This window comes from Paramisgurnus dabryanus, chromosome 8 (genome assembly GCF_030506205.2).
Source record: "Paramisgurnus dabryanus chromosome 8, PD_genome_1.1, whole genome shotgun sequence".
In the NCBI taxonomy this organism is placed as follows: Eukaryota; Metazoa; Chordata; class Actinopteri; order Cypriniformes; family Cobitidae; genus Paramisgurnus; species Paramisgurnus dabryanus.
In genome coordinates, this window is record NC_133344.1 from 30,438,768 (window position 1) to 30,571,850 (window position 133,083).

The 133,083-nt window shown below is 37.5% G+C and overlaps 4 protein-coding genes and 1 long non-coding RNA gene across 6 annotated transcripts; 3 read left to right on the forward strand and 2 right to left on the reverse strand.

Moving 5' to 3' along the window:
- The first annotated feature begins 6,741 nt into the window (after positions 1–6,741).
- Positions 6,742–18,105, forward strand: LOC135771321 (GTPase IMAP family member 8-like). Its single transcript, XM_065281520.1, has 5 exons — positions 6,742–6,794; positions 7,327–7,362; positions 12,182–12,844; positions 12,931–13,575; positions 16,600–18,105. Exons 1-5 carry the CDS (start codon positions 6,779–6,781, stop codon positions 17,619–17,621), a joined length of 2,382 nt encoding a protein of 793 aa, XP_065137592.1. The 5' UTR covers positions 6,742–6,778; the 3' UTR covers positions 17,622–18,105.
- Positions 18,106–18,436: 331 nt separating this feature from the next.
- Positions 18,437–32,490, reverse strand: LOC135771322 (zinc finger FYVE domain-containing protein 1). The gene is given in 12 exon segments (XM_065281521.2): positions 18,437–20,233; positions 20,726–20,824; positions 20,949–21,138; positions 22,456–22,626; positions 22,712–22,785; positions 22,788–22,825; positions 22,900–22,997; positions 23,403–23,511; positions 25,651–25,757; positions 26,042–26,259; positions 29,168–29,672; positions 32,261–32,490. Coding segments are annotated over 12 exon segments (1,959 nt in total). The 5' UTR covers positions 32,378–32,490; the 3' UTR covers positions 18,437–20,000.
- A 1,181-nt stretch (positions 32,491–33,671) lies between these two features.
- Positions 33,672–103,769, forward strand: dpf1 (double PHD fingers 1). The gene is given in 13 exon segments (XM_065281522.1): positions 33,672–33,719; positions 33,721–33,785; positions 53,604–53,633; positions 58,310–58,470; positions 58,557–58,664; positions 59,263–59,390; positions 69,055–69,144; positions 72,068–72,146; positions 74,216–74,347; positions 95,633–95,752; positions 95,843–95,955; positions 96,093–96,174; positions 98,823–103,769. Coding segments are annotated over 13 exon segments (1,227 nt in total). The 3' UTR covers positions 98,894–103,769.
- A 7,114-nt stretch (positions 103,770–110,883) lies between these two features.
- Positions 110,884–113,466, forward strand: LOC135771324 (endonuclease domain-containing 1 protein). Its single transcript, XM_065281523.2, has 3 exons — positions 110,884–111,229; positions 112,177–112,333; positions 112,581–113,466. Exons 1-3 carry the CDS (start codon positions 110,933–110,935, stop codon positions 112,970–112,972), a joined length of 846 nt encoding a protein of 281 aa, XP_065137595.1. The 5' UTR covers positions 110,884–110,932; the 3' UTR covers positions 112,973–113,466.
- A 15,403-nt stretch (positions 113,467–128,869) lies between these two features.
- On the reverse strand, positions 128,870–131,647 carry LOC135770481 (uncharacterized). 2 transcript variants are annotated; one of them, XR_012337166.1, is made up of 5 exons: positions 131,057–131,647; positions 130,392–130,538; positions 129,507–129,568; positions 129,325–129,386; positions 128,870–128,938 (listed from the first exon to the last, which is right to left on the reverse strand). It is a non-coding gene; the product is annotated as an uncharacterized lncRNA (long non-coding RNA). The 2 variants fall into 2 exon arrangements; XR_012337165.1 differs by lacking the exon at positions 129,507–129,568.
- Between the last annotated feature and the right edge of the window lie 1,436 nt (positions 131,648–133,083).

A 133,083-nucleotide genomic window follows, 5' to 3' on the forward strand; every position in this document is an offset into this window, starting at 1 on the left:
TCCAGGGAGAAGGCAGAGCCTTGTCCTGACTGAAGCTGCTGGCCCCACCGCGCACGCGAAGCGCAACATCGAAGAGGCGCTCACGGCCTTTCTGTGTTTGTTTGACGATGCCACAAACCCTTGTGCGGAAATTGTGCGAGGAGAACAAAAGTAACTTGTGTTGACTGTGAAGCTTAAATAGCCGAGCACGGTATTGATCTGTTTATTTAATATAAAATTTGTAGCCTAATTGTTTTAATGGTTCTAAACTTCGTTGTGGCTCTTTTTGTTTACTTTATAGCAGCTTGTTTTCAGCTTTTCCGTTTATGTCCTGTGTTATAAGTGTATGATAAATGTTAAAACACATTTTTTCATAGTCAAATAGATCCTTTAATTTGTTATTTTGTTGTTCTGAGTTATGTAAAATAAATACAGAGAAATACTGAATATAGCGTATGCAATAATTACATTTTACTTTATTAGATGGTGTGAATATTTATAAATGTATAATTATCTTTTTAACTAAAAAAAAAATGTAGATGTTGGGGTTATTTGGTTTTTTAAAATATATCCTCACACAATTAATACATTAATCTCTCATTTGGGGAATTTATCATTAGAGATAATAGAGTTTATAATCTAGCGGTCAGAATGACCGCTAACAGCTGTTCTAGTAGTCTTGGAATTCTGGCGCTTCTAGTGTTAAAAAACATAATTTCTTCAAGACTGAACAAAGAAAGACATCAACATTTTGGATGACATGGTGGTGAGTAAATTATCTGGATTTTTTTTTTTTCAAGAAAATGGTCTAATCCTTTGTTATAATCAAATTTCCAGTGTAAATCATTTTACCTTAGTGCTTTATATATTTTATAAATTACACTTAAATTTAAACAAAAAATTTAACCGTATTTAAAAATGACTAGTTACGCCAATTTGATATACTTAGGTGCAGAGACTATCTGAGTGACTAAAATTTAATGTACTTTTATTGAGGATCCTGTAGATGATGATGTTGCATTAAAGTGCCCATCTTATGACTGCTTTTCCACAAGTTATATAGGTGTATGAGTTCCATCAAGCATGTTTCAAAAGTTGTTTGCTCGAAATAGCTTGTAGGAAAAGATTGTTACCCATCTCTAGTAGCCTCTCTTTCAGGGCAGTTCAGATTGTGCCGTTTTGAGCTAGTCTTACATATTTATGAGCTGCTGCTCCTTTGATCACGCCCCACTACTAACGTCATGCGCCCGTGCGCATGCTCAGTGGTATCGTGAGCAGTACAGACCATACTGTGTTATTATTTTATATATTATTATTATTAACGGTTTATGTTGCCAACAGACAAATCATGCAGAAAAGTATCACTAATAAGTACACTACAGGAAAAGAAACTCATGACACACAATGATTCCAGAGTAAATTGTGATGTTACGTTAGCAGTCACAACAATAAACTCGTTTTCCCTGGACAATGCTAACATATTCCCATTATAAAACATTTTCAAACGCATTATTTTCGCAAATTACAGAAATTAAGACCCGGCGGGGGATGTATACTGCTTGTGGACCGCGTGCTAATTGCTAGAAGCTAGCGGGAGGTCCGGACCGTTCGGGGGTTAGCCTCGTCAGAAAAGCCGGGGCGGTAAGGCCCGGTCTCGGTGTGTCAAACTCATCATGACACACAAAGATTCCAGCGTAAATTGTGATGTAGCAGTCTGAACAATACACTCGTTTTCCCTGGACAATACTAACATATTCCCGTTATAAACATTTTCAAACGCATTATTTTCGCAAATTACAGAAATTAAGACCCGGCGGGGGATGTATACTGCTTGTGGACCGCGTGCTAATTGCTAGAAGCTAGCGGGAGGTCCGGACCGTGTAACTTATATATCTATGCGGACCGTAAAGTTATTAGAGGCTCGCCTCGTCAGAAAAGCCGGGGCGTACGGTCTCGGTTAGTTTGGCAAAAAGCTTTTAGCTCTAGCATCATAAATGTAGTATTTTGTAACAGAAGATGACAACATGCAAAATACAACGTGACTTCTTACCTTTCGTGATGAAACAACGCGATCGCGAATCGAATCCAGTCTGTTTCAGATGTGTGAATGATCCATGAAAGTCCAATAAAATACATCCAATTACCATTTTTGTCCACAAATGCTTATAATCCGTGAAATATAGATACATAGTCTGTTGTTTACATCAGATTTCGCATGAAGGTCTTATCGCCTACAATCTGAGGACTGTTTGCGTCGTAACACACTGTATATAAGATTACTCCGGGTTCCAATAACCACGCGTTAAAACTTTGTTTTTAAAAGTTGGTGGGAGTATAATCCATAATATCCAAATAGCGCTGTTATTTCCGTGAGAGATGATAACAGCACAGAGGGTCTCATTCAAGTGACTGCTCTATGCTCTCTAGCTACCTGGTGGGTGGAGACCTGCGAGTGGGGTGGTGGGCGGGAAAATTCAAACTGAATGTGACGAAACTTTTTGTTACGTCACAACGGAGCTGAGTTTTAACTCGCGCAATCTGAGACTCAAGGCAGAGGACATTCAGAAACCTGTATCTCACTCAAAACAGCATGGATGGATTTTTTTCCAAGTTTGTATGCGTGTTGGAGCATCAGAGACACAAAATAACACCCCAAAACCCAGAAAAAGTGAGTTTTTCATAATACGGGCACTTTAATTTGTAGGAAGTTTGAGACCCCGAGTGGATTTATGTCATGTCCACGTGCATTTACGTGAGTGGTATTTTTTTTGCAGTCATTTTAGATATATAAATATCCTTACGTGACTAATATCAGCCTTTGTGGCCGTTCTCTTACAGTACATATGAACAGTTGACTTGACATTTCTTATGTATCCCCTCATCATTACCTTATGTATTGTTCTTGTATTATTAGTTACTTTTATAATGATGTAACACAGTTACTATTTGTGAAAAGTAACTATAAGTAATCACTTTTTTTAAAGTAATGTTCCCAACATTGCGGATGTTCCGCCACAAACTGCAAGTCTGGAAAACATTGGTATGGTGTTCCTGAGTCTCAGCCTATGGATGTTTGTCACCGCTAAAAAGAGAGTTTGGGAACTGCAGATAACAACAGGTTTACGCGGGACAGTGCACACACGAAGGTAAAGCTAATCTTGCATTTAGCAATAACGCTGGTAGTGACGATTCTCTCAGACCAATCAGTTTTTTCACATCATGGATTAGTATCTGCTCAGCTCACTTGAAACCTCAACTGAGGTGGTACTTAAAAAAGTATTAGCCATTTGCTAATCCAGTTTCAAGCGGGCGTGCCAGTGCCTGCCAGGGCCTGTCGCATTTGCATTGTCACTTCCAGGGTATGATTGTGCTTCGCTGGTGGTTTATTGGGGATTCGTTGAGGCTTAAGGCCCGGTTTTTCTGGCCCGCCGAATACCTTGAGCCAGAGCAGGCTTCTCGGGGTTAGGGGAGTGGTAAAGGTCAAAGGCAGAGGTTATCTGAGTCTCTGACAAGATAGACGTTCATCTGTATGCAGATTAAACTGCAGATTTGAACATTTATACAAATCTGGATCACTTGTATTTTGCTGTTTAACGGAAGATGCCTGCTATTACTTCGGACTGAAGAAAATGATCTACATCTGTAAAAAACAAAGATGCGTTACAAACTCGCACACCCGTGCCGGTTTAGGAGAAGTTTATAAAGTTGCGGGCACAGAACAAAGTGTTTAAAGTGCAACATTGCTGAGAAATTAAAGATATGTGGATCCTAACCCAAAACATGTTTATATTTGACCCAACCATGGATTAAAACAACCCATCATAGACTAAATAATAACCCAATGGGGTTGGGTTAGTCGATATTTAACCTAATGCTGATTGAAAATAACCCAGCATATTTTAGAGTGTGGACATTTCACTCCTAGGAAGCTACTGACCCATCTTTCTCCTGCTATGACCCACAAGTAGTTTTTAACTTGGTTACATTCTTTCTTTGACAGAATGTTGAGCTGGAAAGTTACGTTTTGAAATGGTCACTAGACCAAAACTGCCTTGTTGTCATTCACAGTTCTCAGAAGCTCTATGAAAGGTCAAGAGTTGAGTCCAAATCATCAGTTCTCATTCTACCGGACCCGTCTGCAGCTTTCAACACTGTTAATCATCAAGTTCTCCTGTCCACCATCACCATCCACTGCCACATCACTTTCAAGGTTGATTAGGGAGGCGAGGTTTCCATCTCACATCAGCTAATCACTAGAGTTCCTCAGGGGTCAGTTCTTGGGCCTCTGCTCAAGATCCCATCATATTGACCCATGGTTTCTCCTACCATTGCTATACTGATGACACACAGCTATATATCTTGTTTCAACCAGATAACACCACGGTAGCACAGATGTCTGACTGCCTGTTGAACAGCTTTGCATGAAATAAAGAACAGCACCTGCAACTTAATCTACCAAAGACTTCCCATCTTTTCAGCCACTCCATTAAAACAGCTCCATTTTACCAGTCAGCTAGGTTTATCAATGATAATCCTATCGACTTCAGTCAGGAATCTTGATGTAATCATGGATCGTTTATAGGATAAATAAGCTGATCAAAAGAGCTGGTTCAGATATTAGTCTTATCTCAGACTCACTTGAGGTCATTGTGGAGAAGAGAAAGAGGTCGAAAGTAAAAATTGTTATGCTTTCTGAAGGGCATCCATTACACAATGTTTTTAATGAACTCAGAAGCTCTTTCAGTGAACGTTTATTAAGCCTCGGTGCTTTAGTGAGCGATTGAGAAAGTCTTTTGTTCCTTAACGTGAATATTGCCTTAAGATGAATTGTTTGTTATATTCCTCAGCTGTAAGTCGATATAGGCTTTTTTCTGAAGTTAAGACTTTGAATTATCTAATAGATTTGTTTGTTCAACCTGGTTGCCTTAAATTTTGAGTTAATTCAATTTAAAAATATTAGTTAACTCCAAATTTGAGGGCAACCAAGTAACTTTTAGTTTTAAGTTAAAACAACTTTCTTAAATATTTGTAATATCAGTTATGCAAACCAGTGACTAACACAATAAACCAGAAACATTGTTCCAATAAAAACGTCGTCATCATGAAGCAAACCTGACATATTGCTAAAGTAAACCAGTATGTGTTTAGAATTTAATAGTGTATTTAATTATTGTACAATCTAGTGTCTATTATACTTCTTTAAGTTGTAAATTATTGCTCTCCACTTAAAGTGATTGGCCAAAAATGAAAATTACCCCATGACTTTCCCTCAAGCCACCCGAGATGATATTCTTTCAGAACACGTTTTTTAGAAAATGTCCGAGCTTTTCCAAGCTATAATGATTACATATTGGGTCCAACGCCTTTAAAACCCAAAGAATTTGCATCCATCCTTATGCAAAAGTATTACATATGTAAGGGATAATGTAGAGGCAGCCGGTAGTTATCGGGAAATAAGCCCCGACAGTGTGATCAGGACCCGACGCGAAGCGGAGGGTCTTGTATCACACTGAAGGGGCTTATTTCCCGATAACTACCGGCTGCCTCTACATTATCCCGCTTATTATACGGCTACTTGTCACATAAGAAAAAAACCGGACATGAAAATGAATTTGAAACATTTTATTGGCATATTTGTTTTAAATTAACATGTTTATCCTTCCGCGAAACTTTGCACAAATGCATAAAATGATCGTAATACCTTATTAAGATCCTCTGCTTCATACTTGTCTGTCTCCATTTTTCTCTTTTAGCCAGTCTTTGAGAAGTTTTAATGCCCATTCTGTATTTTTTTGTGTGTTGGCTTCGTAGCTGTCATGCTCTATTTTGTCAAGTTCAGTCTCAGTAAGCTGTCTGTGTCTTGTCGTGGTTGTCCAGTGTTTGTCACAAGATGGCGCCAAACAGTAATCTTTATTGATCTTTATTGGCGCGGAGCGATTTTACTCGTACAAGTAGTACCGGCTATGCGTTATTACTTTGGAGCGGTTATTATTTGAAAAGAACGAACCTGCAAATGTCTCAACTGACCAATCAGAATCAAGCATTTCAGAGAGCCGTGTAATAAGGCTCCATAAATCGGGCCTTCTGAGGGTGATCGATACAAATTTGTATCAAATTTGAGAAATATTTCTATTTAAAAACTTTACAAACGAAAATGAATGAAAATTCCTAGTTCAGTCAAAATATAGTTGAAATCTTATTTGTTTTTAACAATAGTGTGTGAAACAGCTCACTAAAGAGTAGATAAACAAAGACAAGAGGACAGATGTAAAACATTGATATTAAAAATCATGTAATGTTATACTACAACACACTACAACTTATAAAATGAAGTTAACATATTTCAACTATATTTTATAATGTATAACAACTAATCTATAGTAAAGATAAATAACAGACTTTCGTTTTAAACGTCCAAAAATTTTAAGGCATCAAATAATTTTTTACAATGCAGACCTGAGGTGACATGTCCACTAATGCCAAAGATGAGTCTAATTTTCTCTTTTAATTTAATGTGTTTAAAATCTACATGACCCCTCTACCTTAAACCTGAGCTACAGTGGAAGAAAAAATAAATGAACATCTGTTGTACATTTCTACTGAGAGCAGGTATTGAGTTTTATTACTGAAATGCCACTAAATTTGTTTCAGTAGCGTGTTTTTATTTTGTTTTTTACAAATTTTCATTACTGCAAAGCAGCAAGTATGTTTACTAAACATCCAGAAGTGGCGCAGTAAGTGACTCTTAAAATAATTTCAGGTTTCATGTTACTGTTCAGCTGTTGCATATAAAGTCACAATGGCGCTGAGTTTGGGTAAGACATTTCACCAGTGTAATGTGTTTAAAGTTTATTCAGTAATCAGAATCTTATAATGAAGGCACCTAATCATGTTGTTTAATAATTACATTGTATTTCAGTAAAGTTTTATGTGCTTAAAGTTGAAATATTGCATGCATTTAATGCACACAATTTCTTTGTAATACTCAGTGTGTTTACTAAAGACTTAATGTGTAACTGTTTAAACACACCACCTCATTTTAAAATAATGGTAACACTTTACAATAAGGTTGTGTTAGTAAACATTTGTAAATGCATTAACTAACATGAACAAACAATGAACTAATGTGAGTAGTAACAACGCTTGATTTGATCCAATGTATTAAATGCTGAAATGAACATGAACTAAGATTAATAAATGCTATAGTAGTATTGTTCATGTTACTTAACACATTAACTGATGGTTAACAAATGCAACCTTATTGTAAAGTATACCAAAATAATTAAATTCACCACTTTTTATGTTGACCTCTTATCATTTTTCTGTTGTTTTTTTGGTCTTTTTCAGAATTAACACAATACCTTTCAACACTGAAAGAGAGACGTAAGTGTCACAATCAAAACAATGATGTTACAGTATTTGCATTTGTTTATTCAGATCTATTATTTCTTTGTGTTTTTCTCTGTTCATTTTTTATAAATACGAATCACATCATTATTTTAAAGCTGAAATGCATTCAGGGCTTCCAACTTTGCAGTTCAGCTTAATATCAATTGAGAAGGGGAGATGTGTAAGACACTTGGCTATTCGATTCATAAGCCCTGTGATTTGATCTCAACTCTATATTTAGATAAATACATGGAAATAAAGCTTAGGACATGGGTTGAAAATAAACCAGCATTTTTAGAGTATGAATATCTAACAGTGTATTTTATATATATATATATACAAAACTCTTCCCTTCCCTCAAGAAAATTAACCATGGGTTTTCTACAGTAAAAACCAAACACCATAGTTAGGGGAGACCGGGTATGATTGTAACACTTTTTTTCTCCAGCACCAAAACTACCTTTTAATTTTAGCTACATGTCTGAAACTTTTAGACAATGTACCCACATTTGTCTACTACAAATAGAAACAGTTTAAATTTCTACAACTATGTCACAGACTTTTTGAGATGACGACAAATACAAGATGGTCCTTTGTTACAACCTACCCCATCACTGTCACCCATTGTTTAGCTAGCTGTATTAGCATGGTGCTTTGAAATTAGCAGAAGGTTGATACACCATTCTTTACTAGAGAAACTGAAGTTTGACTTGATACAACGCATACAACATTATCTACAACAGTGGAAGTGCTAAAAAAAATATTATCTTGTTAGTTTTTTTTACTTTCTTAACTCAGAATTAGATTTTCTGCTGTAGCTTTAGGAGAGATGGCAATACAGATGGCAACACCTCCATGAAGGATCATAAAGGAAGTCTGAGAAACCTGAAACTGTCACATGACTCCTATCTTATCCCTGATTCCTGGAATTGGTAGTGTTACAACTCTCCCCGTGTTACAACTATACCCGGTCTCCCCTACTCCATAGTTAAAAAATGCCTACCAAAAATTATCCATGGTTTGCTAGAACCGTGGTTACAGTAAACTGTTGAATAGTTTATTCTTATCAATACATTTCTCCCAAAAAACATGGTTACTACACTTTTGTGTTCATTTGTCTACATTGTTCATTATAGTAAGGGTAGTGGATTTTCAGGGGTAAATATAATGTTACATGAGTTATTGTTTACGTCTTTCCGGTTAAATCTGAGCCATGACAATAGACATTTCAGTACTGTTTTTTTCAACACATCTTCCACTGTTTATTGGGGCCGTGGGATTAGGAATCAAATTTCCCTTGATCTTTTGACATATAGCAGGTCTTGCATGGTATCATTAATAACCTGCAAGTTTTATAGCTTAAAACGCTATAAAATCACAAAAGCATTTAGGAAAACTCGCTGGACAAGTGACGCACATAAATTGATCCCTGGACAAATACTAAAGACATTTTCAGTGTATTGTCTGTAATTTGTAATTTGTGTCGTAGTGAGGACATCACAATAAAAAGTTATCGTTCAACTCTTTGACACCGGGGTTTCAAATGCAAATCAACATTCACAATGAAAAATTTCTGCAAACTGGAATGAAGCAGAGATCAGGGAACTCCTTACTATCCTAACTGCAAATGTAGAAAAAATCCATTAAAAGGGCACAATTACAAATACAATACACGTCATGTGACTATGGGATCTTTACGGGATGTGTGTGACATACGCACAGATTCAAGAAAATCGCTGACAGTGAAAATAAACCAAAATCAAATGATCTCAGATAAATCCTGGACATATTTTCCGTAATCTGTGTTTGAAAGAGGTTTTTGTGTGTGTGTGTGTGTGTGTGTGTGTGTGTGTGTGTAAGGGAGTGCGTGTTTGTGTGTGTATCATGGACACTTAGGGCTCTATCTTACACCCGGCGCAATGCAGCGCAAAGCGCGACGCAAGTGTCTTTCGCTAGTTTCCACCCTAATTTTCACGTTTAGCGCCGCGTTGTTTAAATAGCAAATGCATTTGCGCCCCCTTTTGCGCCCATGGGCGTTCTGGTCTGAAAACGAGGTGTGTTCAGGCGCATTGTTGGCGCGTTGCTATTTTGAGGCAACTAAAATAGACTACGCCATTGACCAACAAAAACCTGGTCTAAAGTCTAAAGTCAATGGCGCAATGTGTTTTATGTTATTTAAAGAGCGCATTAGTAAAATGCGCCTATACACGGGAGGACAACGCGGGTTTGCTTATCACAAGGTACATGAATGCGCAGCAGCACAAAAATGCTTTTAAATATGAAAGATTAAAGGATTGAATGTAAAAGATTATTATTGAGTCTCTTGGACATAAATGAGGACTAATTATGAGACGTTAGAAGGCGCAAAGAGCTGCTTCACCTGCAGCCTGGTAAGTAAATAAATGCTTTGCTTTGAACAAATGCGTCTGTTTTTAAATGTTTTTTTTTAATGCTACCTCACGGATTTATTGTATATGATGACTCTGTATCTGTGGATATGGTGAGATGAGAAACATTTTTAAGTCATGCTTAAAAAAACTCTTTGCTAAAAAAAAAACGCTGTCCAAAGTGCTGAAACGTGAGGAGACGGGATCTTCTTCCTCCGCTTAGTTTTTCAGTTTACAAAGTCCGTCATCTAAATAGGGATTAGACATAACGCCAGCGCAACTGGCTTTTAAAGGGGATGAGAGCTGTGACTCTCATTGGTTTACTGCACGTTACGCCCAAAATACTCCCATTACAATAGGACCTACCCTATTCGACCATGCGCTCGGCGCAAAAACCATTTTTCCCGTCGTTAAATTAGCAAAAGTGGATTCGGACACGCCCATTTAGACGTTGCGCTGTGCGCTTTAGACAATGCGCTTAGATCGTTAAAATAGGGCCCTTAAGTGTAACCACATCACATTATAGAATTTTAACTTGCATACTTAAACAATACTAAAACATACTACAAAATGAATGATTTGCATAACTGTACTGAAATTTGGTTAATAAAGGATTAAGTGTTCCTAGTGTCACTATACCAAAACAATGATGTCACAACCGTAACTTCATCACATTTTGTAGTTTGTGACTGTTTCAGTTTCAATTTTATGAAATAACAACCAAAACATTGACTTAATCACAGAAAAGGGTGTTTGATGGTGATGGTCCTTTAAGTTGCACAGATTTTCAGACTTTGAAAAACATTTTTTATTTTCAAAAAGATGGGACCTATCTACTCACATCAGTGTTGGGGAAAGTTACTTTTAAAAGTAATGCATTGCAATATTAAGCTACTCACAAAAAAATTAACTAATTGTGTTACTTAGTTATTTTTCATGGAAAGTAATGCTTACATTACTTTTTTGTTACTTTTGCGTTACTTTTTCTCGGCTGGATCTTGATCTCTTTCAGGCCTCGCAGGTGTTTTTTATGACTGAAAAGTTCTGCATTCAGAAATTGCATATTTCATCACAAAAATGTCGAGCTCTGGCCTGCCATCTTAGTTTCTGACTCAAACTGTTCCCAAACAGTGCATAATGTGACTATGTGTAGTTTAATTCAGTACATAATTTTTTTAAATCGAATTGAGCTAAAAAAGTAACTTGCATTACTTTTTTGAAAAAGTAACACAAATATTAATGTGTACATTTAAAAAGTAATGCGTTACTTAATAGTGATATTAAGTAATATGTAAGGGATAATCCACGGCTAGCCATGCATTAAAGGGTTTTAATGCACGACGTAGATTCGAAGAACCACCCGACGCGTAGCGTCATTGTATTGCTTTTATTTAAATGAATTAAATGAATGACATTAAATGAAAACAAAAATCAAACAGTTGGAAATTTCGAAGCGATGTTTTAAAAGAGATAGACAGAGAACTGAAAGAGAAGCACCAGAGAGAGAGAGAGAGACGTACTTTAAAGAGAGACGTGACGCACTCACGTCTCTCTCGCTCACTCGCTCGCTCTCTCTGCAAGTGTAACTGTGTTACTATGGTAACCAATGTTTATAGTAGTGGATTAATTTCTAACTGTAATCAAACTGACTGGAACTACCTGTGCATTAAACGGTTTTAATGCACACCTTCCAGCCAATCAGAATCGAGTATTTAAACAGACCATGGTATAATATTACATAATGCACGTTACTTGTAATGCGCTACACAAGTTTCATGATTTAAAAATGAAATATTTTTTGAACTTCATTAAAAAAATTCTAAAAGATAAAAAAAATTTATTAAACTAAAAAAGTAAATTGCATTACTTTTTTGAAAAAGTAACTCAAATACATTTAAAAAGAAATGCATCACTTTACTCATTACTTCAGAAAAGTAAAATTACATAATGCACGTTACTTGTAATGCTTTACCCCCATCATTTCTCAACATATAGCTACATAAAAATGTAGAGGTGATAAAATGGACTGAAACGTAGTGACATGAAGATGCGTGACAAATCTTTTACACAAGTTTCATGATTTAAAAATAAAACAAATATTAGATAAATAGATATTTTTTTAAACGATGAAATGTCTTTTCAATTCAATTTTCACAAGTTGAAATTTAGGAGTTAGTGTTTGGGACAGCCACCTCCCAATTGAAAGTACCCAATAAATGATGATTTCATGTATATTAATCTTATTAATAATAGTTTTAATAGATAATAGAAGAATCTTAGTAAATATCTAAGATTTGTGTTTTTAATTCTGCACTCCCAGACCTCTGATCGTTTGTTTTTTACATTACAGAGAGCACCGTGTAAGTTTGTGTTGTATGTGTGATATTGATGAGTGTAAATAATAAATGTGTGATTCTTCCCTGCAGTGAATATTGTTCTGCTGGGGAAGAGTTTTTCCGAAAATATAAAAGTGACCAACTCTATTCTGGGGAAAGATGTGAGCGACATTTACTCTGAGTATTCAAAGAAGCACAGTTTGAAAATCATTGAAACAGTGGAGAACAGACACATCACAGTCATCATCTGTCCTCATCTGCTCCACCCGAATCTCTCATACCTTCATATTAGACAGATAGTGAGAGAGCATGTCTATCTGTCTGATCAAGAACCTTATGTGTTCATACTCGTATTGCAGCATCATGACTTCAGTGAAGATGACAGCATGAAAGTGAAGTCTGTCCTGTATGCATTCAGTGATCATCAGGCGATAAATCACACAATTGTGGTGACTACCGATGATGAAACACACAGCTTCAGTACGTCTGTGAGATTCAATGCATTCATTTATCATTTAACAAAGGAGTGTGGAGGAGGACACCTTCAGTTTAAAGAAAGACAACATGATTGGCGCTCCGAGATTCTGTTTAGAAGGGTGGGTGAGTTACTCACGGAAGAACATCCCAAATGTGAAACATCAGGAACATCTGCTTATCAAGCGCTTTGCATACACGAGAATTCAGAGAGATCACATAAGGAGGATTTTCATCAAGATAAAAAGACGAGAGCTGAAAGAAACATTCTTACTCATCGTAAGTATTCAAGATTGTGTTTATATATACAGTTGCGAAACATTAGTAACCTGATAAACCACCATTTTTTATTATTTGTTTTTCAGCAACACTAACAAAGCTGAATTTGGTGTTGTGTGGAAATGATAGTATGCTAAAGGCGACTGTGTCAAATATTCTACGAGGTAAAATGGAAAACCCTTTCCATCAGAGATACTTCAGTACACTGTGTGTGAAGAAAGAAGAGAAGATCCATGGATATCAGATCAGTGTTGTGGAGCTACCAGCTCTGACTCAACTCTCAGATGAAGAGAGGAGGTGTCAGTCTCTCAGCTGTGTGTCTCTGTGTGATCCTGGAGTTCATGCGTTTCTCATCATTGTTCCTGACGGTCCACTGAAAGATGAAGACGATGAAGAAATCGAGATGATCCAGAAAGCATTTTACTCCAGGGAGCATCTCATGATGATTTTCACGACAGATGTTGCTGCTGACAGAAATGTGACTGAATGTCGAAGATTGATCAGTACTTATGGAGGACGATACAAAATCTTGGGTTTGAAAGAACCTGAGAAATTTAACCTAATATCAGCAGAACTGTTGAAATATATAAAAGACATGAAGACTGAACCATATTCACTTCAAATGTATGTCAGAGCTCAAGAGAACAGAGTGAGCCATGAAACAGAGAAAGAATTTAAAGAACAAATGATGACGATGAAAAATAAGATCAAACAGTTGGAGGAGAAAATGCGTGAGTAAATAAGTCATTTTTTTTAAGAATTCAGCTATCAGTGTAAATTCTAACATCTCTCTGAACGTATTATTAGTAAAGTTGTCTTAATATTGCTGCTTGTACACTGTAAAAGATTCCTTGTTGCACTTAAACTTAAATTTAGTTGAATCAACTCGAATTTACAATTCATTTCAACTCAAATCCATAACTTCTTTGTTCCTATAAATTATAAAAATACATTTTAATTAGCTTAAGTTATAAAATTTTTTTTTTTATCATTTATAGCAACATGAAAGTTGAAATGATTTGTAATTTTTAAATTGACCTGCAACAACTCTTGATTGACTTCAAATTTAAGTGCAACAATGAATTTTTTTTTTACCGTGCAGGGTAAATAAAACAACGTATTGATTGTTTTAAGTGATGCAAACTTAAAACAATCAAATAAAGTATAAAAAATTAGGTGTTTTCACACCTAGTTTGTTTATGCCCTCCAAACATTCTCAAAGCTGTTCAGTGTGTATATAAACTTAGTGCTCTCAGATCCCCACTAATAATGGCGCTTTTCCATTGCATACTACCCCACGGTTTAGTTTAGTTTGGGTCATGTCAGCTCACCTCACTTTGGGGTGGTTAGCTTTTCCATCGAGTTTAATATCACTTCGCAGTGGGAGGGATTATAGGCGCGTCGTTATATTTGCGCTGCCTACTGCTGTGACATCATCCAAGTGACAGCGTTGTTGTACATTCCCTTACATTTATTTATTTCTCAGTCCACCACAAAATGAAAATTGGCCACCACAAATAGATGTTTGCACATCAAGTTTATAACTACCTCTGTCTCACATGACAGTTTCTGTACAAACACCCGTGACGCCAGTCGACGGCGCTCCGCTGAGCCTCATTCAAGTTGCATTTAAGCATATATAATGCGGACGTGCACGTCGCGAATGTGCCGCCACAAACTGCAAGTCTGGAAAAAACTGTTATGGTGTCCCGGATTCTCAACCTGTGGATGTTTTTCATCGCTAAAAGGGTGTTGGGAAACTTATAGCAGAGCACAGATGACAACATGTTTGCTCGAGACAGCGCAAGCTAGCAGTAAGCTAAAGCTAATATTTACATTATAGCGATGACGCTTCTCTCAGACCAATCAGTGACCTACAGTGTTTTCGCGTCACGTTTGGTATCAGCTCGGGTCGCTTGGAACCCCAACCGAGGTGGTACGAAAAAAGTATTGGGTACTACGTACTGCACCCAATGGAAAAGCTCCCAAAAGTAAGCTGACCCGACCCAAACCAAACCAAACCGTGGGGTACTATGCAATGGAAAAGCGCTTTAAAAGGACCAAAAAGTGAACTGTACCCAGACCACATCCGGAGCTTTTGCAGTTCAGTTTCTTTGTAACATGTAAAAGCAATGAGGTCCTTGTCCGCTTTGCGTGCCGTTTTGTACATGCCAACTATCCTCAACACATTAAAATATACAGTAAAAGCGTTATGTTTTTGCAAAAAACGTAGGAAAGAGGCTATAACAGAACTGCACTACAATGTTGTGTTACGTCAACATGTAATAAAATAAGTGGTTAAACAATTCATGCAATCCGTGCATGCAATCCGCGGATACATTTATAAATATATACATTGGTGTTCAAAAAATTTGCAATGTACTAATAAAATTGAATAAAGTGCAAAAGAGTTATTTTAAATGTATTGTAAACATTTAACATTCAATTCCAAAACAAAGACAAAATGTATTAAGTCTGTCTTGTTCTTTTAAAGGGAAGCAAAGAAAAAGAATGTTAAAGGAATAGTCTACTCATTTTCAATATTAAACTATGTTATTACCTTAACTAAGAACTGTTGATACATCCCTCTGTCATCTGTGTGCGTGCACGTAAGCGCTGGAGCGCGTTGCGACACTTCGATAGCATTTAGCTTAGCCCCATTCATTCAATGGTATCAAACAGAGATAAAGTTAGAAGTGACCAAACACATCAACGTTTTTCCTATTGAAGACGAGTAGTTATACGAGCAAGTTTGGTGGTACAAAATAAAACGTAGCGCTTTTCAAATCGGATTTAAAAGAGGATCTATTTTGTATGGCGTTAAAGCACTTTTGGGAGTACTTCGACTCGGCGCAGTAACACCCTCCCTCTCCCATTATGAGAGGGAGAAGGGGAGCGGATTTTTCAGGCGAGTTGAAGAACTCCCAAAAGTGCTGTTCCGCCATACAATATAGTTCCTCTATTAAATCCGCTTAGAAAAGCGCTACGTTTTATTTTGTACCACCAAACTTGCTCGTATAACTACTCGTCTTAAATAGGAAAAACGTTGATGTGTTTGGTCACTTCTAACTTTATCTCTAAATGGTACCATTGCATGAATGGGGCTAAGCTAAATGCTATCGAAGTGTCGCAGCGCGCTCCAGCGCTTACGTGCACGCACACAGATGATAGAGGGATGTATCAACTCTTCTTAGTTAAGGTAATAACATATTTTAATATTGAAAATGAGTAGACTATTCCTTTAACCACTAATGTTGTCACACGTTAACGTTACACAGCATTGTAGCACAGTTATGTTATAGCATCTTTCCTTCCATTTTCCCAAAATTATGTTTTGAGGATAGTTGACATGTAAAAATGACTTCTTTTTAGATTTAGATTTTAGATTTCTTCTGACTTGTGAAAGCATTGATGTCCCATCAATAATAAAAATCTAATCACAAACGGACACAAAATGAACTAACTGTACTCAGACCACCTCTGGACGACTTTTAGGTGGGCCTGAGATCACTTGATTTGTTCACATATACACACTGAAGTCAACAATAGTCATGTCATTTTACCAGAGAATGCTTAACATCTCCAAAAACGTCTTCACTTATCACAAACCAGTTTGACTTTTTTCATACGTGTACAGAAGCTCTCAACAGCGATTGAACTCTTGTTCTTGAAAAAATAAAATATTTAAGTTTATAGTTTAACTGGAACGTAGTCTGAGATATTCCTACTACATAAACTTTTGACTGACTTTGCAGAAGATCTGGAGTGTCTGAGAATCACGCTGATCGGGAGAACTGGAAATGGAAAGAGCGCAACAGGAAACACAATACTGGGAGTAAACCGGTTTCTGAGCAAATTAAGCTCGGATTCAGTGACGGCTGTTTGTGAGAAAGGAGTTTGTAAAGTTGATGGTCGTTCAATAGCTGTTGTTGATACTCCAGGTCTGTTTGACACAGAAATGCCAAATGAACAAGTGATTGATGAAATAGTAAAATGTGTCTCAATGTCAGCACCTGGACCTCACGCCTTCATCATTGTGTTGAGTCTGGTGAGATTCACTCGAGAGGAGTCGGCCACTGTAGATCTGATCAAGATGATCTTTGGTCCTAAAGTTTCACAGTTCAGTATCGTTCTGTTCACCAGAGGAGATGAACTTGAGGAATCTATAGAAGATTATGTGAAGAGCAGTAAATCTCCTGAATTTAAGAAACTGATCAAAGATTGTGGAGACAGATTCCTAGTTTTTAATAACCGAGAAACACATGACAGAAGTCAAGTTTCTCGACTGTTAAACATGATAGAAGAGGTGAAAAGAATGAATCAGGGGCAATATTTTTCTAACAGCATGTTTGAGGAGGCCGAGAAGAGGATTAATAAGAAAACCGAGAAAATAATGCAAGAGAAAGCGGAAGATATTCAGGCTCAAATAGACGAATTAAAAGCCAAATATGAGACTGAAATAAAAAACATGGGGGAGAGACTGAAGCAGGAGGAAAGAAGAGCACCAGAAGCACAAGAGATCAGAAGAAATGAAACACTGAAGAGAAAAGCAATGGAGGAGGAATTTCAAAGAAGAATCAAAGAAATGATCAAGGAACATGAAGATGAAGCCAGAAAACAAGCAGAAGAATCGAACGAGTTCAGTAAGAATCATGTTCAAGAGCTCAGAATAGTGCTGGAAAAACACCAAAAACAACAAGAAAGACATAATAAATTATTTCACCGCTTTAAAACAGAAGGTGAAGAGAGAAAAAATAAAAGATGTGTCATTCTGTGAAAGACACAATTATGCTAAGTATTTAAGTAAACATTATTGCATAATATTTTACACAGTCCCAGATATAAATTTTTGATTAAAGCAAAGATCCTAGCAGGTTTAGTAAATTAGTTAATAATCCCATTTACAATTCATTTAAACTTTTTTGACAAGACGTTGTTTAAATGCTGAAAATAAAGTTTAATTGGCTCAAGTTATTTCAGCTTTATTTTTTATACTTTATAATGCAATAAGGATTTTTGTTTTAAATGGAAATTTACTCCAAGAGTAAATTTTACTAACACCGATTTAGACGCATTTGTGAACAATATTTGAGTCTTTTGTGTACATAGAAAAAGTTTTGGATCTTTAGCTCATGAAAAATGGTGGCAAAAACAACAGTGTTGGGTTTATAATTTTGTTCAGTGTATATGTTCTCCAATAAAACAAAACTGAACAATACAACAAGCAAGATAATGCGGTATTAAAAAGATGATAAAGCTGTGATCTTTCTTTTTGTATGGGAATAATGACCTTTATTTGACATGTATTTGGGTACTAGGTGTTAGTAATCATTATCATATAACTTTGACAATTAATTTTATTTACTGAAGAAGATTAATAAAGCTCACAGTTTCCCTGAAGATGTGATGAGCTAGGCTGCCAATGATATTAATGTGAGCACAACATCCATGAATTATATCGGATTTTGAATCAGTTTTATCTGTTTAAAGCTCCTGCTTCTTGAGCAGGAAATCTGGAACCTTTACTTAAAGCATCTTCGTCTTATTTACAATCTATAAAATAGTCAAAATAAGTTTACCCAAACACAAGGGTAGGTTGTTTTAAAAAGCTTTAATATTTTGAAAAGCCAGAGAAATAGTATTGGCTATTCAAAACAAGATTACAAGGATTGTCAAAAGCAGATTCGGTTTAATGCAAATAAATCTACTGCTTTGGTTAAATCCCTTCATAGAAGACTAAATGATGTATTTCATAAAAGTACAAAGTATAGAAGCTAAAAGAAAAAAAACTAAATTCAAACTGAACTCATTCAATCAAAATAAAACATACAAAAATGAATAAAGTGCCTTTTATGAGCAATTGAACAATAATCCTGTTGTGATGGCTTGATTCAGCCATCAGCATTTAGTTTGTATCATGTTCAGTAAACACCCGCACACCCACATTATGAAATAATGCAAAGTTGACATGTCAGATAGTGGCTGAGATCTCTTAGGCACAGCTGAATGATAAAATGTTCTGTTATACATATTTATACACAGCATTAAATGTACAGTTTGCATATTTTTGTAATACAATTACGTGGCTCTCTCAACTAAAGAGAAATAACTGACCACAAGAGTAAAGATAAGATAAAGTGCAGTCAAATTAAAGTTATCAGTACTGAAATATTACATGATGAGAATGAAAAACACAGAGATATAAGCTCACAGGATTCAACACATAACTGTAATGTAACTGGAATGTGATTTCCAAACTCAATGCAATTACATTAAATCGAAAAAAATCACTAAAGTTATTTCTGTTCCTGAAATGAAGTATAAATCTGCAGCAACTGAGAGCAATTTTGTTATAATAATATGAGATGTTAATCTTTAAAGTATCTACCCATGTTAAATTGTATAAGATATGCTAAATAGTTAGTTTACACAAAAACATTGAATTCTGTCATAATTCACCAATACAAGGTACTATTGGGAATGTGAATAGGGGTGTGAGCTATAGAAAATTTTATGATAAAAATACCTTAATAAAATTACAATTTGAGACCATGACTTGTGTGCTGTATTTTAAATCTGATAATATTATTGGATACTTTGTGAGAGAAGCAAAATTTCATTACAACAAAAAAAAAAACTACCTGCTGCTGCAGCCATCAAGCCCATAGGCTTCATGTAAACAACATCGACCTCTAGTGGAGTAACATGAGGGTGAGTAAATCATGACAGAATTTTTTATTTTCTGGTTAAACTTTAATATTTACTCTTTATTCTGACTTGCCAGTTTAGTTAACAAAGGATAAATCTTATCCTTGGAATTAAAAAAATTAAAGTGTTTAATAAACACAGTTTTTATATACAGTAATGCACATAAGTGACTTATTACTCAGCGCCAGTACTAAACTATAGTGTCCAAATCCACCAAAACGCATTAATCTTCTTTCTGAATTTCTTTCTCTGATTTTAATTCTGAAAAAGCCTAATAAAATGCCTGAGAGTTTATAGTGGTTGCCTCCAAACAGACTTTCAGGCTTGGAAACACAAACCGGTGAACCCCAAGTATAAAGACAGAACTGTAAATAAAGGGCCATATTTTATGTGAGTTCCTGTTTAGAGACATTTCAAAGTGGAGGTTGGTCTCCAGCGGACAGAGGAGTCATAAGGAATCTCTGCTTTCGGCACAGCCATCACAGACCCGCACCGGGTGGTCCCAGCCGTGAGAGGGCACAGGCCTGGTCTTAGAGGAGCACTTGCTGCAAACTCCCTGCCCGCATGCCCTGCAGTGATGCTTTGACATGCTGGGGGTGAAGGTCTTACTGCAGCAGTGGCACTGAGTGATCTCATGGTCCGGGACCCAATATTCTGGCCTAGCCACGCCCTTTACAAAACCTGTGTGAGGATGAAAATGGGAGAACGTGAAAGAGATTAAAACTAGCAGTAAAAAATGTATAATGCTAATTTATAGAGCATTCAATAAGTATAAGAAATGTGCTTTAAAGTCCCACTGTTATTTGGAGGTAAGGATTAATTTGCATATTCATTCATCCATGTAAACTATATGAGCCAGGATGTAGAGTTTATATTCAAGATGAGCATTAAGGGAATTATTGAGTACAGGCAACGATATTTCCCAAGATGCATCACTGCTACTGCTATGGATGGGGGATCGCAATGGTCAATATAAAGACTTCAAAAGACTTCACTACAGGGGGACTTTGATGGTATTATACTGTACTGTTTTTACAAAGTGTAAGAGTTGGAAGGTAGACAGAGCGATTTATAATGCTACATTGACTAAAAAATAAACCATACTAAATTTCACAATAAATTTAGATGTTTAATACTCAGTGATGACTTTTGTTGTGTATCAACAATACTCACACAGAGGGTAATCCACAGCGGTGGAGACCATATCAAGCGTGGACTGAGCAACTTCTGTCACTCTACGGGCGACTAGGGACCGGGGTTCAATCTGGGCCACTACAAGGGACATACAACCCAAACCAGAGGCTTTAAAAATTGTAGAAGTAAATTAATCCAGTAAGAATGTGGATACTCTAGATACGAAAATACATTTTAAAGCTAAGTTACTGTCTGTACTCACCCTGTCCAGCAGGTGGCGCTCCTCCTTGTCTATAACAGGCATCACAAACTCTTACAGGGGTCCCACCCCAGCCCTTCTCAGGCACGGGCATACTGTGTGTAGAGCAGGCCTGACAGAAACCCTCACCACACGCCCGACAGTGATGTTTCCTTTCTGCTTCCTCAAACTTTCTATTGCAGCCATTACATTTCTAACAATGTGACAGACAAAAAGACAGTTTTAAGAGATTTTCTACCTCATACCATTTGTAATATATTCTCTAGCAAGCAAAAACAGTTAAATAACTATTTAAAAGACACATTATTTGGATGTTAAGTTGTATCATATTAAAGCAACCCCTCCTTTTCGAAATGTGTAGAGAACAGGATAAAACACCTTAAGTCTAATTTATAGTCGTGCGTACGGCCTACAGTGTAGTTACGCTGTAGGTTATCCGTAGCCTCTGCGTAGCCTGACGTGTACCCAGGGTAACTTCAAATTCAAGGACCTTTCAAGGACTATCCAGGTCCAAAACCCTCAAATTCAAGGACTAAATGTGGGGACACATTTCAAGTGAGAGCAAGTTATATCGTGTTACGTTTTAAGATACATTGTTAGAGTTCCCTTTCGAGGGAACTCGTGCTGCGTCACTGCGGTGACTCTTTGGGGACGCTTCCATGGGTAAGTGCGTCTGAATGTGTATATCAAAATCAACCAATGGTGAGGCTTAACTACAAAGACAGGGTGGTGCGGGAGCCAGGAATTATATCGCTATCCGAAATATTGCCAAAGACGGCGTTACAGGGACGCAGGTAGTATGGAAAGGGAGACCCAGCGTCTCCTTCCCTTCTCAGGGAACAACAGTTACATACGTAACCCGAGACGTTTTCATGTGTCAAACACAACTAAGCAAAAAAGCATTTTGGTATGAATCAACATTCGCATACAGTATATATAATCATTTAAAGCAAACAGTTTAGCACGTGTGCTTAAAAGGCTAGAAATTTTATATTATCCTACACTACACAGGGAATAATATGGATTTTTTATTGCATAAAATAGATTCAAGCACTTTTTGAATGACCTGTATCTATGTATGTATATTTTCAAAAACTTCCCAGGGCCTTTATTTCCCCTAGATTCACAAACTTTCAAGGACCCGTAGGAACCCTGTGTATCGCGCCAAATTTTTAACAGCACGTCAGTTCTACACGGACAGCAAGCGCCGTGATTGGTCCACTAGAAACCCTCCCTTCAGGTAAAGCTGCCTCATAGGTAAAAACTGCATCATAGGTATTTCCGTTTGCATTTCTGTCAGGAGATCCTTATTAAGTTACACAATGCACCTTTAAATGACTAAAGAATGAACATTGTGTTAAAACAAAATGCTAAAACGAGCAAATGTAGACATTTTCTGTGTATCTATGTGACACACACTGTTCAATGACAGAAACAGCATAAAGGTGAGTAATTGAGCCACTGCATGCGCATTCTGCCATTCAATATACTGTAAGACAAATATACTCACAATGATTTCAGCGTTGGGTTTCCAGTAGGGTGGAGCCACCTGATCTGTGAGCCAGGCAGTTACAGCTTTGGTTGGTCCTGAACTGTATTCAGTCACTGACTGGATGATAAAATTCACACCATCTAAAACCCTCTGAGCTGCATTCTGATGGTCCGTCTGGAAAGTGTCAGTCTAGAAACATAAAACAAACGTGAGCTCCGGTGAGCCTCAATAGAGTGATCACATTTAAACCAAAGGTAGTGATGTAGGGACTCACCCCCTGCCACACATGCTTAACCTCCGGCCGCACCACACTGCTCTCTGGGTCCTGGTTGCCTATCCAGTACTGCTCCGGTAGATGATGCCACAGCTGGCACACTCCAAAACATATCTGCAGAGAAAGACCAGGTTAAAACTTATAGATGAAGACAGGCTTCAACGTCCAGCTTACAAGATGTCACTCACCCAGACCATGCATACTTGGCCAGACCAAGCCATTGGTTTTCGGTCGAGGCAGATGTTTTGGGCACAACGATCACTTCCCGTCCACCCTCATAGCACCTCTGTAAAAAAATTGATTTGTCAGGGTTATTCTTAATGGTTCAGCTTTAAATTACAATATCTATACATATTAAACACCTCAATTAATGTGCTGATTACCCGTTTAACAAAATGTACATTTACCAATTAATTTGCTTTATTGAGATAATTAAGTAAAATAACAACTAATATTAGGAATAAAATGCAACCCTGCCTGTGAAAACCCAGCTAGTCATTTTTTTTTTGTGATTTACGGTTTTCAGCAAAACAACAACAACATCCTACATCAAGTAAAAAACATTCATGTCAAAAATTGAAATAAATGTTTGACAAACTATGACGCTCAACATTAGATTTTGAGACTTTAGCCTGGTTTTCACAGACAGGAACACAAACATTTCAAAGCAAAGGTGGTGGGAAGTTGTTACCTTGCAGATGAGAACTTTATTGTTGTATTGGTGGGCATACTGGCACAGTCCATCAGCCATGTGAGGGATGCCATCTTTCTGGTGGTTCATGCCATTCTTACACCGAACGCTGAAACCATAACAATTTTGGAAACTTTAGCTTTGATTTTTGCAAATCTACATGCATACGTTTTCTCAAAAGTCACTGAACTGAAGTGCAAAACAATTCTGTTTTCAAACAGATTTCCTGAACACTTATAAATCTGCTATTGGTAGAGAAAATGATACACAGTTTCCATAGTTTTCAGGACACGGTTCCCTGTACAATAAGCAAGAGCAGAAAGTAATTTAACCAAAAAGACAAACCTTAGTAGGGATGTTCATTTCAGTGCTTGTTAACCGAACGTTAACCGTTAACTGATAAGATTTTAATATTAAATTGTCATTGAGTAAAAATTCAGTTGACATGGTAAAAACAATACAAACATTTAATTTAATTTAAACGTGCAAACAGCAGCAACAAATCAACAACAGAACCAGGATTAATACATTATCAAATTTTCATGCATTGAAAAGCATGCGATCAATCCAGCGGATTAATATCCAAAGAAGGCAGTTTGTCTCTTTTTCATCTACCACAGTGGACATTTCTAAAGCAGGACACATTTAAAAAAAATATCTTTCTCTGTTTGTGCAAGAAGAGAGATGTTTATGGTCAGGGTCTAGAACAGGGGTCTGTCCAGTGGGACCTCGTCATCTTGTGCACATGTGTGCGTCTCCAAGCCATACTCAAGCATGGACACATATGCAGTACAAATGATTTCTCAAACAAATGATTTCTTTACCACACCGTCAGGGCAACATTAATTCATGTCAGTTACAGGCCTTTCACAAATTAAGGATAGAAAAGTTGCAAAATGTCTAAAGGCACGTGTCGATAATATTAATTGGTCATAAATTCTTACTCTCTTTGGGTCAATATGAACATTCCTACCCCTTAGCTTTAAATTGCATACAATCTTTAATCTTTAAATCTCAAGTTTATCAGATATATAAAAGCAACACTAAAGAGTTTTTGCTCTTTGCTCCCCCTACAGGTTGGAAGCGGAATTTTCCATTACCACTGTCTTAAATAATTTAGCCTCCTTCAGCTCTCCACAACGAGTATAAGCCCGCCCTATGTTCACTCTAGTTCGAGCTCTTTCTTGTGCTCCTGTTTTCTTTTCTTCGTCTCCTCCGAAATGAAACCCTTCCTTTTTTTTGCAGGCTCCGCCATGATGACAATTGAAAAGCTGCATGAACGCTAATGGTATCTTTCTTTTATATGTACCTGCCGAGTATGCTCCACCCACAGCCTGCAGGATGCTCCACTGCCGTAAAGCAAGTTTTTGTAGTTTTCACTCGAACTATAGGACCGCTACCCGACGGTTTGAAACTTCTTTAGTGCGGTTTTGGCTGATAGAGGCCTGCAAAGCGAATGTGAAAGTGCCGTTCACCCGGTTTCGAGTGGATGAATGACTGAAACTTTTTTGGTAACGTTATTTTAAGGTAAAAAAACTCTTTGGTGTTGCTTTAATTGTTATATCCACGTGCATCTTGAGCTTCTTGTGTATAGGTTTGTGATATTCGTTTGTTTAAATCTGTGTATATACTGTATACTGTGTGTTTGCATTTTCCTAAACCCCTGATGATAAGTGTCCCGACATTAGAAAAATATTAGTCTAGACTCATGTTTTCCGTTTTAGAGGAGGGAAATATACATGCATTGAGTTTTTGGGAGACAACATACTTTGTAGGATATATGTAAATGTAAAGACACAAACTTGTAGCAATAATACCCAACAAATGGAGGAGGGACGACTCTTAAGAGAAAAAATAATATTTATTTTAATTTTTTTTGCTGTGAAACCCTGTTATGGACATGACATTTCTCCTTTATAGACTAGGCATGGGCCGGTTACCGGTTTCAAGCTATACTGAGGTTTTAAACAGTCAAGGTTTCAAAACCAATAAAACTTTTTTTGTAATACCGTCTCCAAGGTATGAGCTGTGTTATGTTTAATATACCTTAATATTCATACTATACAGTACTGTTTTAACGGTCAATGAGTAGGTACTTAATCTAATTCAGGACCACAGCAATATTGGACATTGGTGATAACATTAACGTCTGGAGGGTTATAATGTAGCAGTATCCTCCTCCTCCTCCTCATCATTCTACATCAGTGTGCATTCAATCTACTCTGCTTTGAGTACAGACTGAACTTACTTGCAGCTGAGACAGGCTGACGGACACGTGAAATATTCGTCAGGAAAGAAGGAGCATATGTTGATTTTCTCATCCGAGATCTCTCCACAGAACCTGTCACTCAATGCCTGACAGAAGACAGAGCAGTGAAGATCAGATTCAGTTGCATGCTCAAAGGTGAATGTGTGTACATACCCAATCCCAGAATGTGTTTTTGGAACCTTACGCATCATGTTAAATATATTAAAAGATCCACAAGCTTTCAAATATGTTATTTTGTATTTTTACTCTACTTAGCAGTATTTCTCTTAAAGAGTACCACTTGAATTGATTTATAATGTTATATATATATAATAATATTAATACAGTATGGCTTAAATTAACCCTTTATAGAGCCGCTGCGAGGAGTTACCTTCAGTGCACTGAACACGATGGCAGGCTGTCGTGGAGCTCGTGTGGCTGTGTTGTTCACCTGGTCGTTGACTATCTTCATTAACTGTGAGTAGTCTGTAGGTGGAGTGATAGTCTGAGTCCCAACATACTGAACTGAGTTGAAGGCTTCTGTGCTCTGGCCCAGATCATGAAAACGCTTTTGAAGAAGTGTGTCTGCTTGCACCGGGACAGAACTATCTGTATTTAAGAACAAAAATAGAAAAAATCTAACAAAATCTTATCTAATTTTAATCAATATAAATATAAAAAGTGTATGTGTATAAAAAACTTGCCATTTAGCAGATACTTTTTTTTATCTATTATTGTTTATATTATCAGAATCAGATGGTACACATGGGAATAATATCTTTACTTAAGGGCGTAATCGTTATTGAGCAATGTATTCTTAGTACATCTCTGCACCTGCGTCATCTCACCTTGAGATTAATCCTGCAAACTGTGTCTAAGGCAACTAGATACTGTAACCATCAAGATACCTCTTATGGTTAAGTTGACAAAAAAGACAACAAAAACACAGAACAGCACAGCTATTATGTGATGTTCTTTATAGAATAAAGCATATAGTCACAAAAAGTGTACATGCCGAGTGATCACAGTGGATATTGTGTTACCTAAACTAAAAGCACTTCATGGGATATTCTTAGACGAGTGTAACTCTGATCACATTTGTGAGTATGCACCATTACGCGCTGTCACGTTTATAACACCACCTCAGATCTAAACACTGGGTGTTATTATATTTCAGACATTTTATTTGTATTTAAGTCGACAAGCCTGCTTGTTTACGTTGAGTTTCTCTCCTCACGTCAGAGTTGCGGGCTGTAGCTTTGAAACCAATTCCAGACGAATGTATTCGTTTTAAACTGTGTGTATTCATCAAAGACAGATAAAGTAATGCTTACAGTAATACTTTCTCTTTGCCTGTCACTGTCCGCTCTGTGTGTGCGCACTGCCTTGGTGACGTAATTTTCCCACCGGTTAATCACCGGGTGGGAGGGGCTTATAAATGCGCATGCAGACATGCACATTTTACTTTCACTTTTGAATTACGCAACTGTTTAAATGCAGTGCTTGCGTAAGCTGCGTTAAATCGCGTGTGAATTTGCGTGCAATGCGAGTGCAACAGCTGGTTTACTTAAGTGCTTGAGTCAATGTGCACAGGTAATTCTCAAAGAACCCGCCAGTCCCAAGTAGAGCAACCGGCTACTTCTCCATAAAGCGCTGCTTGATGATGGGTTTAATATTTTTCTCGATGAAAAACACAACAACAAAATGATCTCGCTTATATTAAACATCATATATGTATATTATAACAAAAACTAGTAAGCACGCGGCTTCTGTCATCATCTGGTCAGTCAGCTCGCCTCGCAAACTCTGACAGAAATAAATGAAATCTGACACCTGCTGCTCTGTGAAGTGGCGCGCGTTCAGCTCCGCTAAATTCAGGCAGCAGACACATTCAGTTGTAAGTGTTTGCTCTCTCTAACAAAACTAAATGATTTAATTACACAAAAATATCAAAACGACGGTGAAAGACGGTGTCGCGGTGGGCAAGTGATCTAACCGGTGAGAGGCTGAAGCACCGGTTATCACCGTTTCACCGACTATCGCGGCAAGCCTAATATGCGTGGACCCTGAGCTGTTCATGCCTCTGAGATAGACAGACAGAAATAACAGAGGCGGCTAAAACGTTAATGTTATTTATTTTTATTTTAAAAAACACACACATGTAAACACCATGGAAAATATTATCTAAAAAAAAATACAAAAATCATTGAGGTCATGTTTATTGAGGTTGAGGTTATGTTTAAGTGTGATAAGTAGATAAAGTAATTATTGATACAGGCCCAGTGCTAATTATTCTGTTTGCAATATTTTTGTATGCAAATTACAAACCCGTTTGTGTGGATTTTTATAACTCAATCTGTGACTCATTTTGGAGGTTGCATCGTCTGGAGCGAAGTCGCTTTTATAGGCCATTGTGGTGGTCTCATTTAAGTAACTGGCAATCGTGCTGTCAACATACACTATTGAGTAAACTGGCAGTGGGTTGGATCAAACAGACCAAAAAACAGACACAGAACGCACGAGAGAATAAATGGCTATGGAATTGTTTTTCCGAGAAACAGATATGTGAACATAACATGTTTCATAAATATCTATGAATATATTCCAGTATTTTTTTAGGTAGTACAGTCAAATGCCTACCTACTGCACCTTTAAACAATATGGGCTATTATTAATTAAATGGACATTTGATGCATTTGAAGACTTTAAGTGGAAGACAATTTTCCCTATTCTGATTTAATATTTAAACTTCACCAAATGAACGTAAAAAAATCAGAATTGATCATTTAACTACAGGACACTAGAACAAATTGAAATTCTCATCACTAAGCTGAGAGAAATAAAAGCAGATATGACGAAACAACACAGCATTAGCAAATCTTCCTGCGAGTTTCTTCACCCCCTGGCTATATAAAGGCCTTGTGAGGGTGTACAGACCTACATTTTAGAAACAATCCCTGTGCTTCAGGCTAGTCACAAAACTGACATGTATCAGAAAAACTCTCTCTTTGTACTGATAAACAAAACCCAGGCTCACATACATACCACTGCTTACATTTCTGCATAACCTAAAATACATAGCTGCGGGTACATATCGCTGCATCTTTTGAGTGGAATGTTCACTGGACATTTGTTGAGTTTTCGTCTGTTTTGAAGAGGGAGTTACCAATTATGCACAATTTAAAACCTGCTCGTCTATGTTAAAGGTGCAATGTGTAACTTTTAGAAGGATCTCTTGACAGAGATGCAATATATTATACATAACTATATTGTCAGTGGTTTTTAGAGACCTTACATCATGAATTGTTACATTTTTATAAATTGTTCAGTATTGTCTGCTGTGCAACCTTGTATGAACTTGCATCAAAACAGAGAAAAAACAAGTGCCTCCAGTGGACAGTCCAACCGAAATATGCAGCGATATGTACAAGAAGAAAAAAATTTCAGGTTATGCAGAAATATATGCAGGGATACGTAATTCCAATGAGTCTGTGTAGGATAAACAATAAGTACTTACCCTGACCCAACAGCTGAGTGCGAGAGGTCTCCTGAAAAACAATTACAGCGGGCCCAAGGCTGGACAGAGGCACATTTAGACCACAGCGGTTGGAAAGCGTCTTGAGCTCAGGAGTAAAGTACTTCAGGTAAGCGGCCGACGCGCTGCCGAGGAACTGAAACAAGTCGTTGTGCAGCCTCTCGGCTCGTGTGCGGTAAATGGCCACATCTGACACGGCCAGAACCTTCAGCAGCAGACGCATCCTCCGGTTTTGCTGGTTGGTGGCACCGAGCAGCCCCTCCGTATCCAGCACTATCAAGTTTAGGTGAGGATCGTAAGCGGCCCATACCCCCACTGTGCAGGAGGTTGGGGAAGGAGACGTAGCAAACACCTCCTCGCCTTCGAAAAGAACGTGATTGAGCGTGTGGGACTTGCCATCACCCGTGTTGCCGAAGATGGAAACAACTTTGACTCCTTGAGCGGCACTGCAGCCCAAACGCTGCAAAAAATGGGCTTCGTCGTTTACCTGGATGAGAGGAAAAGTATATGAGAATAAAAGTCTAAAATAATATAAAACACTTTGGCATACGATTTTAATCAAAGCTAGTTGCCGTGCATTCAATCTATACATTTTATCAGTATGACTAATCCTTGGGATCAAACCCATGACCTTTGCATTCCTACTGTTATACCTATTAATAGCTCTTCTGTGCCCCACCCAAACTAAGTCATTATTTATAGGCATGAAGTCATCATGAGTCAGTCCAAAGTATATGAACCTACATTAACTTTCTCCATCTAAATATATCTCTATTCCAGAATATCATCATTCATACAGCGTTATTCTCTCTATAATGTCTGCATTAGATTGATATCTGCTTGTTATGTCATAACTTAAGAAATAGTGTTTCCGGGTCCAAGCCTCCGCTCATTTCAATAGAGGAAATTATTTAAACAGCTGTTATAAGCACTATTTATTCATATTACACATTTAAGCGATTTTTTTACATAGCAGTCTCCAGGCTTACAGAATCAGAGACAGCAATATATTAATAATTCGTAAAAAATCCATGTCAATGAGTACATGCCTGGTCATCTCGGATTTAGTTATGGAGATAAAAATAAAGATCGGGTGTTTTTGTGTTATTTCTTTTGGCATATGAGATCAACTGGACCCGGAAGTGCTGCATGATGTCAGACTTAACAAGCGGATAGTCTGTGCCCAAGTCTGTCTGTAGTGACACTAACAATAATTGCTGTGTGTCAGTCTGGCTACAGTGAAGTGTTTAAAATGCACAATTCTTTATTATCAATGATGATTCTTTATTAAATATATTTAGCTATAAAACAGTAGCATGCAGGATTTACCTACAACTAAAGAAACTGTGTATGTTTTCCCCTATTGGTGTTGAACCAAAGTTGCTCTACTATAAAAATACACCATCTGGCCTGCTACACTTACAGAAAAATGTATAGTTATAATAATAAAGTAATAGAGACATAGTTGACAAATATATAGTGACATTTTTTTCGTAAAACACCATTTTTGAAGAAACAAATCATATATGGTGTGATGTTTGAGAAAATATAAGGAGTTACAAACTGTCAATTCTTTTACTCTTTTTACTCTCATTTTTACTGAACGGTACCATAAATATTTGTCCTATTGTGTGACTTTGCAAAAATTTCGAGAAAATCACTTAATAATATAAAAAAAACATGAAAGAAATGTAATCTACTTGACATAACTTTTCTCCTTTGACTAGTTAGACATTTGTGGGGCAGTCGTGGCCTAAATATTAGAGGTGTGCGTGTTTTCACAGAGACTTGACTCCATACTTGACAATAACGTCACTGAACTTCAATATTTACATTTAATTTGATTTTGTTTCAATAGTAGAGACAAACTTTAATGTCCTCCTTTAAAAATCATTTTAAGATAAGTTATATTTATATCTCCCCTAATGCAATTCTCAACTATGCTTTATAATATTTTTAGATATAAACAAATAATTTTATGTGCATTATTATGTAATTTTATGTTTATTTTATGTGTGTCACACAATAGGACATTAAATCACACTAAAATTTACCATTGTATCGAAATGATTAGACATGTTAAAATTAATGATGAACAAACATATTCGTGTGATATATGTAAGGAATAATTGACGACAGGCCATTGAATTATAAGAAAATAATGCACACCCAATGTGCAATGCAGCACAGCGCGAAGCAGGAGTAAATTATTCCTCTTATACCACAGTTACCACAAACATTGCTCTGGTGCCTATTTTTAAGACATTTGACAAGTTAGGTGTTGGTTATCTGAAATGAATGCATACCCACATAAAAATTTTTAGCCAATCAGAATACAGCATTCAACAGACCCCTGGTATAAACATGGCATTATAATAAAATGGTAACTGTTGTTTATAGAAAACATTTATTCTTATAAACCAATCTTGTGATCTAACGTATAATTGAGCGGTTTCCCGGACAGGGATTAGACTAGTCCTAGACTAAAATAAATGTAAGAGCTGTCCAAACTGAAAACAACTTGCACTGACATATCTTAAAATACATCAATGCCCTTAGTTTTGCCTCAAAATGCACGCCAGTAATGTTTGTTGTAAGTCATGTTTGTTTTATTTCCTTAAAAAACTAAAGCCTAGTCCTGGTTTAAACTAATCCCTGTCTGGGAAACTACCCCATTGTGTTGACATGTACGTCAACACGCTCTTCTACTGTACCACGTGGCCCCACACATGCTAATAACAAAATACAGCACAATAATAAAGTTAACAACACTAACGAAAGATCAGTAAAATTCAGGGTCAGAGTTCAGTAATATAATACAAGTATAGTGCTTGACATCAATAAACCCTTTTGAGCTTAGCTTTTGATTTAACTTAACAGCTAACGTTAAGTTATGGTTATGACTCATATATCTGAATATATTTATTTAAATTACGCATACATATTACGCTTCATTAGATTAACTGATAAATACGCATTCTTACTAAAACGGAAAAAATGCATAAAAACAACGAAACTGTATGCTCTGTTTACCTACTAGCTCGATGGCTAACTCAGAAGCTAACAAAAACAAACCTTCAAGTTTTCGTTTTCGTCCACCAGAAGGAAACTTCGTCCGTTTTCCGGCTCCTCCTCCACCTTAGCAGGCTCGAGAGAAATGTCATCCATCTCTTTTAGTAGCATTTCTGACATAATGAAACATTTAAAACCATCACAAATGTATAGAAAGCTGAGTTAGAAGTGTCCCATCATGAGACAGACAGGACTGCTGCTGCTGCTAGTTAAGTTTGTAAATTTCCTCCAGAGGGCGCTGTTGCTATTTTAACGCTTTCACTTTCATTATTGAGCTCATTGTATTGCCCTCTTGTGGCAATTCTTATTTACTGCCATTTATCACTCTACCTGGTCAATACTGTAACAATCAAATCAATAAAAAGTCTGAATAAAATCACATTTCATATCATCTTATAATTAGTCCATTAAACTATTGTAAAATAAGATCAATACACACTCAACAATAAGTGTGCTGATCACTTATTATTGATTGCACATTAGCTTTACAGAGTATCATCCAGTTTGATGTTTAAATAAACAGTCAATTTATAAAAAGCACATGTTTCCACACTGTAGGAATCATATATGAATCAACAGGACATTCAATTCAGAGTCATTCCATAGAGCTTGCTAAGGTTCATTAAATATTTGTTAGCAGGGATCTATAAATATCACATGTCACAGAATGCCTTCAAAGTGGCGCCATTGCAGTTAACTGGACTGGAGAGCCCTTTTAGTCACTTCCCTTTACTTTAGATGTCAGTCTGGCCTGTTGTCACAATATTTAAGTACAAGGGTCAATTAATTCTCAATGCATATGAAGATAAATAACATATAAGAATCAAACTGATGTTATTGTGCATACGTGTGATCTTACCATTTGCCTCTGTACTGTCATTTTTAAACTATAGATTTACATCTCAGCCCAAGGTACTTAAAAAATTACGGTAATGTAGAGATCTCATGCTACCCCAGATGTTTGCTCCAGGTGGTGCCATAGAATTCCATATGAATATGATGCATGGGAAGAAAAAGGTATTTTTTATGATAAGTGTATTTACTTCCATAATCTATAATACTGTAGAAAACATTTTAAGAATAAAATACTGTAAATACAAATTGCTTAACATTCTTTAATATTTTTCTACTATTTCTATTCCTAGTCAAAGAGAAAGAGAGAGAGAGAAAGAGAGAAATACAGTCAGACTGACAGTTCAGTAATCCAACCTTGAATTTACAGTAGATGTTTTGGCTTACCCATACAAAATCTAGGCGGGACTAGTATACAGTTACAGCAATGCATTGTGGTAGCTGTAGTACAGGTACCGCTTAGCCATGAAGTCAGTCAGAGATTGAAAACTACATTGCCCTTTACTCACCATCAGACAGGCGTGCTCCCATTGGTTGGATCCTGCAGCCGCAGCCCCAGAGAATGAATGAAATTGAAATTGCTGGTATATTACATGTACAATACCGGGGATCTGCAGTCTTACATTGTATCATTCTATATCAAAATGGCCACAGTGGTCCAAAATCCTCTGAAATCGTAAGTAAAAAATATTTATATTTTAATGCTTATTAGAATTCACGTCATGCAACAACCAGCATTCGTTTCTATTCACAAATATGCAAACATCTTTAAAGTATAAATTGCCGGTGAGGTTTAAACTGCGAATGCATGCTGAAATGCAATAAATCAACATGCATGCGGCGACATTTTGTCATCTGGAGAAATACAGCATGTGAAAAGTGTTCAGTGTCGGGTGTTATATTCTGCATATGCACAGTTATATGAAGGAATGCCGAAAGAGAATTGACGTGACCCGGCGTCCCTGGTCAATATTGATCAGTGTGAACTTAGAGTTGTTGCTATAGCCTTTTGAAAACGCAGAGTTTACTGACTCTCCGGAGATGAGAAATGATACTTGAACATCTTTGCCTCTGATTTTGCACCTGTGTGCATTAAATTCCGTTATACTGAAATGAATTGGTATGCTGTCTGTAACAGGATAACATCGGCTGTCTGGGAAAGCTCACGCGCTATTAGTCACATTTAACGTTTACATATATACAGTAGATGCATTATATTGAGCGATGTACTGTATATGTGTGGGGAATAACAATTATTAATGTTATTTCCTTGTCAAATCGTAGCATTCAGGGTGTCATGAGATTAAAATGGTGACATTTTGACGTTTCCTCAGCGCGGTAGCATAAACGCACACTCACAGTGAAGTTTCCGTTAGATTCCTTTGTGCACACGCCGACGCCGCACGCGCTCAGTGCCGAAGAGATGCTTTGCATGCGTCTGGTTTAGAGTCGGGGACGCGCAGCGGTGCATACGCTTGTTTATATTTGCCAAGACTTTACGTTTCATACCTGATAACGGAGAAATGCGAATCATGCCCGTTTTTAAACTACCAGTTTGCGTCTCCCTGTAACTAGCACGGTTGTCTGCACCCGGCAATAAGGCAGCGAGAGATACAGTATGCATGAATGTAAGTGTTTCCTGAAGAGACCAGCGACATTTCATGAAAACTGAAAAGAGAATAGCACGCGCACCTGTCAAATACGTGCTTTGCATGGACTTTCTGAATGCATTCATGAAACCAATACCATATAGTTAATGCCATAGTGCATTCAAGCTGTACAATATTGTTATTAATATGCCTGTTCCTTGGAATCGAACCCACCTATGACTTATCAACAAGCTTTAGCACATATATAGAGCAACATGAGACATCCTCATTCATGACAAACTGTAATGAAGAGTTTAAGGTTGTTCGTTGAGAATACAGTTTTGGCAGTGATCACTAACTAAAGATACCAGAAGTGCCATGTTGGACTTGATACCGTGGAAAAACACATTTTTTGACATATAACATGCTGTCTTGAAGTACCACATTAATACCATTAGGTTAACTATGTTAATAATTTAGAATCAGTGGTATTTACAGTATCAAAGTACAATGGTATTCATCTGATACCATTACTGTACCAAGGTAAGGCCACGTTGCTAGGATTTTGCAAAGAAATAAAACCCACATGGAATGTAAGCATGTGGGTGCTCATATCTGTAATGCAAGGTAAATTCTGTATCATTAGGCCTGGTTCAAAAGCACCATAGGGTACCACCATACTATTCCATGCTTCATTTTATGTATTTATTTGTAAACACTGGTAAATACCATATATATTCTATAATACCAATATATTTGATAATTTTTCTGTATCTATGATTTCTGTATTGAGTGCTTTACTGTAAATGTCTCTATATGATGTGTTTTTTGCAAAGCTACAATGCGACAATGCAAACCTGTCAAAAGGGCTGTATAGTTTTAGTATCATCAACTAATACACAGTGCTTTTTATAAATACCTTAAATTAAGCCTTGTGTAAGAACTTGTAAACACAACACATCTTGGAGTATCTTTACTAGGTTCTCTTTAAATAACCGAGCAGTGGACTTTAGACGTTTATAGACATATGCAAGGTCAGGTCTGTGCCTTGTTGTGATTAAGATATTTGCATTGGAAACATGAATGAAAAGAGCGGCAATCAGTGTCTGAATGACTTTGACGTTCCTCTCTTCAGTAAGCCTCTTTAAAGGACCTAGTTAAAGTGCAGTACTTCTGGAGCCATGATGAGATAACAGTTAGGAAGCCAATCTAATTTACATTGCTGGCTTTTATAAATCACTCATTTTTAAGAGATGGTGATTAAATTATGCCATCCTTGATTGCTGATTATCTGCTAACTGGCGTGCCTTCACCAAAATAATGACATTTCAATGGGAATCTTTAAGCCACTGGATTAATTTCCCACGGATCTCCGTTTTTTTAATTTCCTAAATCGCTGAAATACTTTCCAGGTTGACTTAATATCTGCATTTTTCCATCTTCAACCATCTTTCTCTTGTCTCACAAAGTAATGATGCCCTGTCTCTACCTGTCATTTTACGGGATGCAGGCCTCTCGCATAGTTATTCCGCTTTGCCTCACTGATCTGAGAAAAACGAATGCTATATAATTCTTCACACTGTCGCTCCCTAAGCCGGTTTGCACCCAATGCACCAAAATCCGAGAGTGCCAGTCTGTTCCAGACTCTTACGTACTCATATACTCAGACCCTTTTTAATGTTTGTTTGCATAATCGGCCATGGGCAATTCTGTAAGGGCATTTTTTATCTTCCGAGACCGATGGGCTATTCTCTTTATCTCCCTCGTTTTTTTCCAGGGAGACTCTCTCTTTGTCTTCAACAGGAGAGAGAGGCACAGATAAGTATTTTTAGCTCTATGACCTATTTCTCTAAAGCTACCTAACTCTGTCAGTCATTGCACTGTTGAGCGAAGATCTTAAAGTATCTATAGGCTATATGTGTTGTACTGTGGTGTTGGACTTGAACTTAGTGCTACTTTGGAAGCGTCAAGAAACACTGTTTTTGGTAGGTGAGACACCTTGTGGGAAGATAATCAGATGGTGGAGTGAGTACAGAGATGGAGGGTGATGCTTCCTGGTGATTCAGTGGTGTTAGTGTGAACATCTGAGCAAAGTAGTTTGGAACGAGCCCTGTGCATGTTTTAAACACTGAAACTTCCAGTTATGAGGAGAACCAAAGCCAGGTCTATATAGTTTATGAATTAATTGCCAAAATTGCTGTTATGATGCTACTGTAGGCCATTGTGTTGCTATGCAGTTGCTAAGCAGTTCTGCTGAGTGGTTTCAGCTTGATGGTATGAGGTTGCTACACTCTTTAAACTAAAATGTGCTGCAAAAGGTTCTTTACAACGATGCCATAAGCAGAAAGGATTGATAATTTTTTCAGTTAATTTTTTCACGGTCAAACACACCCTCGCAAAGCATACTTCATTTGACTTGAATGCGTAAATAGGCATTGGACGCATGCAGGAACTCTCCTGGCTTACAGGGGTACGTAAGGAGCAGTTATGTTGGCCTAAAGGGGTGACGCCAAGTCATGTGGACATCTTTACTCTTTCATGGTACAGTTGTATAAATAAAGGTACTTCATGATTTCTTTGCACAATTTTATATAGGGCCTCCATTGTCGATGTAGCCTGCACATGTTCCAGTCTGTTTTGCTTATGCAGTTTTTCTAATGATGAGATTTGCATTGCGCACTGTACGCTGACCCTCGTGTATGCGTAAAAAGTGAACTATACTTACATATATTGGATCCTCAAAGAACCATTTAGTCAAAGGTTCTTAAAAGTACCATTTCTTTCTTACCTTAAACTAGGGATGCTCCGATCGATCGGCTTGAGATTGCTATCGGTCGATTATTTACTGTAGACGTAACACATAAGGCACTTTGTTTCATCCCCTGGTGGCTAATATATGTAATTTATAAGACACTCTTTTTTTGTCCCCTGCTGGCTAATATATGTTATTTATAAGACACTCTTTTTCGTCCTCTGCTGGCTAATATATTTCATTTGTAAGACACTCTTTTTTGTCCCCTGCTGGCTTATATATGTAATTTATAAGACACTCTTTTTCGTCCCCTGCTGGCTAATATACGTAATTTATAAGACACTCTTTTTCGTCCCCTGCTGGCTAATATATGTAATTTATAAGACACTCTTTTTCGTCCCCAGCTGGCTAATACATGTTATTTATAAGACACGCTTTTTCGTCTTCTGCTGGCTAATATTTGTCATTTATAAGACACTCTTTTTTTGTCCCCTGCTGGCTTATATATGTAATTTATAAGACACTCTTTTTTGTCCCCGGCTGGCTAATATATGTTATTTATAAGACACTCTTTTTCGTCCTCTGCTGGCTAATATATTTCATTTGTAAGACACTCTTTTTTGTCCCCGGCTGGCTTATATATGTAATTTATAAGACACTCTTTTTCGTCCCCTGCTGGCTAATATATGTAATTTATAAGACACTCTTTTTCGTCCCCAGCTGGCTAATACATGTAATTTATAAGACACGCTTTTTCGTCTTCTGCTGGCTAATATTTGTCATTTATAAGACACTCTTTTTTTGTCCCCTGCTGGCTTATATATGTAATTTATAAGACACTCTTTTTTGTCCCCGGCTGGCTAATATATGTAATGTGAAGAAATGGTTACTGTACGAATCACTGTACGAATCATAACTATAAAAAACGAACTAATCTCTTGAAAGAATCAAAATTTCCATCACTACTCGTGTTTTAAAGCTACAGTAACCGAATTTGTTAATAATAATAAAAAGAAAATCACTTTCTGCTCTTGGTTGAAGAACTGTTGTACTTTATAAGAATTCATGTCTATTTAATTCATACAGTGAAGACTGTGAAGTGTTTTATTTTCATTACTTTTAAAGGGCATAAGCCTTTTTAGAGTCATATTAAATTGCCTTTGTAAAAGGAATATTTGTTGTGCTTATTTATTTGATTCTCTATTAAAACAATAATATAGGCTACCGAAGTACTGCACTTAATATAACAAAGGCAACATCTGTGCTATTACTTTATCTAATTTTTTAAAACATTTTCAGTCATCAAAGAGTCTGCATATAAGCTTGAAGAATCGATATCGGGCATTGGTATCGTCTGATCATGATAACAAGAAATTGGTACTCTGTATCGCCTGCAAAAATCCTAATCAGAGCATCCCTACCTCAAACCATTTCTTTCTTATCTTAAGAATACTTTTCACTACAAAGAACATTTGTGAAACAGAAAGTTTCTTTAGATGTTAAATGTTCTTTATGGAACCGTACAGACAAAAATTGTTCTTCAATGGCATCATTTAGCACCTTTAGTTTTAAGAATGTAATGGAGATGGTGAGGGTTGAACTTGAAAAAAGCTTCACCCTACATTGTAATAATAAGTTTGTATTTTGGGTCCTCCCTTTAATTTCTATGAGAATGTTTTGCCTGTTATATCATCTGGCGTCTTATCTCTTGTACCTTTTAAGTATCTATTCATATCTGAATCAAAAAGGCGGAGGATGAGGTACATGCTAAAATTTGATTTACTTAGGGTTAAGATTTTTTGACTAAAAGCTATTATATGAGAAATAAAACGGATGCTTGCTTTTAAAAAACATCCTGAATAAATGAAAACAGACAGTTTTCTCTAGAGCTCATTCCTTTTTAAGTGCATATTTCTTCTTTTTCTAAAATTTTGAAAAGCTGTGTTGACTTGACTTGTTTGCAGATTGGTGGAGGAGTATTGCACTTTTGGTGGGATAAATCTAACCAGGCTATGTTGAGCTGGTGGTCTGCAGGGTTTACTGCATAACTGCAGGGTTTACTGCATACCACAATAAGATTCTAGCATAAACTAATCTGGCCTTATCGCCCAGGGCAGTTATTTAAACAAATAATGCTTGCGCCTTGTAGTGTCTCCAGCAGATTACAATATTACACTCTCCTATTTCCAAACAAAAACAGTTCATAGCACTGTACATCCTCTTTTCATTGATTTATCACCCAGCTTAAATTTGTAAGTTCGGCATGCTCATACAGCGACGTCAGTCTATCAGAATGCGGTTACTCTGTAAATTCTTATGGATATCCCATGCATCTACCCATGTTTGCATGCCACCTTTGTGGAAATGTTCAGTCTCAGTATAGAGACATCTACAGTAGATTGAGAAATCTTCTGCCTCTTGAGTTTGCATGCCCTGTGTTGTGAGTTCATTTGTGTGTCTGTATGAATCACAAAAGCAGTGCACGGTGCGGTCCACTGCTAAATGTGAGTCCATCAAATGGGATTTACCGCTGCTCCATTTTCACTGTTATTAGGTGGATAGATCCTCTCCCGGGACTAGATATTATTAAAGTACCGAATGGAGAAATATTCATCTCTGTATGAGACAAACTGCCCCAATAGCTCTTGTCATCGGAGATCTATAAGCATACTTGTTTGATATAAACCATTGATGCTCCAGAAGGAAAATATAAAGACTTATTAAGGGAACAGACGCTAGTGTTAATGCACACTAGGGAAGTGAATTAGCAGGGACCTTCCAATACTTTACAGTTATGTTGTCTGGGTCACATTATGATACCATTGCATTTTTTTGCAATATTAGTGTATTGTTATTGCAGTCTTTTACCAGCTTGTTTTTCCGTGTTGGACTTCAGTTACATTATTCTTCCGACTTTGCATTTTGGACAACCGAGTGTGCGTCGACCTACAGTAATTCTAAGGTACGGTCAGTCAGTTTTGCAACAAAATTAATGTTTTACATTCAGGCGAGAGAATATCAATTCACTTTAGTGATGCAAAACATTGCAACACTTTGAAATATCGTTCCCCCGACCCCTAGTAAGCACTAATTAGCTGATAACTTCCTAAATGTATGCAGTAAAAATTTAATAAAGTCTTGTAATTAAAGTCTTGAAACAATAAGCGTCAGGATTTACCATAGTAAAATGACAGTCCAGGTGCAGCCGAAAGCTTAAACCTTACTGTGGTGGCCGGGTTGCATCAGTGTCTGTCCTGCAGTCTGCGCAGACAGTGGAACATGCAGCAGGATATCAGGTCCACCACAGGCAACGATTTATGTGAACACACAGTCTTTGCCAGCAAACACAGCAGGCCAGTTCAATATAGTAGACTAATGCCTCTGAGGATATATGCATCTGTACAGCGGCAAAGGATTCTGGGTATTCTGTAGGCATCCATAGCGAAAGGTGTCTGTATAGCAGGCGATGGCTAAAAATTCATAGTGCATCTTTTAATATTAACTCGTGAAAATGTTTCAAACAGCTCATTTGGCTCGGCATACAAATGAGATGTTTTGACTCTTTCTGTAACCAAAACTCCTCTCCCAGGTGATGCTGATGAATATAAAACTAATTTCATACTGATTGACCTTGACTCTGCGCTTGGTGAACCAGGGTAAATTTTGCTCTGGTAGAGGTTGAGGGTAAACCCTTAGACTTCCAAGTCAACCTCAGTTTTTGTAGTGCGATTTGCACGAGCCAGTTAAAAATACTTATGCAAAAATATGTAAAGCATGAATGATTACTTACTATGTTTTTATTTACATGCTCTTCTTGCTGGCCACTTAAAATAATAGTAATAATATATTATGGTACACTACAATTTGGCTATTACTACTATTTTGTGTTAGTAGTTGTGTTATAGTATTTGTTTCTGTATCCAAAGCAACTTACAGTGCATTTAAGGTATACATTTCCTCAGCATTTGTGTGTTGGCATTCAAACCCATGACCACTGCACAGCTAACATAATGTTTTACCATTTGAGCTACAGAAACACTATTTTTTTACTTTAAAATGAGCAAGTACCCCTAGCCGCTCACTATTGCGATCAAATTAAACACATTTAGTATGCATTCTTAAAAGTCTACCACTAACATTAATGCAACACTTGACCTCACTAATGTAGGACTGAGCTCCGGCTGTATATTAGTTCTCAGTTCTCCAACACGCCGGGGAAAATGCTGTGGAGAGGAGCAGATGAAGAAAGAAATGAGATAAATCATTTGACTGGGTAGTCTAGTGAAAAAGAGGAGGGAGGGCGGCGAGGCGGAGGATGAGAAAGAAGAGAGAGGTGCTCGAGGAGTTTGCTTTTGCAAAGTGTAATCTACAGAATTGATGGGGGATGGGGATGCCAATATCCTCTCGTACCAAACCTAAGTATACGAAAATAATGCAGGCCATGTCATCTTATTAGACCACCACGTAAACTCTGTCTGTGCTGTAAACAGATTGAAGTGGCTTTAAACATTTCACACTAGTAGTTACTTTTTCCTGGGGGTGTTAACTGAATTCATTTGCTGTAGTTGGTTCAAATTTGACTTTGTATTACTTAACGTATGTTCAGTGGATTTGCATGCATTAGTCCAGTCAATGTCAGAAGCTGTGCGGCGTTCGGATTTGAATTTGTCACTTCAATCAGCTTTAAAGGGAAACATTTATTACAACATTATATTATTGGGTTTCCTAATTAAATCCTTCTTAGTTATATTTACGCAACTTACAAATTATGCACTGCCAACATTCCTACAGTGTGCACGGAAAGTCTTTACACCCAGAATTAAGGCTGAGATCCATAACAAAATATTCTCAGGGCCGTTGAATTTTTGAAAAATAATCCACACCCGAGGTAGTGATGGTGATGCGGCCATGACGTGTGCATTATTTTTCAATAATTCAACGGCCCAGAGTCAATTATTCCGCTTATACTACGGTTACCACACCTCAAGACATCAATCACATGATATATTTAAAGGGATTCGTCCGTTTTTTGTACTTAAATTGCTATTGTGAGTAGGGCTATTTCTTCCGCGTCTCATGCAACGGCTTTTTTGCTTGTTTCAAAATGTCATTTTATAATTGGCATTGGAGGCTTGAGCCGTTGATAGCATTCTAATGCAGTTATTAATGAAGTTATTAGAAAGAGAGTGACAGAGACACAGATAGAAAAAGAAAGAAAGAAAGAGAGAGAGAGAGAGAGAGAGAGAGAGAGAGAGAGAGAGAGAGAGAGAGAGAGAGAGAGAGAGGGCGAGAGAGCGAGCACGAGAGAGAGAGAGAGAGAGAGAGAGAGAGAGAGAGAGAGAGAGAGAGAGAGAGAGAGAGATTGTATGAACAAGGCTACCTCTGTGCGTCTCTGAACAGCTCTGTTATTGCCTCGGAAAATCCTCTGTCATGTTGTTTTTGTTAGTCCGTTATTACAGTTAACTATGCGAAGTGATATGGAACTGTAATGCTGTGTTTACACCAACCGCGGAAGAGGTGGCAAGCACGAGTGATTTCAATGTTAAGTCAATGAGTGCGTTTACATGCACAGAATAAGCGGATAACTATTAAAAATCTGCTTATTATAGAAAACTGTTTTCATGCGTTTACATGCAAATCAATAAGCCGGCTATGCAGTCAACTGCGTTTACGTGGGACTTGGAGAATTATCAGTTTTCTCGCAGGCAGTGACGTCACCACCTATAGTACACAATAGTCGATCAAAAAGCCGACGGCATATCTGTCTTAAGTTGTACTGTTGTATCTCTCCTCGTGTCTGCAGAACCTGTAAATGTAACATGAGCTTCTATTTTCACAGTTTCTCTGCCAACTGCTTTAGTCGAGCGGAGACTTTTATGCGTTACCTTGCGCTTACTTCCGCGTGTGACGTTTATCTTTCATACGCGGAGACATGCGCACATGGACAAAACCGTGAGAAAGCGGGTTAAGGTGTTTACATGCCACGCGAAATCGGCGTAATGAGCAAAAAACTACCTGTGCCGATCGTTTTTTGCTTACGCTGTTTGTGGGCTTTCCCCGATTAAAGAAAACCGCTTTACGCGTTTACATGACCCCACGTGTTATCAGTTTATTAAGCATAATCGGCGTAAGACTGCGCATGTAAACTCACTCAATGTGAAGACGCGTTGATGCGCGTCTGGAGGTCCAGCAACGCGGATGAGGAGTGTAGCATGGCGCGTTAGACGCGTTTCCACCTCATTTGCACGTCTAGTTCTAGTGCGTGATATGCGCGAATGGTACTTTTTGTGCATTTTACGTTTCACTCGAATTTACGTCTGACGCCCGAGTTGGAAAATTTGAACTTTGGCGGATTTTAACGCCGCGTTAACCAATCAGGAGCCTGCTTGCTGCTGTGGCGGCAGCCCCGCCCAGAGTCACTCATTCAGCATGAAGGGAATCATAAAATTATACATCATGATAATAAATTGTGTTGTCCTTGTGGCTGATAAATACAAAAAGCAACAATACACTCAAAAAAAAAGAACAATTTATAGGGATAGTTCACGCAAAAATGAAAATTTTGTCATCATTTTCTCACTCTCATGTTGTTTCAAACCTGTATAAATTTCTTTGTTCTGATGAACATGAAGGAAGATATTTTGAGAAATGTTTGTAACCAAACCAATCATGAGTCACTTTCTCTTCCATAGTAGGAAAAAAGAACATGATGGGGCTCATGAACGGTTCGGTTACAAACATTCCTCAAAATATCTTCCTTCGTGTTCATCAGAACAAAGAAATGTATTCAGGTTCGTAACACAATGAGAATGAGACAATGATGACAGAAGTTTCATTTTTGGGTGAACTATCCCTTTAACTGCTATATAGCACCTATGTAGAACCATAAGGTACAGTATGTGGAACCATAAGTGGTGCTATAGTAATGCAATGGCATCACATATGGTTCTACATAAGTGTTCTATAGCACTTAAAGTGGTTCCCCAATGATTATGAGCCAGTGAACCACATTTAGTGCTATTTTGTATTGTACAACAAAAGGCGAGATTTATTTTAAAAGTACCAGAGATGTTTTAGAGCATGTTGTGGACATAGTATTGTAGCATTATAATATTTTTTTAGGTGACTAGGATCACCAGGTATTAGATTTGCACGGTATTACCATCTGATGTCATAAGAAAAATCAGTAATGCTTTTTAGCATCATACTACTGCACTGTATGCATGACACTTGTTACTTATGTCAGTATATTATATTGTAGTTGATGAATGCTGGACAGATTTTCTGAGCATGTGTTTGTACGTTCAATTAACTTAGGAATAGTGCAGTTTATCACAGCTTGTTTTTTAACTGACACAGTGTGTCCTCTAGAGGGAGCTCTCTGTTACTCTTCCAAAGGAAAACTGTTAATTGAGACTAATTGGCAACGCATGGGGAGCTTTCTCTATGCTGTGGTGAGAATAATAAGGAATTCACAAATGAGTTTTCAAACAGTTTCGGACAACGCCTCCCTCCACCTCCACACTTAAATCACATACGCTGCAGGATTTTGGAGGTTGATCTATTTTTGAGGGGCATCCAGCTTTGCACTGGATGCTTAAAGCTATTCTCCTGAATCAATTCTTTTCTTTGTTTTTTTGATTTGGAGAAAAGGCACCGTTCTCTTGTTTTTTTCTTTGTTTAGCTACTCTGTGTGTGTGTCTGGGTATGCTTTTCTGTTTAAATAGTGAGTTGCTCTTGCATGCGTTTGGGTCGTATCAGGCATGCATTAACAGTATAACATTTTATTGCAGGATTTTGCATGTTGACTGTTCTAGGATTTAGTCATAAAAAAAGACCCTAAATGGGCAGCATCTGCCAGGAATCGCTCTCAGAAAGTAGATTATAATTTAGATGGTTGGGTTCCATTAGGATACGCACAAAGACGCTTTGATATACGCCACCAATATAACAACACTGGTGTGCTCTGTGGTTTTGAATTATGTGATGCCCCAAACACAAATGTAATGAAAACACAAAAGTAATTGCATCAGTTGTGTCTGATTGGATCTGTACTTTATTTGTCAGTGATGTGGACAAATTGAAGTCTGGCGTGAAAACGCTCCTTCACACTTTCATATGGTCAAAGAAAGCCTGTGAAACCCTGCGGTCAGTCACCTGTTATATGGGAGGCCGTGATTCAATTATGAGAAATCTGAAAAGCAGCAGTGGTCAAGTAAATTGGGGTTCACACTTAGATTTTTGGGTTACTTTTAGACTGTATAATATATAGCCAGGTTCACAAGGCATCTCCAGCAAGGCATGTTTTACAATTTTCAAGGCCACTGACACAGTATAAAATAATGAGATTTCATTTAAAACCAAACAAACAGAGGGCAGCCATTTTCTACAGCTGTCAACATAAAATTGAAAGCTAGGCTTGTTTCACTAGAAGCACACATTGAGGTGATGGGATGAGGGTTACGGCTCCGTGCCCAGACTTAAAAGAGGTCGAGGGGGAGGGAGGGTTACCCTTTCATGACTTTTAAGTCTGTACCTAAATGCACATCAGACCCACTGGCTTGGAGTTTTATGCTGTATTAACAAATAATGAATAGGTCTCTCCTGCAATCTTGCAAAAGTACCGGTGCCTGTACATGGTGCAGTGATGGTAGTAGCATATGTTATATCTCTGTTTGTTTGCTTGGGTGATATACAGTATCTAACTATTTTGATGTAGTTGCAGTGTGTTCGTGGCGATATAAAAAATAAGAAGTGTTGTTAATGTTGCAAACAGTTCATTTTGTTTACATAATTACAAAAAATATATTTCAGGAAGTTGCTGTGTGGAATCATGATCATGAATTCGAAAGTTTTACTAAAACATACCGTATAATACATTGCTATGATTCTTAATGAATTACGGTGAAATGCCGCTACATCCAAAAGCCAGAGGGCGCTCTCGTGCAGAAATTCTATATGCGCTGCAGACGAGGAACCATTAGGGCTGGGTATCGATTCAGATTTTCCAGATCAATTCGATTTCGATTCACAAGCCAATAAAACGATTCGATTTCGATTCTCGATTCAGTTTTCGATTCTGGTTCTCGGACCGGTTTCTATACTCTATTCAACTCAATGAATATAGATTTAATACAAATACTATATTAATAAAAAGAACAGTGAACAGCAGGTTACAAGTGGGTAATTAATAAAATCGACGAAGCACCTGAAACCGCCATTTTAAGCACTGAATGAATGAATGACAGGCTTGCCTCTTGCTCCTTGGTAACATGCGCTAGGCAAAAAGATGGTGACATCTAGTAAAGAAGACAAGTAATTCGATTAATGTTAATCTTTCGTTCAATGTTTGCAGAAATAAATATGAAAGAAAAAAAAAATCGATTCTGCTCTTTGAGAATCGATTCTGAATCGAACATGTTTTAAAAAACGATTAATCGAAAAATCGATTTTTTTTGCCCAGCCCTAGGAACCATACACACGCAGCTATGACACGCAGCTCCAGGAAATGGCTTAAAGGAATAGTCTACCCTTTTGCCATATTAAACTATGTTATCACCTCAACCTAGTCAAATTAATACATACCTATCTTTTTTCAATGCGTGCACTGTACAGTGTGTTATGAATGTGTTAGCATTTAGCCTAGCCCCATTCATTCCTTTCATTTATTTATTTTGTGGCACCATACTTACTAGTATAACTCCTCATGTAACAGTCTTTGAATAGGGAAAACACGGAAGTGTTTGGTGGCTTCCCTGTTTGGTACCATAGGAATGAATGGGGCTAGGCTAAATGCTAACACATTCACGACGCGCTGTACAGTGCACACATTAAAAAAAGATAGATATGTATTAATTAGTCTAAGTTAAGGTAATAACATAGTTTAATATAGCAAAAGGGTAGACTATTCCTTTAAGGATATATTTATATTGCTGTTCTTTAAACCTTTTCAGGTATTTTCATGATAATAGCGAATATGTATAATGATTATGTTTAACAAGTGTTGCTTTTTTAAATGCATGTTATAAATGACTCAAACTAAAGCCCTTTTCACACAGACATTCCGTAAAATACACGGGACAGGCATCCTGGATTTTTCCGGAATTGTTAGATTTTTTGTTCATTCACACTGCCATGATTACCCGGCATCTGATGGCCCCGGGAAGACACGTGACCGGTTGAATGTCCCGCCCTCTCTTCTACGCAGTGTCTGAAGTTTGCAAATTATTTATTATTTCTCTCTCCAGAAACAACTCGCGTGCATTTTTGTTTATGATTTTTTAGACTATAAAGCAGTGCGTGAACGCACAGTTCTATGCTGGTGAATGATCTCATCTTCTGAGTGGATATTTGACGAGCTCCCTGATCTCTGCTTTAATCCAGTTTTCAGACATTTCTCATCGTGATTGTTTATATTAGGGATGTTAACAATTAATCGATCTTCGATTAATTGTCGATAAGAATTTACTCGATAAAACTTAACGATTGTTGAAAAACAAGATCATGCACGTGTGTGCGGCGCCTGCGCAAAACACATACAGTCGGAGAAAAAAAAAATTAAGCGAGCGCGCAAAAGTTAAACTACTAGCTATGATCACAACGATGCTCGATGCCAAGCACACGCATGTGCTTTTTAACGTCATGCGAGACGAGGCTGGCTGGCTGCCAACGCAACGAAATTACATCCGCAGTGGATCTGAGAAGGTCCGATGCAAATACGTTTAGGATACTGAAAGCAAAGACCCTCTTCAGGGAAGCCTGCAAAATTAGCATAGCAACGCTGCTATATACAGAGAAGGAGACCAGAAGCCGTTTTTAATGAACAGATTAAAATGTAATCTTAAATTATGGCAAGAAACTGTCAAATGTAAACTGTAACTGACTGTCGTTACACCCTGAATGCCCGCAACATATATCACTGATCATCATTATTGACTGGCTGAGGCACTGCGTGTTTTCTAATGGAAGGTTGCCATCTCCGTAATATAAGCATCTTTGCTGAAACTACGTCTAAGCTGAGGTGAGGACGAGAAAAGTGCCCTTCGTGTGCTTCTTGGATATAATTACAAACAGTGTATCAACGACTCGGAAAGCGAGGTAAACAACTTGATAAATAATTTAAGAGGTAAACAACTTAAATCAAATAATAGTTATTTTGACATGGACTTTCATGCGTCTGTTTCAGAGTGCCCATGTGAGGCGGAGTTATACACTGTGTCTATTAGTCATTATATTTCATTACGAGATAAGTTTAAATTGATGATTTTATCAAAACAACAACTACATTAACTAATTTTTCAATCCCACTAGCATATTATTTAGACAAAATAAAATCTTTTAATTCGCGTGAGGAAGCTGTCGTTTTTATGCACACTTTTATGTCATTGGATATGCCACTGCAGTGAAGGCTTATTGCACTATTACTGTTAACGATTATTCGATTGATTGATCGTTAATTTAAATGATCATCGAATATGGGAAATTGCATAAATTGACATCCCTAGTTTATATGCATTTAAAACTCGCATTTTGAGGAACTGAACGCTATATCTTGTTGGGATGACGCACGGGTATTTTAATTTATTATAGCTCAAATGAGCACGTGACGCGATATTCTTTTATGCTGCTGAATGATCTCCGTTTCAACGCAGTAAGTAACGAGCTAACTTACCTGATATCTGCTTCAGTCCAGTTTGCTGACATTTCTCGTCGTGAATGTTATAAATCCCTCATTTTAAAGAGTTGAACCAACTTCATGTTGCCATGACACGCGCGTACTCACTACGGCACGTGGGTTATTGTTTATGCGTCTCATTTATCATTTCCTGATAACTGCTTCAATCTAGTTTGCAACATTTCTCGTGGTGAATGTTTATATGCATGATATCTCTCGTTTTAAGGAGCTGAACCATAACTTGTGTTGTGATGACGCGCCCGTCCTCACTACGACACGCCCATTACGGCATTCTGTCGGCTGCTTGTTCACACAGAGGGTTATCCGTGTATCTGACTAGGTCCTCTTTCCGGCAACAATCCCAGAAGATTAACGGGACGAGTTTGTGTTCACACAGACGCTTGTCTGGCAATTTTATGGGTATTTTCTGGGACCAAATGTGTGTATGAATGGGGTTTAACAGTGATTTCACTAACAGACTAACTGATCAAAAGCCGTAGTACATGAAATAGCTATGAATAATATCGGCTGTTCGATTCAGAATAGTTATCGGCCACGTATTATTAGTGTTATTTAACGATGCACCCCTAATATATAATGGTATATATTCCTTTTTACTTTGTCCATATCAATGACAATGTGTTCCTGTGGCTCAGCAGAGCATTGCTTTAGCAGTGCAAATGTTATAGGTTCGATTCTTAGGGAACAGGCATACTGATAAAATGTATAGGCTACCTTAAAGGTGCAATGTGTAACTTTTAAAAGGATCTTTTGACAGAAATGCAATATACATTAGTGTACATCAGTTAGGGATGCACCGAATGTTCAGCAATCGAAATTATTCGGCTGAAAATAGCAAAAAAAAAAATCCGGTGTTCAGCCGAACAAGTGAAAAGGCTGAATAAATTTGACAGAACAATGAGGTCTTTGATGATGCGATTAAATTAACTAGTGGTCGACCGATATGGGTTTTTTATGGCCGATACCAATATTAAGAAAGCTGTATGGCCGATATAACACAAATGTTATTATAGTAAATAAGAGACAAACAGAAAATTGGTGAAACTAAAAAAAACATTTGTTATGCATAAAATTGATAAATATACCCTTTTAAAGTACTTAAAACATATTTACAAGACATAATTAATCTGACATCTCAGGGTACTGTTTGAATAAGTGTGTTAAACTAGTGTGGCGTTGTGTGTGACACAACATAACGTCATGTTAAAAAGTAAATAATGATTGGTTACTGTCTGTCAGACTTTGGCTTTACACTGAGTGACACTTTTTTATTACAAACAAACATTAAATTTAAGTAATAGAGAAATTTGATGGCGAATAGAAAATATTTATTGGCCAAAGCCGATAATAATAACATCCAAAAATCAGCCGATATATTGGCCTCTGCAATAGATTGTCCTATAACTAAAATTTATCAGAGCAGAGTGAGAGACGCGCAAGTGCAGCAAACATGTCGGTAAAAGCATTTTAAAGTGTCAGAGAAAAAAAGCAAAAACATACAGCACTACAAGTTTCATTTATCATTTAAAATCAAGACATCCTGAACACCATGCAGTGTATGAGAACGACACAGCGCCAGCGATCCTGGGTATTTGTCCACTGAATGCACAAGCGCGGAGAACGAGAGACTTTAGCTCTTCATCTCATGTCATAGTATGATGAAGAGTGTCAGCAGTCTGAATAAAAACTTCCAGGAAGCAGTAAAGTCCTACAATGTCAAACACGCTTATTTTAAATGAGAAATAAAATGTTTATTAACAACAAGCTTTTTGTTAGCAGCTTTGTTAAGCGCTTTTTCCTCTGTCATGTTTGTCAATCTTGCCGGCCCTCTGCTCGTGCTTGACCGTGCGCGCAGGCGCGCGTCCCGTGCTCAACATACAGTGCATACGCGTTTTTGCAAGTTTCTTAAAGGGACACTCCACTTTAAAAAAAAAATATGCTCATTTTCCAGCTCCCCTTGAGTTAAACATTTGATTCTTACCGTTTTGGAATCTATTCCGCTGATCTCCGTTTCTGGCGCTAGCACTTTTAGCATAGCTTAGCACAATCCATTGAATCTGATTAGACCATTAGCATCACGTTAAAAAATAACCAAAGAGTTTTGATATTTTTCATATTTAAAACTTGATTCTTCTGTAGTAACATTGTGTACTAAGACAGATGGAAAATTAAAAGCTGCGATTTTCTAGGCAGATGGCTAGGAACTATACTCTCAAACTGGCGTAATAATCAAGGACCTTGCTGATGTAACATGGCTGCAGCAGGTTTAAGTGATATTATTCACTGCCCGAAAATAGTCCCCTGCTATTGAAAGTAACCCTTCAATGTCCCTTTAAGGCATAGTAATGAATAGGTTATTTGCATTTTGCGCTGGAATAGAAGATGGGATTAACATCCATTTAGCCAAGACTCATTTATGTTGTTGAATATAAATGGAAAAGTTTTCACAAGTCAGATAGCTATCTGATCAGAGAAGTCACCAGATATAAAAAGGCCCTATAATGACTGCTGGAAAAAAATGTCATTGTTAAATAATATAAAATAAATATAGTAAAAAGGACATTCTAATAAAGTGAAACTTGTTCAATGGTGAGAAAATTGGCAAAATAAATAGGAAAATGAAAAATAAATAAAAAATGGTTTGGTATTCGGCCTTCGGCTGAGTTTTTCATTTTATTCAGCTTTAGCCAAGAACTTTCCTTTTGGTGCATCCCTATTATCAGTGGTGTATAAAGAGCTTACAAAATAAACTATTGTTTTTATTACCTTAGAATGAGAAGTTTTTATCTACTTCCCCCCTGGGTCCCCTTACATGAAAGTCGCCATTTCACTCCGTCATGTTTCTACTGTAGCCTTAAATGGACAAATAGATCGCGTTTTTACTACGTTGTCTCAGTTGATGACATGTTTGTCCTGTGGTGGCTACCGTTGCTTCTCTATGCGTTTTGAAATTAAGGGGTTGAGATGTGAACTGAGCCATTGGTTGCAGTTCACAATCTCACTGCTAGATGCCGCTAAAAATCGACACAGTGGACTTTTAATATGCATTAAAGTACCTTTAAATAAAAGTCTCTGCCAGATGCATAAATGTAAGTAAATGTAAAATAATTACATTCAATGTCTCTTTTTTATTATTTTTTACCTTAACTGACTTTAAATGGACTTTTGTTAAAAATAAGCGAAAATCTATTATATTAAGCAAGTAGACATATTGCATGAGAAATAAAACTTTTTTTGGTACCATAGGAATGAATGGGGCTAGGCTAAATGCTAACACATTCACAACGCGCTGTACAGTGCACGCATTGAAAAAAGATAGGTATGTATTAATTCGTCTAGGTTGAGGTAATAACATAGTTTAATATGGCAAAAGGGTAGACTATTCCTTTAAGTATTAAACTGAAACAGACACCACATTGAAGCGAATCTGTTCTGCTGTGCTTTCTAAAAAGTTAGATCATAGGAAGATCCCAACATTCAGCATTAACTATCTGAAGGCTAAAATTGAATTTACATAAAGTACACAATCACATGAAGACACACGTCCCGACCTTTACAGTCTTTCTAAGCATGCATGTGGACACAAAGAAGAGGAAAGGTTTCCTCATGGCACATTGGCATGCAGACTTTCCCCACGGATTCACTTCCTGGCCGGCTCTGCATGCACATGAGCCAAACTCGCTGCAGGCTTTTGCCTCCTTTTATTGATTTTTCTTATATTAGCCAACCTCACCCATTTCTCCTGTCAGCTTTCTTCCAAGATACCTAATATGTTTTTTTGGAGCTCTTAGACAGCAGCGCCTGCAAATAATGCATTTCCCTGTAATGTAGTTAGAGAGGCAATAAGTAGCATTTTCTGTTTTCTATTCCTGTAACCGCCTTTCGAATCAGTTGTAACTGTAGCGCACTGCTGCCTTACATGCTGTTTATGTGGCTGGTCCAAAAACATGGTCAAATATGTGTTTAGACACCAGATTTAGATCCTACACTTGAAGCTTCCAAAAATTCAGTCTTTCACACACCATCATGACCTTCATTTGCTATACAGAACATAAAAAAATTACATACTGTACACACTGGTGGGCGTGGGGGTTGTGCTAGGATATACAAAGGATAATGAGTCCATATTACAATGTGCATTTTATATACCGATTTAAAGTTAATCTTAAATATCATTTAATAAACAGATTATACAGCTTTTTAAAATTTCACCCAATTTTTTATGGCGCTTTTTGTCTTTTTGTCATGGCTTTGCGTTTCATATTTAGCGCTATGTGATGTTTTTACGAGTCAGTCAGTTAATCCTGATTTGAATAGAAATCGTATTTTCCCTTTAATGATCTCTGTTATAGTGGTTATAATCTTGCCCATAACCTTATATGTAGCTTGAATATCAGTGACTTACATTCCCTGCATCCGCCCGCATCTGTCTGACACCTTTTCATCTTCTCTTCCTAGGCAATCAAGTGGAGGCGTCATAAAGAACAGGTAAGCTTGTTAAATCTAAATGCTCTTACCCCTCGCTGGTGCACAGTCATACCCACATCACAGTGTTTTTGGTCACCAACTGGACCAGGCGCATAGTAATTGGACCCCTCCCTATGGGATTTCCATGCCACATGCATTATTGTTTGCTTTTTATTGAGCTTATTGGGATCGTTATGTAGAAAACACCAGATCTGTCTCAATCAGGAAGTTTTTGTTTTTTGTAAAGCCCATGGATAACACAGCAACATTTGTTTGTATTTGAATTAGCATGCAAACTTGATACCCAATTTAGTTTTTATTTGACAAGAAGTCCTTTAAATAAGACACCTGTTGACCAGCAAGATGTGAAGCTTGCCACAACATGTACTGTATTTAACCCGTCATGTGTGTGACTCTAATGTCAAAATAAGTATCGGCTGCAGAGGCTTCAAAGGGGTTTATAATGAACGAGATGCTCACATTTGCCAGATACTCACTTAATCCCATGTGTAATCAGAGTGAACACGAGGGTCTCTTTCATCATAAACCTTTTTGATGCATCTGCAGCAGGCACGTATTTTGACACATGATGCACATGGTTAACATGACGCAACGAACACATATACGAGTCACACACGATACTCCGAACACAAATGTTGAATTTGCGCCCCTCGGAAGAGAAGTCACCGGCCGCCACTGCTGTTGACCCTTCTGACTGTGACAGGGCCAGTAAGCCTCTTAAAGGCGGGGTGCATGATTTTTGAAAAACACTTTGGAAAGGCGAGTCGACCCGACTACCATAACACACTTGTAGCCAATCATCATTAAGGGGCGTGTCTACTAACCAACATCGTTGCCTGGGTTGCATATGTGTGGGGCGGGCCTATCAAAAGAAGGTTCAGATTCTATTGGGGTAGGGGCGTGTTTGTTGTGATGATTTTTCAAATGTCAACATTGGCTTTCAGCAATCATGCACCCCGGCTTTAAATGTGGCAGGTGATTTTACCTGTAAATGACATTGCAAAGTTGTCAACTAAAGTAACCACAAAAAAAAAATCTTGAAAACAGTTACTTTATCTTTTAACTCTTTCCCTGCCAGCGTTTTTAAAAAAAGTTGCAAGAATTTTTCATAATTTTCACAAAGTTTAATGTCTTTCAGAAATTGTTCTTCTTTAACTCTTTCCCCGCCATTGACGAGATATCTCGTCAATCAAGAGAAAACGCTTCCCTGCCAATGACGAGATTTTTCGTCTTTCCGCAATACCGCTATTATCCACCAGGTGGCAACTTTTTAAACCCAGAAATATTGCCCTATGGCAAGCGGCTGCAAGTCCGTGTTTGTTTTAAAGATCGCTCTGAATGGGATCTCTATGAAAAGTCCGTCACAAAAATTGAATTATCTCTGCTTTTTGCTCAAAATGTGGTGTTTTTGCAGAAACCTACCCATATTCAAAAGCTGATTGCAAAAGAACCACTAAAGGTAGGATGAAACGATTTTTTTGTTTGAAAGCAGAGGGTCTGTTCTTTCATTTGGTATATTGTATGTTTATATATTTAAAGAAGAACATTTTCTGGAAGGCATTAAACTTTGGTGAAAATCATGAAAAACGCTGGCGCTGGCTGGCATCTTTTTTTAAAAACACTGGCGGTGAAAGAGTTAAATATAAAAACATACAATATATCAAATTAAACAACCATCTCATCCTACCTTCATTCGTTCTATTTTTATCACCTCTTAAATATATGTAGGTTTCTTCAAAAACACCAAATTTTGAGCAAAAAGCTGAGATAATACAATTTTTGTAAAGGACTTTTGATATTCAGTAGATCAGATTCAGAGCGATCCTCAAAACATACACGGATATACAGCTGTTTGCCCTAGGGCAATACTTCTGGGTTTTATAAGATGCGGAAGTTTCCACCTGGTGGATAATAGCGGTATTACGGATTGCCGGAAATACTCGTCATTGGCAGGAAAACGTGTTCTCTTAATTGATGAGTTAACTTGTCAATGGCATGAGTTAAGATATGTCAGTGCAAGTTGTTTTTAAATTAGGCAGCTCAAACATGCATTTTAGTCTGGGACTAGGATAAGCCCTGTCTGGGAAACCATCGCAAAATGTTTATATTTTAATGATCGATATGGAGCATATCATCGTGGTAACATAGAGATCAGTGGAGTACGGTAAAATATGCCGCATGTTGATAACTTTGAATCTCACTGGCTCTTATCTCGAGTCGTGACTAGTTGCATGTTTCGTCACAAGACACGAAAGAACCAATGAGATTCTACGTTATCAACATGCCGCCATAATTTTACTTCCTGCTGACTTGTATGTTGTAATGAATACGCAATGTATCAATCGCTTATTCAACTAAAATTGTTAATGATATTTAAGAGAACTATTTCTATAAGGTATTTTCACATTCATTGAAATTGTAACTTTTTACGTTGCGTTTACACCGCTTGACTTTTTTCTCAATCTTTTTCATTTTCATCATCTCAGACGTCTTTATTTGCCACTGACCCTTAAAACATGTTAAGTCAAGTTAGAAAGCTATTCAGGAATGTCGAATCACAACATCATTCAACAAGATGTTTCCCGGGACGCGATTTCTCACACAATCACAGTGACTCCAAACTTAGTTTTTCATGCTCACTGACCTTTAGATATTACCGGTCCATTGTGTAAGACCGACCACGGTCTGAGTGTCTGCTGAGTGCAGGGGTGTATTAATGGAGCCCGCAGCACTTCACCGCAGGGCTTAATATTTCCCCTCTGGTGGACCTGAGCATATGACATTCGATGCTCTGTAATTTACTCCCCCTTCACACTTAGTGGTTTTTCACACATCGAAGATTGATTTCACCCGGCACTGACAGACCAGTATGTAACTGCCTTCATTTCTTTGTTTTATTCGACTTTTGGAGCAAATTAGCTAACACCCTGCATGTTTGTATTGCAAAGTATTTGTTGCAGTCAACGTTTTGCTCGGTCGAGTTATTTATAAAAGATTGAGTGGTTAGTCTTGCGCCCCGAGGCTCTTATTCGTTGTCCTGGAAGGGGATAACGGACAAGTTCACCAATCAAAGTATTTGTACTGTTACATCATCATCATCATCACCCCGAGCCTCAGTCAGTTTGCTAGCCAGGTTTGTTTAGGGATGCAGACGTTGTTGCATGATGTAATATTGCTTCATTCATCCTGGTGCTTTTCATTAAAAAAATAAATAATGGCACATCAGCGGAAACCAAATCTGACTCTCGAAGTGTATCAGAGCCGTCTTGTGCCTCCCTTTCCTTTTGGGAAACAGTCGTGACTAGCTAGTTGCATCTTACTGTGGTAGTTCAACATGGAGTATTTAAATATGGCGACACGTCAACAACATCAATTCACTTCATCAGGAATTTTCATATTTGGATAAACTATTCCTTTAAGGGCCATTTGTATAGACGATAATAAAATAGCAATGAGCTTATTCACAAAACTGCTTGTACTGAAATGTTCAAAAGAATAATGTATCGACATGCTATTGAGTAACACTTCATAATAATCTATTTTTATAACATTTGCATACGTAATTACGCAGTTAATGGAATACTTGATTCTGATTGGTCATGTGCAGCATTCTGCAGTCAAATATTTCACAGTAATGATGGTTGGCCAGTCAAGCAATTTCCAGATTTCTTACACTGCAGTGCTATGTTTAATGGCTCTCTTGTCACTCTGTGATGTCTATTTTCTCACATAATAAAACAATTTCACCCAGGGCCATGGCAACAATTTACAGAGCAAGAAACAATGTGCCCCGCCCACCCTGATAATGGCCCTCAAATCAATATTTCAAGTCCATATATTTATTTGATAAGTAGTCTTATGCGGGGTAATGTACAGTCAGACGGTCATTATCTCAAACCCTTTAGGATCAAACACGATTACTTAACTGTTTTACAGACTGTACAATATTACATTTATGTTAAAATCAGATTATTATTTTGTACATTCATGTAAAAAAATACTTTTATTCGATTTTATTCCCTATGAATGTATTATATGTGTTACTCTTGTCATTTTACAAATACAGCAGTTTGCAGGGTTTCTCACTGCAGTTTCAGCAATAAAATCTCAGTTTGGTACCTTTGTCCTAATCAGTTTTATGCATGCAAACATGCTCGAGAGCACAGAACTGTTGACTGTGTGCTTTCTCATATGAATCGTGTCCATGGTGCCATGTGTTAAGAGAAATTATTTTTGTGTGTTGTCAGCTTACTCAGTTTTGTTTTGATTTCTGTATTGCAAAGCACATTTTTTATTTGATATGGCAGATTTTGTTATGGAGCTTCATAATTTAAATAAAATAAAAAATTTCTGCAAAATGACCCCTCATCCTAGTTGGAAAAAATCCATCTTTTTTTTGTACACGTGTCAGCTAGGTGTCCAGCTGAACCAGATAAACAACAGCCACACTAACCTAAAGCAGTTAAGACCAGCAAACTAGGTAGTCTAGATGTTTTTTTAAACAGGGATTACTATTTAACCAATAATTTTATATAAAATCGTACATCCGTTTAAATTGATCTCTACCTATAGACTTATCCAAAATGATAACTAATAAATAGTGTTTTTTTAAGCTGCTTTTAAGTCAAAGCAAATGTCCTTATTTAATATTCACATCTCTTCTGTATTGTTTCCAGCCTCGGTGAGGAGTTTTACCGCGATGCCATCGAGCACTGCCGCAGTTATAATGCTCGACTATGCGCCGAGCGCTCCATGCGTCTGCCCTTCCTCGACTCACAGACAGGCGTAGCACAGAGTAACTGCTACATATGGATGGAGAAGACCCATCGGGGGCCAGGTGTAAATTTACACGTTAACAAATTGCACAGATGGTTTGGACAAGGTTCGTGTTGCATAACCATCTCTGGTTCTGTTTCGACCCAGGCGTGGCTCCCGGGCAGTTGTATACCTACCCTGCACGATGCTGGAGAAAGAAAAGACGGTTAAACATCTTAGATGATCCGCGTCTTGGACCTATTGAGTTTAAAATTGGTGAGAGACATTTAATAATTTGACTATTGTTGTTTTTTGACAGCATGTACTGGATAAACATTTACTTGAACATGTGTGCTCTTTTTTTTTATAAAACTCCAAGTTATAATGTTCAAAGTATTAAGTGAGCTAGCTATTAACTTTGGTAATTTTGAGTTTAATTCATATAGGCTGAATCAACCTAAGTTACCTTGATCATTTTTACAGGGTAGAGCAGGGGTGTCAGACTCTGCTTTTGGAGGGCCCTGGTCCTGCAGAGTTTAGATTTAGCCTTCATACCTGAATCATTTCATAAGTACATCATGAAAATGTTGATGACGGGGGTGTCGGAGCTGAAATGAAAGCAATCTCTGCAGGACAGCGTCTCTCCAGTAGTTTGTCTCCTTTGGTGTAACATATACAGCTAGCATGTAAACACAGTATACCGCAAAGCGGTCTGTGGTGTTGAGATTTAATATTATGATGTGGTAGTATGCACTAATATTGACTTACTGTCTAACTGCACACTGAAACATAGCTGCTTTCCCATTCATCACTCATCCAGTCAGTTATGACATTTTTGACAGTATTTAATATTGTGTTGTAACTATGTGTTCAGATTATGAGGCAGCGCTTAAGAAGGAAGGCGGTGTTCCTGAAGGTCCGGTGCTAGAGTCTCTTCTCAGTGGAGAACTGCTGGATAAGAAGGTCGAGACAAAGGAAGAGGAACCTATGAGTGAATGCCAGGTAGGTTCCAATTATTGTCCCTATTAGTGCTGGGCAAAGATTAATCGTGATTAATTGCATACAAAATAAAAGTTAATGTTAATATATGTGTGTGTACTATGTGTAATTATTATGTAAACACACACACACACACACACACACACACACACACATACATGTATACATTTCAACATTTATATATAATATAGAATATATAAAAATATAAATAAATATTTATACAAATGTACATTTTTCTTAAATACTTACATGAATGTGTGTGTTTATTTATATATACATAATAATTACACACAGAATACGCTTGTATACTGTATTATGTTTCAAATCACTTTTATTTTGTATGGGATTAATTTTTGCCCAGCACTAGTCCCTATTGTTATGTTTCCCCAGTTAAAATTATTACTATGTTTTGAAAGTAACTATTATACAGTGGCCAAAAGTGATGTCCAACTTTGAACAACTGACATTTCTCTTTAAACAACAAGATGCATTAAAATTCTGTTCGAATGTTGTATTGGTGTGTTTAGAACAAGCGTGCCGCACAAGCCCTGAAAAGTGAAGCCAAAACGTCTCGATCGCCCCCCCAGTGACTGGTCCCAGTATAGGTCATAAACCTGCCTCCCCATGTTATTCAATGGGACTTGAGACCAACTAAAAAAATGTATTACACTTCAATTATCTTTTTTCCGAAGCTGGTTTCTGTCATTCACTGTAGTTTTTATCACGCTGATGTAAATTAAATTTTTAAAAAAAGTTTAAAAAGTTTTTAAAATAGGTTTGTGTTTAGTTAGTTATTTAATGATATAAAAACGGTGGTGTCACGTCATGATTGACAGCTGTGATATCGTGTGATATGCGCATTCTACGAGAGCGAGGGCGGGGTTTTGACTTCGCGGCTTCCCTTCCTGCTCACTACTGCGCATGACTGGTCCCGAAATCGCTATTGCGCAGACTCAAGACCCAAGATGTCAGCGCCATATCGGGACCCTGGCGGCTTCACTTTTCACCAATGAGAGATAGCGAACAGGCGTCGTCCATCTTTTTTTACAGTGTATGGTTTAGAATAGGGAATAAACTTAAGCATGTGAAACTGAAGTTTATAAAGACAAGCCCAGGACAATGACTACAAAATATTATCACAAAAGAGAATTGACAAATATTAATCAAAGATAAAATTGTAGTCAACATTTGCTTTAAAGGGGCCATAACATGTGTTTTTATTATTATTTTATTATGATCCCTGAGGTATACTTATATTATTACTAGTTTTTCACGATTTTACACATTCTTTAGTCTAAGACCCCTTCTGACTATTTGAACCTTGACTCAAACACGAGTTTTGTGCTGTGTAGAGTAGCACTTGTTGTTTGGGGTTTCTACGATCACAAATGCAGACATGGTTTTATGTTTTAGTATCCTTAACTTACCATTCTGCTCAAGCCAAGCTGGTAAAATTGATCAGCTTGGTTAACGGCATTTTCTGGATCAGATTTGGCTCGTATTGATAAAGTTTACTACCTAGACGATATTAACTCATTCCCCGCCAGCCTTTTTTGTCATTTTCACAAGTTTTACGAAATGCCTTGCAGGAAAATTTTCTTCTAAAAAATATATAAACATACAAATAAATAAAATGAAAGAACAGACCCTCTGCTTTCAATCAAACAATAAACAAACAAACAAAATGGGGGAAATTTTTTTTCATCCTATCTATATTTTTTCTCTGCTTATAAACTCTTAAATATGGGCATTTTTCTTAAAAAATAAAAAAAAAATTGCGAAAAGCTGAAATAATTGCATTTTTATGAAGGAATTTTGTTAGAGTATGACAGATTAACATAAAAACTCACCAGGAACAAAACATTTTTATGCAAATGTTTTCTCTTAATTGACGAGATAACTTGTCAATGGCAGGGAAAGAGTTAACTCCTATCAGCATTGCATTGTAAGCTTATCTTCCAAACATGATAAGGAGCATTACATTTCCACTGACTAGGTATTCAGGCCAATCACAAGGTACTGGTTAGCTGGCTAAGTGGAGGACGCTTTCAAAATGATGAGCTTTGTAAAAAAATCTATGCGTTTCAGGGAGGCAGGGAATTAAATAGAGGAGCAACAAAAATGTATGGTATGTGGAAAAGAATGTGTTTTTTGAACCACAAACCACATGGACACATTGTATTACCGCAAATACACAAAATACATTTTTTAGCAATGTAATAGGTGTTCTTTAAAACGTGTATGACCAGTTCCAGCATGTTTTTAATCCTCGGATTGAAACAGTCAGAGATATAATTATTAATAAAAATAATCAATATTATCAATACATACGTCAAAACATAATCAGTATATTAAAATTAGGGATGCACAGACGCAAACTTTTAATATTTAATATTTATGATTTGGAATCAAGGAGGCTACAACGTGATCAGGGGCAGCAAAATAATCGCAATGACACCACACATCAGTTTTTTTTTGGAGACTGCAGTAAAACACTAATCGGGTCACGCCCCCTTTCACTCGCGAGGGTGCAAATCAGGCTTAAAATGTTTACGTGTGTGACCAGCCTAATTGAATATTGTTATTGGCATAGAGATTTTGTATCAGGGCATGCCTTATTAATATTGTTATAAACTACACGAGCTCAAGAATGAAATTCCAAAAATCATATGTTGATGTAAATTAGAGCTCCAGGTTGCATTTTATTAACAAACCCCTGTGCTTTTGGTGCAGTGCTGTTTGCGATCAATGCTAACTTTGCACTATTACCCGATTTGTATAATTCATCTGGTGAATCACGCGCCACACCGCACAAAGGGCATGTTCAGATAAACAATGCTTTTTCCAGGCATGTTTCAATCTTAAGTGAATTCCCCCTCAGACACACTCCATCTTATCTGCATTCACAACCAGTGTTTGTTTTTAGGCTCCACAACTTCATTCAGTGGTTCTGTCTGCTTTCTAACATTGGCTTGCTCTCCTCTTTATTCTATTCCCATTTTCTTCCCTTCTCATTTATCCGTCGTATTTGTTTCTCATATTGGCAGTGACACAAATCCCTGCAGGGCCGACACGCCCCCACTGGCACACTACCTTGTTAACCATAAAGCGTGTGCACGGTCGCGAGCGAGAATGTGTTGGTGTTATCGTGTATACATCTGTGCGTGCATGTCAACACGTTTGACAAAGCTGTTGTATTGATTTGACTGGGAAAGGTTGCATATTTTAAACATCTCTGGGTTCGCAGATATTTATGTTTGACTGTTTGTAGACATGTGAGTGAAGATGGACCTAATGAACTGACCCTTCAACGATTGAGCTGCCATGCTATAGTTTTTATTCACACATAATATGACAGCCATCCCAAGGGTGGACAGTTATGCAATTAGCACTTTAAATAAAAGTCAATTTTTTGAGTGCACCGTCCCCTAGGAGCAGACATCTGAACCGGCTTCTTGCATAGCCCAGATTACTACAGAAGCTGAAAAGTTGTCAACTTTCCACACCACCCTTTAAAATAGCTTGCTATTATACATATATAAGGGTGTGTTCACACTTGGCAGGTTTTGTGCGTTTGCTCTGTTAGTTTAATTCATTTGAGTAAGTGTCCACGCTGCCACCCAAACCTTGGTGCACACCAAGGGGCAACCTTCCGGTCTCTCTTGTGAATCCAACATGTAAGTGATTTAGGCTCAATTCCAATTTAATTTTATACGCCTACCCCTCACCCCCTTGAAACAGATTGAAAAGGGGAAGAGTTAAAAATATTCCTCTAAGAAATGCGACACCATGCCGTTATATGACATCATACATCCTACGTCAAAGTAGATGCAATATTTATCACCAACTTAATAGATGCCGCCTTCCCCTGTAGCCTAAGAAGTAAGCTCAGATGCTCTCCACCTCCGTCTATTCATGTTCCGGTTTCCCGTGGTCTGTTCGTAATCTCTGTAGTGGACTGACAGTCTGTTGCACCAGGAGTTTTCCCCGGTGTCCCGCTTCCGGAACGGGAGTACACTGGGGGAACCGGGATGCGATCAGACCGTGGGGACGCAATCAAATGGGGGAACAGGGATGTGATCACGCTCCGGTAGTTACGTTTGTCTATGTTGCTGTACTATTGTGCAATTAGTAACGTGGATATGTTAGCAAACGTTAGCATTTTTTTTTCATTACATGACAGTAAATAAATGTAACACAAAACAAATGATTATTTTTCATTAAAAACTTTATTAATGGGGAAAAAAGACTTAAATTATACTCGCATGAGCAGTCATTTGGAAAAAAATCTAACCCCTTCGTTTGAAGTGAGGTCCTGAAAAATCTTTGTTTGAAGGCACTTCCACTTTTCCGTAAAAGGAGAATTGGGACATCCCTAGTCCTTCACATGAACACGCTAAACGGAGGCGTAGGGGAAAGTGTAGGGGTAAGGGGTAGAAATCGAATTAGGCCTTAAACTACAATTCATCGTCTGGCCACTAGGCATCAAAAGGGAGTCAATCCCATAGACCCCCCATGTTAAAATGCCCAACTTTACAGCAGAAGAAAATACGTTTTCAGCCTGGTAAAAAAAATCCAGAATTTTTTTGCCAATCATGACAACTTTGAGGGGGTGAAATTTTTTGTAACTCATCTGTTTGAATTATATTAAGCTTTAAAGGTGCCAAAGAATGCATTGAAATAATATGTTAAACTGTTATTTGATATTTACATAGAAGGTATGTAACTTTATTAATTGCAAAAATTCCAGAAACGATTTTACATGTCCATTATCAACCCTAGGATTTGTCCTCTGAATAAAATGGTCTTTTTTGCCCTATTTGGAAGAGTCATGAATAAAAATGTTGAGCTCTGCTCTGCTCTGAGGCTCATGCCAGTAGCTCACATTAGTAAACAGACCTTATATGTTTGACCCTGTATCAGATGAAAATACAGATTTTGAGGAACAACCAATTGTTTGGAGATTGTTAATGGATTTTTCTGAGTGGTAAGTTTGTGTTTTTTTCATTATGGACCTGCAAAATGTAACTGTAATGTCAATAGTAGAACATCAGCTTAAACGCTAGCATATAGCATTAATTAGCATATAGCGCTAACTCAGCAGTTACAACTTTGTTTTTAGCATTTGAACACTTTGGTCGAGCTAGGCAGGCTCCACCCATATCTCGCCTCTTTGCCCATTTTTGGTTATCCGGGAGTGACTAGCTGCATAAAATGGGGAATGCTGGCTCCGCCCACTTTGGCCATTAAAATGCTCTTCAGAAACCTAAGGGTGACGTCACGGACACTATGTCCATGTACAGTCTATGGTGCACACTAAACAAGCGGACAGAGATAACAGAAATGGGGGGTCTCTGCCTTTTTCAAACTAACTGTTATACGAGTCAACTGAAACATGAACGCAATGCGGACTAAAGGCATCTAAATAAACTAAAAACAGGAAGAGATAACAAGATACGACCCTAAAAATCACACCGTTTGTAAACAAAGAAAGAGCCTTCCATTTGTGCATATAACTGAGTAATTCCTGGGGCTATTTTGACTCCTTTAAACATTTTACGAGTTTGAGTTTTCCACTTGTTTAAGTACCCTCATATGTAGCGCATTTAGCTTAGCACACAGCATTGTTTTTGTTGGTCTGCAAAATTTGTGGCAAAATACACATAAGGAAAGCTGACCAATCAGGTCATGACCTTATCCTTGTGCCTTTACAGTATATTTTGCTTCACAGGCATCATTTTCAATGCAGGAAAGTGTAATAAAATGAATAAACAATAAAATAGTTCTTCTATATTAAATCATAAATCAATGCGGATTACTTTGGCCTTGAGTTTGAGCATGTTATTTATAATGTGGTATAGTGAGTATGAATCCTAAAGGATATAGATCTTTAAGAAGCACTGTATGCCTTAAGGGGTTTTCAAATGTAGTTGGTAAGTTGGTTTGTTCTGACAGTGATGGAGAATTCGCTTACAGGGGCCAAAGATTGAAAAATATCTGAATGTGGTCAAGCGTATACTCTTTGTGTGGAGTTATGAGAGAGCTCTGCATGTAGTGCTGTACAGTTCAGAGACACTGAAAGCAGTGGGAGGATAAGCCGATGTTTTGAATATAATTCTAGCAGTTGATGATAGAGTCAAGGGAATAAACCAATCAGAGCAAAGAGCATAACATGATGAGTATTTTGAAAAAGATATATTTAGCCATGAAATAAGCACAGCCTAAATACAGAAAGTGTACAAATTGCAGCTATGTAGTTGGTGTACAAGGTGGGTGAGTGAAATAATGAGACTTTTAAACTAAAAGTTTGTTTGTAAAAGTTACAAATCTCTTATAATTATAATATAATTATAAAATGCTATTATGTTGTCTTTTATGTGACCCTACACCACAAAACCAGTCATAAGTAGCACATGTATATTTAACAGTATATTGCATGGGTCAAAATTATCGGTTAGTTTTTTTCTGTCAAAAATCATTAGCATATTAATTAAAGATCATGTGCCATTAATATATTTTGTAATTTTCCTACCATAAATATATCAAACATGTATTAATCATTAGCAATATGTTTTGCTAAGGCCTTCATTTGGACAATTTTAAAGGCGATTTTCTCAATATTTGGATTTTTGCACCCAATTGCAGATTTTCAAATAATAGTATCTCGGCCGAATGTTGTCCTATCCTAACAAACAATACATCAATGGAAATGTTATTTATTCATGATGCATCTAAAAAAAATGGTTTTGTGGGGCAGGGCAGTGTTCGAATTGAAGGGGGTCTGGGGGGGTCCCGGACCTCCTATAAGCCTTAAGGGACCTCCCATAAAGCACAAAAATATAAATTAGGGGGGTCCCCTGGTTTTTATTAAAATTAAAATACTACATGAATTTAAAATTCTCATGTTGCGTGTCACAAAGCGAAACTGTCTTTATTTGTCCCAATTTCGCAATAAACTAATTCAAATGACTTCTGTCTGAAATAAATAAACTCGCAAGTGCGCCTCATGCTGTTTTCTGGAGGAATTGACAGACAAACAGTGGCAAATCTATCCTCTCAGTCTGACGGCTGGTCCACCCAGTCACACAAAATATTTTATTGGGGAAGCAGAAGAAATCACGCTTAAATGATAATAAATGATAGTCTCTTTAATACTTAACACCAGGGCACATAAATTCCACTTGAGCGTGTTTGTGACCAACCCTCATTGACGACAAGCACACATTTGTGTGTGTAATCGGCATTGACAAGTACATAAACCCTGTGCGTGTTTGCTGTGATTGTTTTTAATGATAGAGAACACGAAACATTTGATATTTCAGATGAAATAAAACTTATCACTAAGTTAAGCAGATCTTACTTGTAATTGTCATCTATGTGACGCGACAGTCGGCACTCAGCAGCACATCATCATTTCAAATCCGTTTACAAGATTAATTCTCTTGTTATGTTAAATATGAAGTTTACATTGCGTTGTAAAAATGATGAAATTATCTTCATACGTGCTTAATTCACAATGAGAACGTATTAATATAAGCTTTTTTATGCTGCTATATTATATAACAAAATAAACAATACATGTCATTTTATATACAAACTATAATTCTATCTTGACAAGCACATTATCTGCTTCATGTTGGTCCGGTTTAATTCAGAGGACTCATTGCTTTGGTGTATTCATTTTCATTTTAAGCCTTTAAAAAGTAATTATTTTAGATGCAATTTTGTAATATTTATAGCTTAAATTATCTAATATAATTTTTAAAACATTTAAAATCATTTTGCAGAATTCCGCAGATTTTTCCAAAACATTTCCAGAGATAAAGCAAAAAAAGTCCGCATATTTCGTCTGGCCCTGTTTATCGCTCAAATACGCATCATTCAGAAATAAATAACTATATTTATAGAAAGTATCTTTTGCATGTGTTTTTTAAACCTTGCAAATGTTAACATGCAAGCGATTTTAAACAATTTGAGCGGAAGATGTTAAAGTGGGCTGTTTTATGTGCGCAAAGACAAGGACGCGTCGCGCACACATACTTAAATGGACGCAACACTCATAAGCGGACGCACGGAGACGCGCGATTCCTAAAGCATGCAAACACAAAATTATTTTAGTATATAAGTTTTGCTGATCTGAAAAGTATTCGATCTATGACTCAAAAAACGCAATGTAATCCATTTAACCACTACTATACTGTATAGTAAAATTATGTAATTTAAAAATGAGGTCCACCCTATTTCACCCCTATTCTGTATAAAATTTCTGCCCTTGCCAGTGTTTCACACTAATTTGAGGGGTAAAAAATGTTTTAGAGTTTGAGTTAAGGGTAATTTGGGTTTTCTTTGATTAAAACCAGGATCAGATGATTACTGATCAATGACGATCACATCTTACTTTGTGAAATCACAGCGACCCTATGATAAGAGGGTGGGGCTTGGCCAGGGGGTGGGGCTTAGCTAGGGGACCCCCATAAGCTTTGACATAATTCGAACACTGGGGCAGGGTCACATATGACAAGGCTCTAAAAAATGCTGGGTTATTTTCAACCCAGCATTGGGTCAAAAATGGACAAACCAACGCTATCTTACGAGAATTTGTACATATTTTACGAGTTGGCTATTTTGTATTAATTCATACATACGACCACATTGCCTTGCCCCCATGACGTTGGGGTTAGGTGCGGGGTTAGGGGATCGGTTTCGTCATTGTTGTTTTCATGAGAATTGTACGATTTTGCACGATAAACTTCTGACGTATGAATTGATATGAATTAACCAACTTGTAAAATATGTATGATTTCTCGTGAGATCAGACTGTGTTGGTTAAAGTAACCCAGAATATATATATATATATATATATATATATATATATATATATATATATATATATATATATATATATATATATTTGAGCCAACAGTGGATTAAAACCAGCATTTTGGGTTGAAACTCAGCATTTTAGAGAGTAGCAAAGCTCCAAAAGTCTCATGTGAGCCTGCACATGTGTACTATTTATGTGTGAAACTGTTTTGTCTTTGCTGTTTACTTTTTATTGTGACAAATTGCTTTCTTTTATGTGCTGGCGTCAACTGGGCCCTTAAGTTTCTCAAATAGTGCTGATCCACGGCATCTCCCGTGTGTTTATGCTCATTACAAGCTGGTGTTGATGGCCAACTAATATAAAAAGTGTCTGGCCCTCTCATAAAGTTTTTTTAAAGGGTCTCTTATTGTCCCAGTTATTGTTACTGAAGCTAATAACGTGTAGTGTAAAGCAGTAATTCTCTGGTTTTGCTTTATGACCCAGATATTACATTACATCAGGCATATTAACAGCATTATCATACAAAAGTAAACAAAGAATTAATATCCGAGCTTCAAAGTCAAACACTGAAATGTATTGGTATTATTATGAACTGGACAAACCCAACAAGATACACAAACCTGATGTGTGTAAACATTAATAATATTTCAATGTTATAAGATAAGAACAACCACAGCATGTAATGTTTTTCATTTTGGCATCTGCCTAATTTGGAAATCTGTCCTTGACCCTTAAACCTGCAGGCTTTTTGTAGACGAGGATCCACCAGCATATAACTGCTAAATTAAACAGTTTTTGTCTATAGCTTACTCATATGTGCTGGTCTTTTCCTTTTTGTCACAGAAGCTGCTGGTGGGAGACTTTCCTCATGAACTGGATGTGGAAGAGTTAGAAGAAGATGTCCCTAAACGCAAGAACCGCACCAAAGGACGGGTAAAACACTCAAGCATCATCACACATTACGTTACGCCCGATCTTGTGGTCAATAATATGAATCATACTAATATAAAACATTTAGTTTCGCCTCAGATATTGTTAGCTGGCTGATTACCCACAATGATCTAGGGAGCGATTAGGCCCGCAATCCAAATCTGAGGTTTTCGTATTACTGTAATGGTATTGGATTTTATGCCACAGACCTGTAGGTTGGCAGCCATCCCCATGGGGTCTTTGTTTCATCTAGTTTTTCTGTTTTCTCAAGGCTAGAGTTTCAACAAAGCAGGCCATTGTAACTCATCAGCCATTGATCTTTCACGACTGTTTATCATGTCTTCTGGTTTGATCTTTGCGTACCTTTCATCATTGCGTTCCAGTGGCTTTGTGTTGATATTCAAAGAAGCTCCTTACTGTACCTAAACCAATGAAAAACTTCCTTTAATTCCACTTTACAGACATCACGTGTGATAGCGCACAGAAAACGCGAGTTGGCTGATCTTTAATTAAGGTTTGAATCAGAAGCGACATAAATCTTTGGATAGATCCGTGTCTTTACACCCAAAAATTGGTATGGATGTTTGCTTAATAGCACTAGCAGATAGCAGATTAAAATTACAATACAGAGAACTATTTTTACAGTTACTGCTAATATATATTGTACATTAAAATTTGTTACATGATCGTGTCTGACAATAATAAAAAAAAAATTAATAAAAAAAAAAAATTATACATTTTTTTTTAAATCAATAAAAAACGGGAAAAAACTATTTGTTTATATTGTGGTTGATACTGTTAAAGGATTACTCCACTTTAAAAAAAAATCCAGATAATTATTCCCCCATGTCAAGTAAAAAAAGATATGTATTAAATATTTATATAAACTATAAATAATATTAAATATTTAGTTTAAATGTAGTTTTAATTGCAGTTTAAACGATCCCAACCAAGGCATAAGGGTCATTAGTGAAACAATCCTCATTTTCGCTAAAAAATCATTTAAATATCTACTTACAGTATAACCACAACTTTCATCGAAAGGTCACGTTACATATGTGAAACGCACACTTGCGGACCATTTTAAACAATAAACTGACGCACAAAAAAATTAATTTGTATCATTCCACATACAACCACGTCGGAGCTTTCCTCTTTCTCAATTCTCAAACAATTGATAACACTGGAGATGTATTTTCGCATACCTTTGATGTGATTACATAATACGTAAGGTCGCGCTGGTGCATCACACGGCTAGTGCAAGGCAAGAAATTGTGGTTTAAAAGTACATAAATTTTTATTTTTTAGGCAAGAATGACAATCATTTTGCTAGATAAGACCCCTATGCCTCGGTTGGGATAGTTTAGAGCCGTTTGAAGCTGCATTAAAACTATTTTAATCTGCATTGAAACTGTGAACGGTTGAGGTCCACTAAAGTCGACTATAGAGACAGAGCGCCGATATGCAAATTTGAAAACCACGCCCACCGGGGGGGAAAACAAACCAACCGTCTCCATTGACTTTGTATTGCGAGAGGCTGCCTCCTTGTCATTTCTGGCTTATAACAAAAAACAGAATAATGCCTAAAAACTGCCGTGTGACAATATGTACAGCTAACAAGCCAAAAAACCCAGAAATAAGTTTTTATAAGCTGTCGAGCCGTAAAACCCAGCTTTTAAGAAGAATAAAGTGGATCGCCGACTACGTTTTCCCCTAGTGGACGCAGTTCTACTAATAGAAGTACTATGAAAAGTTGCCTGTTTCCACTTTTGTTTCTTTAAACGCTCGTTTTATGAGGTCGACAGCTTAAAAAAAACTTATTTCTGGGTTTTTTGGCTTTTTAGCTGTACACCTTGCCACACAGCAGCTTTTATGTATTATTCTGTTTTTAATTTTAATCTGTAAATAAGTTTTTATAAGCTGTCGACCCCAAAAACGAGCGTTTAAAGACACAAAAATGGAAACAGGCAACTTTTCATAGTAATACTATTAGTAGAACTGCGTCCAATAGGGGGAAACGTAGTCGGCGATCCACTTTATTCTCCTTAAAGACAGGGTTTTACGGCTCGACAGCTTATAAAAACTTATTTCTGGGTTCTTTGGCTTGTTAGCTGTACATATTGTCACACAGCAGTTTTTAGGCATTATTCTGTTTTTTGTTATAAGCCAGAAATGACAAGGAGGCAGCCTCTCGCAATACAAAGTCAATGGAGACGGTTGGATTGTTTTCCCCCCCGGTGGGCGTGGTTTTCAGGTTATGACGCGCGGCGCTCTGTCTCTATATGGAGAAAATCCCAGAATGTTTTCATCAAAAAACATAATTTCTTCTTGACTGAACAAAGAAAGACATAAACATCTTGGATGACATGGGGGTGAGTAAATTATCAGAATTTATTTTTATGAAATTGGAACATTTGGAACACGATCCTTTAATATAATCACATTGTTTAATAATGCCATATATCATATTTCATCCTTTCATGGTTTATATATTTGTATTTTCTACTAAACTTGTAAAAGCAAAATTGTGAAAAGCGCTATAGAAATGAATTTGCCTGAATGTCTTGCCAGTTTAGCCAAATGCAGAAACAGAAAGGTCTTTTCCTGTTGATGTCTCAGATATCTCAAGCCTTCTCACCTTCTGTGCTGTTAATTGGGATGCACTACTTCCTCTAAGATCTCAAAACCCCACACAGTTAACATGCAGTGTGCAGAAAAGATGCTGTGATAATTGCGTACTAGGTGTAATTAATGCTGTGTAAAAGGATTTGCTTCAAGCTTGAAGAAAGAAGTTGGGGTGGAGGGCGGAGACAACACAAGCCGAAATAGTGATGCTTCTGTAGTCACACCTGTGTACAACAAACTGGTTGCCAACTGCAAATTGACTTATCGTTTGTGTGTATGTGTGCGGATGTGATGTGTCTAGGCATGTGGTGTTGGGGGAATGAGGAAAAGACAGGACCCAGCATCTCTAGAGGACAGAGACAAGCCATATGTGTGTGACAGTAAGTAGCATGCACATATAAACATCCCAGAATATGAGTAATATAGACATATTACAGTACATAGTAAAAAAGTATGTTAATTATATAAAATATATGACATATCATTTATTTAAACAGAAACACATGACTTATATATGATTTTAATTATGTGATTATTTTATTGGGGTAACTTTTAACCCCTTGGAACAGTTAAAGGCAAATTAATGTTGTTATAATTTACATGTTAAAAATGATCCAAACACACATATAGATGAAATAAAAACACAAAACAGGTAATGTGTACTTTATTCTAGAGCAATTTGTAGTGAAAAATTCGAAGCACTCAGAAGCAAAAGCTGCTAAACGCCACCTCCATCAAAAATTGCATAATTATATTGAGAATATATTAATCATGAGATGATTATATCAAATGCTCTCGGCACATATTATACATTCATCAAATATTTTTGCTTCAAATCCACTTAATCCCGGCCTCAGGCCGTTCAGAAATACAGATTTGTTGGCAGAATCTGTTAAAGCAATGCTATCCCATGGCAATTTGTACAGATTTTACAAGGTGGCTTATTTGTATTTATTCATACGACCGCATTCGTAATTTTTTTGTAAGATTTACTTTGGCCCTGTAAAGTTGGAGTTAGCGGTTGTTTATTTAGGGGTGTGGTTTCATTATTGTTTTTTTATAATAATTGTACATTCTTGTACAATTCACTTTGCACAAATTAATGCGAATTAGCCAAATTGTTAAATATGTACAACACCACATTGATTTTTCAGCAAAGTTCTCTAAGTGCACGGAAGAAGAATTGGATGAATGACGGCACGCATACGTCACGTTTTAAGAGTTTTAACGACCTTAGTTAAAGAAGGTTTAACAATATTGATCAAATTTATGAGCCTTTTATCTTTATTCAGAAAGAACAGTGAAGAGGCTTTTTTAAACGTGGACATTTTTGCATGTACTTAAAGGGTTTTGCTGCAAAACACAGTAAAATTGGTTAAATACTGAAATTACTTAAGTGATATTTAAAGTAAAATTACTGAACCTAAACATAAGAGCTTGATAAAAATGCTCATTTACGAGAAAACATGTCAGATGCACATAGAGGGTTTTGCTTCTGAACCCTGAATTTTTATTGTTATTATATGCTAATAAATTATTAATGCTTTATGTTCCTGATATAATTTTTGGTAACACTTTACAATAAGGTTGTATACGTAAGCATTAATAAACTGACATGAACAAACAATGAACAATATAGTTTTTATATAGGGTTCATGGCATGAAAATCTGACTTTTTCCATGTTTAAGTGCTATGATTCGGTCCCCAGTGCTTCTATCAACCTAGAAAATGTGAAAAAGATCAACCCAGTAACTTAGTTTTGGTAAACCATTCTCTACAAGCACATGAAAAAATAGGTAATTGAAATTTGGCTCTCCTTATGATGTCATAAGGAGCTCTTATTATAATAATACTGTCCCCTTAATCTGCACTATCCAATCACAGCACTGCCATTTAATGCAGAGAGAAAGAGAGAGAGAGAAAATAATTCACAGCACAATTGAGTTTCAAATGCAACAAACCACCATCATTGTGATCAGTGTTTGCAACTCATCTGCTCATCTGCATTTAAAAGACACACCCAAAATGACACATTTTTGCACACAGCTACAAAGTGGCAATTTTAACATGTTATAATAAATTATCTATATGTTATTTTGAGCTAAAACTTCACATATGTGCTCTGGGGACACCAAAGATTTATTTGACATCTTAAAAAAGTCTTGTGACATGGCCCCTTTAATTCTTGTTAATGTTAGTTAACGTCAATACAGTTATTCAAGTTAGTTCATTGTGCATTATCTAATGTAATCAGCTTGATTTTATAAATGTATTAGTAAATGCTATAATTAACATGAACTAATATTAATAAACGCTGTAGAAGTATTGTTCATTGTTAGTTCATGTTAGCTAATGCATTAACAAATACAACCTTACTGTAAAGTGTTACCAGATATTTTTCTTTTAAACATTGTGTAGTCCAGTAAAACTATGTGTCCTTGTGTTTAGTTTGTGGGAAGCGCTACAAGAACCGTCCAGGTTTGAGTTACCACTACACTCACACACACCTGGCAGACGAAGAAGGTGAGGAAGACTCCGAACGGCACACGCTGCCCTTCCAGCGCAAGAACAACCACAAACGTGAGCGCAGAATCCGCCACAGCCACGTACTACACACCCATAACACTACCCATAGAGTACCACTCTTCTAACAGTATCGATTCACGTTCAAAGCCCTTTTCCACCGACACGGTGCTGGTGCCAGTGCCGCTGCCTAATTCGGCCCCATTCAGTGTGTTTCCAATGAAGAGAAGGTGGTTCTGGGATTAAAAAATTGGCTCTGCACCGGCCCTTTGAACCTTTTGGTCTCAAACCAGAAATGTGGGAAGCGGGGGGAGAGAGGGTCTTCATTATGTAAAGTTTTTAAAACGACAACTTACTCATGCTCATGCAATAATAAATATACGTTTTTGTTGTGTTTTGTTTCTATTTTGGTTGCTTTTCCTTTCCCCATCTGTCTGAAATAAAATGATTTTATTTACAAACATCATACTGTACGTGTGCATTGATTGCTATGAGTTTTATTTGTTATTTACTGTACTCAAAATTGCCCCTACTTCAATACTTGGTCCACTGGTGTTCAAGATTCAACTATGCACGCTTGTGAAAGAAATAAAAGTTAAACAGTTGCTCTGCCTCTGAAATGACTTTCTTTTACAGCTGACATCATGAAGTTTTCCTACATTTTTCTCTTTAGTTAGAAATGCATCACATTACAGACGTGAAATGAATTGTAAATGCCATTTTGTATGGACTTCAACATCAATGCCACCTTATGATGGCATAAAGAACCTGAATCATAAAGTGTATATGTTTTTACGGTGTAAAACACTATGTTGTAACATAGCTGACAATTTGCTTTCGCTAATGGAAACACAAGCCAGTTCATAAGGTCCGCAGGTTCCCTTTCAACGGCACCTGCTCCTGCACCATTTCGGTGGAAAAGGGTATTTGCTATTCACACACTTGCATTGCAATAAGGAGTCATACTGCATTCATGTGACAAAAAATAGACAGTTTACACCTCTTGTTTACAGCTGTGCGGTTTTCATCCGCCAGCCCTTTGTCTAAAAGAGACAAGGTAACATTGACCTCATTGCCGTGTCCTTGTGGAATCACGCCCATTTACCTCCCAGAGTTATCTGGCTGAGTGCTCGTCCTACCCACCTTTCTGTTTACCCTTACCGCCAATGGCTTTTCAGTTTCAAAGCTGGCTCGAAGAGCCGAATGTTAAGGCCGCTTTCAAAATTTAGAAGAAATTCCAGACACCACGTACCTCTGCACGATGATCCGTTTTCCCCCTTCCCTCCCGGTTCCTCATTTCACACTCAGCCTGTATTCCCACATTACACCACAAGCAATATTATTAATAAGAGGGATTTTAATGAAACCTAGGCCCATGCATTATTCATGCAATATTTGGACCGAAAGAGAAAGATCTAGACGTAGACACTATATCTGTAACCGCCTGACTCAAGATGGAGAATTTAAAAAAATTGGAGTCCGACCAAATCCAAATTCCCATCCTCTGCCTTTATTTCGTTTTACAGGTGTGCTGCCTCTGTTCCCTCTCTTCTCTCTGTTCTATCAGTTTGATAAATGACAGTCTCTTCTGGCACGAGATGAGATTTCACCCTTCTCTCGGTTCTTCTTCTTTTTTCTCATTTGTACTCTTTCCTTTCTTCCTCCAAGCCTGGCTATTTATTTCTTTTTAATGGGGTTGTCAATTGATTTATAATTCAATCGAAGTGATTACCTGATTCATTTGGATATGGAGAAAGAAACATTGCAGCAGACGATAGCTTTGAATATACAAAAGTCTTTTTAAAATATATTTTTTACTAGCTATAAAACATTTCACAGGAAAGTTTGTTAATCTATTAAAGATTTACATTAAAAGCATTATTGTATTTGGTATGTGATATTTTTAATTGTCGGTACACATGTGAAAATCATCTTTTGCCATAACTCTACGCAGTGCTCGATTTGAATCAGGTCTTATGGGGGGTCCCCACCATGCAACATGACATATATAAATATATAATATATAAAAAATAATGCTCCGACATCACATTTTGTAAACTGTTGTTTTTTTTTATTAAAGAACTACACAGATGCAGATGTCATCAGTTAATGTACACTACACTTTGATCCATGGCTGCAGGATCGAAAAAATTTGAAAGATTTGCTGAATGACGGAGCTGAAGACCGCTGACGTTTTCATATAAGATTTAAATAGCGACCACGAATTTGTGTACCAATTGTGGAATAAATCAGATTTTTCTAGATGGACTGGGTAGAATTTTTAAAAGGACTTAGTGATGCCACTGACAATAATTATGAAATTGTTAAAGAAAAAGTAAACCTAAATGCATCCAATTTATGTGGTATTTACGTGGTATTTTACTCTCTTTTTTAAGTTAAAATGAAAGGCAGGATAAACATTCGTTAAATGATTCATCATAACATTTTAAAGCTACAATGTTCAGAACATCACACAAAGAATTAACAAAAAAGCATTTTTGATAACTAAACCTAAAAAAAACCAAATGTGATCCGCCTGCCTGGGAAGTCCCGGCTAAGTTCAGCAATCTTATTTCATTTTGAGATTTAGCGTATCAAAGTATTTATGATAAACAGACAAATGACACATAATTTGTGATTGTTGCTGTAAATGATAAAAACTAAACTTTATATACAATTCCTTAAACTTTAATTTATAACAAGAAAAATACTGAAATTAATGATTTTATAGACACAACGTGTTACTATTTTGCACAGAAATACTGCTTGATTACTTGATAAGTTTTTCAGCATTATCTATTCTGTACTATATCTGAGGGACCCCCCTAAGTATAATTTTGACATCTTATAGGGGGTCCCTAATGCCTTATGGGGGGGTCCCGGATCCCCTCAGCCCCCCCTCAATTCGAGCACTGACTTTATGTCCAGTTGACTTCAGCGTTGCGTTTTTTTTAGATGCTGAATTGATCTTCGTTCTGTATATGTTTCTTTATTTTACCAAATAATATATTTTGTTGACAAATGATAGTAAGCACACAGTTGACATTTACTTCCATAGTATTTTTTTTCTATACTATGTATGTCAATATCAACTATATGCTTACCATCATTTACCAATATCATTTATTTTGTGTTAACTCGTACATCATGACAGAATAAAAAAAATTTCTTTAAATTTCTCCATTATCCCTTCTTGCAAAATTTAAGGTACGAGTCAGGGAGCGCATACATTACATGCATTTTATTGTATATTTAAAAAAAAAAAATTGCTCCAAAAATTGACAGCTCTAGTTTTTTACTTTCCTCTTTCTGACTGCCATATTCTGTTGTTCTCTACTTCCCATCAGCCCTTGTTTCCATCGGCTCCCTGTCCTCTATCTCTTTCTGTTTGATTTAAGATTCATCTATCACTTCTCTGTATTTTTTCTCCTCCTTATTTATTTCCACTGCAGAAGTGTGGCTGTCTGACTGAGATGAGCTACTGCATTAAAATTCATGCCTGCTCATATTCTTTCTCATAGTGTTGTGATGGTGGTCGGGTGTGTGTGCAATGGGATGGAGGGGGTGTGGGGGGGCGTCCAGCAGGTTTTGGGGGGAAGGGTGCTGCTGTCTGAGCACTGGTGTCAGTGTAGAGGGGTTCGGGGAGGGTCGTTGTTTGCATTTGAGGTCGACCATCTTGACGTGCACCTGAAAATTGGTTTTTGAGATTTGGGGAGGTAAAATCCTCCCCCACATGCGGACAAGACAAACACACACACACCGTATACCCAGTACTGGTCGTGAAATGTACATTGTGATTCAGACACACTCGGACAGTTGGAAAGACCTCTGAGAAGTTAAGGGTGGATGGATTTGTTTACTGACTATATTCAGTCTGAAATTTCAAACAGTTTCTTTCTTGCATCTCACCACCTTCTGCGCTTTTTTCACTCCGCACGTGACACACACAACACGTCAGTAATCACACACTCTTTTTACGAACAATTACAGTGATTATGACCGGTAAGCAAATGCATTGGAAAAGACTCCAGCTGAATTTCCTCATGCTGTTTGTACGGGAGGAATCGTGATTGTGAGGTTAAATCATGGCACAAATAATAATGGCATATCAGCACACCTGGGAAGAAGAGGATTGTGAACTTATCGAGAACAGCAAAAACATCAAATGCTGGAAAAAGGTGCTAAGGTGGTAAATATGTTGGATTGTGATGGAAACAATGTGTTTAATGCTTTGCACATTTACAGTCAATTGCTGTAAATGCTGCAGTGCTTGTACATTTTTGCATTTAACTAAGCCCTGAAAAGTGAAGCCGAAACGTCTCGATCGCCCCCCAGTGACTGGTCCCAGTATAGGTCATAAACCCCGCCTCCCTATGTTATTCAATGGGACTTGAGACCAACTAAACAATTTAATTACACATCAAAAATCTTTTTGCGAAGCTGGTTTCTGTCATTTACTGTAGTTTTTATCACTACACACTTCAATTTCTGTGGATGACCGTGTTACACAAAAGTGAAGCAGGTGGTGCGATTCACATTTTGAAATTGTTAGTTGTGATTTATTATTTAAAAACAAAGGTGCCCTGAATGTCACCTAATGTCATGCGTTTTTTGCAGTGTCTGACAAAAAATTGAATGCTAGTATTACAAGTGCTTAAAGGGTCCCTGCTGATAAATGATTATGAATTTTGAAAACATATAAAGTGCACCTATTTCTTTGCTAAAAACAACGTTATTTTGTGTATTTTGTATAATGCAATGTGTTTGCGTGGTTTATGGTTAAAAACACATTATTTTCCACATACCGTACATTTTTGTAGCTCCAGATATCCATGTCTTCCTCAAACGCTCTGATTTTGTACAAAACTCATTGATCTGGCAAGCGCTGTGTACTCTGATTGGCCAGCTAACCTGTACGTTGTGATTGGCCTGAATACCTCTGACGTAATCCGGACATGTGACGCTTCTTACCATGTTTGAAAGATTTGCTCACAATGCAATGCTAACAGAAGTTAACAAGCGGGATGAATTACGATAATGACAGTCTTTACTCCATCACCAATCACAGGAAGTAAACGGTTGCCTACAATCCGTGTGTTTGTTGTAGTCCAAGGAAAGAGATTTACGTTGAAGACGATAACTCGCGTCATCGTTTACTTTGGGGTTTGTACCTTTTGCATATCTTTAACATGTACGAATACACACTTACACACCAAAGGACATGTAAAATTGTGATTCGGATAATTGGTGCTCTTTAATTTTGGCAATAGTGCCTAAAACTGCATCTGGGTTACACTAAACTTACAAATGTTGTCACTGAGGTGGTACCTTTTATTAAATGTACACATTTGTACCTAAAGAGTACATATTAGTACCTCAGTGGTACACATTGGGGCCATTAAAAAAAAATACCATTGCAAGTGACAGCTTTTGTACACTCTCAGAAATAAAGGTACAAAACTGTACCTTTTCTGTCACTGGGGCTGTACCCTTTCAAAAAGTACAGCTTTGCACCTAAGGATTTCATTTTAGTACGTCACAGGTACATGCTGGGACCAAAGAGAGCTTATTAGTACCTCAAAAATACATATTTGTATTTCAAAGGTACACATTAGTACTAAATGTTAAAATATCTGTACCAAGGGCCTCTATAAAAGGGGACTGTGTAATACCCTTTAGGCGCACCACATTTGGACAAAATGTCTTGTCAGTAAAGGGAAATAAATATTGGAATAGTCTGCCCTCCACAATAAGGGAATGTTCATCATATATTAATTTTAAAACACATTTAAAATTCTGGCTTTTAGAAAACCAAAGCTGCATGCATTTTTAAACTGCCTCACGAACTTTATTATGTGTGACAATTACTTGTTTTGGTATTTTGCTGTTATTGTTGTTGTAAGTGTTTTATTGTGTCCCTCAAATTATTGAGGGTGTGTATGTTTGTATTTGTTTTTATGTTTTTATCTGCCTAGGGACTATAGATGAAAATTAGCTGTGGTGCTAACTTTAGCATATTTACATTGTGTACATGTACTGATGTTCATTAATATGCACTGTCCCTATCTAAATAAATAAACTAAACTAAACTAAACATTAATGGTCCATACAATTACCTTCTTAAAGGGTGCTGCCCCACTGACAGCTAGGGTACATATTTAGACTTTTTTATAACAGTGTAGGGTCTAAAGGTACGGTAATCTACCCAAAACTGTATTCTGTTTTTTATTCATGTAAAGGTACTAAACGGAAACTTAGGGTACAGCCCCAGTGACAGAAAAGGTACAGTTTTGTACCTTTATTTCTGACAGTGTACCTTTATATACGTGACCCTGGACCACAAAACCAAGTCGCACAGGTATATTTAAAGCAATAGCCAACAATACATTGTATGGATCAAAATAAGAGTAAAAAACTAAAGATCATGTTCCATGAAGATATTTTGTAAATTTCCTACCTTAAATTGTCAAAAATGTATTTATCATTAGTAATATGTGCTGCTAAGGACTTTATTTGGACAACTTTAGAGACGATGTTCTCATTATTCCAGATTTTCAAATAGTTGCCCAAAAAATTGACCCTTATGACTGGTTTTGTGGTACAGGGTCGCATATAAGCATCAAAATTTGTTAGTAAAAACAAGCATATTTATTTAAATTTAACCATTAATTAGAAACTTTTATCTAAAATGACCTTCAAATAAGAATAATTCAACAACAACAAGAAAACGTATTAGATAAGAAATAAATAAAAGAGCTAGCTGTTTGTTACTGTAACCTTATTTACGCTACATTATATTTATTCACAACATTAAAATGCATTAAAACACATTACCAACACCAAATTTCATATGTTCATCTGTTAAAATATTTATGTGCACCAAATAATACATTATAACGTATTTCCACTCTGGTGCTTTAAAAAATGTGGATTACAATACAGTACACATCTTCATAGTAAACCACTATATAAAAGGCTTCAAGTAAAACATTAGCATCCTTTATACAATAATACATCAGCATCAAACAGATGTTGCAAAAATCTCAGTCAGTCATTCGCATGAGTTTACCTGTCTGCAGTCTATGCTCCACTAGGCCTCAGTTGGTACCTGCCACAGTCACACTACTTCTGTCTGCTCCGCAACAAAGCAGGAAGAGCAGTGGCCGTTGCCTAGTGATGGTGTTGCCATGGAGACTGGCCAGCCAGACTCCCCGTATAAAGAATTGGTTGTTATATGTACATCGACTCCAGAATGGGGAGGGGAGGCAGTGGAGTTTGGAGTTTCTCTGGGTTTGAGGACTGTGGGGTGGAGAGGGGTTCATTAAATCAGAGAGAGGGAGAAATGGAAAGAGAGAAAGACTTGCTGAATTCTCTGTATGTATTTGGCATATATATGAGAAAGGAAAGAGAGATGGTGGAATGATATTGTGTTCTGCTTCATTTGCTATTCTGTATTAAGAGCAGGGCCGAGGGCTGTTTGGCTAGACTGAGTGCTTAAGGTAATTTAGATTATATGCGCAGAAGCCCACATCGCCTGTTTTCTTGTTTTCCATCTCTGTTTTTCTCAAATGATCATACACACTCGTATAAAAAGTTTATTTCCAGAGATTTAAAAACAGGTCTTTCTTATAAGTTCTTCCACACTCAACACTATTTTTCCTATATGAATTCAGCACACACTTTCATACAGAATGGCTAACCGTGAATATAAGATAAATTCAGTCTGTGTGTCCCATAGGAATTAAACCCATGGTCTTAGTGTTTCTAGCATCATGCACTACTGTTTGCGCTACATGAACACTTTATTTTTTGGGGTAAAATCGTAACTTCTATAAAATGTCACATCTTTACAGATAACAGGGAATACAGAGAAGTATAATGTACATATACTGTATTTTTACCTTACGTATGTATCTTTATATAGGTTCAGTAATTTAACTATAATGGCAATAAAAGTTGAGGTTATTTGACAGATATTGCCTTTTTTTCCACAAATGTCACTTTAATTTCATTGGTATTTAACAAATGTGAGTGCCTTTCATTGCAAAATCTACTTTTCTAAAAAATGAGTCTCCAGTCACTCTTCACTCTCCATACTAAACTACGAAAAACTCTTGCACCGTGACGTACACAAGCCATCGTTCATTCAATTCTTCTTCTGTGCGCTTTGCTGAAAATCATCATTGTGTTTAACGGATGCTGCCAACAAACCAATATTTATGAATGGCCTGAGGCCGGGATTAAGCGGATTTGAATCGAAAGTATATTAGATGAACGTATAATACGAGCCGAGAGCATTCGATTAATATCATTATCTCATTTTTTGATAGAGGTGATGGCGTTTAGTGGCTTTTGCATCTGAGCTCTTCATATATTGGAGCAAGTACAGTATGTATATACAATATAGGCACCATGAAGAAAGTGGATGCTTACACACATAAGTAAAACATGAAAAGAGACACAGATAGCATATTTTTATGGTGTCCAGCTGATCCACCAATAAAGGTACAAAACTGTACCTTTTTTTGTCGCTGGGGTGGTACGCCAAGGTAGCATTTTGTACCCTTACAGGTATATAAACATAATACAATGTTGTACCTTTTGGGGGAACATTACTGTTCCTTAAGGATCTATTTTGTACCTTTAAAGGTACAGTTAACTGTTTTGTACCCCTAAAATTTAACTGGTACAAAATTGTTCCTTAAGGTACACAATAGGTCCTTAGAGTATAATATTGTACCCCATAAGGTACAACATTTCAATGTGTTTTATACCCATAAAGGTACAAAAAGGTACCTTTTAGGGTACCACCCCAGCAAAAAAAAAAGGAACAACTTTGTACCTTTTTTTCTGACAGAGAACATAAGCATACGATAAGCATAACAGATGTTGTATGATGCTCAGTTTAACTCCTACATAAAAATGGACATTATTTACATATTACATATTTACATTAAATTCTATTTTTGATTATATGAGCCTCCCCAGAAAAAAAGATTACAGAAACAAGTTTGAATTTAGCATAGACCCTAACAAAAGACTTCTCACATTCACTTCTTTATATAAAAAAACGAATATCTGTAACAGCAGAGTAAATTATTCAGACGTATCATAAGTTGTATAATTCATAACAAGATGTTGTTCTGGATTCATAATTCCAGTCCTCCAGTAAGAAAGAATATTGATCTTTTGATATCTCTTCTCTGAAAGTCCAATGGAGAGTGAAAAAGTCACACTGGAGGGTGTTTTCATATGAATAAATAATTCCTGTGAATGTCGTCTGTCTGAGAGACTGGCCTGCTGTTGTGTGCAAATGCTGGCATGTGTATATATTTTGCGACTTTAAAAGATCTTGCTGATGATTTAAAATAATTAAATGGCATTTATTCGTTCAGTACATGGGAAATGTGTTTGTTTTGTTTGCGTATCTGGTGGTACATCCTGTTTGGTTTTATCAATAGATGCGTACATCATCCTGCATTGCACAGTCATGTGTGCATGTGTGTGTGTGTGCTTGTGCGCAGGTCGGACTGACAATACTGCAACCATAGATCAGTTTTTATTATGCACCAAAACCTCGTCCTCAGCTTTGGCAATGTCATTCTGTTTAAGGTGTGTTATGCAACCTAGCCTGCTGAATGGACAACAAACTGAGGTCTATATATTACTACAATGTCTTCTGAAGGTACGAGACAGCTGTCCGAGTGTTTCTGTGTAGGGAAGAAATACAGTAGTGATGAAATATTATTTGTATGAAACCTATCCGTTGGGCAATATATCTGTATATATTTAAAGTGCTTAACAAGTTTATTAGACAATCATCCAATGTAAGTTTTGTACCACAGTTTTAAACTAAAAGTATTGATCATTGGCCAAAATATTATTATTGTCATTAAAAAAAAATTGTAAAATCACTTGATAATTTTTTGCCCAATTACAGTTATTTACTTGCAGTCCTTAACAGAAAATGGTTGAATGTTACACTTATTTATTTATGTATTAAAAGCTATTAAAACATTAGTAACTAACAAAACTTTTTAAAAACACTAAAAACTTACAATTTAAAATCTAATGTTGTTTCTATTTATAATAGTTAAATCACAATACATGAACAATACATAACACTGTACCTAACATTAAGATCAATGCAAGAAAATAATGTAAAATATTCCCACTTTCTATTAGGTTTCTTTAAATACTGCATATGCACGCATATAATTTTTAGAAGGATCTCTTGACAGAAATGCAAAATAATATACAAAACTATATTATCAGGGGTGTATAAAGACCTTTTTATAATGAACCGTTATGTTTTTATTACATTAGAAGGAGACGTTTTTATCTACATACACAGAGGGTCCCCTTACGTGGAGGTCGCCATTTTGTGCCGCCATGTTTCTACAGAAACCTTTAACAGACAAACTTTTTTTACTAAGTTGTCTCTGACGATGACATGTTTTACCGGTGACGGCTACTGTAGCTTCTCTATGTGTTTCAAAAGCGAGGGATGAGCAGTGTATTGAGCCGTTAGTTGCAATTTGCAACCTCACCACTAGATGCTTCTAAAATTTACACACTGCACCTTTAATGTGGACAATCATGTTCTTTATAGTCTTAGGGTAAGTTGTTATAGAGTATATGATTTAAATGTAGTTAAAATTATTCAACATGTATGGATACAATATAGTAGGTACTCTTTTATTATGTAATATGTTGCATTTAAAAGACACTTTAAGTAGGAATGAAATATTTAGCTCATAGTTTATATTAGCTTTTGCATTGACTAATATGTTGTAAGCCTTTTTATAAAGTGTTAACGTGTAGGTAAAATAAAGATACCGAACACAAGTGTTACCCTATATAATTATATTGTACGTATAATGAAATGTATTGTTAGCAAGTGAGATATGGACATGTGTGTGTTTGTCTAAGGTTGCATGATAGAGGGGGTTATTAAAAGCAGGAGTCCGCCCCATTCGTCATGGTCAGAAAGCGGGGTGCAGCATGCGAACATTCTCCGAAAAAATGATTAGGCAAAGGTGTAGCCGTAATAAAGCTGAGCACAGGAGGGGTTTGTATGTGTGGACTCATGCATCATTTGTTTGTGTAAAATCCATCTACACTGCTGCAAAACCTAATGAGGTGCTTTATGTCTTATTGTAAAGCTGGTGTGGCGTAGGAAACACTATAGTGTGAGGTTTTCTGCAAATGCTTAAACACACACTGCTAGGTTAGGATAAAATGCTATTTAAATTCTAGCGTCTGTGACAAGATTTCAATTAGATTTAATAATAAAACATAGAAAATTGTGTACAATAATACAGTGCGATGGAGATTTATGGGGTGACCTAATACACTAGCATTGCTAAAAAGATTAATATACATTTACATTGTTTTGTAAGTATAACCATGATACTTAAACATTATACACATAAAGACCGAAGTATGGTCCATTTTCTATGCACACGCGAGGGTCTGTAAAAGCATGTGTTTATATATAAAAAAATATATATATATATTTAATGCTATTTAAATGCGGGTGTGTGATTTTTGAAATACACTGGAAAAGGGAGCCGACTACCAAAAAACACTTCAGCAATCATCAGTAAGGGGCGTGTCTACTAGCCAACATCGTTGCCTGGGTTGCGTATGTGTGGGGCGGGTCTATTAAAAGAAGGTTCAGATTCTATTGGGGTAGGGGCGTGTTTGTTTAGGTGATTTCAAATATCAACATTGGCTTTCAGAGATCATGCACCCCGCCTTTAACACATTATATGTCATTTTAAAATGTTATTTTGTGTTAAAATTGTGCTAATTTTGAGAGTACAGTGCACGTGACAAAATTTTTGTCATAAAGAGTGCGCTCGTATCGCCAAATTTTTAAAACCCAATGTACATTGAACGTGTTGGTCACGTATGTATGGAGCTAGAAGAGTCTCAATAAAGATAAATGCACACACTAAGTTCACATATGCACACACAGGATTCAAAAATACACACGCAGGATACACAAATGCACACAAAATTCACAAATGCACACACAAAATTTAAGAAGCACAGAAGATTCGCAAATGCACACAAAATTCAGAAATGCACACAAAATTCATAAATACATAACCAATTCAGAAATGCAAACAACATTTACAAATGCACTCAAGATTCACAAATGCACAGGACAAGATTCAGAAATGTATTTCTGATGCACACACAAATATATCTTGATTTACAAACTGTTTTTGGTCTGTGAACTTTACTGCATTTGTGTGTGAATTTTGAAACTCCCCTGACTTGGCTCGACACACAAATGCCTTTTTTTAAACAGGGAATGATCTGCAACCAATTAGATATCTCCCTTGTTTTAGCCAATCACAAGAACGCACCCCACGTGGGGGATTGTTTACTTATAAGCCAATCACATGACCTTTAAGCTGGTTTGCCAACTGCCAATTAAACCGAAAAAGAAGAAGTAGTTTACACAGCGTGATATGCGCGTGGTGCGGGCGCGAGCTAAAGTTAGCGCGGTGAAGTTCTGCCTGTCAGTTGGTTGGTTGAGAATAATTGCAGATTATTCACATTGATATTGTAATCACGATTATCTGTATTTGGTGTCCAAACATACGTCCGAAACGCACAAAAATAAGCACATATGGATAGTTGTAATTGATGCTTTTGCCGATTATAACAAGGAGATAACTAGCTAAACACTTAAAGTTCTACATACCGCTCCCCTGTGGTTGCCAGAAGCCATGTTGAGGTCTCAACCAACCAACTGACAGACAGAACTCCACCGCGCTAACGTTAGCTCGCGCCCGCAACCACGTGCATATCACGCTGTGTAAACTTCTTCTTCGGTTTTATTGGCGGTTGGCAAACCAGCTTAAAGGTCATGTGATTGGCTTATAAGTAAACAATCCCCCACGTGGGGTGCGTTCTTGTGATTGGCTAAAACAAGGGAGATATCTAATTGGTTGCAGATCATTCCCTGTTTAAAAAAAGGCATTTGTGTGTCGAGCCAAGTCAGGGGAGTCTCAACATTCACACACAAATGCAGTAAAGTTCACAGACCAAAAACAGTTTGTAAATCAAGATATATTTGTGTGTGCATCAGAAATACATTTCTGAATCTTGTCCTGTGCATTTGTGAATCTTAAGTGCATTTGTAAATGTTGTTTGCATTTCTGAATTGGTTGTGTATTTCTGAATTTTGTGTGCATATGTGAATTTTGTGTGCATTTGTGAATCTTCTGTGCTTCTTAAATTTTGTGTGTGCATTTGTGAATTTTGTGTGCATTTGTGTATCCTGCGTGTGTATTTATGAATCCTATGTGTGCATATGTGAATGTAGTGTGTGCATTTATCTTTATTGAGACTCTTCTAGCTCCATACGTATGTGCCTACAGGAGAATGTATGTAGCCCAGGAGATACATTGCATTTTGTCGAAATGTGCATGCGTCGAATGTCTGTACACGCTTCAAATAAACTATACTTTGCAAGGCTTTGCCTTTGACCATACGGGTTTGTCCATGTGCATGTAAAAAAACAAGACTATACTCTGGGCTTTATCCTGCAAGTGTGTTAAAGAGTTACTGACTAACCTCATCTGTGCAAAAATATATCCCCCAAATTTTATCATGATGATATGCACTAAAAGGGAAGTAAACCTCATAAAGTGCATTAATGTACAGAGTTTTTTTATTTATATGAAAAATAATTTTCATATATGCTTTAAATGCTGTTGAAAGTTGTGTTTAAGCTTGAATATGACTGCATGGATGATGGTAATAAAACTCTCTCTATTGATGACTCACACACTGCTTGACTTCCTAAATGTGTGTCTGTCTCCTCAAGCTTTTATCTAACTCTCATTTTGCAGTCACTGCGATGTACGTCAGATCAGGGATGTGGCGGCCCTGTTATGGGTCGCGTGACAAGTCTCCTTTATTAGTCTTAAGGGGACGGCAAAAATGCCTTTGCATGATTCTGATTTGATTTCCTCATAAAGACTATTTTTGTTTTTATGGAGTGCAAGGGATGGTTTACCGTGGTAATGTTTTTGGCGACAGGTGCTTCCTTGTAGAGGTGACATGAGCTGTACCCTCTTTCATCCAATTGTGTCTTAATTAGCGATGTGTGATCTTCCTAAAACCAAATTGTGTCACTGTGGGATCATTTGGAAGAGAGAGAGGTGCGGAGAGAGCAAGAGATGATGAGGATGGGGGTATTTGAGGGTTCCTCTTCCTATCTGTCTTTCAATTCCCATGGGGCTGCGAGGCTCTTGAAAGCTGTGAAGTGTGCTGTTCTGCCTGTATTCTCCGCGTAATTGGACAAATGCCGCTTTGGGAAAGATATAGGAATTGGGAATGAAACTCATGTGCGTCTCCGGAACTCTCCATCTGTGTTTCTCTTTTGGCTTGACTCTCTGTCTGTCTGTTTCTTTCTATCCACCACCTTTGGGGTTTTTGTTTAAATAAAGCGCTCTGTTCCAAAATCTAGTCAACTGCCTTGCTTTCTACTGACTACCTAGTCCCTGTACATAGGAAACTCAAATGTAGGTGATTTCTAACACACAGCATATTCAGCAACCCAACACGTCACACAAATGGTGCTTAGCATATTTTACTTATCACTGATCCCAATAGAATCCCATGTTAGCATGTTCCTAAGCTAATTGTGCAATATTCTAAATATGAGATAAAATATAGACGTTCTATAAACCTTTTTATTTTGAGCAACATTTTTCTGAACACTGAACAGTCACAATCCATTCCGGCATTGCTAAAACAATTTTTTTTTTTTTTTGAGGTACCATAGGAGGCAGAATAATTAAGTTACCTACCTTTTGAAACAGACTGTGCATCTGGAACATAAGATCTGGTGCCTATGAAGCCTAAAAATACTGCCTCAATAGGCAGCACAATGGGGTTTGGAACAAAGCGTCTGTCTGTCTGTCTTTTTCTCTCATATTTTTGTTCACTATTTTCTTTTTACTGTGTGCATATGTGGCACGGGTGTGTGTGTGTGTGTGTGTGTGTGTGTGTGTGTGTGTGTGCAGGCAGGATTGATTGCCTGTGGCTGAACAGAATATAACAGAATACCTTAAAACATCACTAGAGGATTTTAATCATTAATACTGTAGACTTTTTCTTGAATCAGTTTGGCCGCTCTTTCATATACACAGCCATCTTAGAAATTGCTGATTCACTCTCTAGTTTTTTAATCTTGTTTGTATACAGTATGTACAGTATAGTGTCTATGTTTCCCTGCATGTTAGTGCCGGCATGCGTGTACAAGTGAATGAGGGTGTGTGTGCTCATACGCATGCTCCATGGGGACTTTTGGGCACAGCTTGCTTTTGAGAAATAAAATTAAAGGGGGACAAAAGAATAAATTTCTTCTACTGCTGAAAAACCAAGTGAATTGTTCTATACTTGCATGCTTTGTATAAAGTTTCGTGCAGAAAACTTTGCACACTTGGTGTACTTTAAAAGGAATAGTTCACAACATTCAATCATTAATACACATTTATGTGTAAAACAATTAAATAATCATAAAGTAGCACATATTTGTGAGCTACAATTTAAAATCTTCTGAATCCTTGCATATTTTATTTTTTATTATTTACTGTAACTGTTGCCTTGAAACTGTGGTCACCATTTATTTTCATTGTACGAAAAGCAGTTTAGACATTGCATTACAAATAAAAAAAAGATTATTTTTAGGTGAGCTATTCCTTTAATACAGATGTTGTCTGCAGTAACTTAAATATTTTATGAAAAAGAGACGGATGGAGAGAAAGTTCAGTGACACATTATGTGAGTCATATTCTGCAGCAAATATTTGGGTAGAGCAGATTGTGGTCCTCTTTTCTTATGTGCCGTTGCTGCACTCCAACAGTTTTCATGTTCTAATTATGCAGTGTAAATGAGAATCTAATCTCACAGTCTGAATACTGTAAAGAGCTCCCATTCCCCATTATACTGTGTGGTAAAACACAGTTATCTTTAGCAGTTACAGTTTTACAGAATTAAACTGTTCTTTCTCTATTTAAACATCCTTAATGAAATATTAAACATGTTTTACACACTGAATTGCTCATCGTGTAGTACTTACTGGTGCACATTGCATACAAAATGGCCACAGCTTTCCACAAATACAGCTCCAATGTGATGGTCTGGAATTTATGTTTACTGGGAAACAAGGTATTTCCAAGATACCCGGCTGCTGCAAAAACATTTTTGAGGAAGAACTATATGTTCACACGACAATAGTGTACTAAAAGCAGAAACGTTTTTACTTTGTGTCGTCTCAACGCGTAATACGCGTGTACTGATCTCACGTCGTGTTATAGTCACGCAAAATTTGATTAATTTATTCGTGCCCATGGCACGAAATTCAGCTTTTTTGTGTCTTGGGCACAAATGTCTTTATCGTGTCATTCCCACAAATTTCCATAAATAGTTTTTTGTGTCCGTTGCACGATTTTCTTTTGCGTTTCATTTTATGTATTGTTTTCTCAGTTTTAATCGCTTCTGTCAAATTTTTAGACATCCTAACCCAAACCCCAACTCTAATCCCAACTCCAGGCGAGAATAGTTTTAAAAGCGGAGGAAAAACATGTAGAAACCAATACATAAAATTACATCCTAACCCTAACACCAAATCTAACCCCAACCCCATCAACGATGATTTATATAGGAAAAAATACAATACATTACATGACACGAAAAAGAAAGTTGTGCCACGGACACGAAAAACTATTTAAAGAAATTCGAGTGACATGAAAAAGACATCCAAGGCATGAAAAAAACAGAATTTCGTGCCATGGACATGAATAAATAAATGAATCAAAAGTTTTGTGACTATAACACGACTTTCCGTGAAATCATGTTGCCGTGTTCACAAATGTATGTTTTTGTGATTTACATAAAGAAAAAGATTCTGCTGCTTTCGAAAACTTGTACTTTAAAACCCGTTAAGTTTGAGTTTTCATTACCCAAAACACCATTGCCAGTGAATGGCCAAAACAAATAAAAAGTTTTCAATTTTTTGTTGAAAACCGTGTTGTGCAAACGCCCCCGTAGTGAATGGTTTTTGAAGATTTATGGAGGTTTTTGACATCAAATATTTAGATACAGATATTAAAAATTTTCTTTCATGCATTCTCTGAATTTTTAAAAAAAAAAAAGCTGTCCGTGGGACAGTATACCCCTTCTAAAAAGATCCTATTGTTTACCATATAGGTACAGATATGTATACATTTGGTACCAGTATGTACATTTGATGTACTAATATCTACATTTTAGGTTTAAAAAGGTAGATATTGCAAAATTGAAAGCTTTATTCTAAGGGTGTGATAACATTTTACAATAAGATTCTATTTAACATTAGTTAATGCATCAGCTAGCAAAAATTAGCATACATTTTTTACAGCATTTAGTAATCCTTGTAAAGGATGGTTAATACCAATACATTTGTTAATTGCTCATGCTAGTTCATTGTGCATTAACTTATGTTAACAGACACAATATTGTGACACCAGTTTCATGCATTCAGTGTCAAGCAAACCAGATTCTCCTCAAGCACAGTATTATGTCTGTGAAATTAAATAAACTATTGTTATACGTTTTGAATGCTGGTCAACATTTCTGAAATAAGGCAACACATTAGCGTATTTTCTTCAATGTTGTGGCTTGTCACTTTGTCAGCTATATACACGTACAGAATTACTGCAGCATGTTTAGGTACCATGGACAGCAGCATTTCTCACAGTTCTGCATTTACTCTAATGCTGCTATCCACTACTGCAGCTGTGTATCCTACAATAATGCACACTTTGACAGACTACCAGCAGCATGAATGTGCCACACGGTCTGTATTTTAATGTGCTCTTGATTTAGAAAGTGCTTCACTCTCCTGTTCTCTTTCAGAATGCTCGCCGAGTTGTTTTGTCTTTCCAGCTTGCCATTGCATTTGAAAATTTGTGCTTTGTGGAGTTATCTGTCTCTGCATTCCTGCAGTGGCTGTTTGATTTAGCGGATAGCGGACATCTGCACTGGTTTTTTTTTAATACTTACTCTCTCTTTGCCTTATCAGAGGTTCTCTCTCTCTCTCTCTCTCTCTCTCTCTCTCTCTCTCTCTCTCTCTCTCTCTCTCTCTCTCTCTCTCTCTCTCTCTGGAGATTAGGGAATAAAACAGCACAGATTCCCCCACTCTCGTACATGCACATGCTCCCTCCCCCACTGATAGGATCTCTGGAGGATGGAGTGGATTAATGACCTCGCTGGAGAGGGCCACAGTGCTCCAAATCACCCAACAGAGCTACATACCCTGCTCTTGATTACTCTATATGTGTATGTGTATGTGTGTGTGTGTGTGTGTGTGTGTATGTGTATGTGTGGGTGTGTGTGTTGTGTTTTACAGCTGCATGCTTATTTCTGCTATATTTTTGTATACAAACTAGGACTAGTCTATGATTTATTGCTGCATAGTTGCTTTGATGTTGGGCAGATTTATTATTAAATATTTAGTTAACTTTAATAAAGACACATTTATGATGTCTGGTCCTGTCCCAGAGGGCATACTTGATGTGCGTTCGTGGTCTTGGTATGTCCACTTCGTGTTTAGGAGGCCGCAAGTGTCCCGTTTGTTATTGTATGTTATTGTAGGTTGGGAGCCTTGTGACTGCTGTTCACCCTCAGTGTACACTTACTGTAACTACAAACGTAAGGGTGTAGTTGCCATTTAGGTAACTAACAAGGAACAATACTTCTACAGCATTTGTCAGTCTAAGTTAAATGGCACATATTATGCCCATTTTACAAGATGTAAGTTTCAGGTGTGCCTAGAATGTGTCTATAAAGTTTTAGCTCAAAATACCTCACAGATCATTTATTATACAGTAGCATGTCCAAAATGCCCCTGTTTGGGTGGGAAGAAAAAAGCACTGTTTTTATGTGCGTACCTTTTAATGCAAATGAGCTACAGCTCCTCACTCCTTTATCAACAGACAGCGAGCGCTTTTGGTACAGTCTGAGACAATAGTTTATTTAACAGCATTAACACTACAATGCGGTAACAAAAACATTTAGAAAAGCTTTTGTGTAAAAATTAATAGTCGGTCACTGACAGTGGGCGGGGCTTTGTTTGTGTGTTGTCACATTAACAAGAGAATCAGAACAGCATGTCTAATTAGACTGCTTTGGTTTAAAAGAGAATAAAAAGGAGGAATTAATGGATTTTTTAATCGTAGGGTGGTTGTGCCGACACATGTTTATGTCCAAACACCTCTGTTTATGTAAAAGTGAATTTTGCACAATATGTGTCACAATAACATTAACATAGATGAATAAATGCTTTAAAAATACACTTAAAATGCTGGGTTGTTTCAACCCATGGTTGGGTCAAATAGGGACATTTTCTAGGTTAATTTAAACCAACTGTTGGGTTTGTCCATATTTTACCCAAACATAGTTTAAAACAATCCAGCATTTTATTGTATATTGTGTAATGAGTGTTTATAGTTGATTGCTAGTTCATGATAGCTAAAGTTTTACAACAAACAAATATGAACAAATGCAAACTTATTGTAAAATGTTTGCAAATGCTACCCAGTCTCACAAAATGATGTACCTATATTCTCATAATTTTTTTAATTCTTTTTCATGATACTGTCACAAATTTCCGTGTTTTTTCGTGATCGTATCACGAATTTCTGTTTATGTGTCATTAACACGTATAGACCGTTTCAGCGGTAACAACATAAACAAGCCGCTGTCGCGGTCCGCACGTAACTTCTGGTAAACTCCGCTAATAATAAATAACAACAAATTCTTTAAACATAGTTTATTTATATAACAAGCAAACAAAACAACACATAGATTACCTAGGAAACCAAAACATTTGTTATTTTCGACGAGGCATTTGTTCAAGAGATCAGTTTAGCAACTAGTCAGACCATTAAAAAAACGAAACCGGAAGTAAGGTTCGGATCCAGACGTGTATCACGTGCGTCCGATGAAACCATCGATTGGTTACTCAACTGCTTTTTTCTATTATCAAACCATTTTCGCTTTGGTTTAGGGTTAGATTTGGTGTTTGCATTAGGATGTCACTTTAAGTATTGGTTTATACTATTTTTTCTGATTTAGTTTTTTTATATTTTCTAAATTTTAAAACATTGTCACCTGGCGTTAGGGTCAGAGTTGGGTTTGGGTAAGGATGTCATTTCATGTAAATTTAACCCTAAACCGAAGCGAAAATTGTAAGAAATTAGGATAAAACGGTTGAGTAACCAATATGTGACAATGACACATAAACAGAAATTTGTGATACGATCACAAAAAAAACACGGAAATTCGTGACAGGTTTACAAAAAAGAATAAAAAAATTACGTGACTGTACGTAATTTATATGACTGGACTGGCAAATATAGTTAGGTAAATGTAGCTGTTTATTATACTATAATATTCATAATGGATATATTTTTATTTAACAATTAAACAAAGATTATCCTTTGTGCACTCAGATTCACCTTGAATCTCTGAATCACGCCTTTTATTCAGCTTGCTCCAAGACAGATTCATTCAGCCATGAGCGCAAACTGATCTAAGTGCTGTGCAGTGACTGGGAAAACTGGAGACATCCTGGTCTTTCTTGTTAATTATATACACCAGTCCCCTACTGTGTATTTGTGTCTTACCGCACAGCAGTGTCCTCTCATCCTGTGACAATATTTAACAGATCTCCAGTTCTCCCTCTTAAGAGCACGTGTTCCCCCCTCCACCTGCAGGCTTCAGCAGGCCCATATACCACTGTGAAAGAAAACATATGGCCAGAAACACACTACACAATCCAGCAGGGATCGTAAACGCAGCTCTAGTTAGTAGTGTTTGCACTCAATCGCTGTTATTATTTCTCATGCTTAAGGTTAGAGAATGGTACAATCCCCTGATCCTAAAGAACAAAGCTGATACCAGAAATGGAGAGGTGTGCTGTTATTGTCAGTGATCATATACAGTATATAATTTTTTACTGGGACATGAAAAGACTGGTGTAAAAAAAACCAACATATCTTGGGGCCAAAATGTAATAGATACTGTAGAGTGGGATTGTCCCATATAAAAAATACTTTAATAGTAACCATGGTAAAATGCATTAAATTAATACACTCTCAGAAATAAAAACCCTAGCAACCACTTAGCAACACTGTATCATTCACAATAGCTACGCTAGCTACAGAAATTGTAGAAACACTTAAATCAAGGACTTTCATTATCTTTTTTTATTTATTTTTCATTTCTTCCTGAAGTTGAACTAAGGTTGCTGTCTTTGTCTCTTTCCAGCCAAAAAAGCAGCTGACGGCTCCGTCATTCCCAACGGCTACTGCGACTTCTGTCTAGGAGGATCTAAGAAAACAGGCTGTCCCGAAGATCTCATATCCTGTGCCGACTGCGGCCGATCGGGTGAGGCCAAACGCTTGTCAGCTTTGCTCGTTTTCTGATAAGCACATTTATTAATGTTCCCTTTTTATTACCTTCTCTGTTTTCGCACAGGTCATCCGTCGTGCCTGCAATTCACCATCAACATGACGGCCGCGGTGAGGACGTACCGCTGGCAATGCATTGAATGCAAATCATGCAGCCTGTGCGGCACGTCAGAGAACGACGTAAGTAAAACGCATAATGCAAATACTGTAGTACGCTGCTGTTCATTATGTTTCTGAGTTATATACTGTAAGCCAAACCCCGGTGGAGGTGTTTGGTGACATATGCATACAAGGAACAACTTGCTTTATGTTTTTAGGATCAGCTTTTATTCTGTGATGATTGTGACAGAGGGTACCACATGTATTGTCTAAGTCCCCCAATGGCGGAACCTCCGGAGGGTAAGTGCTTTATGTGATTTTAACTTACAGTAAACACCAAAGACCCCCATCCCCTTAATACAGTATGTTGATTAATGTTCAACTAACACTGATTTGCTTTTTATAACTGTCATATTTGTTGCCACCCCAAATTTAAACATATGTCTTGCTACACCAGAATAAAATTAATATTAAAGTCCCCGTGAACAGGAAGTTGCAATCAACTTTACTTTTTATATCGTGACGTATTTCAGAGTGAAATGAAATATCACATGAGGACATTAGTGGACGTGGCTTGTGTTTTCCACTTTTTCTGTGGATATTGAAAAGTATTTAATTTAGTATTTTATTCAATGGAACTTGCAGCAGACTAAAGCTGTGTGTAGACCACAAGCGAGTGAAGACCACAAGCGATTAGCAACAATCTCATTCATTTCAATGGAAGCTTGGAGATTTCCGGTGTGACGAGTGACATCAACCATTGGCGACGGGAACTGGGCGTGTCCAGCAAAGTTGAGAACAGTTCAACTTAATGCAAATGACAAGCGACTTTCAGGAGGGACTAGCAATGAGAGAGAAGCGTCATGTTCACGTTATCCGACATTTGTCATTTAGTGAGAGGGCTAATATGTTTATAGTTGTTATTAGGACAACTAAAATTAGGGAACGCCTCCCAACTAGTGACACAGGGGCCGTTTCTCAATACCAAGAACACCAGACTTGCGTCCTTGCGTCCACGCCGGAAATAGGAAAAGAAGTTGCCTCTTAGTGTGAACTCCTCCCTTCTGTCGTCTGATTGGTCTGATTGCTCTTTCGCTAGGACTTCTAGGTTGGTAAAGTGCATGAAGCCTGCTACAGTGCAGGCTTCGCTGAAGACTGCATCAAGGATGCAAAGGGGGCGCTGATGAGCACACTTCGGAGTGTAAAAATGACAGATGGGACACCCTACGGACTCGTAGACTAAACAAGCGCGCCCAATTTAAGGCCACAAGACCGAAAGTCCACATGAATTGCCCCATTTGGGACAGGGCCAAGAACGCAGAGAAACAGTTGGAGGGGGTGGGGTTAATGGATGCTCTGCCAAAGACGTCAAACTGACACCATCAGAGAAGGATTGCTGTGCATTTTTAGATTTTTATTAAAGTTTATGAGGGCAGATTAATTAAAAATAATGACCCACATGTATAAATAGTTTATAATGAACACAGCAATATTTTATTAAAATATAAGAATTGCTAGTTTTGTTTCAATTTCCTTGTATAAAGTACCAAACAGCTTTGTTTACAGTAGTGCAACCAGGACAAAACATACACATATACTGTATGACGTACATGCACATACATACATTTATTTTAACATAAAACTGCAAGTTACTTTACGTACATACAGTATGTGTGTTAAAATCAAATTACGTCAAACTGACATTACAAACTCATACCTGACAGCTTAAAGGGTCCATGGCATGAAAATCTGACTTTTTTCATGTTTAAGTGCTATAATTGGGTCCCCAGTGCTTCTCTCAACCTAGAAAGTGTGAAAAAGATCATCCCAGTCACTTAGTTTTGGTAAACCAGCTACAAGCACATGAAAAAATAGTTGAAATTTGGCTCCCCTTATGATGTCATAAGGAGCTCTTATTATAATAATACCACCCCTTAATCTGCACTATCCAACCACAGCACTGCCATTTAGTGCAAAGAGAAATAAAAAATAATTGACAGCATAATTGAGTTCTAATTACAACAAACCACCATCATTGTGATCAGTGTTTGAACTTCATCCGCTCATTTGCATTTTAAATGACACATCCAAAATGCCACATTTTTGCACACACCTACAAAGCGTAAATTTTAACATGTTATAATAAATGATCTATATGGTATTTTGAGCTAAAACTTCACATCACATGTGTACTCGGGGACACCAAAGATTTATTTCACATCTTAAAAAAGTCTTGTGAGATGGCCCCTTTAAATTATAAAACATTAGACTACTATAAGTTAATCATTGTGAACTGCGGTTTTGCAGATTTAAGCAAAATATTTAATGATAATATTAATTCATTTGTTGTTTAATTAAATTTGTATGAAGCAATCATAGTGACTTAAAACATAAATATATGTGATACAAAAATAGGGATGTAGGATGTATTGTAGTAGGGATGTAGGATGGGTATGACAGACATGGGTACATGATGGCTTGTGTTGGATGTAACTCCCAGATGGCAGATGGGGCACGAGTGTGGGGGTGCTCAGGTCAGCTGTAAATCTGAGTATTATAAGCTCAGGATAGGCATCTCGGGATGTGGAAAGAAAAAATGCACTAGAAAAATCTAAAGCAAATATATTTAATTTAATTTAATTTAAAAATAGACATAAAGACCTTAACCTGATTTTAAAGTAATGTGAATTCAGGAATAAATTTGAGACAGTGTATGATAGTCATCTGATGTCATAAAATCTTAAAAGATAACTAACAAATGATAGTGAGGGTGGTGTGTTTGCCTTTGCCTTGTTAAGGAAAGTTTTTTCGAAAAAACAAGAAAGAAAAAAAGGTTGAATAAGAAACAGTTTTTTACAGAGTAGAATAACCACTACTTAAAAACAAAATTTTGGACCCAATCCGACGCCTTTTTCTGCTTATTAACACCTAAATTTGTTTCTTTGCAGGGAGCTGGAGTTGCCACCTATGTTTGCGCCAGCTAAAAGAAAAAGCATCCGCCTACATCACGCTAACTTAATCAACATGCCCTTCTTCACCCTACCAGTCTCATCCGCCTCTATCACATCATCACAGATCCAAAGAGACCCCCCAATCATCAAAGAGAGAAAACATTGTTTAATTTGCCATGCATGGTGACTGCAAGAAAGACAACCTGGAGCCACCGACATTTTTGTAGGTTTAATGTGAGTTGGGACTAAAGCAGACATTTCAGTTCCTGCAAAGAGCTCCGTCTTTTATGGACCAGAGGGGTCTTCTTCTTGCCGAACTCTGCTTTATGGTGGCTGGGCAAGTAGTGCCAAATGGTTTGTGGTTGAGGAGACACTTTTTGCACGAATGGGGATTTCAGTAGGAGGATTCTCATAAGATGACGCACCAACTGCAGATGAGACTAAAGCCACATGATCTCACCAAAGCTTGTGATTGGTCCTGCTCTGATGAGAGAAAGTGGTGTCGACGTGCCATTGATTCTTTGCGGTATTCTTTGATAAGCAGACACCAGCACGTAATGAGATCGTGGTAAAGCGTTAAAATTTGGCCTTATTAGACTTGAATGAATTATTAGAGATGAATGAAGTTATTGATAATGAAAATAATTCATATCCCTTCAAGGTATAACATTCGATTAACAAGAAATATATCACAGAAATAGTCTGTGTTTAATAACTTTTGACCAAAAAGGTCTGAATGCTGCAAACATGTTAATGCATAGATAACCCTTTATTAAAAATGTGAGACGTGCATGTCTATCAACCAGAGAAGTTGCTCTGTAAAAATGAAAAGTAAAAAAAATTCTGATGATTTCTTCGGTACTTCCAACACGTTCCCCACAACCTCTTCCTATTTTGAAAAAGCCAACGTAAATATTCCCTCTCAGCCAGGGTGCGTTTGTAAGAGTGTATATTTATCGGGCAACGTCTGTCCTTGTTTTAAAAACAGGGCGTTAAACGTTCAATTGCTCACTTTTTTATGATGACTTGCTTGCATGTTGTAATAGTATCGTTTTTAAATAATTTAAGGACAAAAAAAATGAAGAAAGCACACTTAATCTGCAATAATGTTTTTGTGTTTTGTGACCCTCTCCGGGTAAGTTGCGTCTGTATGTATGTGCGCTTTAAAAACTTGAGAATGCTAGTGGGCGGAGACTACAGTGCTAAAGTGGGAGGAGCTTGCGGAATTCTGCTGTTTTTTGATGCTGTTTTTGATGATCCCTGGACAAACTGAAAACCAGCTTGGAGATACTTTTTCCCGGTCTCTTTGGAGGGGCATTTTTTCCTTTTATGTGACGAGAAAATTGTGCACTTTTTTTGTAGAATGAGCTCTTTATTATCTGTACGTCTGTTTTGTGTTTTGCTACTGTGGCCTGCTTAAAAGAAGTTAAAATGTCAAACAAATTTCCGAGGAGTGTTCGGGAACGGTAGGATGTGTGAGATTGCGCTGAGGTGACCGTCTTCATCCCAAAGTCCCCTCTTATCCGTGGCCTAACTGAAAAGACTGCCTGCCATTTTCTCTATTCGGAGTCCTTGAGCTTTAAGTTGCGAGACATTTTGCTGTAAATAGATAAGTGCTCTGTCTTTCCTGAATCGGTCCCTGTTATAAACTCAAGTGAAATGTTTCATGTGCTGTAATGCATCAAAATGTGAAAACAGCCTTTTCTACACACAAAGTTAGTGGAATATTAATCCATGTTATTTCTATTTTTGTATCATTTTCAAATGTATGGTTTTAATGAGCGCTATGCCATTGTTAAGTGTTACCTAGGTGATAGGTTCAAATACTTTTTAAAGCAGTTTTGTCTTTAGTAGAAATAGTCTTGATTTCACATTTTGAAAACTCAACTTCTCTGTTAAACCGACTATGACACCCTCATTGTTCTTGTTGTAGTTCTGACTATTTGCACAGTCTGTGGGATTGTTTGTTTGGATGAGGGTGCTACTGGAGCATTTTGATATTAAAATGAAAGCAATTAAATCGCCATGAGTCGACATTGTAGACCAATGTTCATATCCACACATACAGTACATGAAATGTGATGTTTCAGCTCTTTTCATTTAAACCTCGAACAGAGAAAATCTTAAAGGTGAAGTGTGTCATTTTTTCATGTACAAAAATCTTTCTCCTATCCCCATTTAATGAACAACTGTAAGCCATTTGAAGATTGACTTCCAGAAGCCAAAACACTGTTTTTGTGTTGCTTTCAAAACATTGCTTTGTTTGTTCAAGGGGCTCGACATAGCAACAATGCAGCTCAACCAATGGCAAGTGTTTGTGGTGGGACTAACTGCCTGTCAGTGGCCAATGAAAGAGGGGGTGGAAATTGTTAGTGGAAAATATATTTACTGTTCAATTCAGTGCCACTCGTGACAGAAATTACACACTTCACATTCTCTTAAAGGGATAGTTCATCCAAAAAATTAAAATTACCCCATGATTTACTCACCCTCAAGCCATCCTTGATGTGCATGATTATTTTTTTGAGCCAGTTATACTAGAACAGTGCTTTCCAATTCTGGTCCTCAAGCACCCCCTCCCATAAAAAGGTTTAGATGTGTCCTTATTTAACACACCTGATTTAACTCATTAGCTTGTTAGGGAGACCATTTTGGAAGGAGGCTGATAAGTTTTGAAGGGGGTGCTCGAGGACCAGGATTGGGAAGCACTGTACTAGAAAATGTCCTTGCTGTTCCAAGCTTTATAATGGTAGTAAATGGTGCTTCTGATTTGAAGCCCAAAAAAGTCCTTATGTAATGCATATAGCTCCAGGGGATAAATAAATACCTTCTGAGGGCCATTGATGCAATGAAAATACCAATATTTAAAAACTTTACAAACTAAAATAACTAGCTTGCGGTATGACTACTTGAGGGAGTGCGTTTCCAGCGTATGATGTTGGACATAGCGTACAAGACCTAGTGACGAATGTAGAAGAGCAGATAGCGAAATAAAATGCCAGTCCTTACTGCCGTTTTGTTTTGCTCCTTGCACTTCCGCGTTCATCGCTACGCAACTACGTCTCATATGCTACGTTCTTCGTCATCCACTTGAGATGCACTTTCTAGTTAACACACGTTGGAGCCCCTAGAGCAGTGTGCATGACAAATGTGGAAAAATCCCTGTTTCAGATGATTTGCTTCCGCGTTAATCATTAAGTCTCATACGTTAAGTACTATGTAAAACACTAGAAATCGTAAACGTACATTGGTTGTTACTGAAACCTTGTTAGAGGCTGTTTACACTTGGCATTAACATACCTTTTCGTCGATCGTTTTGGACGCGTCCACTTTCGACCACTTTTTTAACCACATTCAGAGGTAGTCGAAACCACTTTCGATCGGATTGGTTTTGTAGTGTAAACGCACATGTGGTTAAATGTGTTCGAACAGCCACACGCGACCGCCTTCTCTCCGCCCATTTATCTAATCTGATGTACTAAGCACAAGTTTTACGTCTTTTCTGACTTCTGGCGTGAACACAGGGTGAACAGCGCTATTTTTAGCCTTTCATTGATAAAACTAAAGCGGCTGATCTCCGTAGTTTCGTTTTGAAAGCGTGTAAAAGTTGCACGATCCTATTTCATCAATTGCGCTGAAAATTCAGAAAAAGCTCTTACATACACATGTACAAAACTCTGTGCAGCATATTTACTTGCTAAACAAGCAGTGGACTCCGACATAATATTAGTTTGCGTCCATATAAACTAATAATTACTCCCGCTCGCGTTTGAATGACAGCAGAGAGACTCGCCCACCGTCTCACAGACCACCCCCTCACAGTATTCAGGACAGATGCGGTCGAAAGTGGACAAAAGAGACGGATTTAAATACCAGGTGTAAACATGATGTGTCTCTCTCGCCCACTTGTGATCCGATCGATGAAAACACATCTTGATACCAAGTGTAAACAGCCCCTTAGTTTAGTTTATAAAGCTTCAAATATTGATTATTTGTCTCACAAAATTATACCGATTGCCCTCAGAAGACCTTTATTAAGCCATTGGAGCCATGTGGATTACTTCTGTGAAGGATAGATTCACTTTTTTGCCCTTCAAATCTGAAGCACCATTTACTACCATTATAAAGCTTGGAACAGCCAGAACATTATCTAATGTAACTCTGATTGCGTTCGTCTGATTAAAGTTTATCATATACATCGAGGAAGGCTTGAGGGTGAGTAAATCATTGGGTAGCCTAATTTTGATTTTCATCAACTATCCCTTAAAAATGCAAAACTATTTGATTTCTCTGCCTTGGTGAGATTTTGGGTTAGAAATGAAATTTTATGTCATGTGGAATTTTTAAGAACATCAAATGATTGTCATGCTGGAAAATATTTCCGATCGGTTTGTATGAAAATAAGTGTTAAGCCTTTATCGATGAGGGGTGGAGTCAATGATGTGATTTTATTATCAGTAGCCTAATGTGAGAGTACGAAGGGCAAGCATGGGTACACAAACTTGTGCGTTTTCAACACTTTAATAGTGAGCCATTTCAATGAAGACCACTTTAGATTTTTCTGACCAGATACTCCTCAATTAGTCTTTAATCTGTCTCGCCGAGTTTGCAGGGGATTCTCTACCTGTATATTGTTGTGCTGTGATTTTTGCTTGCAGTTTTTCTTGACCATTCCCCGACAAATACACAAAAAACAATGTTCGTGTGTGAGAGACTGCGTGCGTGTTTTCCGTTCTTGTAACTGTCCAGTGAAAAATAAAAGAGATGTGTGGAGAAAACAAGTGTGTTTTGACTCAGGACTGAGTTGTATATTTGTTTTCTTTGAACTTGAAATGGGTGCTCCTACTGTACATGGATCTGAGTGGCCGTGATTGCTGCTGCTCACGATCCGTTTTAAAGAATGTCCTTTGTTTTATTTCTGTCCATTTTGACAAGCAGGAAATAAAAAAAATGTACCATTATCTGATTTTGTCTCCTGTAATGTTTTCTGTGAGGCAGCACTATAATATAATTTACCACTGAGCAGGGGCGTAGCCAGCGTCTTAAAAGTGAGGGGGACAGGGACATGTATATGTAAGCTATAGAGTAAAGCAATATAAAGTGAACTCTGGCATATTAGACCAAACAGTTACTGCACTTCCGAGGATGCGCTTATTCATAATAAGTGTTCGGATTGTCACGTGTGTGGTTCCCTTTTCCAAAATATGCGTCATGCGTGTGGAGAGATCCTGTGTGCATCACATGTTTTGTCAAAATAAGTGCCTGCTGGAGACGCGTCAAAACAGTTTATGATAAAAGAGACGCTTACGTTCCCTAAATACAAGCAAGACACTCCCTTAACAGTAAACTCTGATTAAGCATTAAATTATGCGAGTATCTGGCACACGCGAGCATCTCCTTTCAAGTTCAAGTTAGCAGGCACTTATTTTGGCATGACACATGATGCACACACAATCTCTCAAAGCGCAGAACACATATTTTGAAATGACGAACCAAACACATGACAAGCTACATACATGTTGTGACGAACTTCGCATCGTGCGCTTCAAAAAAAAGAAGTCACCAGCCGCCACTGGTTTGAACCGCAGTCATGTTTTTGAATGGTCATGCATCATTTCCTCAGTTGCCGCTGAGACAGGAGAAATACAGATTTCAGGGTTGCACTTCCTTCTTTCAATGATGTTAAAATCATCATTTTGCATCATTGAAAGAAGGAAGTCCAATATCTTTGTTGAGGGAGTGAGACTACAAACACCCCTTTTCTCTGTCAAATAGGCACCAAATTCTAAATGCATGTTTTATTTCAACTACAAATATGACACACTTTCAATAAAGATTAATGTTTCTACGGGTGAAATGCTCCTTTAATTCCTCAACTGCTTACATTGAACTTAAAGGTGCTCTAAGCGAATTGAAGCGTTTTAGACCATAAAAAATTTTTTGTTACATACCGGAAACATCTCCTCACTATCTGCTTGCTGCCTGTCCGCTGATCAAACTGTAAAAAACGCGATCTCTGTAGACAGCCCAGGCTTCACAAACGGCAATATCAACAAATGGCCAAACCTAGCAGCACAAAACAAAACAAAGTATTCCAGCCAATAAACGACAAGAAGGATTTGGGGGTGGGGGTTCGGCGCGTTCATGAAAGCACGGAAGGGAGGGGGAGGGGGAGGAGTTAGCTACGCTCTGTCTGTTTGAAAACAGTTCAAACATCAACAGGAAGTGACGTCGCACATTATTCGCTTAGAGCGCCTTTAAGACATAAAATGTGTTTACGAGGATAATTTTTAGAGTTTTGCATTAATATGTGCATTTAAGCGCAAGATATCATGAAGTTAGCGTTTGCTTGCTGTCTGAAACATTAAAGGATTAGTCTTTATATTAAAGGATAAAGAATTTTTTCTTTGTTCAGTCGAGAAGAAATTCAGTTTTTGGAGGAAAACATTCCTGGATTTTTCTCATTTTAATGGACTTTAATAGACACCTACACTTAACAGTTTTAATGCAGTTTAAAATAGGGCTTTTAACAATCTCAAACGAGGCATAAGGGTCTTATCTAGCGAAACGATTGTCATTTTTGGCAATAAAAAAAAAATGCACTTTTAAACCACAACTTCTCTTCTTTCTCCGGCTGTGTGACGACTGACGAGCCAGCGCAACCTCGCGTAATTTCGTAATGACGTTGAAAGGTCACGTGTTACATATATGAAACGCACATTTGCAGACCATTGTAAACAATAAACTGACACAAAGACATTAATTAGTATCATTCCACATACAACAGCGTCGGAACGGTCCTCTTTCAACACACTTGTAAACCCTGAGGCGTAGTTTTGCATTCGTCATCCGTGACCTCTTGACGTGATGACGTATTACATGAGGTCGCGCTTGCGCGTCACACAGCCGGAGGAAGATGAGAAGTTGTGGTTTAAAAGTGCATATTTTTTATTTATCATTTCGCTAGATAAGACCCTTATGCCTCGTTTGGGATCGTTTAAGTCCTGTGAAACTGCAAATTTAAACTGCATCAAAACTGTTAAGTTTTGGGATCCATTAAAGCCCATTAAAATGAGAAAAATCCTGGAATGTTTTCCTCAAAAAACATAATTTCTTCTCGACTGAACAAAGAAATAATTCTACATTTTGGATGACATGGTGGTGAGTAAATGATCTGGATTTTTTTAAGAAAATGGACTAATGCTTTAAGAAGCTTTTCCAGGTATGCACTTTGAGTGGGCGTAATTGCAACATTTCAAACAGCATGTAAGTACATATGTTTTGTGTCTTTTTGTGTGTTTAAATTGGCAATGCCTAAAAGCATGTGAAATGGTCATTTGTGATGACGCAGCACTGATCTCAAACAGACGCGTATGCATGAAAGATGCCTGCTCACTTGTGATTGGGTTAATGTTACTTCACTCAAATCTAAGTAACAAACAGAAATACATGTGCGGAATTGTGACGGCGAGTTTAAAACTGTGGGGGGGGCATGTCCCCCATGTCCCCCGCGTGATCTACACCCATGCTACTGAGTACTTCCCTGTTCTTAGTTTATAATGGACATTGTGTTATTATTTATTATAAAACGGGCAGTTCTGGTTCTTCATTCTGATTGGTTGAAACGCGTTCTAAGCCGTGATAAAATACACCGGTAACCTCACGGTTCAGACCACATTACATAAGTATCACTGCGCCACTGTTACTGCGTATTGATTTATGAAAATAAACACCACAGTCTTAAATCATATTTTTAATTTGTCTACAATTGCACAATTAATGGCGATATCCAGATGAATGTCAATAAATATTGTTGAGTCATCTCGTCGATAAAGAGAAAACGTTGTCTGAGGATTTTATAACTCAAGTTCACACGTCCGCTATTATCCACTGGGTGGCGATCTTACCCAACTTAAACACTGACGCATTCACTGAAAACATCGTGTAGTACTGTTCATGGCTCCGTCTGAATCTGATCTCTTTCTAAAGTTCTTCACAAAAATGGAATTATCTCCGCTTTTAATAAAAAAATTTGAGAGGTGATAAGAGATCAAATGAAGGTAGGATGAAATGTTTTTTGTTTGTTTTTGTTTCAAAGCAGATGGTCTGTTCTTTCATTTGATATTTTATGTTTATATAAAGAAGATCATTTTCTGGAAGGCATTAAACTAAAACTGGGTGGCAACTTAAAAAAAAAAAAAAAAAACGCTGACGGGGAAAGAGTTCAGAATGCTTCCAAGCATATTTGATCATCACTTCAACAGTTGCACGATATAAATGTTAATGTATAAATTAGATGAATGGTGATTTATAAAATAAACACCACAGTCTTAAATCATATTTTCATTGTGTATTTGCTGTGTCTGTGTTGGTTGGGAACTGCGCTCTGTTTCAGTCACACTTGATTCTGAGGAACTACTTTGTTTGGCGGAAGAGTAATATTTGTACTAATATAATTACAACTTTTTTGGGTTTTATTTTATAAAATCCCGCTAACGTTATGCATATGAAGTAACCGTTTTATAAACGCAATAAACCCCTCGAAGCGTTGGGTTACCAGTGCATTTTATAACAGCTAAGGGGGTTTAGGCACTCCGCTTCGCGTCGGTTTATTGGGGTTTATTGCTTTATTAACCGTAATTTATTCACAAATTGGAGCAGATTTCTACTATTGTGAGAGTTAAGTTCCCTTAATCTAAGATTAGGAACATCAAAGTTTGATTTCACGCATTGATTTCTCATTGAATTCAATCTTTGACATGACCTTACTCAGTCATTATTAAATATATCATGGTTATATTTTTACACAATGTTTTTTTTACATCATATAGGATAATTTTACGCTGAAAACTTTAGTTGGGTTTTTACAGGCAGGGGTCACATTTTCAATACATCACAAATCACAAAGGTAACAAATTACATGGAAAACATGCAAAAAATAACACAAGACTTTATCTTTTTAACATTACTTTTAATGTATGACGTATTGTACTTTATTGTACTGTACTGTTCTGTAAATCTCAGCTGATATTTGAAGATTGAATTGCAAATAATAGCAGCTTTCAAACACAGTTAGTGAAAACAGTAAGTGGTCTATTTGAGCTGCACTATTTTATTTTAATGATTTGTTTTATCACTGTGTAATTTTAATATACAGGTTTTCAAAAATATCAACATTGTTAAGATGGATTTTCTTTCCCAGCTGTATCTGTGTGTGCTCATTTTTCTTTTGTTACCACAAATGTCTCACATCTGAATTGAAATACACTATATGTCTAATATCTCACTATACCAGCTTTTTATATAAAACGTTAACCCCTTTGCAACATGACCACAATATTGCCCATAACGTTCGATTTGTAATAAAAAATGTGTCCCGCTTTATATTCTTGAATCAAATTATTTTTTTGTGCCTCGGAATGAAGTGCGAGTTTGTGTGTGTGTGTGTGTGTTTTGGGGGGGGGGGGGGTTTGGAGACTCCAAGCCAATTACCACATCCACCAGACAGCCTCAGACTGCTGCCTGAGCTTTTCTTCCAATAAGAACACGGCTGCAATGAGTTGAGGCCTGAGGTGGTTGCCATGGCAACTTAGGGACTGCTTGCATGGCGGATGATGCTGGGCTGGGGTGATGGATTACAGTAATGGGATGGGGTGTGTGTGTGTTGGGGAGGGTATGAGTGGAGAGAACTCATGCATAAATATATTGGAAATGTATGAATAAATCTGAAATGCATCGACTTTAAGGACACAGAATAAAAAGCGGATGGAGGGTCTGCGAATTAGGCCCGTTTCACACTTTGGGACTGTCATGGTGAAAATGTAACTGACAGATTTAAGAAAGACTTATTATCTCATAGTTTATCATGAAACTTAAATTATAATCCCTGTGAATGGACTTGAGATAACTTGTGATGTTGGTTAAATATTCGTGATTGAAAAAAGATTGGCCTTTCAAAAAGAGATAAAATTTGCACATTTTTTTTTCTTTCATTGTTGCCTTTACAGTAGGTTGCTCTCTGGGTGCTTACAGATAAAAATAAACTGCAAAGTTGTCTGATACTGTACTATTTTTTGTTGTTGTTGTAAAGCTGCTGAACTTAAATAAAAAAGAAAATCATAGCTTTCTTAAGAATTATTGATTATTTCCATATGCCTTTTTTATTATTCTATATATCTCAGCCAAACATATTTATACTATTTAAGATATTTTTTGCTGTTAATATAAAGCTAAGAACCAGTTTATATTACAGCAGGCAAGATGTTTTGGTATCTCAGACAAATGTGGTTTTAATTCATTTTACCACTGTTTTATAATAATGAGCTCAGTAGGTATTTTTTTATTTTTAGCTTTGCACATATTTTAAAGGAATGTGAAGCCTGTAGACATGTATACTTATACCAATTGAATCCTGTCACTATTCTGCCATCTAGTGTTAGCCATGAGTTAAGAGCCCAGGGAGAGATAATACAGTCACAACATGCATATCAATAACTTTTATTTCATTTAAACACATGATTTCTTCTCACACAAAGACAAAAATATTTTTTTCACAATTTTTTTTTTTTTACAAGCCCTAATATCCATCTCAATGATCTTTTATGTAAAAACACTTTCACAATCACTCATTGGAGAGAAAATACGTCTTTGTGGCAATTTTGTGTTGTGTACAGTTAAATGTTTCTGTACTCCTAACATTTAACTGGTACAAAATGTACACAATAGTTCCTTACTGTACCCCAAATCTTTAAACCATAAAGGTACAAAAATGAATCTTTGAGGGTACCCCCCCAAGTCATAGAAAAGATAAAAAACTTTTTTCTGACAATAAACAGGAGCACAGCAGTATTGTGGACTCTTAAACTATGCCGTTTTTTAACCAGAAGGTAACTGACCACATTGACCAGCTTAACATGCATTTCGACTACCTTAACCAGTAAGACCACCACAGGGAACAAGTTTGAGCTTTATTTATAAATGACGACAAATGATCTTTGCTTGTGTGTTTCAAGCAACTTTATCAGTAAGAATAGGTTACATTATGACAACATCATTTAAGTATGTGCTTTATAATCTTAGTGAAACATGTTTACACAGTAATAACATTTTATACATTTTTAATCTTAACTTTTGAATGCATTATGTGAGATAACTGTCCTTATTTAAACCGATTTAGTGAAGCATAATCTGGAGGGAATCACTAAACTTAAACTTGGAGGGCACTTGTTTTGAAGCTTATTTTTCCACAGAACGTTCTATTGATCAGTTTAGTTTGGGTTACAGCAAGGTCAGACAGACACCTGTGCTGCTCTCATGGGTTTACTTTCGGCCCTGGGAAATGAACGTTATGTGACACATTATGCAAACTTTGTAGAAAGCAAAGAGAGAGAAAAAAATAAAAATAAAAAATATCATGATATTTTTGTAATTAAGCCTTACGAACTTTAACCATGTATGTTTACTGGTGAATTGATTGCAAAACCATGTTTTTCTACAGTATTAGTTATTTGAAGTAGCCATGATTTAGGAACCATGTTTTTTTTGTTTAAACTGTAGTAAAATAATGGTAATTTTTTAAAGGGAATACCTAAGCACACTAGGGGTTTAGATTAATACAGGACTAGGCCTTAGGTATATTACGACATTTAAGTAGTTTTTACAAACAAACCTTACAAAAAAGTGTTTTTTTGTGCTGTCATAGACTATAAATAAATTAAATAAATAAATTATACCATTTAAATATTTTATAAAATGTCTGACATATATTTAGAGTTAGGAAAATCTTTCTCAGATCGGTTTTCTCCATGGTTTCATGAATAAACAACACATGCTTGTCTCATTAAAGACAGATATTTCTACCCACAATATTAAGTGTTTTACATTTAAAAGTCAATAATTGTAATAACAGCCATTTTAATTATGTAAATAACAATGCACTGGATTATTTAATTTGCATACGCCATCAAAATGGTGCTAAATTTGGAAGTACCTGATAAGTACTTGCCCACAATGATATAAAGTAAATATTAAGACTGATAAAGGAGAGATGTTATAAGCGCTGTAAGTCCAGTGCTGTGAGACATCTGTTGTACTCATTCTCTTGCACTATGCAGATTTTGTTCATTCTGTGTGTCCTCATCGGCACGTTTCTGGACCCAACAGAGGGTGAAGTAGTGGAGCATTTCTGGGATTCACCCGAGTGCATGAAGTTCTTCTACAAGCAGAAGGTCCCGGATTTTGGAGCAACCTTGCCAGATGTTGTTCATTTATGTCAGCGCTTTCTGAACACATATCACTTTGCCACACTGTACAGCACATACCACCGCACAGCTGTCTATTCGGCATATGTCTTTGAGCCAAGCACTGGAGGAGGCAGAGAGAAAAATTGGTTTCTTGAGCCACAGGTCAGTTCAAAAAGTCCTGAGCATTGTTGCAATTATGTTCTTCCATTTTTTTTCATTTAGGTTCATGATCAATGCTAGATTTAGAGTTACAGTAGGGCCTTATAAACCATTCTTATCAACCTATTACTGTACACTATAAAAATTGTTGTTTTAACTTAAAAAAGTAAGTGTTTGTGCTGCATATATGGACTGCAAATAAATAAATAAATAAATAATATTGTACCCGACCCGCTTCCTGGCCCTCATTTTTTAAAAGTAGTAATTGTTTAAAATAGTTAATTTGCATCTTTATTTCAAACGACAAGACCGACTGCGATCCGAAAAACATAAAAATATTTTTGGATGACTCGTAACCGCGGATGACCGCATGCACCCGCTCATTTCAGATCGACCCGCGCATCACAGGTATATATATATATATATATATATATAATAAGTACACAAAAATATATCATGCAAACAGAAACTTTTTTTGTATGCGATTAATCACGATTAATATTTTGACAGCCCAAATTTTTAAGTTAAATTAACTCAAAACTATGGCAGCATGGACACTTACTTTTTAAGTTGAAAAAACACGTTTTTTTACAGAAACTTGTGAAGGGAAGTTGTGTCTAGAGAACATGCATTCTTCATGTCGTTTATGTTGATTTTATGTCACACCTGCTTAATGCGAATCTCTGGTTTGGATGTACCCAGAAACCTAAAGAGAAACTAACGTTGTGGTGATGCAAAAGTTGTCTTTGAGAGTTAATTTGTTTATTCAAGTTCAACATTTTTGACCAACAGAACCAAATGAGTTAAACGTGTTGCCAACCCCTTTCCAAATTATTAAATAATTTAATACCAAGATATGTTTTTTAAAGTTGTTTAAAACCCAATTGTTCAATAACTGTAGATTTGTATTTTTATTATATTTCTGAACCCTATGTTGTATAATGCAACAGCTGGTGAACCACACATGGTCTGGGGAAATGACAGATGGTTATTGGCTGTCAAAAGACAATCCTGGCATCTACCTGGGAGAGAAACAGGCGCTGGATGAGGACTACAAAAACTCAGGATTTGACCGTGGACATCTAAACCCAAATGGACATCATGCAGGTATAAATGCTAAAGAATTTGCCTTAACTTAGTAACTAAGGTCATCATAAAATAAAGTCAGTCATGTGGCTTTTAATTATCCTGAGACATTTTAGTATTTTCTGCCAAATGTGAAAGGTAATTTTTTTTAAGCTAACAGTTATTAAGAATAAGATATTGCTCGATATATGAGTCATCCAGGGAAAATTTTTTATCCTGAAATTAATTATTAAATAATTTTAAATGTTGATTTCTCTCTTTGTCTTAGTTCCAGGCCGTAATTCCACCTTTACGCTGACCAACATAGTGCCCAAAAACCCCAAGCTAAACCAGAATGCATGGCGCCTGCACGAGTCTAAAATTACCGACTTGTTTAATGCAAACTGTCATCAGGCCTACGTGCTTGTTGGTGCCGTCCCTTCTTCTAACAACTGGATAATAAAGAACAACGTCCAACGGGTGAACATCCCAGAGTACATCTGGAACGCCTACTGCTGCGTAGATCAAAATGGCCGCCCTATTCTCAGTGGTGCCGCAACTGCCCTCAATACAGAGCTTAATGTTGTTGAAGAACACAACCTAGATGAAATGGTTGACTTCTTTCAGCAATACTCTGATACACCTGTTGGGGAGCTTTTCAGTGGACGATGCAAAGCCTGAAATTTGAATGTGTTGAGTATTTAGGTGTTCAAACCATATCAACATTATGTCCGAAAAATACGCAACACGCTGCTATATGGTTAATACCGATTGTATTGAATGTAAAGCATGTACTTTTAGATGCTTATGTAGTAAATGTAACGTTTTAAACGCATGCCTTCTGTAATGATAGCTAGGCTGTAGTGGCCTAAAGGTTAGAAAGTTGTGCTGGTAACATTGAGAGTTGCTGATTCGAATGTCACGGCTGGCAGTTTGTGACTGGGATGACTTTGAGCAACGCGTCCTCGCCCCAACTGCCGATAGTTGCCCAATGCTCTGGGTGTGTTTGTGTGTTCATGACTTGCAGTGTGTGTGCGTTTACTCACTGGATGGGTTAAGTGCAGAGGTCTTATTCCAAGTATAAGTTGTTACTTTCACTTTAAGTGGTTTATGTCTGGTTATTAGGGCTATAAAACAATTAATTGCATACAAAATAAAAGTTTGTTTTTACATAATATGTGTGTGCACGGTGCGTAATTATTCTGTGTGTATAAACACACATGCATGCATTTAAATCATCAGTCCAATTTATTATCTCATCTGGAGATAAGGATCCACATGCACTAAAATAAGCCCATGTTTATGTCTTCAGTTTCTCTTTTTGAGAATGTTTGCTTGTGCTTCAAAGTGTTAAACTTCCCTTCTGTGTTCATTTTAATATCTACTAATATCTTTAATATCTAATATCAAGATTTTACTGTATAGGATCTTACATTTTTATGAGGTAATTCATGCCTGCGTTGATGTTCAGTTCAGACTGTAAAATACTATATGGTATTTTGAGCTAAAACTTCATATATGCACTCTGGGGAGACCAAAGACTTATTTTACATCTTAAAAAATCTATTATATCACCCCTTTAAGGCAGAAACTGATTAATGAGCACGGTACGTGACAAGCGGCGGATGCTTTTCTAAGCACCTGACCTGCTGCAAAAAGCCACGCCAGCAGAAACCGCAGGTATTTTGGATGCACCATGTGCGGTCTACCCTCCGCCTGTGAAACCTTCCATGTTTTGCTACTCTCCTATTGAAAATGAACTTTACTAGACACTTTTGACTGTGTCCCACCTTTAGGTCTGGCCTGAAAGGGATTTTAAAATATGGAAAAATATTTTACAAGTATGTTTGTCACCCCTGGACTACAGAAACAAACGTAACTGCTGAGTTAAAAAAAGTTAAAATAATGTACGTTTTAAGACAGTATGTCAATAATGATGTTGCATTCTCTGATTCAGAGAGTACCAGAAGATAAAAATGTCTTATAATAAAGTTAGAGTGTTGGATGGTTAAAATGAACATGTCTTGTACACACTAGTAACTGTTGTCTCTGGAGATCGGGTAGAGATGGCTGATGGTCAAGAATGGCCTTTGCATTCTGCCCAAAGCATTGAGTTATGGGATCACATTAAATCAATTGCAGTCAGTCAAATATGTGGCATATTGTACTTGTGCATTTTAATAAAGCCTATACAGAGCTTTAAAACACAGTAAATCTTGTGGCCAAATATGCTAAACAAAAAGTAATAATAAATTTTATGGACATTTTAAATATATTTATATGATTGAGCTCGTATGAGAAGTATTTGTTAATGCAAACATTTGCACCAAATGGGTGTAGTGATTTTGACATGGGCACAAATTAATTTAGTGATTTTCACATGGGCAACCATTGGTCAGTATCCCATACACAGGACGCTAGAGGTTTCACCTAAAGTGTGTGTGTCAGATGACCCCTCCCTCTGCTTTGGGGCATCAGCTTAAGAATTTCGCTTTAACAATAAGAATTATCTAAATAGATCATTTAACAAATAAGAAAATATGTAAATTGGAGGGAGTTTGACATCTAATTTATCTGAAGGATTTTGTGAGATTCTGTGCAGCTTGTAGAACCCTTTAACTGTATTATCAACACAAGGAAGACACAGTGGTAATAAAATGGAATTAATTAACAAAAGATAAACAAGAATAACTAAAACCACTACTAAATGATACTAAAATACTAAAGAATAGATAAAAATAGAAACTATAATGCAAAGAATAAAAAATTGAAGAGACTGAGTTGTATTTATGGCAGAATGTTTTCTGTTTCTAATAAAATGAGAACTCTATTTCTAATAACCTTAATAATCAAACAATTATCTGATAAACGTTAAAGAAATCAGTTATGCAAAATTGAAAATCATATATGGTAACAGTTACTAATAGAATACACAAATGCCATGGTTTCAGGAAAGATTTGGTTGTGTTATATTTATAATCTGTGCGGTCGAATGAGCTGTCCTTTGGTGGCCCGTCGGCCACGTGTCAGGCTTTTCTCGTACTGCAATGGGGAAAGAGTCAGGTTCAGTTCAACAGCCTTGAACACAAAGTGGTGTGAAAATGCTGATCTCCGGGAAGCACTGAAAGGATTCTAGCGATCTGGAACACGCAGACGCGATCCGGTAGATGGTGCAGAAGGTCCTTAACGAACCTGGAACACACAGATGAAAGGCTTCTTGAAGTGTACAGTAGGTTTGCTCTTCTGAGCTTCACCTTGTTGCAGACGTAGGTTATTGCCTTTCTGGACGTGAGGCTCGAAACGTGGTGTGATCCGATGTATTGTGGTCGATCTGGTTCAGTCTCTGTTGTCGAACGTCAGAATGTGGAGCTGTAAAATCTCAAAGAGAGATACACAAACTTGGTTGGTTTTTCAATGATCTGTTATTGTCTCTCTCAGCGGGAGACAAGAAGTTGGGTGCTCTGTTTCAGTCTCTTAGCACAGGGCCTGAGACTCAGAGCTTTGAGGTGTTGGTTTGTAGGCTACTCTGCTAATGTCTCTCTTTTCAGGGGGAGACTCAGAGGCTGTTTACACTTGGCATTAACATGCATTTTCGTCGATCGGATCACAAGTGGACGACGTTAATGCCAGGTGTAAACGGTATTCATAGCGTTTTGAACGCGTCCACTTTCGACCACTTTCAACCACATCCAGAGGTAGTCGAAACCACTTTCGATCGGATCGCTTTGGAGTTGTGGAACGCAATGTGGTTGAATGCGTTTGAACAGCCACACGCGATCGCCTTCTCTCCGCCCATTTATCTAATCTGAGGTATTAAACACAAGTTTTTCGTCTTTTTTTGACTTCTGGCGTGAACATACGGTGAACAGCGCTATTTTTAGCCTTTCATTGATAAAACTACTGCGGGTGTTCTCCGTAGTTTCGTTTTGAAAGCGTGAAAGTTGCGCGATCCTATTTCATCAATTGCACTGAAAATTCAGAGAAAGCTCTAACATACACACGTACAAAACTCTGTGCAGCATGTTTACTTGCTAAACAAGCGGTGGACTCCGACATAATATTAGTTTGCATCCATATAAGCTCACAATTACTCCCGCTCGCGTTTGAATGACAGCAGACCCTTACGAAAAATAAGTTTATTGAAGTGTGCTATAAGTATTCTTCTTTTAAACTTAAAATAAGAAAGTATACTTTCAGTTAACTTTTTATGTACTTCTTTAAAATGTAGTTTAGGTACTTCTCAGAAATTTATACGTAGCCTCTTATGGAACGGCTGAAATTCCACAAGGGGGCGCATTTGTTCCTCAGACGTTGCACAATAAACATGACATCCGAATATATTCATTATAAATCATGAATGAAAAGTGAGATTCGAACGAATGTCTGTTAGTGAACTTATTGTATACACTATTTATATCATAATTCGGTCAGAAACTTCAAGATTGTGAGATGAACAAATCGTTTTGGATTAAAAGGCTTGGATATTCCATTTCCTTGGACTTTTGGGGATTTATGAACAATTTGTTTTGGACAATTTCACCGAAGCGGATAAAGGAAAGATTTTGAAGGTAAGTAAATATCCTAAATCGGCGCCGCCCGGTTCAGGTAACTAACAACTAGATTACAGTTTTATGACTGCTAAAAATCATATTATGCTTTCTGTGTGCGCTTATTGGAATCCCGAAAGTCTAAGCTTTACAACGATGTGCCGCATGACCGTATATTTTGAAGATTTAATGCTTCAAAGTTACAATGACGTAATAAAGCCTCACGTGCAAGGGGGGGGGGTGTGCCGTGTACGGCACAGTGTTCCTTATCAGGTTAAATTGTACTAAAGTATACTTGACCTATACTGACCGAAATGTCTAAGTATATTTGGCCTATACTTGTTTTAAGTAAAAATGCAACAACGAAAGCTTCATCAAGAAAGCTGCAAAAAGCCATATGAATAGCCCTGGTGAAAAATAAATATACTTTATTGTATTTCAAGTATATTTAACTTTGCAATAGTACATTACAAATATACTTAGAAAGAAATGTACCATATTTGAATATATTGAAAGTAAGCTTACAACATATTTGCTTACAATTAAACTTTTAACATATTTCAAAATAATTATAATTTAGTATATTTTCTAAAAGTATACTTTAAAAAATATACTTGGAGTTAAAGTTCTGTGCAATTTTTAAAGTATACTAATTTGAACTTATTTTAAAGTTTATTTTAGGTATACTTTATCTGTTAAAGTTATCATTATAATAATGCACTGACAGCATATTTATAAAATACCTTATTTAGCATCCTTTAGAAACAGTATATTTTAAGTACATTTTGAAAGTATATGTGGTGTACAAATGTATATTATCTTTATGGAGAATCTTTAGTGTTAGTAAACTAGTAAGTTATTAATTTTGTGCTGCAGGTATACTTGCAAGTATTCTTTTACTATACTTTTAGTTAACTAGTGTACTCATACTGAAAGTGTACATGCAAGTGTTCTGTTAGTGTACTCTTAATTAACTAGTAAGTTACTAATTGTGTGCTGCAGGTATACTTGCAAGTTTTCTTTTACTATACTTTTAGTTAACTAGTAGTTTACTACTCAACTTTACTTTAAGTGAACTTAACATCATACTATAAATGTATATATACAGTTGTGGCCAAAATTATTAGCACCCTTGGTAAATATGATCAAATAAGGCTGTGAAAATTCATCTGCATTGTTAATCCTTTTGATTTTTTATTAACAAAATTCACAAAAATTTATTCTTTTATTGGATAATAAGAATTTAAAATGGGGGGAAATATGATTATGAAATAAATGTTTTTCTCTAATACACAATGTCCAAAATTATTAGCACCCTTTTATTCAATACTTTTTAAAACCTCCATTTGCCAGTTTAACAGGTCTAAATTTTCTCCTATAATGCCTGAATAGGTAAGAAATCACCTAACAAGAGATCAGAGACCATTCCTTCATCCAGAATCACTCCAGACCTTTTAGATTCCCAGCTACATGTTGTTGCTTCTCCTCTTCAGTTCACTCCTCTCATTTTCTGTGGGGTTCAGGTCAGAAGAGTGGAATGGCTTTAGCAGAAGCTTGGTTTTGAGCTCAGTGACCCATTTTTGTGTTGTTTTTGAGGTTTGTGTTTTGGTTATTGTACAGTTAGAGGATACAAACATGGCCCATTATAAGAATTCTAACAGAGTCAGTCACTTACGGATTTTTTATCTGTTGGTATTTGATAGAATCCATGATGCCATGTATTTTAACAAGATGTCCAGAACCTCCAGCAGATATATAGGCCCACAACATCAAAAACACAGCAGTATATTTCATTGTACACATGGGGTGTACCCATCTTGAGTGTTTGCTGCTAAAAAGCTCATTTTTTAGTTTCATCTGACCATAGAAGCCATTGCCATTTAAAGTTCCAGTCATGACTGATAACTGAATATGCTTTAGTTTGTTTTTGAATGAGCTAGGATAATTTTTCTTGTAACCCTCCCAAACAACATGTGTTGATGTAGGTTCTGTTTGACAATTTTTTAAAAGGTTTTCTGAACCAGAGGCTCAACAATTTTCTGCAAGTCTTCAGCTGTGACCCTAGGAGAGTCTTTAGCTACTCAAACTCTCCTTCTCACCGCACATTAGGACGATATAGGCATAGGTTCTCTTTCAGGCAGTTTTGTAACATTTTCTGATGGTTGGAAATTCTTAATTATTGCCCTGATGATGGAAATGCTCATTTTCACTGCTCTAGCTCTTTTCTTAAAGCCACTTCACCAATTTGTGAAGATCAATTATCTTTTGCTGCACATCAGAAATATATTCTTTGGTTTTTCTCATTGTGATGGATGATTAAGGGAATTTAGGCTTTGTTTCCCCTCCTCTTTATATTTTTGTGAAGCCAGAGCTGAATGATTTTGTGTTTACAATCATGCTGGAGTTCTGAAAATTGTGAAAATGAATAGGAATATACTTCAGAGATATTTTACCAATAAGAATTTCTAGGGTGGCTAATAATTCTGTCCAACGAGTATTTTAGAAAAACATTCATTTCATAATGATATTTCCCCTCCATTTTAAATTCTTATTATCCAGTGAAAGGATACATTATTGTAAATTTTTTTAAAGAAAAATCAAAAGGATTAACAATGCAGATGAATTTTTTACAGCCTTATTTGATCATATTTACCAAGGGGGCCAATATTTTTGACAAATTTTGGTAAAAACGTGTTTTCTATATCAAGAAAGTGACAAGATGAAAACCACTTTTTTCTGTTACAAACTTTCACATAGCATCTTTAGGTTATAAAAACATAAAAAATTCAAATCCATAACTTGATTTTCAAAGATTTATTATAAAAACGAATTATTTTTTTCCACAAAATGCAATAAATCCATGACTTTTTTTTTCAAAATTCTATGAATCTATTCAATCAATGTATAAATGTGCATTCATTTTTGCCATTTTATATTCATTTAGTTGAACAGTTGTACACACTGATTAAAAAAATAAACATTAATGGCATTAATCAAAACACACACTTTGTCATATTAGGAACACTGTCATTGCTGTGCGGTTATACTTGACATCGTCGCTTAACATTTTTCACAGCCATCAGCTGTGATTTTCATTGACTTTGAGTAAAATAATAGAAAGTTTTTCATAAGATCCCCTGGGGTCAATGTGTTAGCACGAGTGAAGCTAGATGCTGTCGGGAGAACAACCGATCGTCTCACGAGTGCCTCTTGCGTAAATTATTAGATGTTGATGGCTTACGTTTCTTTCCTGTCACAGAAAACCACAGGTTTATCAATGCTATTAAAGTATTATTTTGTTTTTGTTTGTTTGTTGATCACGAAGTACAAAGTAGATGAAGAAAACTAGGACTCCGTGTACTCAGCGCGCCGCCATTGTTTGTTTACATTGCGTGACTGGTGCGCTGTAATCTGTGGAGCGGATTTATTGCATTCTGTTGAAAAGGAGGAGTGGCGTTTATTGCGTTTTGGGAAAAAAGGGAGAAAAGATGACAGAATAACACAGCGGATATCGGATTTTGTGTAAAATTAAGAATTTACTTTTAAATACTGACCGGATACAATACTGATTTTGGCAGTAACTCATTTTTTTCAAAAATGGCGTTTATTGCGTTTTGGAACCAAACTCTTCATATATATATATATATATATATATATATATATATATATATATATATATTATTGCCGTAGCTCGTTGAACTGTGCGGACTCGCATTGGCTCTTTGTGTTTTCTATCAGTGTGTCAACATGTCCAGATCACCAAGCCCTGTCAACCACTGGGACCAGTGTTGGACTTTAAGGCGTCCATTGCATGTTCATAATTTAGAGGAAAGGCACAAGATACAAATATCTAAGTTCAAATATTTATTGATCAGATATGAAAAAGTTTAACAGCGCGCTGGATCGTTTCAAGGCCACAAGCGGCAAGCAACGAATGCACAGCATTTGGGAAAACATTTATTTAAAGAGTATATGACGTCGTCGTTCTTCTTAAAGTCTCCAACCACAAAGGCTGCTTTTCCTCGTGAATCTGACTCCCTCACCACACCCAATTTTAGCCTGTAGGCAAAAATGGACACACATGGACAAAGAAAAAACAAACTGTTCTCCTCTCATCCCTGGGAGCCCTGCAGTTCCTCTCTAGTACTCCTCCACTTCACATATGGTTGACTTCACATAGCATGTTATAATGCTTTCTTAAAAACAAATCATTAAAAAAACATTCATTTATAAAAAAACATAAGCTGTGAAATGAAAGTGATTATTATGTAAAACATATTTCAATATCATGACATCATTTCATTATTCGTAAAATTGGTTATATGAATAAGGCACACATTAACTTCTCTAGATAGATAAATACATATTAAATCTTTTACTGCAATACTACTTCTAAGGAAACACTTTAATCATTATTAAAAACCATCTGTTAGGAAAGAACACACACACACACACACACACACACACACACACACACACACACACACACACACACACACACACACACACACACACACACACACACACACAGAACAAGCACAGGAGATTCTGTTCTTCAAGGTTGAGCTGCCATGCCCCCATTAAGTTATTCTGTATGCAACCTTCATTTCATTGGTTAATACAAATTTATCAAAGACAACATCTTATATTTATTACCTCAATTATTCAATAATTAATACTGATTAAGTAAGAAATACATGGCATATTTTATCCTGTGAATATTAAAGCATTGGTTAATAACATCATTAAATACTTTTCCCCCTCAGGCCTCTCTCTTATCTTAACAATTTCCAGACGTAAATTCCTCGCTAATCCTCCTTGCAGCTTCTTACACACACACAAAAGCTGGTAACTTTCCACTCTCAAACACAAACACCTCATTTCTACATAATAGCTCAGTGCATATATGAAACACACAATGTTTATAGAATAAAATGATTAATTAAAGAAATATAAAATGGAACAAAATCAATTTCCACAGTCCTTATTTGGACATCTTTGTAACTTTAACACTTTTAGCAATAAGCATGAAATGTAGGCAGTAAATATGTAAAACATAATTATTCAACAACACAACAGTACTCCATTGTTCATGAATTGGTTAAATGCATTCATTAGTTAAACATACTAATTTTCACTTTCTCTAAATATAACATAGTTATAAAGCAAACAACTTGTTTATTGAAACCATCTGTTCTGCGTGTTTTCCCTTCAGGGCTTTGTTATCAGCGTTTGCGGGTTTCTCCCCCAACCGAAACCACAGCCTCTCAACTTTACACACAGACAGTCTCTCACATATCTCAGCACAGAAAGCATAATGGCACATATCAATTATAACATGACATACTGATTAATAAAACAACATAAAAATCCCACACCAGCTAGAGGCCTGGCTCAGCGCTGTGACATCGGAACTCCTGCCCAACCTCGCCAATGAACTGCAACACTTGGAAAGAGAGCAACTCGACGGCACCCTGGACAAATTCATAGCCCACGACCCAACGAGGAGCTACAGTCACAAGGATATAGCCAAGATCACAGGTGCCATCGCTCACAACCTCATCATCCAGCTTAAACTGGGCGAAAGGAACATCGCCCAACTGGAACAGGATGCAGCAGCTCTGCAGCTCCAAGCGGCAGAGGCACGGAGGAATCAGGAGGACGCGCAGAATCGTCTAGATCAGCTGACACAGGGATTAGAGGATCAACACCCATCGACGGAGGAGGAACACTGGAGGCTAAAGGACGAGATTGGACAACTCCAAGAGGCCTTGTCAAAACTCCGCACAGACACAGAGCACAAGGAGCAACAGGAAAAGACAGCCAGAGAAGAGCTGTCTGGAAAGCTTCAGCCGGCTGAACATCTTCTGGTGAGAGCAAAGGCAGAACTGAAGGAACGTGATGCCAAGCTGAAGGCCTGTGAGAATCACCTGTGAGCGGCTCGAGATGAAGGTCGAGCTCTGGCTCAGCAACGAGACCAGGCTAGGGACGACCTTGACTCCGCCCAAAGAGAACTCATTTATGCATATAAACTGCAAGCTGAACAAGTAAGGGAAAAAGCAACCTTTCCCTTTCATTCAACCAGTGAGCCTGCACCCCCCCCACCAAAGCTTTTCTGTTGAAAAGGGGGGCGGGAGCCCACTGTTAAAGACATCAGCCAGCATCCCAGAACCTCTCACTACTACAGAGGGGTGGGGACAAACAAATTTCCCAAGGTCACCTGCAGACATGCCCGGCGTGGCACCCAAAGACATCGACAAGCTTGCTAGAAATATTCCAACATTTACCCCAGAGCCTGCAGGTGGCCATGATATCCACTCATACCTGCAGGACATTGACTTTTATGTGCAAACAGTGCCAAATGTAACCACAAGAGACAAACTGTATCTGCTACGGGTTACTTCCAGTGAGGTGAGGTAGTTTCCTTGACCGGAAGCCAGGAAACGTCAAGATGGATTACGAGCAGCTGAAAAAGGCTTTAATAGAAGAGTTTTCGGATCCAGAGTCAGAACAAGGACTAGTTACAGCAATGGACCTCAAGCAGAGCAGAAACGAAACTCCACAGGCCTACTACAACAGACTCAGGCGAGCTTACTTTGGCTCACGGAATGAGCCAGGAATGGAGGAGGACTTTAGCTTCAGGACCCTTTTCCTGCGAAATCTTCATTTCACAGTAAGCCAACACTTAGGGGTTATGGCCTGCCCTCGCACGATGACAACCAGGCAGTTGCGGGACTTGGCCCATAAAGCTTATGGTAAACAAAGAGCGGCCTCTGAAAAGACTGTTAAAAACCCTGTCATTCTCCCTGTCTCTGAACTGTACCCTGAACTACCACTGGAGGGCGCACGACCGCGCCACAGTGAAAGACCTTTCAACAGAGGGTCAAGAGACTTTACAGCCAGCCAGGAATGGTACGGCCATGAAGGGGCTCGTCCCAAGCACCAAATGGGACGCGTCGAGAGGTCATGGAGCCGGCCAAACTCATCAGACAACCAGAAGGGTGGCGGCTCGTGGGAACCTGGCCGACGACCTAGAGGTAACCGTCCTGCACCTGGCAGATCAAATACCGGTAACAGTCCAAACAGTCAACAGAGAGATCAGTCTCGATACACAAAGAGCAAGGCTAAGTCTGAACTACCCCAGAAACAGAGTGACACAGACACGTCTGAGTCAGCAGAGATTCTGAGAATATTGAAGGAGTTAATCCAAAAGAGGCCCCACATGAAGGACCACGAAGACAAACCCGACTCCTTATTCATTCCACAAACCAAAGACTTTGGCATACAAACAGTATCGCAGACACCAACCAACCAAAGCCTGCAAGTACCAGAGAGTGCTGTGTTAACTGTCTCCTTCCCTACAGAGTCACAGAAAACCAGCCTTAACTGCCTTCCTATTAATACAACAGCCCCAGTACCAAGCCTCCTGGGAAACCTGATCGAAAGAGGAGAAGCCAAAAAGCTATATCTATCCATCACCTTGGAAAATGAGGTCGAACTAGAAGCCCTCGTCGACACCGGAGCTGACCTAACGCTGATGTCATCCCAGCTTTTCACCAGACTCCAGAACAGAGCTAAGGCCCAAAATCTGACCCTTAAACCCCAAAGGTGTATGCTGAATGTGCAGTCTTACAGCCAGACTGAAGTTCAACTGCAACAGGTGATTCCCTTCCACCTGACAATCGGCCCTATGAGCATCATACACCCTGTGTACATCTCACCAATGGACTCATACCCACTCCTCATTGGCAAAGACCTGCTAGACCGCTTTGAACCCTTAATGGACTTTAAACAGTTAAAAATTTGGCCTCAAGTGCGAGAACCTTTACCCTTTCAATCAGCCAGATCATCTGAGGTAAACTGCCAGGTCACACAGGTCATGGACGACCCCCCAGCCAGCCGCGGGAACTTCGTCTCAGACCAAAACTCCAAAAGTTCACTGCTCTGCACTCTGCATCCAGCCAAAGACTCAGAGCCATACCCAGGATTTGAGGCACAAGTTCAACAAAATTTAAAAGATGCAGATGCCATGCAGGATGATGTAGATCGTCAGAAACTACAAGCCACTAACATTGCTATCCAAGCTATGTTAAACCACCTCTCAGACCCCTCTACCTACCCTATCACAAACTCTGACCTGTCTGCTGCTCCATCCCTCAAACGTCTCAACGATATCAAGCACCTGCTGCGTATACAACACGACATCCTCTGGTATGTCCCTGATGACCGCACTACACCTACGCTTGTGGTTCCTCAGGCCCATAGGGGGGTCATACTGATGTATGCACATGACACAGCATGTGCCGGACACCACCGCACAAGAGCCACGTATGAAACACTGAAACAGGTGGCATACTGGCCTGGAATGCAGCAGGATGTAGCAGAATACATCAAGGGATGTCTGGTTTGCTGCCAGTTCCAACCGGCTAAGCCAAACCACGGAGCACCATTGCAAAAAAGAGGTGTCAACTTCCCATTGTCAGACCTCCAGAAAGACTGGGTTGGACCATTACCCAGGTTAACGAGGGGCAACAAATACCTTCTCACAGTCATCTGCCAATTCACAAAGTTGGTAGAATGCCTTCCAGCACCCAATGACACCACCCAGACCACAGCATACACCACTCACCAGTATCTGGATGAACTTCATCTGGGAACGACCTTCGCTTTTCAAACGACCAAGATCTGGTACTACAGTTTCGCCCCGCCAATTCAGACAGCTCACCAGCAGCTGTCAAAGAAATTTCTGCCACACTGGACAGGACCTCATGAGATTGTGGACAAACTCTCTCCCGTTGCATACCGGATCAAGATGGGCAGGAGTCAGAAGGAACCAATTTTCAGAGGGGTCCACCGGAACCAAGTCAAGAGACACTCAACATTGTGGCATGACAGTAGAGGGGGGACTAGCACTAACCAGGCCAAACTCCCTCCACACTGCCTCATCACTAGAACTCTGCCACCTAGGGAACAGCCGCTAATGGAAAGAAAGAGAGCTGTCCTGACCAAACAAGGACCTGTAGCGCTCACCTATTGTTCTTTCTCGCTCTCTCTCTCCCTCTGTCACCAGGATGCTGCTGTGGATCACTGTCCTGTACATCAGCCTACAGGGGGGGTGGTCGCAACCTGAAATCGTGTCGCCGGGTCCAGCCTCAGGCATCGTCCTAAAAGAGCAACCTGGACTCCTGATCACGAACTGCAGAACACATAGCCAAAAAGTCTATGTCCGACTCGACCCCCGTGATGTCTACAGAGCACACTACACAGCATCAGCACCAGAAACCAGTTGGGCAGGAGAACGATGGGCGCAGAACGCTATGTTTCACGCAGAGGCCGACATCACACACATGCTGTACCAACTTCAGAAGATGACTGTCACACAAGCAGATCTCAGCGGACAAACCAAGCGTCCCAAGCGGTTCCTGGGAGCCCTACTCGGAGCCGCCGCAGCAGTCGGAACTTTGTTCAACATTGGAGTTACCAGTGTCAATGCAGTCAGCCTAGCCACGGTGAGACGACATGTGAATGAGATCCAGGAGGAAATACCTCAACTGAGAGAACAACTAACAGCTCAGAGCAAATCCCTACAAACAATGGGAAAATCCTTAAAAGATACTGTCGTAATTCTCAACACGCACAGTGTCGCACTGAAACAAACAGTGAACTCTTTGAAACAGATTTTCTCAGTACTGCAGGTGGATCATGCCTATTCTCAACTGGTCACAGCTCTGATGTCAGACATGCTGCACGAGGTGAGCTCCTCTGTGGACAGTCTAGCCATGGGTGGAATTCCACCCTACCTGGTACCCCTAAGCTTGGTACAGACCATTTTATCCTCTGCCACTGCAGGGCCAACAAACACTCTGCAGGCGCATCTGGCCTACTCCCTAGGTAGCGCAATTCCCTTAAGCATAGCCCCTGAAGAAGGCGAACTTGCTTTTCTGATAAACCTGCCAATCATCGAGTCACACAACATCTACAGACTCAAAGACATTGTCAATGTTGGCTTCTGGCAGGGAAACACCCACATCAGAATACGCACCCCCGCCGTTGTGGCTTACCATGACAGCAACGAACAGCTGTATCTTGCACCAAACCTGCGCATGTGCAGTCTCACTAAAGACATTCATTATCTCTGCCCCAGCAAACCTTTCCTTCGGGACAACACTGACGGCATCTGTGGGCTGCAGCCCATGAAGATTGACTCTCGTTGTCCTGCCTCAGCTAAACCACGAGCCGAGGTCACGGACACCCAAGTTGAAATCGTAGGTGACCGATTGCTGGTCAACACCCCAGCCAGCACAGCCATTTTGACCCACGACCAACACGACACAGCCACCCGCATCAGTCTACCAAACCAGACGATGTGGATTCAAGTTCCAAAGGATGCGATTCTTCACATCGATGAACTCGCACTCTATCACCTTCCCAGTGAGGAGTACCACACCGAACTGGAAATTTCAACTTTCTTCAGGGACCACAACTTCACTTTAGACCCTGAACTGGAGATGAGGATTGCAGAAGGGGGGACCCAACTAATTGATGTCACGCCCATCGACACTGCCCTCCAGGCACTTGCTCGGATGCCAGCTATGCACAGCCTCCCTGTTGTCCAAGCCTGGACCGCCGCTGACACGGTACTGTGCCTCTCCACAGGAGTAGGATATGCCCTTACTCTTGGCCTCGCTTTCATCCTGTACCGAAGAGTCAGCGGGATGCAGGAAACAGTGAACAAGTGCACAGCTGCCCTCCCTCGAGCCTTCAAGCGGAACCGTGGGAAGAAAGACACACAAGCCGAGCAAGAGCCCAACCTCATTGAAATCACCCCTTTGCAGGCACGCAGAAGCGCTGCAGAAAATTAAGATACACCTGCCATCCAGACCAAATGACCTGTCCAACCATCGCCTATTGAACCATCGCCCACCAAAGTCTCTCAAGACCCTGGTGGCCATGAAGGGGGGATATGTAGCAAATGGCTCGGAGTCAGATCGGGGCCATTTGGCATCTGGATTTCAACAGCCCTAAAATTGTGATAATTAGATAACCCTGTCTCCTCTATCCCCTATCAAGGCTGTAAAGTGGGCGACAATTAAAACAAATGCCGTCGTAAAAGGAGGTTCAAAGGAATTCCATCAGAGCCGATCGAACAACGATCGCCAGAGACACAGTAGGGGGCACAGACTATATGTCTCTGATGAAACCACATTTTAAGATCAAAATGAGCTGTTTAAATGTATATATATTTTATATCCCTTTACTGCATGATCGTGTATGTGTGATGTAACTGTGTGTTAACACTTTAGTTAGATTTTGTTCACTGTAACATGGTTCATATCTTAGGTATGAAATTATTATTCAACGTGATCTTAAACCCATGTCTTGTCTAGTATCAAATTAATCCACTCTTTATTTCCTAATCATTTCTATGTATCATATTACCATAAGCCGCATCAATGTCATTTAATATCGATTTGAAGAGTTATGGAAACAAACTTTTATCATTTGGCAATTACGCAAATGTGATGCCTGAAAGAACAAAGGCTTGGTTCCCGCGTGATCGAACACTTCGCACATTGGTCATTCACCTAAAATGGGCTGGGCGCGTGAAAGGTCAAAACGGCCTATCGTCCAAGCCATCATGGCTCAGTAGCTCAGTAGCTCAATAACTCAGGAGCGCTCAGTCGCTCGGTTACTCAGGTAACCCGTCAGCGCAGTTTGGAAACTGGCTGAGACTCACCCAGAGTCCCTCTGATTCATCATCTTTTCTCTGAGCCCTGTCCTACTCTTCGGGACAGTAATTTCCTGGCTTGCACTTTGCACTTCGAGTTCGGACAATTTACGCGGAACAATCCGCCATACGGAACAACCAAACGGACTTACGAACACACCTGGATTCTCTCTCTCTCTCGCTCTCTGCTCGCACAGAGTGCTTATATATTATCAATTCAAAGAATAACACCAAGTGTGATGTTTGTTTAAAGAAAAATGTATGCTTTATGCTTTCAAGTTAGCAGCAGCGTAAGTATGATGTCTCAAGCCAACATTTGATGGTTTCCTTTTTTGTGTTATTTCTGCTAATGGTCCATCTGCATTGTAAGCTCTACATTTCATATACAAGGGTATAATGAGATTCATTTTCATTTGATTCAGTAACTGAGTGACCTACAAAAGGACTTTACAAATTTCAATTGATGTGTGTCCCTACAAACAATTGTTTAAGTTAGTGTTCCTTAACATTAAAAATGATGTTGTATGTGGGTTGAAAACAAATAAAATATGGCTTCTACAAAAATAAAACATTCCAAACATAATAATTCCTAAGTTAACATAGTATGTATTCAGGTATGCTTGAACCAAGTTAACTATGGGTACCAAATCCCATCCGCTTGTTTTTCTGACATCACACAGCACCGCTTCCGGGTCCAAAAGCTCTATCAGATGCTGAGGAAACAAACAAAAATACTGATATACAATCACAATTCTAACCTCTCTCTCTATGTGGACATCCCAGATGATCGTTCAGTCATTACAAGGGTAGTGCTGTGAGCCTGGAGAATGTAGTGCACAGTGTGAGTTTATAAAAGCTTAGCTTAAATGCATGAAATCAATAAACTACCATGTTGTAAATGTCTGTTTAGATTTCACTCAAAATCAGTGAAGGCGTGGACCTGGAAACGGTATTCCTTACGTCACAAATTACCAAGTGGATTGTAGGCCAGTGTGCTGCAAGCTATAAAAAGAAATGGCCTTAAAAGTACCCCATGCACAACTATCCATGTCTTAATTAATATTCATGATATATCGATCAATCACATAATCATAGTAGTTTGCTATCAAAATAAACGCCATAATTCTTCATCCCCAAATCTTGTGCAAATGCTTTCAAACCTCACAATACTATGCAGGTAAAAGCAGTGGACTGTAGAAATTGTTTGAGTCAGTTGTCTTATAAGTTGTTGTTTGCCAAATCTTACAGAATGGTTTGATGGAGTGCTGTTTGACTGTGTCTAAGGTTAGATAAATATTGAAATACTTCAAATGTTTCGAAAAGATCCAGTGTTGTGCTAACAAACTTTGTGGTTATTTAAAAACAAAAACCTCTCCCAACGTTTTACTGTCAATGAGTTTAGGTGTTGATGATTTCAGTTTTATGGAGTGAGCTATCCTTTCAAAGGGAAAATTTCACAAGACTTGGCGTCCCCACAGTATGTATGTAAACTTTTAGCTTAAAATACCATATAGATAATTTATTATAACATGTTAAAATAGCCACTTTGTAGGAGTGGAATCTTTTGACATCACAAGGGGAGCCAATGACCTATTTTTCCACATGCTTGCAGAAAATGGTTTCCGTTTTCGTTACCCTTTTTTTTTTTTTTTTTACATATTCTAGGTTGATAGAAGCACTGGGGACCCAATTATAGCACTTATACATGGAAAAAGTCAGATTTTCATGATATGTCCCCTTTAAGATTTTAATATTGATCAAATATTTTGCCTACTCAGCACAAGCTGTAAACTGTGACTTTAAAAATACAGTGCATGCATCTCACCTTCACAAAGGTATTCATAAAAGGAACCGATCTTCTGAAGGTAGTCCTGGGCATAGGCGATAATCTCTCACACTTAATATTTTGCTTCTTGGTCTCCTTTTAACGAAGCAGAACTGGCTTGTATCCAGTAGCATGGAGTTTGTCAAGCTGCAATGACAACATTGTGTATTTACTGAATGGAATATTGGTTAATGTCATTCAGGATATTTTTTACTTCATGGTGAGTTTAGCTTTTGTATAACCAAGTATGTGAAAACAGGAAAGAGTAATACATTAAAAGAAAACAGCAAAAACATAAATGACATCATAAGGTTATAATAGAACTTTCTGTAACGTTAGTAGGTTTGGCTGGTAACTATGGTAACTATTGTGCAATTAGACAGTGACAATCTACTGTATAGATTTATTCAAAATAAAGGCCAAACGTTAATCATTAAATGGGTTGCTTTGGATGAACTACAGAATCTACAATTGTAGTATGAATGCAGTCTATTTGTTAATTGTCTTTCAGAGAATTCCCAAGTGTCACTTATATTTTGTTGTGGTAGATAATTTAGGACTGTGATGTGTTAAAGTGAAAATGTGTTTACTGAAGAGAATTGCCACTAAAATAAAAACAATATATTAAAAGAGATATACAAGAATATGTTAGAAATTCTACTTACCAGGGCTGCACGATAAATCACACGTGATTGTCATGCGCATCTCGTCAGTAAAGCCGGTTCTTTGATTAGTAGTACACCAACATCACCTGCTTTGAGATGGAGCAGCATTTACTACACAAAGCCATAGTTACCTGACAACCGGGGCAATTTCGCATTAATTATCGCCTGCGATATGTATGCGATATGGCCCAGCTTGTCAGTGAACTATGGCTTTGTGTAGTAAACAATGGCTCTTAAAAGTGCCTTTGGGTTTATAAAATAAATCTAAGTTGTAACAGGTGATTCGATTGACAGGATCTGCAGGGAGAACAGAAAATGTTTATTATGTAATGTAAATTAGCTCTAATATAAGGCTTAAATAGTGTACCCCAATAGTGGGGATTCCTATTTTCTTACAAATATTATAAGACAAATATTAAAACTTTAGACTATATTAAGCTCACACAATAAAGCAATGACCACGTTAAGTTACCCTAATGTTGATAACCCTGCTGAAAAAAACAGCATCAAACCAGCATGGGAATTATGCTGGTCTATGCTGGTGGTCACCAGCATACCAGCACCAAAACACAACATATGCTGGTATGACCAGCATGGGATGCTGGTGCTAATGCTGGTTAAGCTGGTGCTAATGCTGGTTTGATGCTGGTTTAGCTGGTGTTCACTAGCAAAGCAGCACCAAAACACAACATATGCTGGTCTTGCTGTTTTTTTTCAGCAGGGAACTTAAACTAGGTTAACGTTAGCTTCTTAATGGGACTTTAATTCTTTAACACGAAACGTTAGACTTCCCTTGCGAAAATTAAACATTGTTTTACTACAGTTAAGAAATAACCATGGATTTGAAAAAAAAGTTAAACCATGTTTGGTTTAGTAAAACCATTTAGCAAATAATCGATACACACAAACCGTGGTTACTACACTTTTACCACAAAAACATGGTTAATTTTCGTACGGGAATGGCAATGTCAGCCTAATGCCACAAAAAAGGCGTGATTTATAACATTTAAACAAATAGTGAACTTTAAACGAAAGCATCGTGACTTACCTGGACAGTGATTTACGCGTAATGAGAGAATCCCTGTCAATTACGAGTACCGAAGAAGAAATCACCCAATAGCAAAGAGGACTGGCTCAGATTCCATAGCAACGGAGGCAGAGAGGATTCTGGGAAATGCAGGCGTCCGAAACGGACTTATTTTTTTTACAATCAAAGTAGAAACAATCAAAATTGATGGCCATAACATCGTATTGTTGAACTATCAAGCACACGTTAGTGTTCATGTGTTGAGAAAATATTGTGATCTGCAGCGGGCCCACATGTAGTTTTAGCTGGTGCCTTCACCATAGTAGATGTCGATAAGGCTCATGGGTACTGTAGTATTTACTCTTGTATTTGACACACGAAACCGATCGAAAAATCAATATTTCTCAGAAAAAATGGCAACATTTGGAAACGATTGCAGTAGCAAAACTCTGCAGTCTCGTAAATTAACAATTATGTACTGCTGACGATGGTTTACAATGGCGATCATCATGCAGAATATTAAACAAATAAAAAAGGATAAACATCTCCTGATTAAATGTTGAGTAAAGTAGCGCTTAAAGTGTAATAAATTAATGACAAATAAAGTAAAACAATACAGCTCCCGGGTATATACTATTGCAATACATTAGATTAAATTCGTGCTGAAAAACACGAAAAAATAATAGGACAAAAAAACGTGGTGCAGGCACGAAAAATACTTCCTATTGAAATACATTAGATAGAAAGTCGTTCTGACTAGCACGAAAAAAAGGGGAAAATCGTGTCCATGAACACGAATCAATAGATTAAATTACGTGACTATGTCACGAACTGCCGTGAGACTGGGTTGGCTATTATTTCTTACGTTGTTTCAGACTTTAATTTGATCGTTTTAAAATATGACAATATTAAGTTGCTGCATGAAAGGATTTAATCCATAAGGACTTTCCAGCTATTTTATGGGTTTGTTTATTGCAGCAGTATTATAATTTTCAGTCAG

What these genes read in the sequence shown, in the direction of transcription:
- LOC135771324 (XM_065281523.2), top strand. Translation starts at nt 110,933, where the DNA reads ATGCAGATTTTGTTCATTCTGTGTGTCCTCATCGGCACGTTTCTGGAC. An exon ending in ATTGGTTTCTTGAGCCACAG is followed by an intron (nt 111,230 to 112,176) that starts GTCAGTTCAAAA and finishes ATAATGCAACAG; the next exon opens with CTGGTGAACCACACATGGTC. An exon ending in CCCAAATGGACATCATGCAG is followed by an intron (nt 112,334 to 112,580) that starts GTATAAATGCTA and finishes TCTTTGTCTTAG; the next exon opens with TTCCAGGCCGTAATTCCACC.
- LOC135771321 (XM_065281520.1), top strand. An exon ending in TTCAACACTGAAAGAGAGAC is followed by an intron (nt 7,363 to 12,181) that starts GTAAGTGTCACA and finishes TCTTCCCTGCAG; the next exon opens with TGAATATTGTTCTGCTGGGG. An exon ending in AAGAAACATTCTTACTCATC is followed by an intron (nt 12,845 to 12,930) that starts GTAAGTATTCAA and finishes TTTGTTTTTCAG; the next exon opens with CAACACTAACAAAGCTGAAT.